At 37.8% G+C, this 105,474-nt stretch overlaps 3 protein-coding genes and 1 pseudogene across 6 annotated transcripts; 2 read left to right on the top strand and 2 right to left on the bottom strand.

The window, feature by feature from the left end:
* The first annotated feature begins 2,810 nt into the window (after positions 1-2,810).
* On the top strand, positions 2,811-6,412 carry LOC142085209 (carboxypeptidase E pseudogene; annotated as a pseudogene).
* Positions 6,413-7,595: 1,183 nt separating this feature from the next.
* On the bottom strand, positions 7,596-34,010 carry SH3GLB1 (SH3 domain containing GRB2 like, endophilin B1). Of its 4 annotated transcripts, XM_075156208.1 has the most exons (11): positions 33,834-33,894; positions 31,956-32,057; positions 29,097-29,238; positions 26,280-26,408; positions 24,109-24,242; positions 23,617-23,709; positions 19,977-20,000; positions 15,010-15,099; positions 14,373-14,473; positions 9,068-9,299; positions 7,596-8,070 (listed from the first exon to the last, which is right to left on the bottom strand). In XM_075156208.1, the coding sequence occupies exons 2-11, from the start codon at positions 31,956-31,958 to the stop codon at positions 7,963-7,965; spliced, it is 1,056 nt and encodes a 351-aa protein (XP_075012309.1). In that variant the 5' UTR covers positions 31,959-32,057; positions 33,834-33,894; the 3' UTR covers positions 7,596-7,962. The 4 variants fall into 4 exon arrangements, with proteins under 4 accessions (XP_075012309.1, XP_075012307.1, XP_075012310.1 ...); XM_075156206.1 differs by lacking the exon at positions 31,956-32,057 and having other exon boundaries at positions 33,834-34,010; XM_075156209.1 differs by lacking the exon at positions 19,977-20,000 and having other exon boundaries at positions 33,834-33,995.
* Positions 34,011-42,210: 8,200 nt separating this feature from the next.
* Positions 42,211-61,135, bottom strand: LOC142085208 (calcium-activated chloride channel regulator 1-like). Its single transcript, XM_075156998.1, is given in 17 exon segments — positions 42,211-43,164; positions 44,494-44,721; positions 45,610-45,774; positions 46,968-47,111; positions 47,114-47,209; positions 47,310-47,462; positions 47,465-47,549; positions 49,191-49,288; positions 50,634-50,811; positions 52,318-52,428; positions 52,430-52,543; positions 54,308-54,566; positions 56,410-56,541; positions 57,256-57,373; positions 58,037-58,187; positions 58,412-58,552; positions 59,876-61,135. Coding segments are annotated over 17 exon segments (2,760 nt in total). The 5' UTR covers positions 60,035-61,135; the 3' UTR covers positions 42,211-42,736.
* A 10,367-nt stretch (positions 61,136-71,502) lies between these two features.
* Positions 71,503-94,939, top strand: ODF2L (outer dense fiber of sperm tails 2 like). The gene is made up of 14 exons (XM_075156205.1): positions 71,503-71,595; positions 72,161-72,289; positions 75,882-75,944; positions 76,185-76,256; positions 77,294-77,410; positions 80,595-80,780; positions 82,100-82,209; positions 83,748-83,883; positions 84,453-84,563; positions 85,653-85,757; positions 89,156-89,241; positions 89,328-89,490; positions 90,384-90,509; positions 93,541-94,939. Exons 2-14 carry the CDS (start codon positions 72,173-72,175, stop codon positions 93,667-93,669), a joined length of 1,521 nt encoding a protein of 506 aa, XP_075012306.1. The 5' UTR covers positions 71,503-71,595; positions 72,161-72,172; the 3' UTR covers positions 93,670-94,939.
* Positions 94,940-105,474: the final 10,535 nt, after the last annotated feature.

Genomic DNA, 105,474 nt, shown 5'->3' with positions numbered 1-105,474 from the left:
GCCCCCTGTGCTTCACTGCTCCGTAAAAAATCCACAACAGACTGTGCTCAGGCTTTCTTCCAATACTGCAGTCTTTAGGAATTAGCAGTTCCTGCCTTCTTGAGCTGCTTCTTTAGTTCTAAATACTTGAGTTTGTTTTGGGGGGGAGTTTTCTGAAAGCCTTGATGGCCAGTTTCATAGCAAGAGTCAGACCTGGGAATAAGCTAAGAAAGGAAGACAAACAAAGCAAAATATAAATTCAAGACATCTCTATATTCAGTACCACCACCTATACAGAAAAACAGGAGAATTATTCTAAGACAGATGAGATAGTGTGGCCAGACAGATTCCTAGAAACCCAGACCTTGGGCACCACTAATCTAAAAATACACCACTAATTTGGTTCTGTTCAATATATTATGTCTTAAATGTATCTTCCAGTGATTACTGGCATTGAGCTATGAAAGTTCTATACAAAGGAGACTTCTTGTCATACTAAACCTTAAATTTTAACACGGACATCTTAATATTTAAAGGTATAACGATTTCTGAAGAAAGAGCAGAACCATTATGAAGCAACCCATATCCCCAGCAGATTCTGCTAGGGTACCTTGCGTAGTACCTTGTATTTAATAGTACCGTGTAATTACCAGTACTTGTTGAAGTCAGCATGTATTCTCAAATGCCTGTGCTTGAAAGGGAACATAATTAAAATGTCTGTGTTGTTGCCAAGTCTAAAAGCCAGAAGGACAGACTGCTGACAACAGAAACTTGTTGCTGGAACCAAGGAATCACGACCATAATCTTCTGGCAAAAGCAGCTACATACGTAGTACTTCTGACACTTATTTTGTGGCAAGACTGATTGAGACAATAGTAAAAAGTATTGTCATGGGATATTAAAATGACAATTGGTGTTAAAAGTGGCTCTATGGATGCATCAGTGCTACTATTAAGGATGGACAGAAATAATTTGTCAAACTCACAGAATGAACTTTAATGAAGCTGCTTGGTAGAAAGCATTCTTTTAAGAGGAAACTGGAAAGGCCAGATGTAATATATGAAAAGCCACATTCTACACAGATGCACTGAAGTTACATATAGTACATCAAGTTTTTGTATTGCTAATTATTTTGAGGCACTATAGAGGCAAATTAACTAATTTTCCATACGGTATCACCCCTAGGCTCTTAGAATACACTTCAGGTCACTCTTGCACAATCTTCCAAAAAGAACTGAGTTGAGATCTAAGAGGCCATTATTCAGTGCTGATAATCAAAAACTCAGGAATTAACTGATTTCTACTTAATCTCATTTAATCTATTGATGCCTTACAATTAATTCCCAGATTAAACTCTAAATGTATTATTGATAGCAGAAGCAAAATGGTTTTAATGCTACCTCTTCACTGGGCCAGATTTAAAAGTGGAACTGTCATGTATGTTTCTTCTACTGAGAACAATACAGCAAATTGCAATTATGAAGCTGCATCCTGTGGCCAAACTTAGGGTCCAATTGTCCAGGTACCTACATCCAAAAAATTCAAGCTACAACTACCATATGTAAGTATTTAATCTAAATCATTCTTATCATGTATTCAGCCAATGTTTTGTTCCAGAATACACCTACACTTTTTCAGCGGTTACTTACTGTAAGCCATATGCTAAGCATATACATAAACTCCAACTACTTGCATGGTTTTGTCAAAATATCTTTAGGTTTCACATTTGGGCATTTCCCATTTTGCTTCTCTTCCCCCAGAACATCATAACCATCTTTTGGAAGCTTCTGTTGGATATGGACTTGATGGTCATTGCCTAAGCAGCTTGTAAGTAATTCTCTCAAGTTCTAACAGAGCACCTACAGTTATTAAACTTCCTATTTTTCAAATCTTCATATTACTGCTTTAGTCTACTGCTACAGCATCTGCATTCTAACAAGAAAAATGCTCTCCTTACAGCGTTCTTTAAAGGTATGGGATATCCTGACAACTAGAATATACGGGCTTAACTCTATCCTTTCTTGCAACTCCCATAATGTTCAATAAACTGCACATTATAGAGGTACCTGAGCTAGCGACACTGTAAGAATTAATATGGCAGCATACTAATTCACATACTGTATGTGAGATCCAGAGATGCTAGCTCCAATCCCAGAGGCAGTAGAGCTGTAATAACAGTGCTGTTTGTGGGCTAATTATGCTTGCATTTCAGAAGACTAATGACTTTGAGTAGAGCCAAGTTCGGTATCTTTGCACAGTGATGTACTTCATGGATATATTTCTTTCTTTCCTCCACCTTCCCACACACATTTGCCTGAATTAAGACACTACATACTGATGGGTTTACCTGTAGCCAAAATTTCCATATGGTAGAGAATTCTGCTCCAATATACAACACTACTCTAGAGAGAAACAGAAGCAGAAAGAAACAGAAGAAGAACTGTTTTTATAACAATTATAAAAATCTCATCGTTTGCAAAAAGTCCAAAACAGGATTTCTGTTAAGAATCAGTACGAGTTAGTTTTCAAGCTTAGGCTGACGAAGAAAGCATAAAAAACAGCAATTATGGTAGAAACTATTTAAAGCTAGTATTTAGTTTTCTAAAAGCATTCATTTACTCACACTAATGATGCTGTATACTACCCCATCTGCTACAAAAGCTGATAATCTTTGATGAAAACTCACTCAGGTTTGTTACAGCGTACATGGGATAGCTATTCTGGTCAAAATTGTCCAAAATCTTAGCATTAATTAGAAAAATGAAGTAAAATGCCAGTAAATATAGAAAAAAAGGTATGCATTGAACAGCAATGGAAGTATTTATCCCCCCATGTGCACATCTTTAGGTATCAATTCAGAATGCACTTATCTTGCCAAACCAGTTATTGAATATAAGGTAATGCATATTCTACGCCTTTTTCCATGTTTGAAATCTGATTTCCCAAATATCTCGAATTTTTGTATAGGACTTTTCTGGCCTGGTTTGCTTTTTTTCCTTTCTTTCAACCAATAAAGCTTGTTCTAAGAAAACACAGAATTAACCGAAGAAATGAGAGGCCCAAAGCCAACCTCAGTTACTTTCATGTTTGTTGCAAAAATTGAGTCAGAAAGCAAAACCAAAGAAATCCAGTCGATTTTTGTTTGAAAGTTCCCCACAAAATGACATTTAAAGAGGCTGTTTTGAGACTACCTGCAATAAAGTTCTATTCAATCTCATACCAGTGTTAAACAAGCACTATTCTACCAGCTTCCCTTCTCAATGGTACAACAGAGAACCTCCAGATAGATGACTTTAAGAAAACAGTAACAACTTTCTATACCTAAGAGGAAAATTACTTTTGGGTTGAAATTAAACACAAACAGGGAGATCTGAGAATATAGATTTGCAGTTTTGTTAGACTAAGGGGTCAATGGCAATTTCTCTCACACATAGCTTAAGCTGCTGACGTATAACAAAAAATAATTTTGACTGCTGCCAAATGTTGCCTTTACATAGCTGTACTACTTACACTTCACTACACCCCCACCATCTTTTTAAATGCTGCTTTATAACATTTTATTGCATTTAAATCGGAAGTAAACGGACCCGTACAGCAAAAAGTCAATGACATTTTAAAATTATTTTACATATGTAGTCTTGAATATTCTATAAATTAAGTCAAATGAATAATATTGATTTGAATTTAAACACATTTGATGGCAGTTCACATTACAGAGGACTGGAGAAGACCACCAGTGTGGTTAAAGTGTTCAGTCTTTTTCCTTCTAAACTGTAGGGCTTTATCTTCCTATTAATTTTATTTAATGCATCATGAATTATTGATGGTTATTTCTAATTCATCAGTAATTATTAGTATTGTTTCCTCTAATCTTTGCATTTAACAGACCAAATAAATCTAGGATTTTCTTGGTAGTTACCCCAAGAAGGTTGCAATTGATGAACAAACTAAATGTATTTGTTTTAATGTAACCTCTGCACTCTAAAACTGAAAGAGACTGCTTCCGGAAGTGCAATTCAAAATAAAAATCATCACTTTTTGATTAAACAACCTGTGCTGGTTTTGGCTGGGATACAGTTAATTTTCTTCCTAGCAGCTAGTATGGGGCTATGTTTTGGATTTGTGCTGAAAACAGTGTTGATAACACAGGGATGTTTTCGTTACTGCTGAGCAGTGCTCACACAGAGTCAAGGCCTTTTCTGCCTCTCACCCCATCCCACCAGCGAGTAGACCGGGGGGGGCACAAGCAGTTGGGAGGGGACACAGCCGGGACAGCTGACCCCAACTGACCAAAGGGATGTTCCACACCATATGACGTCATGCTCAACATATAAAGCTGGGGGAAGAAAAAGGAAGGGCGGGATGTTCAGAGTGATGGCGTTTGTCTTCCCAAGTAACCGTTACACGTGATGGAGCCCTGCTTTCCTGGAGATGGCTGAACACCTGCCTGCCGATGGGAAGGAGTGAATGAATTCCTTGTTTTGCTTTGCTTGCGCGAGCGGCTTTTGCTTTACCCATTAAACTGTCTTTATCTCAGCCCACGAGTTTTCTCACCTTTACTCTTCTGATTCTCTTCCCCATCCCACCGGGGGGAGTGAGCGAGCAGCTGCGTGGGGCTTAATTGCCGGTTGTGGTTAAACCATGACAGTCCTTTTTGGTGCCCAACGTGGGGCCTCTTCAGCAGGTGTCACGTCCTCCTTTGGGAATATTCCAAAGTATTTGTCTTCTGGCCAGTCCATGATCACTTCCAAGATTCCTGGGTGACTGGGGTTTCCTATTCGAGCCCATTGTTTGATCGGTGCGACCCACTTACTCCACATAGCATCAGTTGCATGATGTGTAGAAAGGACCCTCCCTTTGAACATCCAGCCCTGCACCGGCAGTCGGGGTGCCAGGAGGAGCTGTGCTTCAGCACAAATCACTTCCGAAGCAGCTCGAATCCCTTCATACGCTGCCAATATCTCCTTCTCAGTTGGAGTATAGCGGGCCTTGGATCCTCTGTATCCCCGACTCCAAAACCCTAAGGGTCAACCTCGAGTCTCCTCTGGTGCTTTCTGCCAGAGGCTCCAGGTAGGGCCATTCTCCCCGGCTGCGGCGTAGAGCAGATTTTTTACATCTTGTCCTTCCCAGACTGGCCCAAGGGCTACTGCATGAACTATCTCCCGTTTAATTTGTTCAAAAGTTTGTGGTTGCTCAGGGCCCCACTTGAAATCATTCTTCCTGGTTGCTTGATAGAGAGGGCTTACAATCAGACTGTAATTTGGAATACACGTTCTCCAAAAACCCACAACGCCTAAGAAAGCTTGTGTTTCCTTTCTGCCAGTTGGTGGGGACATAGCTTATTTCGTTGATCGCATCCATTGGGATCTGACGATGTCCATCTTGCCATTTAATTCCTAAAACTGGATCTCCTGTGCAGTGCCCCGCCATCAGCAGGATCTACACAGTGCGGCACAGCACCGAGTTCTTGGTCATCGAGGTCCGCCCTGGCGAGCATGAGCCAGAGAACCGGAATTTAAATACATTGGGAATACGCATGGGAATGAAGCCGTCAGAAGGGAGTTGCTCATCTTCTTGGCTCAGTACTTGTGTAATGAATACCAGAAAGGAAATGAAACTATCAACTTGATCCATAGCATGCGTACCCATATCATGCCATCTTTGAAACCGCAGGGCTTTGAGAAGGCAGCATCCCAGCCCGGCGAACTTAAAGACTGGTTTGTTGGTCAAAGTAATGCCCAAGGGATAGATCTAAACCAAAATTTCCCTGATCTTGATAGAATAGTCTATGTTAATGAGAAAGAAGGTGTCCCAAACAACCATCTCTTGAAAAACATGAAAAAAGCCATGGACCAAAATCCTAAGCTTGCTCCTGAAATGAAAGGTGTCATTCACTACATTATGGACATTCGCTTCGTGCTCTCTCTCCAATCTTCATGGAGGAGACCTCTTGCAAACTATCCTTATGATGAGACTCGGAGTCGCAGTACTCATGAATACAGCTCCTGCCCCAGGGATGTTATTTTTCAAAGCCTGGCTCGCAGTTATTCTTCTTTCAATCCTGCTATGTCTGATCCAAACAGGCCACCGTGTTGTCAAAATGATGATGATGGCAGCTTTGTGGATGGAACTAATGGCGGTGCATGGTACAGCATCCTGGGAGGAATGCAGGATTTCAATTACTTCAGCAGCAACTGCTTTGAAATCACAATGGAGCCTAGCTGTAAAAATTCCCACCTGAAGAAACTCTGAAGGGCTACTGGGAGGACAAGAACTCCCTTATCAATTACATTGAGCAGATTCATCGAGGAGTGAAGGGGTTTGTTAAAGATCTTCAGGGCAATCCAATAGCAAATGCTACAATTTCTGTGGTGCTTAGTTGCTGGCTGGGGTTAAACCACAACACAACCACATCACCTAAATAAATACAATTTTATCCATCCCACTGAAGTAATTTGTATCACTGAAAGTTTCATCACTACATGTTTGCAATGACAATGTTAAAAATTGTTTAAAGAATTGTCATTGCAAACAAAGTTGCTGCTCAGAAGCAGTTAGCTAGGCACCCGGTACCAGTGTTCCCTGAGAGCTAAAGTGGACTTCTGTCAATGTTGCATCTTCTGCAAGGAGAATAATTTCCTTCTCAATGGAAAAAATTTCCTTCAACCAGTCCAACCTAATTAATTAAATATACTGGAACTTAAAAAAAAAAATTACCCTCAATCTATTCTTTTAATCTTTTTACAGCCTTAAAAATCTGCTATTTATGAAACATTAAAGGGTGCAATGTTTAGGAAAAAGTTATGCTATTTGCAAATAATACTACCTTTGTTAAAACCATTTTTAGGTTCAGAACTTTTTTTTTTGAAATATGTATGTATAGCAAAGAGTCAATGACATTTTAAAATTGTTTTACATATGTAGTCTTGAATATTCTATAAATTAAGTCAAATGAATAATATTGATTTGAATTTAAACACATTTGATGGCAGTTCACATTACAGAGGACTGGAGAAGACCACATATGTAAAGGAGGTCCTCTTGCAAAACAAAAAAGTGTAACGCTAATTGAATCCAATTAGAACATGACAATAAACTGTTGCATAAGAATTGTGAATGCAGATTTTCATTAAAACCTATAATCTGCACAAATGTATGCTCATCTATAGAACTACTTAAATGTAGAGAGACAGTGCACATTTGGTTAGCAAAATGCAGTGCTTAATTTAACATAAAGGCTGATTTGCAGTTGAAAGAATCTTAATAATTACTAATCAAACTGAATTAGCCTCTTTTTTGGAAAGAATTAAAGAGAAAAAAATACAAGGCAAGATTAAAAACAAGCTAGAACATACGTCACTAGCTTGTGTCAATCCACCTAGGTGCAGTTTAAAAATCTCAACATACTAGCAATTTGCCTTAAATTTTCAACAGAGAGAAAACAACTGTTTTCATTTTTCAAAGGTAATTAAATCACAAGTTACTCAGCAGATAGCCATATATGCCTCAGCACATTTGTACTCCACAAGTGTTGGGAACAGAACCATGTGGAGTTCTTTACGGTTTATGTTTCACATTTGGTTTTGGTTATTCAAATAACGTGCATTACACCTGCATCAGTTCACAATAAGTTTATTTTACGTGAAGAAAAGCTTTGCCATTAATGAAAAATTTCAGTAGAAAACAGTACCTCCTGCTTTCAATCTAGATTACTGAAAAGTAGAAGCTTATATTAGTGAAAACTTCAGTAGAAACAAATCTGTAGGAAATATGTTCTTGGCACATGAACTAAAAGCTTTAAACACATTAAGTTTGAATAGAGTATTTACCATGCAACCATGCTGGCAGAAAAGCCAGTTTGTAATGGCTGGTATTCGTCCCTCAAGACAATAACATGGAAGACACTTAAACCTGCTTACATAACGTTAATTGTATATAAATACGGTGTCACCATCATTGACAGTCTTTATTCAGGCCAACCATCTAGTTTAGCAGTTCTAAATAAGTAATAGGCACTTTGCCTTTCTGATTTCCCCTTTCACCCATCAGCCAGTCTGAATCCATGCCAGGGATACTGTACACCGTTATCACCTGAAAAACAGAAAACACATTATTATAACCTTGCCTTGCCTGGAAAAAAATTACTGCCTATCTTCATGTGATTTCCAGGGTCTTAGAATTGAGACTAACCAAGTTAAATAGAGCATTTAATATAAGCATCCATGGAACATAATCTAGTGCTTATAAAAATTATTTCACTGGTCCATGGAGAAGAAGTAGATATAGTAGCATATTTTAAAGTCTCCTTTTTTCCTGATGAAATTCTATTCATTACTGTTTCTTTGCTATCATTTTTTATCTATAAATCTTGTATATCGCCATCAACTTTAACAGGAAATCTAAAAGAAAGTTCATTGGATCTTCAAGTGCATGACAGAAAGACAGATGGTATTGATGTACTACATCTTAACAGAAAATCTTAGGCCACAGCCTCTAAGTCACTGTCTAGATAAGAAAAAACTCAAACAGAAATATTTAAGTAATGCACATTTAAAAAAACCCAAAAAGTCTGAAAACTTTTTTGTGGATGCTCTTCTTCAGGGTTAAGCTACAGTCACATTACTAGGTGGAACTCTGTTCCAGCACCCTGCTTCATTGTATATCTCCACCTGCTTTGTATAGGCTCTCTGACTTAAGAGTGCAACTGAATTGGAACAGGAATAAACACAGCACAACCACCACCATCAAAACAAGAAGTGGTTGTATTTTCATATTCTTACCAAACTGCAATATTTAATGTTTGAAAGACTAATTGTATTGATAACAGTGCTAAAGGTGTGGTAAAAAGAAGATAGCAGAATTGCACCTTGATTGTCTAGCAAATGTTCTTGCAAGTTAAGCTGGTGTAACAAATGTTAAGTCTCACTATAGAATATTAGGGTACATAGGACAATGCTCTAAGAGTACAACTGAAGTTTAATTTAAAAAGTCAACTACACAGATTTCTCGATGTAGCAAATCTTAACTGGCTAGTCACAAGCATTCTGATTTTACTTTTAAATGATCAAGGTACATTAAAAACTCTTACCTCATCTGCAAGTAGTGATAATTCACTGCTGTTTGCAGCATCGTAATCATAGAGAACTCTAGCTTTCCTGTTGCCACTTGATGACTTCAGTTCACTGATGCCTGAAGTAACTATTGAATTGCTTACTGAAGGCAATGAAGCAGAGGCTGAGGCCAAGACTGAGGGAGTAGAAACACTCTGCACAGGAGTTGAGGAAGACTGATTATTGTTAGAGAGGAAAGTAGATGGAAAGCTGTGGGAGAAAACAAAATGAAAAGACTTCTGAGTGAATCAGTTCTACGTGGGGAGTTTTACATGCCTCCATGTGTAAATTACCATTCTTGCTTCCATCAACTACAGAATAAACACCAGCAGACTGCAGTAATAGAATAGCATTGATATTTGTATAAATCTAAATAAAGATACTTGTTCCTGACCTGTAGTATAAATCAAACCAATATACTTTAAGACAATTGCCTCAAAAAAAAAAAAAAAAGGCAAAAACAGGAAAGCACCGTTGGTCAGACCTGATTCAGACTGTACTTTCATAAATGTTTCTTTTGACAGCTCTGCCAGCAAAAGTAGCCTCCACCTCCTCCTGCTCATTCCTTAATTATGTGGTTACACAAAAGATTGTGCTGGTAAACCAGATCAGGAAAATATAATGCAGGTTAAAAGCACAGCCTCCCTCTGAAAGAAGAAAAAAAACCCACAACTATTTTTGTAATCTAAATCAGTTCGTCGATTCAGCTAACTGCATGCTGTAAAACAAAAATATTTGTTAAACTAAAGATGAACTTATATCAACTTAAGCCCCTCCTTTCTAGGTCAGGCTGTTGCTTGTTCTGTGCCAGCTGTAGTGTTTGCCAGACCCTTCCATGAAGTCAATTCAACTCATTAACCTGCCTGGGGAAAAAAAAAAAAAGGGTAGGAAAAAAGTGTATAATCTTCTACCAAGTTAATGAGCTGAATCACAAAAAACCTGTGATGAGAGCCAGAGCAGATACAAGGGAAAGCAGATACAAGGGAAAGAACAAAATAACATGGCTGAAAAGTGGAAGGAGCAGAGAGGAGAGCAAAGAAGCAAGAGATTTCCAGGCAACAGGGTAGGGAAAATGGGACAGTGTGGGGAGCAATGATGAGCTGTGAGATTGGGTCATCGTCTCATGTCTTTCTGCCCTACATCCTAGGATGCAGTTCCATGGCAAACTAAACTTATTTGTTTAGCAGTTGATGTAGTCATTCCTTGTCATCTTTGCTGCCTTCCTTTGTTCCAACAATCATCTGATTCTACCTTAAAAGCAGGTCAATGAAGGTTTTGCAAAGTGGCAGAGCTGATGCAATGAAAAAGGGTCAGCAACGGGAGTTAGACTGAGTCAGGATGATGTGGAACTGTAGCTGCATTTCCTTCCATTCTTTTGACCAGTCAACTAGTCAGTCAATTCCCACACATAACCTTCCTCATCGGTCCTTCTACATAGAAGCTTTTTCATTAACATCTGGGATGTGGACACATTACACCCCTCTCTTTTTTTTTTGCCTACTCTTTTGACATAATGAAGATCTATTCATATTGTGTGTACGAACCTGTCAGAAAACACAGTCTCATCTCATCCCTTCCCACCTATGCTCCCCAGTTAAGTTCTTCTTGAAGATGCAGTTCAGCAGCAACTTTAACCATACAAATCAAGATCAGTGTATTCCCACACCCACGTCTGCAGCATTATTGGTGCTCATATAATCGTAAGAGGAGCTAGTTTAGGGAGCTGATGCAGGTGAAAACTAAATCTATCAATATAGTGACTAATTTTTGGATTGTGTGGCCATGAACATAGGCGGAATTAAGATAGCTCAAATCTGTATCAGCTGCACACAAGTTTACAGTTTCACACTATACTTAATCTGGTAAATCTACACTGCCACCAAACAGGGTGAACCCACTCCTGTACCCCTTTATTGTGCAAATGTTCATTCTCTGTCATTTGAGTCAGATCTAGCAATCTGTTGCTTTTGAGTTGATTCAACAATCTGATCCAAAAAAAAAAAATCATCAAAAAGATTGCTAACTTTCCATCAGAACAGCTTGTTAAACATGTTCACCTTGCAATTTTATCTGTTATATCTGACTGAAGGCAAACAGCAGGAGTATATTGTAAAGGACAAAACTAGCCCCTTTACAGTTAGACTGAATTGCGTATAAAAAATTGGGTAGACTTTCAGGACATTGTTGTGAGCTTAGTTAGCAGTTTACTACCATCAAAAGGAGGAAGTCCCACTTTCCCCTCTGGCTTACCTTGACTTCATTTGATCATAAAGAGCTGGTTCAACTCACTAAGAAGAGGCTGCAACTCCACCAAATTTTTTTTTTTTATTTGCCAGATTAGTTTTTCAAACCAGTTCATTATGTTCCCTGAGCAAATCAAATGAGCAGAACAAAAGGAGGAAAAGCTAGACCCCACATTTTTCTAGGGATAACTCAGCTGTGCCTCATGTTGTGTTTATTACTTGATTAGTTGGCATTCAGAGGGATTTAATTTTAAATGACAATCAGCTGTTTCTCAACATTACTAAATTACTGTTTAGTATACTGCTAAACCTGTTCCCTGTTAACACAGTAATTACTTGTAAATCATTCTCCTCAGTTCAAAGGGTCACTGGTTTGTACAGCTAGAGGAAAAGAAAGCCAGAGCTTTACAACCACTCTGTCAATCAGTAAAGCATTAAGTCTCACGCTTTTTGCAAAGCCATATGTAGGCATGTTACTGGAAAGCTTCAGCTATACAGAGGTTGTCTGGGATTTTTTTGAACACTTGAGTAGCAGGAGTTTCACAGCTTGTAGAGTAGGGGACTAGTAATGGGTAATTTGAAAAAATAATTATGCCAAAGCTTAGGCCTGGCTGTCAAGGAAGCTGAGAAAATCTGAAGCAAAAGCAGTTACCAGCAAGAAAAAAAAGCAGCCGGAGTATCAGGATATTTGAAATAGATTTGTTTAGTTCATTCTTGGGAACAAAAAAAAAAGAAGAGAGAGTGCTTTTAACCTGGGAGATTTGATTCTTTAAGCAGCCCCACAGGAGGGAGAGGCAGTAGAGGGATAAGCAGCTTATGCTGCCTTGAAGAGAAACATCCATAAAACCACGTCTATTTATATAAAGAGAACTGAGCACAAGTTTTCCCCCCACCTTCCCTCCAGCTGACTCTGGAGAGTACATCAGGAAAATCAGTGCTTAGCTTTGGAACTTGAATAGCCTCAATGTGAACCAGGTTAGGGCTTATGCCCTAGGTTCTGACCCAGGTAAGACATATAATATGCATCTACTCTGAGAACCAGGCTTCTGTTTCAAGCAACAAACTATCCCACTTAGAGGTTGAACACCTTTCGTTCACCAACAATCTCAAAACAAAAATAAGTCCCTCACAGCTCTTGGCTTTCACATGAGAATATGGCACAATGTCATTCTTAGGTGTGTGAAAGGAGCGTGTGTAACTCAGCACTATATAACCCTTGTTAACCAACAGAACGCTGGCAAATACAACCACAATCTAGCTGAGCTGCCTGAGCTATTTATTTGATACTGTATCTGCCTACGCGTAACATACACTACACGTATCCTGCTCATCTGTTTATTTAATGCAAGTGCTACGTGCCATATGCCTATAAACTGAGGAACTCTTCCAAAACAAGGACTGCAACTTGAGACCCTGTCCCAGTGCTCTCCGTTATAGTTCAGTGGGACTTCCTTGGGTGTGTCAAGATTTAATACCATTACTGTTTTAATCCACGTAGGTAGAGAAACTTCTTTTGGCTGTTTGAGGCATTTAGGATTTTGCAAAGCTTCCATGCTTTTGGTCTTCTAGCAGTCATAGGAATTTTATCAAAAATACTGATCAGATCATAGCCACATAAAGATACATCCTTCTGTTTTCCTAAAGGCAGTATTTTCTTCAAATACACTTTTTATACCTGGTAGCAGTTTACATAAATTTTAAACTAAGACAGCTGTTCTGGACATGCTATACATCCTAAAGCAAAAGATTTTAGAGACATATGTTCTTCCTTAGGTTAAGGGTATTATGCTGAAAGCTTTCTGTTTGGTAAATATACTAGGATAAGGGTATAGATTTTTAAAACATCCTCTCAAAATAGCTGTATAAAATACTTCACGTAATTTCTAATTTAAGAGGAGCTTGTCCTTAATCCAGTAAATGTTTATTTTCAAGCTTTCAATTCTACAACTTGCATTTACGCACTACCAAATTTTATAGCTGAATACTTCTTTCAATGGAATGTAACTTTAAAGACGTAGCTTTTTTGAAAATCACAGTTTGAAAGACTTTTTTTTAAACTCTTTAAACTACCTCTTCAAACAAACTGAGGAAAGGAAATCAAACGCCACAGGAAGCTGCAAGTCAGGAAAAGGACAAGACTCAAGAACACTTTTGGTTTTACTTCCTTGTCATGAAAAATATAAACAGAGATACTTTATAGAGACAGTTATTTAGAATAGACACTACAGTAAACTTCTAAGTACAGATAATCCTTCAATGCATATGCTCACCTAAATAACATGGTCTGGTATAACCCTAAGAAAGGCTGATTTGTGAATAAGAATTAGAATAGGGAAACTTTATGAAAAGTAAGCATGTAGATCTCTTTACATCACCACCAATCACAAAAAAAGGATTATGAGCACGAACTAACATCACACAGTTTCTTCTCTTACTTTAAAAATGCTAAACCCACAAAACAGTAAAACTAGACAAACTTGCTCATTCCACTGAGTGCTTTGGGTTACTGTTTATAGATATTATGAAGTACATTTCTCCCTAGATACAATATCTATGCTGTCAATTCACTTAACAGTGGAGAATGCAGTTCCATTGAAAATCAGGTAGCACCCTGTAGCAAATTAAGAGGTGACAGAAATTTACGGGCAATACAAAAACTTGTCCCACACTGCATAACAGTTTTGTAGCATGAAGCATAAGACAACTGAATAATTACAAGTAAATATCTAGAAGTTCTTTTCTGTGCCATTAAATGAGGTTATCACGGGCTCACCTTCCTCATATACAAAATATACAAGATCTCAGTAAATCAACCCTCAAAAGGCATTAGTGCTGTGTGCTCAAAAGGCATTAGTGCTGTATATAGGCTTAGGGAAGTAGTTGCACCGGGGTAATTACATATTAATTACCCGAGAACGATATATTTCCTTTCAGTCCAGCATGCCTGTACGTTCACCACTGTTATATCAGTGTAAGTTTTCCTACTATTCATAAGCACTTAGAAAAAACTTTTTTTCTGAAGTTTTTACAGTGTTACTACCTTCCAAGTTGTTTCTGGAGATCCAACATATATTGGTAACATTGTGCATAATAGGTCATCTGAGCTTCAACAAAATCGTTCAGACAGCGAAGATGATGTGCCTATAACACAGTAAAGAATTCAAGTTTTTAGTCTGTAAAAGTACTATGCTGCATTAGAAAGACTGGTTTCCTAATCAAGTGCTAACACCAACACTGGCACATAGGGATTTATGCCACATAGGCATAGTGCCTGGATTTACCAGGAACTGGGATAAAATGTCACAAAAATTAACATCTTTGAGCACAAAAAATAGGTGCTATACAAGCATCATGCTGTTTACCTATATTGTTTCCACAACTGAATAAATATTTTAGCATGTTTTTGTGGTTTCAACATTCAGTTATCTGATGAATGGGAAGTTGAGTTTAAAGGATAAAAATGAAAGCTCCTGCATGCTCAAGGTTAAGGGGAAATAAAAGTTAAATTCAGTGGATACTAAACTAGAATTCAAAAAATAAAGAACCCACAGTTGTCTGATGCTTTAAAGCATTAAAATGAAAACTTGTAGCCCAAAGTTCCCAATTAGCTTACTGTAGTTATTTTTAGAAAGTGTCCTGATTTTGACTTTCCCCCTCTACCCCATTTGGGTACTCACATGTGTGCTGCTGATTCCTTCCAGCAGAAGTCTGGTAATCTCTGCCTGACGGTCAAATTCACTCTGAGTAATTCGTACTTCCTGTTCAGACTAAAAGTAAGGATGCACATTAGGTATTTGTACAATGCACTGTTACACCTTCCGACTGCAACAGTTCTGTTTTATTCAGAGCTACTCATACAAATGCATTAATCACAAGCTTAGGTGTTTGAAACGTGCTTTTTCTTTGCAGATCTTTACTAGGCAAAAAGAGTAATTGCATTTTGGGTTCAGAAATGTTGAGGCCCTGTATACACAACAGACAGGTTTATCATCAGACACCTACCACATAGAGTCAATGCATGCAAAAGGAAGGCATTTTTCTGCCAGCAGTATTACCCAACCTCTCCCAATAACAAACCAAGCATTCATTGGGGTAACAGTGTCTGCACCAAGGGTTCTGCCAGCATAGCAGTGGCATCCAAGGACAATGTAATTTTTTTTCCATACTTCAAGTTATCAGGGCTCTGACCAAACAATTTAGGGTAAACCTCACATTATTTTTGTCAGGTAACAGCCGTCAGCTGTACATAAATCTTTGATGATAAGTTTTAACAGGACATTTCATAAATTAATGTCTCATACTGGCCACCAAGCTACTACAACTATTTCTGGAGCTTGCAATTGAGGCGCCTTTAAAATTAAATAAATCCAAACTATGTGAGAACAAATGTTCTAACTTCAATTAGAGTAAAATTTCTATTAAACTGATTGGATTTAAGTTTCATATTTAAATAATTCCAGTTCAAATTTATTCCTTGTTACATGTCGTTATCAGCAATTTTTAAATAACAACGTTATAGCAGTTTTAAAGGACTCCCATCTAGCACAAGCCAAAATTACTTTAGAGTATTTTTTTGGGGAAAAAAAGGACACTATTCAAAACACACAAATGCATAAAAATAGGTGTTGTAATATCTAAGATTTACTGTTCCAAGACAGAATGTCCTCAGCCTGGAATTTGGATTACCTTGCCTCAGTGCTTATATGCATTTAGTACCTTGTTTCTAAAAACAAACCCAAAGGCAAAAATCTGCATTAAGTCCAAGATACAGCAGTTACTTTCTCAACAAAATGGAGCAAGGAAATATATTTTCAGGAAACTTAATGAGGTGATACTGATAAAACATTGTTTTCAAAAGGATTTTATATGTTTGCAAACATTCTGCTCTTGCATTCCACTGATGTTAATCAATATGAAAAGTCGCATGGGGGAGGATCTTAATCTCAGAAATGAGCACAGAAGAATGATGCAGTTACCCAAGAAATGTTTTTCATGTGAAGTCACCGCAGCTGGGAAAGCTTACACACTAATTAAACAGTGAGGAAGCAGCTATAGAGTACTGTGTGTTTCTTACTTAAAACTGAGATAGCAGCATATGTATCAAGTTACAAACTAATTAGGTTTTCAAAGTTTGTTGAGGCAAGAATCTTTGCTTGGAATTTTCCTATTAAATCTGTATTAATATCAGTAAAATCCACCTGAGAGAAATGTAAGAACAAAGAGGGGAAAAAAGCAAATCTGATAGCCAAGAGGGGAAGAAAAGCATTCCCTTCTGTATTAGCAACACCTTCATTTCCTTTAAAAAAACCAGCAAAACCATAGGTAAACCATTTATCTGGAAATAAATAGTCTAGTCTCTTGCTTTTCTGAAGCTAATGTGTTTCTTTTTTCCTGCCAGGTAAGTAAATACATGAGAATAGGAACTTACAAGAAGGGGAAATATCCATCAGAATAATTCTATTTGTTTCAACAATATTTTAATTAATTAACTACTTTCTATCAGAAAACGCAAAGCTAGTAATGCGGTAACATGTATTAACTTAGCCAGTACAGAGTGACTTTAAATACATTGCTTTACAAAAGCCCCATGTACTGGTTTTGTAGAGATTTACATAAACTGAATTATGTGATGATGTGTTTATTTGCCCATCCCTATTTTCAGTACTACTAGGTGACAGTACCAGGACAGCGTATCTATTCTACACCTTGTGGTAAATGTGGAAAACAGCTGACTTTCAATCCAGGAAGCTTATGGCCTGATCACCTTTGTTTCTGAACAGAATGAAGAGCTCAAAATATAAGCCTAAACTTTCCAGTGACCCCCAGCTGCAGTCATATTTTGGTTTTAGAACAATTAAAAGGCCTCACTGGGTGTCTCCCATGAAAATCCTTCAAAATGGTACTTGCTCCCCAAGTTTAGAATATGAACCCAGTTTCTGAATATGAATATTCAGAAGTTCATAATCTCCCCAAATTTCACATAAGAATATATGAACTCTCAGAAATACTGTGCAATCCTGTACCTAAGTGTCCCGGTTTCGGCTGGGATAGGGTTAAATTTCTTCCTAGTGCTGTGTTTTGGATTTAGTATGAGGAGAATGTTGATAACACACTGATGTTTTCAGTTGTTGCTAAGTGCCCTCCTAGTCCAAGGACACCTCCCGTGCCTACTGACTGAGCTAGGTACACGAGATGGGAGGGAACATAATCAGGACAGCCAGCTCAGCTGGCTAATGGGGTATTCCATACCATGTGACGTCATGCTCAGTATATGAACGGTAGGCGTGATCCAGGAAGTACCGATTGCTACTTGGTTATCGGTCAGCGCAGGTGGTGAGCAATTGTATTGTGCATCACTCATTTTGTATATTCTATCATTATTTATTATCATTATTTTCCCTTTTCTGTTCTATTAAACTGTCTTTATCTCAACCCACAAGTTTTTCTCACTCTTACCCTTCCGATTCTCTCCCCGTCCCACTGGGGGGGCGGGGGGAGTGAGTGAGCGGCTGCGTGGTATTTGGCTATCTGGCAGGCTAAACCACGACACTAAGGGATAACACACTATCATAAGACCATAGGAAATAAAATCACCTTCCTAATGTTGTTTTATTAGACACACTATCAGTAAAACAGTGATAATGGATATATTCGTGCTACCCGATATAGCTGGGCCTCCTTGTCTCCTTTGTAGTCGAAGACAGACAGGAGCTCCGCTTGATGCTCAAAACCAGTCTAATCTCAATGCACTGAGCACACACTAAAAGCCTCTGCTCTTTCCATTGACTACACCAGACACCTCAGAAGACTCCTAACAAAATTCGTATGATTGTGAAGTGTGTAACATTGGTACCTACCCCATGTGTTTTATAGTACAGTATTCAATATCCTCTAATTCCACATTTCAGAGGGGAAGTTAAACCGAAGAATGTTTGTCATCGACACCACGCAGATCTTTTGTTCTAACTCAAAAAAACACCCTGTAATTGATCTAGAGATTACTGGACAGTCTGAAATCCTTGTTGGAGAGCTTCTTAGATTTAAATTGAAAACATCTATGAATCTCTTCCTCCAACTTTCAAGGAGGACAGATTGCCTTTAGAAACCTGGATAGATTACCATTCCTTTGGCAGAGTATGTGTGTTGTAGTTTCTTGTCAATAGTCTCTGCTTTTTATATGCTTAATAAAAAAAAGAAACCTTGAATTACATAATTTATTACAAGATTTAAAGCTTTTAGTTGCCTTTATGCTATGGTTAAGCACTTTGTATTATTTCTTTTTCTCTCCAAGACACAATCTGTTAGATTTCACTATCCTTAAAGTTGCTTGTCATTGGCTCTGAAAAGCAGAGTGTTTTATTTATCATTGTCTTATAACTTCAAAATTAGTTTTCGTTACAGCAGTACTGCTCCCCTGCCATCTTTTTCCCAAAATAGTACGAAGTACTCCAGCAGATAGGTTTGCTGTTTCCAAATTGTTACTTTACTTAAACAGTAAAATAATTCTCAAACTTTGGGATCAAAGTTGACCTAACCCTCCTTTTACAGTCCAATCTCTAAATTCCTTCTTCCCCCTAAACTCTCACATTACACTCTACACATATACTCCTGTTTGCACCATAACTCACAGAAAGTTGGAATAGAAAAGGCGTTCATTTATTTTCTCTCACAACCCCCAAGATTTCACCCAAAGCTCCACATCCCAGCTTCTAACTGTAACTCCCTACACCTCCCATAGCTGCCTATCTAGTCCCCTTTTAAAAACCATACTCCAAAGTCCCTGTCCTCCAGCTACCCCTAATTTTTATTTCCCCTCCTCCACAGAAATCCCCTAAGAAACTTCTTCTTAACTGTTAGCACAGCTTCTCACAGCCTGTTCCCAATACTGCTTTGTCAGAGCCAGTGAGCCTGAGAACAGCCCTTCTCATGGCACCAAAGCAGCTATTGCCTAACACTCCATTAGCTCCGCTGAGTTTGTCCCTGCGCAGGGGATGGCATGACAAGAGAAGGCTGCAGCCCCCACCCCAAGGCTAATGCTATGTTTATGAACCAGCCTTCAGCCCAGGTGCAGTTTTCAGATGTGCTTACCTCCTAACTTCAGTTGCCTACGATAAGCACCGCATTCTCTAGTGACACTGGGGAGAAATGCGAGGAACAAAAAAAACCCCTCCAAAACAGAGTTTTTGCTGAGTTTCTTGCATGCATTGCAGCATTTTAGTTACTGTTCCATGTTCTGGGTGAAAGTTGAAGATCAGTGTTTTTCAGGACAGTTTAGATTACTAGACCCCAACCTTTCCGAAAATTTTCAAATAAGCTCATTCTTAAGAGGTCATTTTTAACAGGATGCCATACCAATAAATTTTGACAGACAAGTCCTGTAGTTCTTTTTCCATTGTACCTTGTCACATGAGAATCATATGGTACTAAGTGACAGTTAGCCAGAAACAGCTTACTATAAAACAAGCCCCAGGCATCGTTTCGCCACTGGCGTTTGAAAGGCCCTAGAGGGAACCAGTGTATTCTGATGTGATGCATCAGGCTGCCAGCATTAGACCGAAATCAACAACATGCAATATCCTTTATTACATTAGACCTGCACAAGTTATGGTTTCAGAATTCTGCAATTTCTAAATTGTTTACTTACTTTCGTCACTTCCTCAGCCCATATCTAGTCAGCATTAAGAGTGGGGGAAAAAAAATAAAAACATACAAACTTAGACATTGGTGGTACTTTAATACAGGATGCAACCATACTTTGGCTTTTCACTACTTTCCTGTCCTCAGAACTTCACAGGGATTTGAGGGAGTGCTGTAAGTCAGTTGCCCAAAGCCCTTCATATACAATGGAACTACAATGAGTAGGTGTAGCACTACATCTGTGAAATAAGTTAGATACTGAAGAGTGTATGACTTCTAGAACTTATATGTAACACAAATCTATTTAAAACAAGCTGTTACAACATACGACATAACTACTTAGAAAATTACATGAATCAGACAAACTAAATTACCTTATGGAGGAATTTAAGTTACCTTACTATGGAAAACTATGGAAAGCTATTCTCATTTTAACACCACGTTAAGTAAAGACTGAAATAGACAAATGAATGATTTCTCTTGCTAATTCCATTACTGGTTTCCTATTTCACAAGCATTTTTATTGAAACTTAAATTTAATTTAAAATGCTACAGAGGTATCTCAAACTGAGTATTAAAGTAGTAGCAAGTAGTACAGCAAAGTCATAGAACTGCAAGGAATTTACTCTAGAAGTTAATTACTTCAGCTTGCTGTTCCAATTCCCTCCTGCAATGCAGTTTTCCTTTAACCTTCATTTTCTGCAGTTGTAAGAAGATGACACAATCAGGACATTGATAGGAAGAAAAGTGAGTAAAGGTTGCAGAAGCAAGTTGTAACAAACAAGTTTATTCACTCTTTTATCTGATCACGACTGAGAAATCTGGAACACTAGTTGAGATGAGACCCACTATGCTGTGCAGATCTAAGACCCAAACCAGGACAAGCTGAAAAGCACAGTCTATGTTGGACATAATTAACTAACCCCATCCTTTTCCACTTTTACAATTATGGTGCTAAAACCAGCTGCATTAATGAGTCCTTGCAACAAGTTTAGGATATACTGTACTCTAAGTTAAGCCATTAATTTATGTGACATTTTTTAGTTTCAGTTATTTGTAAAACATTGCTTGAAGGGAATAATTTCTACATATTCCTGGCTATTTCACATAATTCACTCCTACTCATATTAAAAAAATAGGAAAATGAAATAATTCCTTTCCCTCCAATGGGTGAAATTAATTTCAGAAGAGATAAAAAAATTAAGTCCTTTGCATCCTAGGTTTACATTCATAAACTCATAGAAATTAGAATATAATACTATATACTTCAGATTATCAGAAATATTCTCACAAAAACACCACCTAATGCTGTACTGACATAAGTGTATTTAATACACTATACCAATCCAGTTTGGAATGGAAAACAGCTGAAACAAGACCAAATGAGCTGGATAGCAAGAGGAAACATTTGATAGGAAAATGAATGAACACAGAAGGCCAACAAACCTTTAGCCATTTTACATGCAGCAAGTTGAGCACGTAAGAGACATTTACCATAATGTTATTCTCTTCAGGCTGAGAGGTGTTTAGTTGCTTAAGTGCATAGATAAAAGACAAAAGCAAGTTACAACACTGTGAATATAGCAGGTGAACAGATTATTGGCACAAAGCACTGCAAGCTTAAGCTAAGCAAGATTGTGAACTAAATATAGATAAATAAAACTGTTTAGATTTCTATTTTAAATACTGATCTAAGCTACTTCAGTTGTACAGTAAGCATGGGAGAAAGTAATTTCATCAAATATTGAATATTTTTATAACAGGGGAAAAATAATCAAATGTAGATGCAATTTATCACTTTATCCCATTAAAGAAGGTAGTGAAACACGAAAGTTTGCATCATAACTCAATACACTTTGCTAACCTATCAGTTTAGCACTGTTTGTCAGGTATCTTCCTTCATAAATAAGTGAGCCAGCAGAAGATGAAGCATTTGCATCACTCCTCTATCCAGGTTAGTCCTCATTTCTATATTGCAGAGGATAAAGTAGAGATGCAATTTTTTCACTTCTCTGGGAATTCTACAATCCAATACTTCTTAAACATGCACTTTGCTGTTAAAACATAATTAAAATTGAAGTATTGGCCTAGTGAAGTAAGAGGCCTAGAGTTTCACGCTCTACCAGCACTAAATTATTTGTTAATAAAACTGTAATTACTTGCTATATGAATATTTAAGACTGGTCAAGCAGTAGCAGCAGCAACTGGCAATAATTTTGTCCAAGCACCGAGCTCTGGATGATTACACTGTTGATGGAACTAAAACTCAAGTATAGAGCCTTTCTTTTAATACTAAGCTCAAGGGGAACAATTTCCTTATGATCTTTCTATTGCTTTAGAAAGTAAGGTATATACCTGCTACCATGCCACAAGGAAGTTAATAACCAAAATACTACTTTTTTTTTTTTTTGGAAACTTAACTCTGAACAAATCCAAGCAAAGGAATAGCTTACTATCCATTGCTTCCAAATTCCACTACTAGCTGACTAAAATCCTGCTCTGCTCTCCATTGTTAATGGAGAAATTAAGAAAGCTTGACAAGTAGAGAAGTAACTTTTTTGCATAATATTTACATAACATACGGGGAAATGCATGCATGGACTTAACAAATAAAGACAATTTAAATACACAGGGACCATGTGCATGACATGGAGGATTGAGACACAGAAGCAGAACTGTCAGGTGGAGATTATGTTGGTTTTTTAGAAGGATCACCACCCCAAGACAAGAGATGCTTCATCTACGAAGCTGAGTCTCAGAAATGATGCTTCTAAGATCTTTCAGGACAGCGATCCACTCGGAAAAGCCAGCAAAATCTGACAGTCCCACTTGTGCCTCTTCATCGTGTACACCTGTGTATTTAAATTGTCTGTATTCCTTCAGCATCTGTGTGACCCCTACTGCATTAAGCCTTATGGGAAAAATCACTTCACTATCCATCATTAACTGCTGCACTTTTAGGAATGCAGTCAAAAGATAGCTATGAAAATACTATATGCATACCCTGCTGAAATTGCATACATTCAATTATCTACTCCTCCATTTAGAGGCATTTTAAGAGTTTAAAAAGCAAAAGCTTTTTAGTTTATAGTAACTTTAATCTCCTTGAACAAGCATTTCTTGAGGGAATAAGAACGGTTAAGAAATGTGAGTTTGAGAGTCTCACCCTGTTTGGTGGTGTAAAGTAGTAAACAATATAGAAAGAATAAACTACAAATATTTTTGATATAGAGAAGTTAAGTCTAGACAGGTTCATCAGTTCAAAGTAATTATACATATGCTTCAATACTTGTAGAGATTCAAATGCCAAAACTTGACCTCTGAATGATTTGTATTTACAACCATCTTGGCAGATTGTGGCGAGTCATTTTTGGCAGTATAGGCTCATCTAGTATAGAACAAGGGGAGAATATTTACTTGGTTCAAGTAAGTTCAACTTGATGGAATATCTAAAAATAGAAGACTAACACCTTGATCAGAAATTCGCTTTCGTTTCCTTGTGTTCCATTGAGGCATTTCTTACAAAGTATCTAGAAAAATAGTGCGGGTAAGAAGCTAGGACTGGAAACATAAGCAAGCAGCCAAGTTTATAAATATATATCAGTAAGTTTAAAAGTTATGGACAAATTAAAAAAAATTCTACTTACTGCAGCTCGAGCTTCTGCAACTTTTGCCTTCTTCAATCTGGTTTTTGCTGCATCCAAATCTAGTCTTTTATTTTGTAATAGTTTACGTTCTTTCTGAAAGCGAGTTAGGTTAGTTCGTGAGAATAGGTACACATACTCAAAAGCAAAAGCCTGTCTGCTTCGAAATTTTTTTAATGAAGTATCACATACAAAAAGGTTCTTCAGTTGAACAGAGAGGCAGAATTAGATCCTAATTATTCTCACACATTTTGTACTCAAGATACATACTTTTAATAGAGCAATAGTTAGAAAAGGCAAGTTTTCAGAATTATTTTTATTTGGTCAAAAGGAAGGAAAATACACCAAAGGCACAAATTGTACCTGACTTTTTCTACATGAGTTTGAGGAAATAATGCACAATTGTGCAATAATGCACAATTATCTACTACTTCATTTTGAAGATCTACAGTTACAATTGTTGTGAAATGCTGAAGAGTGCACAATTCAACTTACAGTAATAGTTTTGTAGTCTCCTTCAATAAAGTTTCTTAGGGGAGTGAGAAAGTTTATAGCAGAAGTTTGAATTAGTTCTCTATCTGCTGTCCCAATTCGCTTTTGTGTTTCTCCACATTTAATGAGTGCATTTCCTGCAAAGGAAAAAAAAATTTTAGTTTCATAGTGATTCAGGCAGGTGGTTAACAAAACAAGTTTCTACAGACAGGAAAGTTTAGGCCAGCAGTTTGAAAGATAACCCAATGCCATCACAAGGGCTTTCAAAAGAAATCTGAATCAGCTACAAAAACAAACAAAAAACCACACACACACCAAAAAAAACAACCACCCAAAACAAAGCCACACACCAAACCAAACCATTTTTATTAATAACAATCACAGGTCAAGGCAAGATTTCAATGAGAATAGATACAGCATTGTAGAAGTGGCAAGTCCATTGTGAACACCTATTTTATAACTGGATATCTACTTATTTTAATCCAACAACCTCCTCCCCTTATACCATATTTTTGTTTAAGTCAGGAGTAATTGGTAGCAAGCAAAAAGCTCACTTAACTACTGGAAAATAACGTGCTTTCCCCCACCCCTATCAACTCCAACTTCTAAATACACATTTGTACATGAACTGAACAATACTTTGAAATTTGGTTGTGAGTTAGGTATTGAAACTGAAGTTAGTATATCAAGAATACAGTTATTATTATTATGTTTCAACAGACTGACACGGCTGAGTTAGAAATGACACTAAGTTTTCAGAGAACTGAAATATTTTATGACACCACAAGAAAGCTAACAGTGCATCTATCTTTATGCTAACAGTTTATGTTACTTGCCTGAATTCTAGAAATTCTGCAAGTTAAGGGACAGTGTGCCTGTAAGTACTACTCTATTTGATGTTAAAAAGCAAGACTTGAGGCTGATGATCAGAAGGAAGGCCACAGATAACAGCATAAAACCATGTGGAAGTAAGAGGAACAAAGCCTGCCATTATTGATTTTGTATCCATAAGTCTTCTATAAAACATTCACTTTTTTTTTTTTAAGTGTGCTTTCCTTCTTTTGAAAAGGAACCCCGTTATTTCCAGATATAAAGAACTCATTCTTCCCAGAACAAAAGTTTTCCCTCCCACTCCAATTTTGAAGAAAGCAACTAAAGAGAGCTAACTCTCAGACTTCGATTGCAGACTATATTATATATACAGACACCTATGCATTTCAGTTGGTTAAGTTAAATTAACAGCCAAATCTGTTATCAGCAACTTTAAGAGTTGTAGAGAACACTAGAATTAGACTTTATAATTAATGTCAGTGTAAAAACATCAGATATAATACCGCCAATCCTCCTGTCATAGGCATATAAATTTGCTGGAGAAGGAAGAGAATTTAGATTATGTTCTACACTCTCATCTTTAGCAAAATATTATATATTAAGAAAAGCAAGAATACTGTAAAGTTAGAGAGGCTTCTTACTAAACCTGAAAGGAGGTTGTAGTGAGGTGGGTGTTGGTCTCTTCTCCCAAGTAACTAGCAATAGGACGAGAGGAAATGGCCTCAAGTTGCACCAAGGGAGGTTTAGATTAGACATTAGGAAAAATTTCTTTACTGAAAGAGTGGTTAAGCATTGGAACAGGCTGCCCAGAGAAGTGGTTGAGTCACCATCCCTGGAGGTATTTAAAAGACATGTTAATGTGGCGCTTAAGGACATGGTTTAGTGGGCATGGTGGTGTTGGGTTGACGGTTGGACTCGATGATCTTAGAGGTCTTTTCCAACCTTAATGATTCTATGATTCTAAAGAAGTTAATTTCAGATAATATTTTCACTCCACACCACAAATAAAATGCATAAATATTGTCAGATGTACAAATGTGTTCCTTTAATGAGGAAAGTAAATTCCAGAATTATTTGTTCTGGTAAAAAAACTATCCATCCACAAAGAACAGTTATCATTCCAACAGCAGGTTCTATTTCTAGATTTGGATAGAAACCTCATCATTGATCTCCTAATGCTCAAAGTTATACACCAAGTCATCTCAAACTGCTACAAAAGTCATTGAACTGTTTTATCTATAGGAAGAGAAGAAATATCATTTTACACTGTTAAGAAAAACTAGATCTGTGCATTTCCCCCTCCTTCATTTCTGCAACACAAGACGTTTTTTGCTTCTACTTACCATAGGCTGTTCCTGGGCCAAATTCATTCCCAGCATCAATCATATACTGGCCTAGTAACTCTGGATTATTCATGCGACTTGGTGCTTTGCGGTCCAGCTTCTCATAGACAAATTCTTCTATTCTGGCATCTAAAAAATGTTTATTTGAAATAATTACTGTCATTCAAAACACAAGTTAGAAATAGAAACAAAACACAAAAAAAGGAGGAAAAAGAAAAAAGAATTTCAAAATCCGGACATTAAACTCAACATTAAGTGAACAACGTTAAGCTGGAGATACTGTTCTTGGAAACTGACTGTATTCCATGTTTGTCATGCTATGTTCCAAGTGTTTCTTAGAGCCATCTGTGAAAGTGAAAAATTACACTTTTCCTCTCCCTTCTATCAGCATATTAATACAGTTTTTCAAAGCTTTGCCCGTAAGTCTTCACTGTAAGAGCATAATAGAACACTTCTTAACAAAACAGAACAGACTTTTTTTCCCCCTTCCAGGAAAAAATTATAAAAATTGTTCACTAGAATTAGCAGTGTAGGAATTAAGTTCAACAACTACTGCAGGTTCCCTATTAAGATATTCTGAAAGTTTGGTAGCTCCAGAAAATATATCCTCTCTTTCCCACTCCCCCTGCTTCCTTGAAATGTTCTGAAACAAACCACTAAAGATATTAGAAAGTGTTTCATTTCATATTCCCATCTTTCCTTCATTTGAACAACAAAATTATCAGAAAAACATGTCGTGACTATATGATCATTAATATCCATCTATCATAATATTAAGCCACAGTATGCTGCTTAGGCGAAAAAGCCTCACAGACATAAACAGGGACACTGTTAATTAAAATAGCAAACTCCTCAGATACAACACCGGATTTCTCTGACCAATTGTTCTGGCTTCATAATTAGCTTATTTTGTTTATGCAGTCAGTATGCACTGATTTCAGCCTGCAATAGTACAGACAACCACAAAGAAGCTCTCCAATGAACAAACCTGCCACTTTGATGCAACCAAAAATAATACTGTTAATTAGACAACTTTCATCAGCACTGGATTAAGTAACTACTTTCTCATGCAGGTCACAAAAATTAACCTGACACAGACAAACATGGGCACCAGTGCATTCCCTGGCACCAAGGGTGAATCAAAAATGATCCAAATTCATTGGTTTTTCTTTACTCTATCTATAATATTTATTTTTGACTAAATGACAAAAGAACTGAAAAGTAATCTATAATCATTGGACTATTACATGGGTCTGACCTAAAGGTACAGCTAAAAATGTGATTTTTCCTCCCCCAGACAGGGTCGCTCCATTAACAACCAAAAGCTCTCTACAGCATGTGATAGTCCTCCCAAGTAGGCTGCCAAACAGCTGAAGTTACATTCACAGACGAAGACCACTGCTTAACGCTGAGTATTTTTAGCCATCAGGGAATTGACTGGTCAGCATAACTGAAATACTACCATATATTATCCTTCTACTGAATCTTCCTCAGGCATTTCTACCAACCTACAGTTAGTGATTCAATATTCTACAATTACAAGTTTCTGAAAAAGTCAATACATATTGCAAATACTGAATTAAATGAACAAGATGACTATTTCCTCTGGCCTAGACAAAATTAGAAATTTGAGTTGGAATATTCTGTAAGCTCTATTGCATCCTTCCCACAGGATTAGTTCTTTTGAGTTTTATGCTTATTTTTTAAATACTGCTTTTATGCAATTAAAGGATGCAACAGACTTCCAAAATAATATTTCAAAGATCAGCATTATAAAGAATTTATCTATCTGGCATTAGAGAAGTGCTATCAGCGTATGATTTACCTGTACTAATAAATCCTAACTCAGTCTGTCGCTACAAGGAGAATATTTATGTTTTCAATGCAGAGGTATTAGCGGTATTATAATTTTATCATTTGAGCAAACCTAAAGGAAGTTTAGATTTTTTTTGTTAATAGTAGTTCGCGCAGTGGCTAGCAACCAGGTCTTGACTTGAAATCTAAATCTATACACTAAGTAAATTCCTATAGGTTGGCACCTATAGAGCTGTCAACTCTAGTACAATTGCCACAAATGGCACAGATAACTGTAGGATGTGAGTCTGAAACTGATATCCTCAACATTACTACTCACAGCAGCAATCTCAGAAACAAATAAAATTAACACACCAGAAAACTACATTTCTTCTACCTATGTTTTTTCTGTTATTGTCACAGTAAGAGATTCACCAGTGATGAAAGCAGATTTGAAACTTTATTGTATTGCCCAAGTATAGTGTATAAAATGCTGGCAGATGATAAAGACTCAGCATCTGGAGAAAATCATTCTTTAGTAAAGGAATTGTTACAGTCAGGCATTTCATCTTGCCTGCTTCAAGCTGAATTGTATTGTGCAGACAGTTTAAAGTAATGAAATAGTAATGAAATTTCTTGAGCCACCGCATCTACTCCATGAAGAACTTCAGAGTTCTTACAGCTATCTAAGATTTCTGGAATTACAGTGGGAAATTCGACTAAACAGGAAACAACTCAAAAACCAGTCAATCTGAGATTGACCAGAGTATGGGACCAATGCTATAGTTTAGAAAGTTCTGTCTAAAGCTTTTCCCATTTGAAGGATTAAAGAAGTACCAGCAATTGGTACAGTGTCTCTAATTCTAAGTAGCTCTTCAAAATGTGCTTTCCCTAACTCCAGCTTTCAAATTTTAAAACTGCTATATTTAGTCATAACTTATGCAATACCTATTGCAGTAAACATTTACATTGGCAAATCTATTCATTTGAAAGTTGCAAACAAAAACTTGAAGGGCTCCTTACTTGGATTTGGCTGCAATAATACTTCTGTTTGTTTCATTATTTTTTCTGTCCACAATTTAGTGCATTCTGCTTTGCTGAGAAGGTTCTCCAGGTGAGCATCCAGTTCAGTCTTCTCTGCTTGACCAAGCTTTTCTTCCGTGAACTACGAGTTAGTCAGACAGGTTGAAAATACTCAATTAGTTCACAGAAATCATTTCCCAGGACGAGTTTAAGACAGTAATTATTAGTTGCAGATCATGTTTTCAAAGATATAACCGTTACCCAGTCATCGATAAAAATCTAAGGATAAATTTGAAAGTTGTTAAGTTCTACAACACACCCTTACTATCAGGAGAAAAAAGAGGCAGGAGGGTGTTAATCAGACCAAGATAAAGAAGGTAATTTACAACACTATGAAGAAATCCTCTGCTCTACTTGGTACTGACAGTTCTTGCTTGAAGCATTTTGTCCAATTTTGCATAGTGCTCCTTGAAACATGAGCCAAAAGGAAAGAGAGTCCAGAGGTAACGAAGGCAATTAAAAGTTTACTTCAATCTTTTATATTTTGTAATTAAGTTTGTCCCTTCTCCCACAGTAAAACCTGAAGACACAACAGATTCTCATTGCATACCTTTAATGTGTTTTAAAAAAATGTTGTCCTGTTCACAGCAAACAGGACAAAAAGTAGTAGCATGAAGATTTAAATTAGAATCAGACATTAGAGAAAGTTTTTAAAGACAAGGATTAAAAGCTAAAATAGACTTCCCTGGGAAGTTGTGGAATATATATCTCTGGGGGTGGGGGCTATTTTGCTTTTTAGAATAGGACAAATCAATGTTTGATGAACTGTTTAGATATTACTGATCCTGTTGTGCCTTACAGAAACAGTAAGATGACCTCTGCTGTTCACTTCCAACCTGTGTTTTCAGTCACAATGAAATACAATGTAACTCCATTTAGCTAAATAAATCCAGCAGACAATTAATTTCACTTGATATTAAATTCATGCCAACTTTTATTAATCCACAAGCAGTTTGTACTTCAATCCCAGTTCTCTGGGAGAGGGGGAAGCCACACGTTTCACATCAGGGAACCAAGCAAAACCGGAACTGAGGGTTTTGCCTGGCTCTCTTCAGAGCAGTAGTTCCTCATGACAATGATGATCTCATCACTTGACAGCCTGTTCAAAGTCAAGCATTTTCAGAAGAACCTGGCTTATGATTAAATCCCTAATAAGCTTACCAATTAAGAACATAATAGGACTGGAAGCATTTTTGACTGTCAAACTTCATTCTTAACATGTTCTTTGGTGGGGTATTTAAACTTGCAGTAAGAAACAAGAACACAATACAAGTAAATTACATTGTCCAAGTTTGTTTTAATTTCCATCACATGTAGGAAAAAACCAACTTTGACAGCATGCACATCTAAAATCTTGATAAATGCTGCAGCATTTGCAGTTCTACATAAAAGCAAACTGCCTCCATGAGACGGTTACAGTTGCAGTATAGGGAAGAATGGAATTTATTTATGGATGTATTACTACTACTGTTTAAAAGGCTCTTTAAAAAGATGTCAGGTACTGTACGTTGTTCTCAAAAACTTTGTACAGATTCATTATAATACAATATTAATGGTTTTGAAATTATTTTTTACTAATTACAGAGAAGAGTATATATAAAATGGGCTTTCCTATTAATATTTCCATAAATCTTCTCATCATTGTGAAGATTGCTTAGTGAAGATTGTAATGTTAGATTTCACATATACACTTAAAGGAAAAACTTAATTTTAGCAATACTGAGCTGCGTGGTAAATACCAGTTTGACAGAAGTATGGTTTCCAGCATCAATGTAGTGCAACAATGCTGCCACTCTGATTTCCCATCTTGACTACCCTGAAACCTAAATTTGAACTGGTCTTTCTGTTTTACATCGTTTTTCAGACGTTACTCTGTCCCTTAAGGATAAGAACAAAATAAGGGAGGTGGTGGCATGAATCAAGAATTTTTCTTCTGCTTAGAAAAACTGTTCCAAGATAGGCAGATACTAATGATTTTTTACTTCGATTAGAGCTCTAAAAGCTTTTTATTAAAGCTTAAAACATTTCATACAGAGATACTTAATGTAAGCACTTGCTTATCCGTAAGCCATCTAATCCATCCATCTACCTTCATTAAATTCAAAATATATACACAAGTTGCCCGAATGTGACCAGCTCACGCAGACTGAAATTGTACTGTTTTGTATACAGCTGGGTTATCACAGCCCAATCGACATTTCAAGTCTACACTGCAAAATTACTAGAAGGAGAAATTACTTACTAAGATAAGCCTCTAACTTCAGGTAGAAGTCATGAACAATAAAAGTGTTTCTGCTACCAAAGAGTAAATGCCCAGCTCATTCCCAACCGCTACGCAGGCAGCTTGTCGATTACAGAGCCTGGAAAGAGGAAGGACTCACATTCCTATTACTACACTCCATGGCATTATTTATTTCACCTCAAATACCACTAACTATAACCATTTGCTACTTTGTTCCACAAATTGCAACTACTGTAAGACTGACTGAGAACGACTCCTTCAAAGCATTTTCTGCCTGCCAGAAGGAAGGGTAGGCTTTGGATGAAGATGGCCAGTAGGCTTGATTTTTCTGTAGATTACTAGCTAGAATATAGCAGTCTGAACACAGTATAATCTCATCCACAGAACAAACAGATTTCCTGGAACATGAATATCAGGTGGTTTTGGGTAAAACAGCCGCAATCCACCTGCAACAGAAAAGTCCAATAAGCCTGTGAAACACTAACAAGATGTTCACCATCTTATAAAACAGCTGAAGCAGAGTTGAAATGGAAATTTTAAGTGGTTTTCCTACGTACCATTTTATGCTGCTGAACTGTTTCATAGGCTTTGGTGGGGTTTTTTGTTTCTGATATCCCAAAGCAATTAGTGTCAGGTCATACCACGTCATCCAACGATGCCTGAACGTAAGAGTTTAACTCAATACACAGAACTGTAATTTTTACTGGAGGACACAAAATCTACACTCAGATGATATTAAAAAAAAATCCACAAAATTATTACCCCGTAATATTATCTGTAGGCTTTACACAGTAACTTAAAAAAACCAGGGGAAGCAACAGGAGCACACAGAACATGAGTTACTCAGATTATAAGGACGTGTTAGGGATTTGCTCCTCCCCCTCAATGGCTTCATTAAACTTCTCGTTTTAGCGGAAGGTGACAGCTGGTACAGCAAAACTATTACTTCCACATTTCCACTGAATTTTAGTTTAAATTAAGCAGATAACTAGTATAGCTATTCAAATGTAAACCAACAATGCAGATAGAGCATACTGGAGTAAACCACAGTTCACGCCACCTTTAAACCATGACACACTGCAGAAACTTACATTAGATTTAGTGCAATAAGCTGATTTACACGTAAAAAGTCAAGATAAAAGAGACGAAATCACAAGGTCCTATCACAGGATCTTACAATGAAGAGTGAACTGCATCTCCCCTTTTCCCTTGTCCAGCAAGAAAAGGGAAAGGGGTGGAGGCTGGAAAGGAAGAGACCGTCTGGGAAACATGTAGACCTGGAAGAAGCCGGGGCGGGGGGGGGAGGGGGGGAGAAGACCTCCATCACAAAGAGAAGCCACAACGATTGCTTTAAGTTCATTTAAATTTGAACAACAATGTTTTCTGACGAGTTTGCACTTTCAGAGCTCTGCTGTGCTGCTGATCATTGGTTCTGCTTGAATATTGAGATTTAGGCCAATACATCAGACCGATCAGACCAGATAACAACTTTAATCACATTCCAAACCTGACTGTGATCCAGCGAGAACTCATGAGAAACCAAAGTGGATTACTATGCACTGCTTGGATGTCCACCTTCCGACAGGAAATCTGTTCAGGTTTGATTATATGAAGAAAGGGGATTACGGCTCAAGACAACAGCTAAGGAACAAAAGCCAATTATAGTGCCTTTAGCGTGAAGAAAGGGAAAGACCGATTCAGACACAATGGGCTATCAAACGAGCTTAAAAACGATACTAAGGCTCAAACAAAACCAAAAAGCCTAAGCAGATACTTTCACGTGTCACATCAGAGCTCAAATTTTACCGATCAGGCAGCGGGATACATTTTTAGCAGCCAGTAAAAACATAAGCTTATGTCAGGCGAAACACAGCCTTGCCCTTTTCACACATAAATTCCGACCGTATCTCCTCGCAGCTGATGCCTGCTCAACTGGTCCCCCCCAGCCCTGGCGCCTGCTCCCCTCTTTGCCTGTCCTGACCTTGGGCTGCCTCAGTCTCCCCCCGCCAGCCCCCGAGGCCAGCTGTTTTGCAACCAGCCTGGACGAAATCCCCGGGTCCTGCCAAGCCCAGGGCTAGCAGGGGACCCGCGGGGGAAGGAGCTGGCTTGAGAAGGCGGCACCTCACAGCAGCACATCGCTGCCCGGCCAGGCCAGAGGTCTGGGCTCACCCCTCGCCAGCGCGGCCGGGGCCTGGCCCTCCCTCAGAGCTGGGAGCCCGCGGCGGGCCCAGCCGCCAGCCCGGCCCCTCCCGGCCGCCGCTCCCCCGGCCCGGGGCGGAGCCGAGGTCCCCAGCCAACGCCCCGCGCCGGGCCCAGCAGCGGCGGCCCCGCGGAGCCAGCCCGCGGCCTCGCCCACCTGCCCCAGCTGGGGCCCTGGCGGCGAAGCCCAGTCCCGGTGAGGCCCCCGCAGAGGTGGGCAGGCGACCGGGGCGTACCTGCACGGCGCGGCTCAGGAAGGTGCCCGCGTCGGCCGCCAGCTTCTTCACATTGAAGTCCATGATGTTCATCTTCGGCGGGGGAGGGGGCGCTGACTCAGCCCGGGCACCCGCGGCGGCGGCGGCCGCTCCGGCCCGTCCCTGTGGGGAGCCGCCGCGGGGCGGTGCCAGGCCCGGCCCGGCGCCGCAGCGGATTGGCCGTGGTAGCGGCGTCAGTCACAGAGCCCGGATCGGCCGGTGAAGCGGCGGCGACGCCCGCCTCCGGCCCCGGCCCTGGCCCCGCCCCCGGCCCCGACCCCGCCCCGGCCCCGCCTCTCCTCGCTTCGCGCCGCCGTGAGGTGGGCGGTGGGTGGGGCAAGCGGCGCGTCCCGCCACTGGGGGCGGCCGCCCCTCGGGTCTCGGCACGCGTCGCCGCCTCAGGGAGCCCCGGCCGTTATCTGCGCGCTCCAGCGCCTGCGGCTGGCTCTGGAGCGAGTCTCAGCCCGCCCGCCAGCCGTGGGGGAGGGGAGGCTCCTCGGAGCCGGTCGCGGCCTTTACCGTAAAGACCAGCTAGCGAGGCGGGCGGAAAAGGCAGAGTAGCCTTGTGCGGGCGGTGATGGCCCGCCCGGGGCACGGTTGTCCGCGACCTTGCACGTGGAAACCCCGCCGCTCGGGCGGTTCTGCCCCGTCCTGTCCCGCCGGGGCTGGCACCCTCGGACCCGGCTCTGAGAGGAGAAGTTCCCCCCCGCCCCCATTTCTTGAGTCCAGAGTTTTGTAAGTCAAATCTTGTTTCTTTTAATGGAAAATATTTTTCGGATAGACTGTGGAAATGTAAGCTGGGAAAGAATTTTTAAGAAGTCGTTCAGAAAAAGGCTGTTTATTGAAAGAGCTTGTTTAGATAAATGTATACTGAGACACAACTGTAAAATAGCACCAAAGGATCACATAGGGAGTATTTGAAAATACCTGGAGTATAGTAGCATAACTTAATGCCAGCAATCAAGCAAATTAGAAGACGACTCTCATTTTAATAATTTCCATTTTAATATCTCTGATCATGATTTTCGAATGCCCAAGAAGAAAAGAAAGGACTTTTGACATGGGCTGGCAATTAGAAAACACATTTACAATGTGGCGTCATTGGCAGCAAACTAATATTCCCAGCTTGAAAATGATCCTGGTCATTCAGTTAAGTAATTTACCTCATAATCCAAATAGTAAGTAATGTTTGGCTAAATTTGATAAAGTCAGAGGAAATCCTAGGGCATTATGACAAGAACTGATTTACAGAGAAAGGAAATAACTGTAACAATCAACGCAATCTTGCTTACATGCCGGTCAGACTCCAGGAATTAAAACCAAAACAAAACCCAGGCTGTGTAAAGTTCCCATTGTACCTTTAGTACTGATAAGGAGAGGGCCTGAAAGCTATTGTGTGTCTGTGTTTGCTTTGCTTGAATACATTTTCTCTTTTTCAGCTTTTATTGTCTCACTTATAGATGGGTATAAGTGTTTATATATAAAAACACTATATGGCAAGTTTGTTTTCATTTCCTAAAATGAATTTTACTAGCATATAAAGGTCTCGTGAGTTTCTCTTGTAATGCTCAGTACTACATGGTCATAAAAGCTGATTACGATGTCTTGTGATACTAGTGTAGGATAAGTGAAAAGACAGCAACATCAAAGATTTTAAATTTGGACACACAGATGCAAATATTTCATTTCATAGCTTTCATTGGTGCTAAGCGCCAGCAGTTCCCATTGATGGAGTTCCACAAAAAGACAGAGATGCCAAACAACTGAGAGCAGCGGTATCTGACCTTGAGGCAGAAGCACCACCAATAACACCTTGAGAGCGTGGTATGTTCAGGCTGGAATTGACAGCAACCAACACGATCTAGCTCTTCCCAAAACAAAATACTGCTGGTTCTTCCCTGAAGCTTGCACCCTGTTGCTGCCGATGACATGTGAGCCCCACCTGCCAGAGAGGAAAATGCTGCTTTTTGTGGTATATTGACCAACAGCCGTGACAACCTGTTCCTTCAGAAAATGCCTAGATACCTCTCCTTTCTAGCATAACCTGGATGGAAGAGGAGGAAGACTCCCATCCTTTAAGCCCCCATGGGTTAGGGTGTTCTTGTAGGATTTGGAATACCTACTTCTAATTGCTCCTTTCCTAAGGAGCCCTAAACAGACAGTATCACTTCTTAGGAAAATGTCTTAAGTAGATGGTACTTCCACCTTTAGCAGATGGGCTGTTTGGCATATGTGGGGCATTGGATGTGTCTTCTCAGTTCTCACTTAACATCCTTCCTCTTTTCATGAATGTTTAAGCAGTCAGAATGTGATTGAGAGGGAGAAAATAACTCTTCAGGCTAATAGTTACTCCACTTATCTAAGAGGAAGATCTATTCTAGTGCATGTTGTACATTTCGTATAAAACCCTAGTCTGGATAATTTTTTCCCCGTTTTATCCTACAATGTAAAAATAAATGGAGTTATTGGATCATAGCACTCCATGCTTCCTGAGTTCCACAGTATTCTAATAATCTTAAAACACTGAATTACTCCCTTTCTTGAAATTCTTTTTCTCCACACCCTGTAGGCCTATAACGTAGTGTTCAAGACAAACTCAGGACATTTTTTTGGCATCCTAGAAGGAATAGGCATTCAGGTGTTAACAGCTGAATCTTGGAGATTCCTGTTGTCATTAAGAGATTACCACATGCAGGCTGTCTGCCCTGTCTTTATTGGAAGCTTCAATAACTTCCTACCCAGTAGGAAATGTGATCCCTCTCTACAGCTGCTATTCAGAGCCAAAAACATTGTCAGGGATTTGAGTTCAGGATAAACTAATACATCTGGCTCAGGTAAGGAGAGCCATTCCTAGCATGTGGGATTAGTTACAAACTAGATACTGACCAAGAGAGCTCTGAAGGTACATTCAAAGAATGTATGCTGTGTAGAGATACCCTAGCTTATTCTGATAAAATCAGCTGCAAACAGCTGAGGAGTCAGCATGTTTACTTCTGCCACATGTGCTGGAGGAACACTATCTTCCTTCAGAAGTGTAGTGTAGATGGCAGGGATAGTCACTTGTAAAAGTACCAAAGGATAAGCCACAAGAGAATCTACAGAATTGTCTTGGGCTGAAAAAAGGAATTGAAGCATGCATGTCCTCTCATGTCTGACTATTAAGAAGAAGATGGGTGACCAATGCACCGGCAGGTATGGTGAACACCATACTTTGCCTGCTGCCTGATCTTCAGCCTTGCTTATAACATGTCCAAAAAGAAGAAATAACCTTTTACAGCATTGTACTGTTGGAAATAAACAGACCCTGGAACATCCCTGCCTATGATCAGAAGTAGAATTTATATAGAGAATTTTAATACTGTTACTTGGCAATAATTTAAGTGAGGGCTTTGAGGATTTCTGATTAAGATTTCCTAAAGTGGGAGACAAAGACGACCAATGGTTAGAATTGCTGTAGTTCTAGCTCTTTGTATCTCTCTAGATCATGACATTTGTCTACCTAAATCTTGATCACATAGCTGTAAAGTTTTGCAGCAGAGTATTACATTTGAATATGCTGTAAAATAGGGCAAGAAGCTTGAGATCTGTAGGTTGAATAACTAGATGCTGCAGCACAGTCACTGTTACTAACTCTGTACTTTGCTTCTGTGTCAGGCTTATCTGTGAAGAAATTAATCTTAAGGTTTTATTTCTTGTCATTAAACTTTTCTTGAAAAGCTTGATGAAAATCAAAAGCATTGAAAGTGTGTGGAATCTTGAGCATTTTTTAAGGTCACTTTGCAGAAACATTTCAGGTTTAGCACAGTTTAGTATGGTTCAGAACGGCTTGATAGATAATGTGACTTTTTGTTTGTTCATGTGCCATTAAGGTGGGCTTTAATTTTAAGGAATGTAAGATTGTCCTAAAATATTTGAATTTTAAAGCAATCCTTTGAATACCACTTAGCGATATCTAGTGTATCCATTGGGAGTGCTTCCAATATTCTTTCCTTGATGCTAACAAGTCTTGGACCATATCCTCAAAGACTTACACTTACCAAAAAAACCCCAACCAACCAACCAACCAAAGTTATATTAATATAAATTAAACTTTATAATATAATTAAGAAAATAAAATATTTTTATATAAAGAATAATAGCTTATAACTTAAATGCTTCTAAGCTGACTCCCAGTACTGCTTTCTGACTTCATGGGAAAGTAGTGTTTAAACCAAAGGCTTTGGTGTCAAAGATTTAACAAAGACAACCCAAAAATGCCTCCATAAGTCAGTTTATACCACTGAAAACACAGTAAAATAAACAAACACATTTTGATAGCATGTGTAATACCAATAATATAATACCCATGTTGGAATCCATACATATTTAGTTCTATAATACATTGAGTTATATGGGTCACATCTTGTGTCACTGTATGTTTATACATTATTCCCCTTCCCACTCATGATTATGTAACTGCCACATATATTTGCATAAAACATCTGTTTAATGAATATTTATGTACTTATGTTGTCTTTTAATGCAGTTAAACAGTGGGAAATGAAGAGTTCTGGCAATGTATTACCAGTCACAACTCTGCAGAACTCCAACTAATACTTTGAAGAATAGCAGCAATCCTGGAACCAGATTTTCAAAATAGATGCACGTGAAAATCTGAAGGTAAATTTGATTAAACATTTATTAATGTAGTGAAAAGTCATATAAAAATAAAAGGAGCAGAATGTGTCATTTTAAATAAACATTATTAAATTTTACCTCTATTTAATAGTCAAAGCTTGTTTTACTAAAATAGGTAAGAGCATTTGTTTGTGTGTGAGTCTATAGCTTCTGTGCCAACATTAACAACTGTGAGCTTAGCTTGATAATAACCAGGCAAAGATTATAAAATCAGTAGTGCCAGCTGCCTGGCCTGTGTACAATCAGGCTTTCATGAAAAATCTGGGGACTGGTTTTGACAGAACCAGAAAGCAGCTGTTCTCAACAGCACACTTCCGCTCAGAAACTACAGCTATCTGAGTGAGAATTAATGCTCCTTTTCACATTAGTGCACTCTTCCACTGATCCTTACGGCAGCTGTTGCTGTGCTTCCCCTAAACACTTAAACTGGAGTTGTACTAGGACTGTGTGCAGCGATTGGCAAAACATTCAGTAGGCAAAAGTCCTGAAATTTCAGGGAACTGGACTAGGTAAATCATGTGTTGTTTTTGTGATCTTCCTCCTTTCAGTATCATACTTCCTGGAGCCACAGTGGGTTAGTTTGATACCCAGGCAGGATAATAATTTGGTCCCACACCTCAGTTGTCTGTCTTAGAAGCAGCTGTCTATCCTATACTTGGAGGAAGATTGTATGGAAAATTCTATAGGCCATAACTGGCCCCTATGGAAATAAGAATTAAAGTTTTGGTGTTTCTTCCTTTTACTGTGCAATGATAGTTTAATGACTGGAGGTATATTTGCAGCTGTACCACTTCCCTGCTGATGACCCTGAGAAAGTCAATTTATCACATGGTACTACAGTTTCTCCACATGTGGCATAGGAATAATTAAACTTATCTTCTCCGTGGAACAACGTGAGGTCTGTGTAGAAAGCTGGAAGCTGAAATTATTTTAAGAGCATTGGGAAGACCATATTGAGGAACAAAGCTTATATGGTTTTGACTTCAGCTACTGCATCTTTTCTAGCTAGTCTGAATTGGCATATGGCAATTGTTTTAGCAACTGGGACCCCAGCCTACATAGCTTTTGAGCGTACATACTGTTAGTGTAAACATAATTATTTAAATCAATCAAACAGTCTCACCCTGTCATTTTGCACTCGCTTGTCAGGAAGCGTGAAAGACCAAATTTTGTCTCTTTTTTGCAGAGATGTTTGGGGGAGTGCTGAATCCTGCATTACTTGAACTGAGTTCTTCAGAGCTTTTACTATAGACAGAGCTCAGTAAACTGAACCTTATTCAAATAAATCTTCTTCATGCTCCTATAGTAAGAGCCAGCCTTAAGTACTAAAATCAACGTTCGACTATTCATATTTGATTGTACTTTTAAATATGCATTTATATTAAGGTCAGAGTATCCCAGAGAGAGATGCTTTGATCTAAAACGATTTTTGGAACATTTGGAAAAACTGGAAGTGTTGTTGGAGCCCAGTAGATGTCAGTGTCGCCACACAATAGAGTACAGCAGCTCTGCTCGCTAGGCAGGTAGGATTGGGTGTCTTCAGAGTAATGCATGAGTTGTCTTGGATCATGGAGACTGGCTATGTAAGGTCTGTCGTATTTTTATGTAACTCTAGGAAGTAGCTCCAGGAACAGTGCTGCAACCCACTTATTCTGACTTTATGATGTAGTTCCTACCAAACAATTTGTATGCAGCAGAAATACTTTAGGGAATAAGATGACACTTTAGCAGCAAACAAAAGGAAATATGTCTGAATAAATGGACATTCAGTGACCTAAAAACTATTAGAGGGAACTGATATCAGCAAATAATGCTTTGATTTCTGACTCTCTTCTCCAAAGGAGTCTCTCTCCTCTAAAATGTGACAGCTATTCTGGCCTTGATATGAACTGAAATTACGACATTTATTATTTCTTGGGGAAATGGAATTTTAGATCTGAAAACACATCCCATAATAAGATTCATTAAGAGGTGGCATTATGCAGAAGTACAGAAACCCACAAAAAATGGGAAACCTAGATAAAGAAAAAGCAGAACTTGCAGAAAGTACAGAAATAGGAAAGGCAAGGTAGAGAAATTCCATTAAAACATTAAAAAGTTGGTGCTGTTAAAATGTAAAAGGTAAGGTAGAACAAAGGGCAAAATTTGATGTTGCAGATACAAAGACAGAGAAGAAAACTTCAGATGATTATTCAACGTTTGCATAGATTTGTTGGTGTATGCAGGAAAACCATAGAATCATAGAACAGCGCAGGCTGGAAGGGACCTCAAAAGATCATCTCGTCCAACCTTTCATGGAAGAGGGAGCCTAGATGAGATTACCTAGCACCCTGTCCAGTTCCATCTTGAAAACCTCCAGTGATGGGGACTCTACCACGTCGCTGGGGAGGTTGTTCCAGTGATTGATTGTTCTCACTGTAAAAAATTTCTTTCTTGTATCAAGATGAAACCTCTCCTAGCGCAACTTATACGTGTTGCCCCATGTCTTCTCCATGTGGCTCCTTGTGAAGAGAGAGCCTTTGTCCTCTTTGTAGCTGCCCTTTAAATATCGGAATACTGTGATGAGGTCCCCCCTGAGCCTTCTCCAAGGAGAAGAGACCTAACTCCTTTAGTTTTTCCTCATAGTGCAGGTTCTCCAGCCCTTTGATAATCTTCGTGACTCTCCTTTTGGACCCTCTCCAGTCTGTCTGCATCTTTTTTGAATTGTGGGGACTGGAACTGGACACAGTACTCTGGGTGCAGCTTGCAATGCGCTGAGTAGAGTGGGATGATCACGTCTGTAATCTCTGCTAGTAATGTCCCTGCAGATGCAGCCCAGGAGCCGATTTGCTTTTGTTGGTGCAGCGGCTCACTGCTGACTCGTGTTCATCTTGTTGTCCACCAGGACCTCCAGGTCCCTTTCAGCAGGGCAGCTCCCCAGCCACAGAGCCCAGCCTGTACGGGTGATGTCTTCCCAGGTGCAGGACTTCGCACTTCTCTTTGTTAAACTTCATACTGTTCTTGCTAGCCTACTCTTCCAACCTGTCCAGGTCTCTCTGTGACATGGCTCTCCCTTCTGACGTATCCACCTCACCACCCAGTTTAGTGTCATCAGCAAACTTGGTGAGAGTGCATATTATAATTTATTATATTAATTATAAAAATTGTATATTGGTTCTGAAGTGTAATTCCCACTATCAGAAATTGCATTAATAGTATCAAGCTTGCAAATGAAAGTACTCATGTTTGCTAGACATGGTATATTTACTAGACTGTGAATGATAATTTGACTGTTGAATTTAACATTTTTTCATTATTATTGTACATTTTTCCCAGTTTTTGGAAGGCAGAGGTAAAAAGTACTTGGCCATGTAAGAAGTTTGAAGAATTCTGGTTTGAGCCAGTTGTTAATTTGCTAGTCAGCAACCTAAGAGTCATACTGATCACCCTTCTCCCTGTATCCCTCTCACTCCTCCTCCATTAGCAGCTTTTAAATTACCTCTTGTTATATAAAGGTTTGTTCTAGCTCCAAATCTACAGCTTTGTTTAGTCTCCACATAGGAACGTTTTCCATGTGCTCATTTGCATATACTCTGCAACTCTCATTCTGAAAGTATTTATATACTCAACTCTTCTACACACCTGTAGGTATACATACTTAAATATTTTTTGAAAAATAATCAGCCTGGAGGTACATATTTTTAAATATTTTTTTGATAAATAAACAGCCTGGAGGTACATATTTTTGTTCTTGGTTCACTAAGCCTAACTGACAACATGTGAAAGATACATAGGAAATCATTGCACTACTTGAAGATTTTTCTGATCTCTTTCCCACCTTGCCTTACTTGATTGTAAGGTGGAGAATAAAAATAAGGAAAGTATCATATTCCCTTGCCTTCTTTATTTAAGAAAAAAAACCACACTACATTGGAAAAATTTTGCAGCAGAAGAGTTAAGTATTTTTATCACAGAAAAAAATGACAGTACACATATCATACTTTAGCATATTTCTGAATTCGTGCTTTCATGTTTAACATTTAATCAGTGTATATGTACTTGAATATAAGACGCTTTTGAAAATCTACATCTATAAGCCTATCAAAAAAGACAAATACATCTGTTTAAAACCAGTGCACTTATTTTTTAAATGTACAAATACCTCTTTCCCTACTTTGAAAGTTGTGTAGCAAAAATTACACTAAATTCCTTCTATTTTTTATTTTATTTTACACATGCTTGTGCATTGTTTCAATATCTACTCTTCCCTTTTGTTTTTGTAAAACACACAGAGTTGAACTTACAATAGTACAGACGACTACTACACACACAGCTACTATTGCCGCTATTACTGTACTGTTAGCAGCATCGTTGTTGCCATCATAATCTAAAGGCACAGATGCTTTTGGAGGAATGAACCATGTGGCTTGTGCTATATTAGACACCTCTGAAATCAAGTTGGTGTCATCAATAGCACGTATAGCAAAGTAAATTATGGTGTCATTTTCTATTATGAAATTTTCTGGCTTAATTTTAAATGATTCTTCTCTACCAGCCTCTTTAGGTATGAGATTAGAGGAATCCACAGAAGTAGCATGATCAAAGTGATTTCTTAGGTCAAGAAGATTTTCACTACTTTTTATTATGTAGTGATCAGCTAGGGAAAAAAGAACGCATGTTAACAACAAATTAATATAGATATTTTAATATCCCTTCTTGTGGTGACAGTATAGAACTTCTAGAGCCATTTTGTAAAAAAATGTGCTGATGATTCCTATTTTACTACTGACTGTTGCTCGGCATGGAGGGTTGGCAAGTTTGCTTTTAAACTTTACTTTACAGCGTAAAAGGTCTATTGTTGCTGCATCTGGGAACTCCTCCTTTTCACTGGTCTTAAAAATACTGTTTCACCAACACTCTTAGCTTTGTGCAGACCTGTGCAAAATGTAGCTGAAGGAGAAACTGTGCTGTCCCAATACAAACATAAGGTGAAATGGCAATTAAAATGTATGTGTAGATAGCAGGGGTGGGCCTTGCATCTGATCTGTATTTTCTCTCTCAGCATGAGGTTTTGATAGCAAAAAAAGACACAAAATGATTCTCCTGTTTGTAATCAAAGAACTGGTAGTTACATTGCTATAAATGTGTCTGATTAATTTTGGGGGGTTCTGCTGTTTCTATTTCAAGTCTGTAGCTTTTCAAGACTTTCCCCTCTTCCCCCTCTCTTCCTCTTAGGAATATCTTTTCCTCTTTAGATAGTAAAGTTGTGCATGATATGCCCAGCTCCAAACCAGTGCAGGACCTGCTATCTTAAACTATAATGCAATAACTGACCACTTTAGCTATAAAAGTTTTTAGACATGTATTAGTTGCTAAATAGCAATAAAAGAAGTTGAGATTCTTTTTTTTTTTTTCCTTGTGTGGCTGGTTATTAAAAATTTTAGATAAATGTAAGATTTTAGTCTGAAACTGTAATCTGCATAACTGTAGATTGTATATTTTAACATACAATCTCTGGCTTATGCAAGGAAATGCTTGTACATTTCATGTGGAATTAGGTTTCATTTTTCCTGTACAACAGCCTTAGAATGAGTATTTTGGATAGAATGTTACTGCATCTCTGTAGTCCATTTACATCTTTGTAAATAGACTAAAGCTTTGTATTGTCCATATTGGCTGATATTTTTTTTTTTAATTATGCACAGACGTGAACTAAGATTTGTTGCTAAGGTCTCTGGTGGTTGTATTATAATTTTTTTTTTTTGATTTGTTTATAAGATTCTTTGGTTTACTTGGTTTGGATTTTTTTTAACATGAAAAATTAAGGAGGACTAAAATAGGTATCATGCAAGAGGGTAACTTTCTGTTTTGTTATGTTTTCAGGTGGGAAAGATGTAACCCTCATCTCTGAGTGGTGGTCCTCAGGGTATGTCCTTTCGGATAAAAATATCAACCTCATCTCACAAAAATGTAGTGTCTGACTCACCTTTTCCGTTGTCAAAGTCACGTTGTGGAGCTGTCCAAGACAAGACTGTTGCTTTGTTTTCTATACGAGCATGAACGTCTGTAACTTTAGAGGGTGGATAAATAGGAGCAGAATCTCCTCCTGTATCCACTACAAAAGAACTTGTTGAAATTCTGCTGAAACTTCCCAGTTTGATTTGGATTTCTTTATCTGCAAATTTAGGTCTCGGTGCATTCATATAAATGTTACCTGTTTAAAACATTTTTCCACTTTCATCATGACAGAACTCTGAATTGCATTTTCTTTTAATTTTTATTATCTCTTATTATCTCTTCTCATCCTTTAAGTTTTCTTTAGCTTATTCAAATTTATTGGAAAGTTAGTGAAGTAAAGACAGAAAATAAAGTGATCTCAGAATTCTCAGCATAAAATTTAGGAAACCCAAAAAGCACACAAAGGCTGAAATGTGTAAAAATTGAAAATGATGCATCCAGTAAAGCAGGTTGCAGATGTTGGTGAGCCATGGCTGCAATAAGGTAGTTCTATTCATCTCTTCACCCATATTGCAGGCCTTAAGAGAGTTTCAGTTATATAGGCCATGCTTTTTGAGATTTTTAGACAATTTTTATGCTGATTTTTCTAAATTTTACAATGTATGTGTGAGAATATTAAATTGCAATAACTAATTTTTTTTCAGCATTAAGATGAAAAAGTATTAAAAAATGAAGAAATCTCAAAAGCTAAGTATTCTAGCAGCATTAGTTTGTGTACTAACGTTGCATGCTGAATTTATTTATCCCAAATCCCCATTTTAAAGTCTCAAGAAGAATTATAGATTTGAAATTCCTATTGTGAGATGCTGAAATACAGATTCTGAGCAATATTTATCCTTCTCATGCTGTAAGAGAAAATAATTTTTAGATTAAAGACAACATTTTATGCTATTCACATACATAGGAAACAGTAGTTGGAATTTGTTTGTTTAGTTTGGGCTTTTTTGTAGTGAAAATGATAGATGGAACATCTTTTAAGATCAAATGCAAATTTTGTGAATCTAAATGATCCCATTTGCTAAACCTTTACACCCCCTACATACGAATCATGCAAAGAATTGTCCGTTTCATAAACGCTCTTTACCATTTTCTCTGTAGCCTGGTATATACAAGGCTCGATTTTGCTTGAGGCTAAGTCTGGTGGTTGTATTTCTCCCATGGGCATTCACTTTTAGACTGTATCTTCCAGTGCCTTGCAAAGAAGTAAAGTACCTTGAGTAGATTCCATCATTCTTCATCGTGTCAGCAGCTTGGTATAGAATTATTGAGAATTAATAACTCAAACAAGATACCTGCTGGTAAACAAGGTTTTTTTTGCTATTCATACATAAACATAAAACCTGAATATTACTATGCAGAAAACCTGGCAGTATTTTTGTAATGTGGACATCTTTAAAAACAGGAGTAGTCCCACTATGACAACCTGCGTTTCATATATATTTTGTTAAAAAGAACCATTTTGCATTAATGCCTTTAACTAGGTGTTAACTGTATGGACGACCAACTTAATACTTACTGGCCATCTACTACGTAAAGCACCTTTAAATTAGAAAAATGTCATAAATTAACCTTTGGCCAGGAATTTGTCAAGACAGGATTCTTTCTCTTTAAGTGAACTTGTGCAGTTGTACCTGACTGGCTGCAGTAGGTGAGCTGCTGGTGGCATCTGAGCTAACTATTTTAAAGCCTGGCAGCAATGTGAAAATTCATGGGTTCAGAAAATAGATGATGTTTAAGAAACACAGGATAACGCATTTAAATCTTACTATATTTTTAAGTGCAGCAATGTGAAAGCAAGGACAGAATGAGGAGGCACTGCTGGCTACTACTGAACTCATAAAGCTACAAGTCTACAGCAATGGGGAGAGAAAAGGAAGAGGAGAGGTGAAAAGAGATTGAGGGATGCTGAATGCCAGAAATTTCTTGTTATTGCTCTAAGAAAGAGTATTCTTGAAAAGAAGAATAATGCACTTATTTAAGATACAAAAGAGATAAAGCTAACGTTTGGTGAGCTAACGTTAAGACTGTAGTCCAGCTTCATAGAATATGAGACAGACTAACAAAACAGCTTGTTTTCTTTTTACCTTGCCTCTTGAGGGCAGATGATTCCATTAAGTACACTTTCAGAAAGTAGATATGAGCAATGTAGCCTCTACCATGCACAGTTCTTCTGCTTTCACTCTCAATAACGGCACAGGAAAGAAAGCGGAACAATTTTTCAGGGAAAGGCCCACGTCTTTGTTTTCCTCACCAAGAAAAAGCTTTGTAGCTTACTTTTGTCCTAAAGCAGTAGGGTTCTCTGTCTCTCCCTTTTTTTTTTTTTTCCTTGATTTAGGGCATAGCCATGACTCAGTCCTTAGTGATAAATCTGAGGGGAATATGCAGACTTGGATTCCAAAATGCATAAATGCAAAGGTTTTTACTATATATACGGAACCTCACCTGCGCCATTATCAAGAAGTTCGAGGGTTACTGCTGCAGCACCATCCTTCTCTATGGTGGCTATCACAGTTGCATGGAGAACAGGCAAAAACCCTTGGCTAACCTCTGCATAAACAACAACTGGATTAAATGTTCTATTTGCCCTGGAGGAACATCAGAATATGCTGGTCGAGAGATAGCTGTTACTGATATAGCTTGAGTTGCTGTATGAACATTTTTAATACAAAACTGCCAATCATGTTCTAACAGGGCCATTGTTTCCCTTATATAATAAAAAAAATAATTAAAGAAAAGCTGTATGCTAGTCTACAGGAAATGTTAATTCAGAAAATAAAAGAAAACGTTCAGTCTTTACCACTGCAGTGCCACTTATACTGAATCTATCTGTGTTTGGGTTTGAATTATCAATTGTAAAGTCTGAGCTTCCATATTCTTTTCCTTTGGGGTCCCTCAGGAAAAAAAAAGGCTGAGATAGACTCCATGCGGTGCAGAAGTGTCATTTCCCACAGTTTTGTCAACAGGCACAGTAGTATTCATCCATCCCAAATACTGAACAACTAGCTCTTTGCTTTCAAGCTGTCGTTAGAGAAATAAAATTTGTCTTACTGCTATTTAGCAAAGAAGCATTTAACATACTTTCAGTGCCTCATCCGTTGCACAATATTGTATCCATTCATTGCTGACTTAAAATGGATTAGTCTTGGAGGAAAGAATTGAAAAGCATTTATCCCTTTTGGAAACTAGCATGAAAAAAGGTCTCTGCTTACTTATTTATAACTCAGAGTTATATAGAGAAGATGTCAGGCTTTCTAGTTCTGCTGTCTCTACCTGCAGGAAAATTAAGAGCCATTTGGCCCAACTATTGAATGAAGAAAACTATTAAAATCCCAGATTCACTTTATGAAATGGCTGCTTGCATAGTAACATTGATTTTAAGTGTTACAGTAAGCATAAGTCCTTCATTTCTAAATAGTTTAGAAACTATTTATCTACCTATCTAAAGCATTGTGCCAGTAAGCTGTATTTCCGCTACAGTTTGTCCGTCTCAAAATCCTGGAAGAGAGAGAAAGAAAACGTCTCCACATATGACTGCAAGGCTTACAGGTAATGAGAGAGACAGAAATAAAACAGAACAGAGGAGAACATATAGAAGAGAGAAGTAAACAATATTTCCTTTATTAAAATTAAAATAATTTTGTGTAATTTCCTCAATCCTATTTTATGAACAATAAAGTCTGCAATTAGAAAATAGCCTGTCATAAACTTAATTTTTTTACCCTGTATAGGTGGGACAGAAGAGTCAATTAAAGGCAATACAACAACTCAAAAAATCCCACACCTGCCTTTCAAATCTATATTGACTGCTGCTTATAATCTAGCTATCTTCACGAGTGGTGTATTTTGAACAAAACACAGGACTTGGTCTGTGTTAAAATATTAACAAACTGAGGAATGATTTGCTGAATTCTAATTAACAATTGGCCTAGATGAAAAGTCTAAAAGTTTTTGTGTTAAAATTATATGTATGGCTTATGAGAGAAGCTGTATTGTAGTTGTATCTTTGTTACTTCAGTTAGACTGTTAAAATGCTCTAAAAGATGTTTCATGTAAGAGTGAACTAAACATCCTGGGGAATTTCTGCTTGCTTTTTTCTCTCAAAGTCTCTTGGTCTTTGACAATTATGAGAAATAATTTTCTTGATTTTGTGAAATCAAGAACTATATACATTATATACAATATGTAAATTATATATTTACATATATTATATAGTATATAGTATATACATTATGTAAATTATATATTTATATGCTATAAATATCTATTTATACATATAAAATATATAAATATTATATGCTTATATATAATTTCTATATAACTATGTAATATTACATAATATTATATAACATGTTTTATAATATATAAAAGCATATAACATATATTTATATATAATATATAAGAATATAAATACATATTATATATTATATATAGTTTAGGTATAAATATATAAATATAAAACTATAAATATAATTTATATATAATATATATAATATTATATATTTGTTTCATTGCAGTGAAAAGTAGGAGATCACTAAAAAATGTACTTGCTCCTATTTCCAAATTGAGCCACTGATGATGATGATCATTAATGTCTAAATTCATTCAATTGCTGATCAACTAAAAACATAGGATGAAAAAGAAGTGTTGAAATTCAGAAGTGAATACATTTTCAGAAATATCTCTGTTTCCTGATGTAATTGCACTGAATGTCTCAGTTAATTTACTGGGGATGGCTTCATCTACACCATAAAGCTTTAAACCTCCTGAAAGACAAGAGCAAAAAAATTAGAAATACTATTTTTTACCCTAAAATTGCTAAATTTTATGTGACTTCCAGTACTGAATGTTCTACTGAGGCAGCCAATTTGTTATGAAATCAAAAAAGAAATGTATTTTTTTATTAATGTGTTAATGCATGTGTCATAGTAAATTCTGGCATGTGTGATCAACTCATTTTATCTCTCAATGGCAAAGTTTGCAAAAAAGTCACTCCCTGCAGCATATCGTCAAGTACAGCATCTTTAGACTTTTCCTAGTACTTTTGGAGGCCCGTATTATCCCTTCAGTGAAATTCTGCTCTGAAAATACCTCTGTAGAAAAGACACGGTGGCATTCCGTGGTTTTTGACTCTTAAAATCCAGATCATCTTTATTTCCAAATGTGAAGTTTAGATCTCTTTTCATGCATACTGAGTTCAAGCAGCAATAGTCCATTGGAGGTTCTCATACTCAGTGCAGGTCTGTTAATGAATTCATTGTGAATATGGCTTCATACTGCTCTACTGAAGCATCTGCACTTCACACATTTGTTGCAATTCTCTCTCAAACTAGGATCATACATGCCAGACATAAACGGAGCCATCACTGTGCTCCTAATGCACAGGTCACTGGAGTCCCAGAGTGGGGAAGAGACTGCTGTGCAGCGCTGAGCCCTGGGGAGCCTGCTCGGGGTGTGCAGAGGCTGCCCACGGCCCCTCCCTACCACTTAAAGCCTCTCACCCCCGTTCCTCATGCACAGACTGACATAAGGTGAGTTTTCATTCTTCCATGGCATTTGCAGGTGCTGTAGCATGAAGCAACACCCCTATGGATAGTTTTTAAATGGTGGTTTTCAAACTAATTATGTAGCTCCAGCTCAGCTGACAGCTATGCTTGCTAATGGCAAGGGTAGTCACTGTGTTTACAATTTCCTAGCCAATGCACTTCAGCCGCAACAGTTGGAGAAAATTATTCTTCTTTATGTAATAAAAAATGCTTATAAGTTAAAGCATCTAGAAAGTTCTAGTCATTGTGTGTAATGCCAGAAATAAAATTCTAGACATTTCTTTTTATGTTATATAACAATATCATCATTAAATCTCCTTAGTAATACAGTATTGTCATGTTACTGCATTGTTTAAATCAAGACAGCTCTTAAAGCAAATCTATGGATCTAAAGAGTTCTGCTTGTTTCTATTTAAAAAGCCTGTCATGAAAACCAAATTTCTTTAAAATGAAATTTGGTTTAAATTTCTTCAATTTCTTTTTTCCAGACCGATGAATTGCCATGCTTTTACATTTCCATACTTGAATATGCATGCCAGAGAAAGAGTGCGTTTAGAATATTTACCTGTTAGTTTTGAAAATTCTTCTAATTCTTTGGCTGCCAGTGGCCCCAGTGGAACGGTGTGAATTTTTGCCCCACTTTGTTTCACCAAATCAAGGCAAGCTGCTATACCTGAGTCCTCTCCATCTGTCAGTAACACAATTTCTGAACCATATGTAGTATTTCTTTTATCTGCAATTAACTGCATCAAGAAAAGAATTCATGATATAAGCAGCAGAATAATTTTTAAATACTAGTTTATCCCAGAGCACAGTCAATGCATGCATTTAAAACTGTTAACTTCAAATATAAGATAAATTTATTCTTTAATAAGTGTTTGAATTTTTATTTAACACTAAAACTATTACAATATTAATTATTGCAATTGATATTGCAAGATCTAATTGCTTAGATTTAGTAAGTGTTCAATTATAAATAATGAATATTTACTATATGTTTTTCTAGGGAAAAAACCTGTCCCAAATTGAAGATGTCAGAAGCATTCTGCCTGTATATGCTTTACTGGTTCAGGGACTGGATGTTTAAGGGCATCATATTAAAAACTTATGTCCACTGTCTGGAACTACTTTTTATTCTCCAACCAAAATTTCAGGAGTAGAGAAGGACAGACTTCTGTCTAAGGGTGGACTCTGAGGTAACTGAAGGTGGGGCAGAAAGGGGTAGGGAGCACCCATGGGGGATGCCTCTGTCCTGGCTGTTCATTCCTGTCTGGTTGCCAGTCTTCCTCCTGATGTCCCCCTGTCCTGAGCCTCCTCTCTGCCCTGGACTCTCAACTACCTCAGCAGTCTCATCTTTCTCTGTACAATTTCTCTCTTTCTCTTTCTTCCCTTTTCCTACACGTTGCTCCTGATTTTCAGTTTTGCATCTGAAGTAGGTGACATCTTCTGGGACTTCAGACTGCCAGCCCAAGGAAGTAAAACAGACAAATAAATAATAATATCTATCCATCAGTGTTTCCCAATCTCAGGATTCGTATGTGGTTTCACAATTTTAGGGGCTTGATTCATGACTAGTGAACTGTGGGTATTAACAATACTGCCATTGTACAGCTTCCCATTTTAACACTTACTTGTTCTATATGTTCATTGTGATTCATGAGTCAGATCTCTGGTGTCTCCTCAGTCCACATTTTGCTAGAAAAAAATCTTAGAGATCGCAGGAATACAATATTACATTCATTGTTGTGTTGCTCTGCAGCCTTTTCTCTGTATATACACCCAGCAATGTGATCAGGCTGTGAGTTTATCCAGTCATGTGAGAGTTTGGACTGCAGTACTGCATATTTCTTTCCACTAGAAGTAATTAAAGAACTGTATTAAAGTAACCTCTTAACTTTCTCTTAAACAAACTAAATAGAATAAACTTCATAGGTTTCCAAAAGAAATTTGATTTTCCAAAATTTAGATCATTCTTGTAGTTCATTGTTAATCTTATTTTTCAGTATCCTTTTTAAAGCATGGACATCACATTTGGCCTGTTTTCTGGTAATACGCTTTCTAATGCCATATAATGGGAATGCCAAATAGTTTCTATACCAAATTTTCTCCTGACAGATTCAAGAATCATATTATCTTTCTTAACTCTACCATTGCATAGGAAGTCCATGTTCAGTGGGCTATCAAGTATGTTTCTCGCTGCTTCTTCATTTTCCATACATTCCAGGAGGTATTTCCACATTGTACTTTACCTTAAGTCCTTTACGTACGCCTGCACAGATATTGGTTTGTCCACTAGCAATTACAGGCAAACATTGAACAAGTTTTTGGCGTGTTGTGTCATTGGTTATTTGTTGCAAAGGAGCTTTTTTCAAATGCGTGAGAGTCAAATGTGACAATTCTAACACAGGAACCGATTTCAATAATATTGAGCAGAAATGCTTCTGCAGCGCTACGGAGATGTCTGATGTGGTCGTGCTGTATGTCAAGAAAAACAACATTCTTAGAATGCAATCTCTTCTGAAAAGCTTTGACTATGAACAAAATATAGGAATTTTTGATGTTGGTCAGGTTGTAATTAAAAATTAAAAACGTATCTGCCATAAGGTAACATATGTATGCTCAGTTCTAGAAGAGAGGAGATGTAAACCATGTTCTGGTATTGTGAAAGTGCAGCAAACTGCAGCTTCCAGGAAAGATGTCACTAGGCAAAGTCAATCTTCTGATGTTATGACTTCATTCCTAATCAAGATTTCTGTCACTTCTTTTAGTGTGCTGTCAATGCAATAGGACGACACCTACAATGCCTGAAGAGTAGGTTAGTCTAGAGACTAAGTATTTTGAAAATATAAATAATATTAAAGTAAAAGTATGGCTACTTTAAATGCAAATATTCAAAGGGGTTACTGAAAAAAAAGTTATATTTGAAAACATTTATCTCTGGAGCTAGCTATTCTTGCAGTATTTATTTCATAATTATTTTCATTTTGATTTTTAGCATTACATTATTATTTACTAACTGATTTAATAAAATGTACTATGGTTGGTAGACAGCTGTATTATAAAAATAATATAATTTATTACAATTGCAGATCTTTGCTGAAGATCAGTCTCAAGAACAGCCCTGGACTAGAACAGCATGTCTGGAAATAGATCTGTTGATGGAGCACTATGAGAGAATCCCACAATAGTTATATGTATACCATAACTAAAGAATTGGAGCATATACTGCTTTATGCTTCTTCATGTATATTTTGGTTTAAGGTATGACTGTCAAATATTTAAGAATATTTCTCAACATGTTCTCAACACCTTCTTTATATGAATAGTCTTATTTTTAGGCTTGAACTCCTGTGAGAAATGAAATCCTGAACTTGCAGTATTTTCAATAAGAGAGTAGTGGTCACTGGCTCACTACTGAACTGTGGAAGCGGTAAGTTACAGATGCGAAAATGCAGCATGTCATAAAAAGGATATATAGGCTGATTTTTAAAAGCTGTTAGAGTATGCATAGGAATTTGAAGTCTATTAATAAATCATGAGATAGCTGCCTTACCTACCCAGATAATTTTGTCGTCTTTCTACAGATGATCGCATTGCTTACAGCTTTATAAAAGTATTAGGATATTTATGCAAATAAGCACATATTCAGGGATGTCTACTAAACCTTGCATTCATAAACAAGCTTAATATCTCATGCCACAAGAAGTTGTGAAAGAATAAATCTGTGCAAATTTTTATGGGGAAAAAAAAGAAAAAACAACCTCAGCCTTGTTAAAATGACATAACATTATGCCAGCTTACATTCTTGATTCCAAAGAGCAATATTGTAATGAGGAAAGAACATCTAATTTATTGACATATTGTGACCTACATATCTACTTTAAATTTTAGATCATTCATAACAAAAGTACAATGTGAAATGCTATCTATGATACATTTTCTGCTTGGAAGAAGTACAATGGCACTGTCATTCTAGGTCTGGAACAAAGGAAGGAAAGTATATAAAATCGAGATTTTACAAGAAGAAAAAGACCAAGTCTGGCCTACAACTCTCAGTATTTTGAAGTGATACCTTGTAGGAATTCCTAAAAAAAAATTACCAAGGAGAATAAGAGTAGTCCTTTTTTTTCTAAAATAATCAAGTTAATTACAAAATTGACTGATTCTTTTTTTATTTTGTAACTTTTTCTGTTCCTTACAATTTTTGCTAAAAATTGCATATAAAATGCGTATTCTTACCATTGACATGCTCCCAGAAACATCCAGTACTAAAGCGAGTGCTCTGTCTTGGGTCTGTAGTAGCCTGAAGGTAGTCTCAGAGGGGGGTGCAGAAGCATTTACAACAGCTGAGTTGCAAAAGTCATCAGATTCTATAATTACTTCCCACATGCTTTTGTGGTTGCATATGTTATTCTGCATATTTGGAGCCTCACTATTGTGAGTGTTTTTATCACAAAATTCAACCACATAAAAAGTCAGATTGAAGCTGATAATAATTCTGAACCCAACAGTATGAGCATAAAAATATATCTCAGAAAATATGAAGTTTGTGGTGGGGTCAGGACAAATGGAGGTGGTGTTCTCCAGCGAATGTCCTCTGTGCCACGGTGCCTGGCCAGCCAGGATCTTACAAGAGGCAAGCAAAGAAAGTGCTCCCAAAAAACTTATTTCAGATTTTATGTAAGCACAAGCATGTTGTGACATGCAGAAACAAAGCTTTCAGTCTGTGAGTACTGAGATCCTTGGAGTGACTGATTTATGGAGGTCCTACTAGATTTAAGCCTGCTAACATAGGTAGCTGTAGCTGTAGCTGAACAGCATGGAGGTCAGCACAAGTTAGCAGCCTGAATAATTAACCAACTTCTTGGTTGGTTGGTGAGGGCCTTGGACAAGTTCCTATAAGTTTTCTTGAGTGGAATAAGGAAACATGCAAAAGATACAAAGTCAAGACTTTGAGAGAAGCAGGAAATAATCTTTTCAATGTCTTCATTATAGTATGGAACATCCCTTTGGTCAGTTGGGGTCAACTGTCCCAGCTGTGTCCCCTCCCAACTTCTTGTGCACCCCAGCCTACTTGCTGGTGGGATGGGGTGAGAGGCAGGAAAGGCCTTGACTCTGTGTGAGCACTGCTCAGCAGTAACGAAAACATCCCTGTGTTATCAACAGTTTTCAGCACAAATCCAAAACATAGCCCCATGCTAGCTACTATGAAGAAAATTAACTCTATCCCAGCCAAAACCACCACATTCTCCACCCCTTGTTCCATATCATATGACATCATGCTCAGCATATAAAGCTGGGGGAAGAAGAAGGAAGGGGAGACGTTCAGAGTGATGGCGTTTGTCTTCCCAAGTAACTGTTATGTGTGATTGAGCCCTGCTTTCCTGGAGATGGCTGAACACCTGCGTGCCGATGGGAAGGAGTGAATGAATTCCTTGTTTTGCTTTGCTTGAGAGCGCAGCTTTTGCTTTACCTATTAAACTGTCTTTATCTCAACCCACGAGTTTTCTCACTTTTACCCTGCTGATTCTCTCCCCATCTCACTGTGGGAAGAGTGAGTGAGCTGCTGTGTGGGGCTTAGTTGCTGGCTGGGGTTAAACCACAACATTCGGTTTTGGTCAAAAATCTAAAACACAGCACCATATAATCCACTATGAAGAAAATTAACTGTATCCTAGCCAGGGCCAGTACACCATTAAAGTTCTCGGAATGAGCTTGCCCAAAGAAATAAGGTCAATAGCTGGAGGAATTGTGATCCTGTACCACAGAGATCTAGCCTGCAAGATCGTCCTGCTAACCCCTGTCCCAGCATCCTCTCCCAGACACTGGAACGGTACAGAGCTGGCGTGAGGAGGCCTGCCTGGTTGTCCTGGCTTCTTTCAAGAGAGTTGGGCTGCTGCTTCTGTCTTAAGGGTGGATAGACAGACCAGATTGCTCTGCAATAGAGTGGAATAGAGCTAAGCAGGTAACGCAGTTTGGGTGCCAGTTTACATAAGGAGTGATCAAAAACTGCAGTTATCTTATGGACAACGCATTTGGCAAGAATGCTTCCCTTTTATGCTGTTGATCTGATTCTGTAAACACGGAGCAAGAAGGATGCTAAGACTGCAGTACATCTCACCCTTATTGATAGGAAACAGCTGTCAAATCATATGTATATTCTTTGAAATAGAAATTAATTAAACACACACCTGACTGATCATTCTCCCCAGCAGAAATAACTGACTAGACCGCAAATGTTACTAAACTTTCAGTCCAGAAAGGTATAGTAATACTTATAGACGGTGTGTATTGCAAATACATAACAGGAGATATTTTGTCGTATATATATATTAATATACGTATATCGTATATTAATAATAAATATACATCCTTTTTCATATAGCTGACCATCATATCTACAGCTTCTCGGCTCACACTTGTCTCTGCTGCAGTCTTGGAAAACAGGTATGCCAGTCACACCAGCTGGACAGCTAAGGGAAGAGAAGATAGGCAGGGCTGGTTAAGAACCCGGTCTGTAACTGGTTAGTTATTTGAATTTTGGCTGCCCAAAGCCAAATTGCTGTTGACGCAGCACTGTACTAGATGCTGCACAAGTACATAGGAAGGCTATCTCTATGCCTGGCAAGAGCCTCCAATTAATCTAGAAATAGTTAGAATCATAAAACACTTGTGGTCTTTTGTGGTCTTCCTTGTGATAGGCTATGCAGGAAAGACATCCTGCTTGCAGTTGCAATACAAAAGACTATTGGTATGCCTGAGGTAGGAAAAAAGGCAAGCCTGAACTAATTCTCTACATCCATTCAGTTATTGTCCCTCTTTGTGGAAACGGTTTAAAATCACAGTAGCTTCAGTAGGCAATTTCAGTGTTATTGGTGACTGCTATTTAATAAAATTATGTTAAATAAGTACGAAGGTAGCTGAAGTCTGCAGTTGCTCACAGAGCAAAAGATTATCCAGCCTGATCTCCTGAACCTCTTACAAAACAGCACCGAAGGCAGCTGTGGTTTTCTGGGCTGCACAGCAGGCGATAGATGTTGCTGACTAAGCATCTTTTAATCACGTGAACAGGTCATGGACACTCTACAAAGAGCAAACTCAGCACAGACGACAAGAATATTGAAAAAGTTATTGAAATCTTTAAACCTGTGTACTGTAAAACCAGAAATATGAAAAAAAACCAAAACCTTGTTGCTTCCACACTTGCTTCTTTAGAATTTCTAGACACATAAAAAGGCACATCGCTACTATATTTGTCGAACACCCCCCACCGATAGTGAGCCCATTTGTGGACAAAAACTCGACCTGTTGAAAAAGAGTAGCACACGCATGGTCTAAATACAGTTGTTTAAAAGCTACTCAGGGTTTTACTTAGACATTTTAACAATTTAAACTAATTCTTATCTGAGGTAATACAGGAAGATTGTGAAATATTTAAGCAATTGGGATAATAATTTTTCTTTGAGGTAAAACTAGGAAGGCATCAGTTTAGCAACCAGGACTAGAATTTTTATTCAAGTCTCAGAAAGGCAGGAACTGTTCTAGAGGCTTTCTTCCAAGTTGGCAAAAATCTCCTGAGGAAATGTAGGTTTTGTGAGGTTTCTGTCTCACAGAGCAGAAAACTTTACATTTTTTGACATAGTGTAGTACAAAATCAGATACACAAACACTGGATAGTTTTTTTGGTAAGTAGTCATAAAAGGAAGGCTGCTGCTAATCGCAGTAGTTAAATGCAGAGCAATAACCATTTAATGTTTTCAAAGGGATGAACAACTTCTGCATCCAGTGTTTGAATATTTGACTTCAGACATTTCACAGGTATTTACTACTTCTGAAAAATGTGTCTCTCAAAGTTTTTTTCATTTTGGCAAGCAAATTAAAGTTCCTAAATTCATTAATCACTTTGAAAAAACTTGGCCATTTCATACGAGCAATAAAACAGGCAATTAAATTAAATAGCAGTATTACCTTTTTCTCCATAAACATTAGTCAAATTGTCATTTAACAGGAGGTTAGGTGTGAAATGGATGTACTGTCCTTTCTCCTTACATCCTCCATACTGTAAGGTGTAAGGATCATCTACATGTTTCATGTAAGTGTCTGCTATGATGACATCTGCCTGAAAAAGTAAGACCAAAGTTAGACATAACATGAGTGTAGAGAAGAGTTAGGTGATTCTTGTTGAAAAAATTCAATCCTGCAATTTTTTTTATCTATGAACACTCTCAACACTTTTGAGTAAGAACTTCCAGGATTAGTCCTAGATTTTGCTGTGATTTGTAACGTAGCCTTATCAGTCTAGCTTTTCCTTGTTCTAATCGTAGAGAGTTCTCTAAATCATACCTTATCATATGATTCTGGTTTTAATCTTGAATAGTTGGTATTTTTCTTCCATGTTTTAGGAATTACAATTTTTACAGACTTGAAGAAAAATCGATATTTTGTCATTTCAAACAAGTAATTAGAAGCATTTTCAATCATGTTCTAGGGAATGAAAGAAAATAAATATTAACGTCAATGTTAATATGTGCTGGGATAGAGTTAATTTTCTTCATAGCAGCTAGTATGAGGCTATGTTTTGGATTTGTGTATCTCTGAAGGCATTGTGGCACATGGAGAAGGCCACGCTGGAACAGGTGCACCTCAAAGCAACTATGGCTGTGGATAAGCCTATGTCGCAGCAGGTACACCCCTGGAGAGACTGTGGCTCATAGATAAGGCTCCACTTGGAGCAGGTACACCCCTAAGGGACTGCAGTCTGTGGATAAGTAAAGCAAAACAAGGAATTCATTCACTACTTCCCATCGGCAGGCAGGTGTTCAGCCATCTCCAGGAAAGCAGGGCTCCATCACGTGTAATGGTTACTTGGGAAGACAAATGCCATCACTCTGAACGTCCCCTGCTTCCTTTTTCTTCCCCCAGCTTTATATGCTGAGCATGATGTCATTATGGTATGGAATATCCCTTTGGTCAGTTGGGGTCGGCTGTCCCGGCTGTGTCCCCTCCCAAATTCTTGTGCCCTCCCAGCCTACTCGCTGGTGGGGTGGGGTGAGAAGCAGAAAAGGCCTTGACTCTGTGTAAGCACTGCACAAGACAGTTTAATAGGTAAACCTCTTCCACAAGATGAAAGAAATCTTGAAATGTTAAAAACTTCATGGCTGACCAAAGGATGGTACCCTTCGTACTTGATCTTAGAGATGACTTGGGGCTGAGATAATCCTACATCAGGGTCTAGTAGGCATTAGACATACTGCAGAACCTGGGCATTTGTCAGAGGTGTCCTCTTCAGCAGGTTTTCTCTAAAATGATTTGAATTTGTAGAAAACAATTTCTTTGCTTTGAGACCTAGCCAGCATCCTGTTCTAGGGGAATTTATCCACTGAGGCATCTACATGGCTTGCAATAAGTTAAGCCCAGAAATGCCACTAAACCTAACCTTTTGGTTTTTACCTTTGCGATTTTTAAAGGAACTTTACGAGACATACTAGCTAATGACAAACAGTGGTATAATCAATGGCTATTAAATAAGTATTCATAGGACATTCTTTCAGGTAAACATAATTTGGAAAGCTACTTAAAGGAATTTCAGTCTTCCTCACAACAGAGATATTACAGCACTGTCTGAGGGAATTAGTGCTCTTAGTAGTGACAACAGATGGCAAGACAAATTAGAAATTACTAGTTTAGTAACTATGGGATTAATCCATGATTAATTCAAAACAACAAGAAAAAAAACTATTGACAAGAATGGGAGCTGGACCTGATTCATGCTACTTTCCAAGCAGAAAAGTCAAGTCACAACCTTACCATTATGTTCAGGATGATGTTAGCATCTTCTGGCACCTGGGGATTAATTGCAACAACCAAATCCTCATAGCCATTCTTATTTAGCCATACCATAGAACCTTTTGCCACGTGCAGGAGCTGAAAAGACAGCAGAAATATCAAACTCCTAAACACCCCCATTGCTTGTTCCTGTCTGCTTGGTACTTGGTTAGAAAAGTGATGGCTTATCAGTCATTTATATGACCGCCTGTAGGGTGCAAGACGACTTCATTATGGTAACCCAGGATAGTTCGCCTCCCTCATCTGAGTATGCAGAGTCCCAAGCACATCTTATCTTCTTGTTGCAGCAACCTGGGATGGTTTGATTCTTCTCACCCGAGTATGTAGTGTCCCAAGCGTGTCTTATCTCATTGTCACAGTAACCCGGGGTCATTCGCTTCCCTCCCATTGCACAGCCGCCAACGTGACGGCCAGGTGCAGATCTCGCCATTCGGATAACAGGACCTGCATTACATCAGCAAGTTCGTTAATGAGCCAAACAGGATATTGCATATGTATGATATGTTAATCAGCGCAAGTTTTATTATTGAACCCTGCGGTGCTTTCCCTTGAGCTTCACTCCCAAGCAGGGCTCCGCTGCGTCAGGTCCCCATTTTGATTAGCATTGGTGTCCTGGGGCTCCCACCGTGGTAATGCTACACTTTCCATAAAGACAAAGCTTTCACTCGCTGAGTGTTGTGCCTCGTCCGTGAGGGATTCGCACCTGCTTTTTGCTCCTAACACTGTCTTTGTGTCAAAAAGAGGTGTAACAGTTTGCAACAAGACACTGATGTTCCATGAAAGTACAGTTATATCAGATATGTTGGCTGCATTTAGTTATGTGTTAATTTTAGGAGGAAATACTTGATATTTTATTGTGAACTAAAAAAAAACAATTTCATTTCCTTATGCCTCTTCAGGTGATCTATGCTCCGTTATTCATTTTAGAAGAGACAAATAATTGCAAAAACACAATTGGAATTTCCTAGAAAAAAATTCTGAACAATGCAATAATTATGTAATACGGAATTGAAACAATTAAAAAAGCAAGATTAGGTCAGTGAGATAGTAAAATGCTGATAAGTTCTGTATACAATATTTGGTATTTAAAATCTCCCCTTTTAAATGGCATTGTTTGCCTTTAGATGAATAACCATCCCATTTGGAATAAATGGGATTTCTTGAGTGGGAGCAGTTTGTCACGCAAGCCAGATTACCCTGTGTGGCTGTCCTATCCCTTCCTCCTCCTCATTTCTCACTTCATACTCAAAGAAACTTGTCCAGAAGTGACTTTATATTTTATTCTAATTCCTTGATAAAGTATTTAATAGCATCACGCCTATCACTGATTTGCAATCCTTTGAGAAATGTCTATTAGATGATGATTCCCTACCAGCTACTTTTTGAGATCTCCCAGCTAGGTAGTTCCTAATTTGTTAAGGAGGTGCTTGGTTAATCCAATATAGTACTATATTTTGAATTGGACTATCACACAGTAATCAGTTCACAAATATCTCATGATATAGCTACATTGTTAGTTAAATTCATAATTACATTAAAAATAATAGAAATGGAATAAATGAGGTATAGATTGACACTGATTATATTTTCGTCCTTTAATTCATTATTGATTGAATTCTGTATCAGCTTTCCTATTATTTTTGTGGAACAGATGTTAAGCAGATTTTCCAATAATTTTGCAGGTCATCCCCTCTGCCTTTTTAAAAAATACTATGACTTCTTAGTGATATTCTAAGAGTCATTAATAACCAAGACAGTAAGCTGCTGCTGAAGGTCTTATGCAATTTTTTAAAAACTACTGTGTGAAATTTATTCAGGCACATGCATTTAAAAGTACTTCAGGTTGAAGATTTACCTCCATCTGTTTTCCTAGTGTATCAAAAAATAATCCTGATAGTCATGGTATGAAATTACATCATTCCACTTTTTCTGAAATATTGGACAGAAAAATTAGCTAAATTCTTCTGTATGTGGGTTTGGGTTTTTTTGTTCATATCAATATGAAATGATTGTTTTCATTTTGCCTTTAGCAGTCACTGAAGCCTCGGAAACAGTAACGACCAATTCCTTTTTAAACACCTCCACGCTACTAGTTAGCGCAACTTTTTAACTTACCTTTGCAGCCAGCATGCTCAGGTGATAGAGGGGAAGTATTCACAAAAGCAGTGCTATAAAAGTTGCCTCCTAGTTCCAGAGGAGTCTCACTTGTTCTGATTTCATAACTTGCAGCTGAAAATACAAATATTAGAAGATATTTTCATGTGTATTAGCTATCATTCAAACTTTTGATCTCTTTCAAAATAATTTCTTTTCAAAATACTTTCAAAATACTACTTAGTATCGTTTCCATTAGTTAGTTCAGCTACTGGGAAAAATAAATGCAGCGTGGTGGGTAGCTCTGCAAAAATCTTATTTTATTACCTAAACTAAGTGCTTGAATGATTAAATTTCTCGCAGCACAGCACTGAAATGAATAGATGATGGCAGTCGTCATGAACCCACACTGAAGTCTCTCAGTATTTCTGACTTCACTGAATTTGACCTTGCACTAAATGAAGTAAAATTCCTATTTCTTGTCCAAATATGATGTTTCTTTCCACTCTTTCCTTACATTCACAGAGCATATGTCTCTCTTCCATGAGTAGCAAAATACTACAATGCAGTGAAAGTGAGCCTTCCATCAAAATTCCAAGAAGCTCTTTATAAAAACTTATTGGATAATTCCATTTAAAATCTTTGCAAGAGGAGAGCAAGAATAAAGCCCTGGAACCACTGCACAAAATTCCCACTGGTGTCAGTTAGACTAAACTCTATTACAGATCTTGCGTTGTGCGATGTGTATCACGCTGAATTACTAGAATAGCACATTTACGCCATTTATAGTTAAGAAAAATTTGATTAATGATGAAGAATTAGAAATGTTGAGTCTTCAGTTTCTGCTACAAAGTACAGACAAAAATTGAGCTGGTGCTTGTACAGGTGTTTCCAGATGTAACAAAATACTGTTGATAAATGTTGGGAGCTCACTTTAAATGCCCACAGAAAATGTATTCATTTTGCAATTTCACCTTGGACAGGAGGCAGGATTGCAAGCCAAAACCATACCTTGGCCTTCATCAAAATCATTTCCTGGGGCAGTCCATGATAAAATGACCTTACCATCTTCTATTCTGGCATCAAGATGAACAATTTTACAAGGTGGAAACACATCAGCGTAAGGCCCCATTGGAATTGCAGACACCATGAAGGAGCTTTCTGCAGCTGTTCTATGGAAACCTTCTCTTCTGATATGAGTATCATTTTTAATAGCTGAGGGTCTTGATGGGTTCATCTTGATTTTACCTCAAGCTTTAAAAAATGCTCGTTAATTATATGCATATTCTTCTAGTATGCATGTGGCCTGAACTTCACCTCATTTATATGGTTTTAAATCTGAAAAATCCATTAACCTCAATTAAGTACAATAATTTCTAGTGCAATAGCTATTTCTTTACAGTTTCAAGAGTGCTAATTACTAACAAAGCTAATATGAAATTGAAGTAACTGTCACTTGTTATAAAATAATTACAGGAGAGTTTAATGTACTAAAACGTCAACAATTCTTAATTTAAGATGACTGATTATAGTACTCTAGTTGATAAACCTGCAGTTATTCTTTTCACAGGCAAAACACAAATCCTGTCTATCTGTAGTACACAGATACTGCTCTATTATAGCTGTTTACAGTCTACTTTAAATATTCTTCTGGGGAATACAGACTTTTCTTGTGTGGTGGAAACAACCACACACAGTGTTTGAAAAGTGTTCAAAACTGAATACCTCTTAGCTGGGCTGTCATTGCTCTAGTGCCTACTCTTAGTATTTGTGAAGGGACTTGATGTATACAAGTGCTGGAATAAACAGCTGTATAATTTTCTCTGCCTTACTTTACTGTACCGTTTTCTATATGACCTGGTAAAGACATAGCATGACTCCATGGTGTTGCAGTTTGTGGCGCGATAGTTCTGTTAGCTTGGATGTAAACTTTCAGGCTGTATCTGCCATTCTCAGGGAGAGCAAACAAGTACTTGGAATAGATCCCGTCATTCTTAACAATGCCAGAACCTAGCTATAAAAATGGCATAAATTAGCATAAAACAAAAATGGTTGTATGTATTTATGCTTTCTAGATTCATTTATCTAGAATACAAGAATAACAGGAAAAGTCTTGCAGTCTCTGATAGGCAATCTGTGCAGCTCCTCTGGTTTTGACGGTATGTTAAAACTGTTTGAGAAGACTGCAGTCTGAAGTTAAGATGCCTTTTTATACTGTGTTTTAACTCAAGGAAATGCTAATTTCCTAGCAAAATCATCTATTATTTCATTATAAAGCTAAAGAATAGATTATTTTCAAAATCTGTACGGTTTCCCATGTGCTTCTGTAGTTGCACATTCGACTCTGCAGATTGGGTGCTTCTCTGTTCTGATTATGCTCATGACAAAATTCAGCCACCTACAATGATAAACAAATAGACAAAAATCAGAATTAAGCAACAAAGAAGAGTGACAAATAAAAATAGAGATGGAAATAAATCTTCACTGCTGATTTATATGGTTGAGACATCAGCTGATGGTAAACTTCATTTTACATTAATAACAGTATGCATTACAGTTGATTTACTTACATAAAAGTTGAAATAAATGTTACATTTCAAAAAGGAGGATATAGCAAATTCTATAACAGTATGTTTCATTGAAAGAAATCTGTTCTTATATGTTTGTACTTACAGATGATAAACTTTGCGTATACATTATTGACGATTCTGCGTTTGATTTCTTTCAGGAATAAATGCACATCCTTCCTTAAAAAGCCATGTTAGCTTATTAACAACACAATTACCTTCAGTGCAGGAATTTTTTTTTCACAGATATAGATGCCAGTAAGATCAGAGAAACACGTAAGGATAAAACAGAATGCACTTCCACTTAAAAACCCTATCTAAATATAGTGCTGACATTAATGCTGCTCGGAGAATAGTCTGTACTCTGCCCACGTAAAACAGTTATCCTTGTAAAAAGATATGAATATACATTGAGAAGTGACACTAAGAATAATCATTGATTTGTTTGCTTCTCCATCACTTCAGTCTATTGCCTGAGTAAAAATATTACAGTTACAGATTTAAAGTTTACAATTGCAGAAGTAGTCTTATTAACTCAGTAGTTACCACTTCTAAATATTGCTGTACCCTGGAAAATGCCTGTTAAATGGCTTCCTGATTATGTACAGGCACTCGGTCAGTGAGTTGCAGGTCAAATACACTGTATTAAAACTTTGTTTCTTGAGGTCCATTGGCCGTATGGACAGAGAGGAAAAACAGATAGTGAGCCAGGCACTCCTGCAGTGGTGAGAGCATGGGGGGAAGTTGTGCAGAGGTAGCAAAGATTTAAAAAAATGAGTTTGAAGCAAGAGAGACCCAGAAGCTTAATAGGAAAGCCCCAAAGTTGCAGTGTACTCCAAGAAGAGAGAGGTGAGATGAGAAGGAAAAGCTTAGATAGACAAACACCGTGAGGAGGGGGAAGGAGGATTTCTGCACACGCACCATTTCCTCTCCAGTGGCAGGGCACAGAAATGATTAAGTCTCCAGCGTCAGTTCAGAAAAAACAAGTGCCAACATCATTGCCAATCCATCAACCACAGAAATGTGTAAAGATGAATGCAGAGAAAATCACATGATCTATTCATAAAGTAGGAAAGATATTTAATGAGGGATAAAATAAAAACTAAAAGAAAAAGGGGTACCTCAAAAGTTTATAGAAAAAGACCAGTCAGGTTTCTTCTAAAGCCCACCACAAAGGGCTTGTAGAAGGAGGAAAATGCTGAATTACCTTGTAACTTTAACCTGATTCTGCCCCGTTGCATAGAAATGCCTGTCACTGTCATATTCATCAAACACCCCCATCGAAGTTGGGCCCACTCATGAACAAAGACTCTGCCTGCAGGGCGAACACAAGGGCAAATGCATGGTAACTGTAGTCAGCCATTATACCACTGTATGCAAAATTAGTCAGCAAAATCATATGGTGGACTTTCTAAACAGCAACTTTCCAGCAACACTCGACCTTAGGCAGTTTTAATATCAAGTAATTCACTTTTGTGGCTAAGTGTGACTAACTTCAAATAACACCATTTGAAGGTCTTACCTTTTATGTCTTTTAAAACTGGCTTCTTTCACCATTATGTGTTTGAACTTGAATTCTGTCTCTAGAAATGTATGATAAAATAGCGATGCTTTTTAATATACACTTACATGAGAGTAAACCATGCATCAAATTGTAATTTAATATTTGACATTGTAAGTGGAACTAACCTCAATAAACCAGTGCTTCATTTTCCATTAGACACACTAATGGGATTAGGAACAATTTTTATACATTTAACACAGATTTTGCACAACAGTACATGCTACTGAGACGTGTGGGAAACATACAGGAAAGGGTTAAACAACATATGCTCTGTATTCTTCAGCCTTTTGTTGTTGACAACTGAGGGCAAACCAGAAAAGTAAAATGGTTTAGGGAATTTACCCTGTGAGCCTTAGATGTCTATCAAATAATTGTTTACTAGAAAGTTAGGTGTGAAATTGATACATTTTCCCATTTTTCCACCTGCTTCATGTTGTAGGGTGTACAGGTCATCACCATGTTTCCAGGAAGGAGCTGCTACTATGTATGTAGTGAACAGCAGGCGTCCGAAGGAGGGAGGAAGAGGAGGGAGTGAGCTGGCACTTGCAAATCAGAGGACTTGGTAGGGAGCATCTACCTCTGCTTCAGATAGACTGGAAGGCAAACCTTGGACATGTCTCTGTTATCCTTTGCTCAGCCTCCGACAGCTACATGTGAAAAGTGGCATGTAGAGAAGCAAGGCTAACTAGCCAGCTCTTACGAACTAGTCCCTCCTTCTTTTTCTGCCTCTGCAGCAACAAGCTGCCTTTGTTCTCCTTGGATTTCTTGCCAGGCCTTCCCTCATGACTCTGAAACTCCACCTAGACAAGTATTACTGCTGTCTTCAGCACAATTGCCAGCCAGGAGTTATTAGAGGGGTGATGGGTTAAGAAAGCAAGGAGCTGGGGGGGGAAGAAAAACACTGGAACTCATAAGCAAATGTTTCTGACTTGTAATGAATGTAAAACCAAGTGGAGAAATGAAACTGAGCATCAACAAGGATTTTCAGACCAGACAGGCTATTCAGACCAAGGCTATTCAGACCAGTCACAGACCAGGTTTCTAAATGATTAAACAGCTTGCAAGGACTCCATTTATGGGTTATCGTAGATTTAGCCTGGAGCTTCTTACAGTCTAGCACTGTCGTCGTTAATTTATAACCAACAGGATGGTGCAGCTGTTATTACTGATGTTGTTACTGATGATTATTACTTACGTATTTACTAATGGTGCTTCATAGATCATGATTTTGCCGGTTCTTAAGGGTATTCTCATATGAATACTTTTTCACATCACTTTTTAAAATTTAAGGTACATTGGGTGCACTAATAAATGTGTTTAAAACAATGTATTACGCACTATTCCCTGCAACAGGCTTTGAGCCGTACCTTTTCACATTTTGATTTCTCATCAACGATAACCAGAAGTGCCAAAACCAAATCCTGCCTGTGAGCGCGAAGGATGCCCGAGCGGAGCTGGTGCGGGGTGCGGAGGGCTGGAGGCGCACACGTGGGAAGGCAAGGCGGGCGCCTGCCCGGCTCCCTCCTCCCCGGCTGGCTCTGCCCCAGGAGCAGCCCCCAACTGGGCAGCGATCCACAGCTCCCTCCCAGCTTCCCAACACAGGATGAGTCAGGGCCTTTCTGGCCCATCTCTCTCCTGAATAGCCATCCCCAGCCAAGTGCTGCCAAAATCCCGAGAGCCGGAGCCCACCAGTGCCCCATGTGGGGCTGGCCTCTGCAAAGGCATGGCCAGGCTGCGCTAACCGTGGGGAAGCGAGGTCAGCCCTCCCACCATGGAAAAGCTGGAGTTTTTAGCCATAGGGACTCCCACAGACAGTGCCCAGGAATGGGGTACCCACAGGCTACTGGGGCTTAAGCAGAGGTTTGGTAAATCGAAGAGCACCCTCCCTGAGCAGCACCATGAACACCCAGCTGGGGATGGGATCCCTGCTATTACACGGGGAGAATGGCTTGACATTTGTTATGGTGTGTTACATCCACCCAGGCTTCCGCTCACAGTTCCAGCTGGCCACATTAAGCACTTCCAAGGAACTTCCCATTTTCCTGTAGGTATTGTTTGTCTCCCGCTAACCGCAGCCCGGCTGTCCGCTCCACCCATGCACAAAAGGGTCTCTGCCTCTGCTCCCTGCAAGGCAGAATTTCCAGGGCTAGTTGTTAATGGGCTGTCACCGATAAGAAAGAGAATTTGATCCGATAAAGAATCAGGCCTTCCAAAAGTCTGTCTAAAATTGAAGTTGTATGTTTGAGTGTGCCCCTTTCTTTTGGAAAGGAATTTCTGTAATTAAACTATATTTACGCAAATTAAGCTACCTTAATCATGAAAATACAATGCGCTCTCAGTTGTTTCTACCCTTTTGCTTGGAAATCCACTCTGTAATGTGTCCCCTTGCTCTTTCTTCCACCCTTAAGGTCTCTGTCCCATTTCCCAAGTCTTGAACAGACTCCTGCCCTAGTTCTGGGACCTCACCCTGCTCTCTGGCCATTTTGCAGTGTAAGGAAGGGTCTGTAGCAATTTAGGAACTGGAGCAAGCAGTTTCGCAGGAGATGCACATGCTAAGGAAGGGGAACAGGGCTCACACTCACCCCCTGGGTTGCACTGCGCAGGGAGAAAGTCTAAATTGAGGAGTGAATGCAAGTGGATTTAAGGACTGCTTAGTGAAAGAGAAATAAATTAAAGCTATTTTTGCCTCCTTTGAAGATCTAAAAAGTCTCCTGCAAACAGCTGAGATGTCTGACTGAGCTGGAAGTGACTCACACGGAAATGAGGAGTGGCACCAGTACAGTTGGATTTATGGTGAACAATAAGCACTGGGAACTCTGATCCAGTTCTGCATCACCATAGCTGCTATAACCTGCATCTGGGGTAAGGTCCTTGGCGAAAACCTAAGACGACCAACATTGAATCTGCAGTCACCAAATGAAGGACGCCCAGCCCTGCTGCCTGTGTAAAATGCTGTTCAGGAGAAAGCCCTCCCTGCTACTTCCCTGTACCTTGGAATTGCCTTATATTTCTTCCATGCCTTAAGTGGGTGCAGAAACACCCGCTGCTGCTCTTTGAGCAGTGAAGATGACCTACTGCTCCTGCTAAGTCGTCCGTGCAGAGATGAGGCTTCTTGAGTGGGTGACTGTCTGTGGGGAACTCAATAGCACCACAGCACCGTAACTCCACGGGGCAGCTCGCCCCAGTGCCTGCTGCCCCCATGCGCTGCAGAGTGAAGGACTTTCCTGTCTACCTGCTTGAGAAGCTGGCACGCCGCAACTCGGAGTGAGAGATGCTGAGAAACAGGCCGGGGAAGTAGCAAAACCCACCATACCTATTTTACGGGAGTGCCTGGGAAGAAATGTTGTCATCGCTCCGTCTCTGCCGGATATATATTTCTGTGTAAGGCAGTGAGCGTCTAAGGATTGCTGGGAGAAAGAAATTCTGGTCAGTATTCAGTGGTGCATAAAAGGATGGGGAAGGAACAGCGTATAAACAGGGTTGCAGCAAATCTGCTGCTTTTGTGAGACTTTTGTGATAGCAGGCTATTGCCAAAATTAAACGATGAACAAAGAAAAGCATTGGAGTCTTGAATTTCTGACACAAAGATGAAAGGTTCAGTTAGACCTTTAGAGCAGATAAAGTCATGAGCCGTGACACTCAGCAGAGTCCCCGTGGTATCTAAAGAGGCCTCTCTCCAGCACACCTCTTTTAGTAAGGCTTGTAATGATGTCATCGTGGAACTGTGTGTCATATTTCCTTTAATTATTTTCTACTCTGTTGATTGTGCCACGATCATTAAAATGCGGTTTTGCGGACTGAAACTTGTAATTCATTCTTTGTTTATGAGGTACAGAGTGCAGCGCTAATTATCATACTAATTAGCACTCACTGATGGATAGTGGTTGCTTTATTATATAAGCAATCACCACATTTTTAGGTAACTGCAACAATTTATTGCTTTCTCTTAAAAAATCGTCATCTTTTAAAAACAAGTCAATCATATAGCAAGTTCTGGGAAGCTGAAATTACGAGTTCTGTCTGAGCTGACTATGAGACACCAAAGCCACAGGTCATAAACTGTGGTGCCGAAGCAAAGGTCTGACAGAGATGGTTAATTCATAATTCAAGGCTATGGGTCCTAAAGAGAACAAAACATTATGCCTTTTGCACTTGTAAAGACAAAATCTCCCTTGTAATTCAGGTTCAAACAGGCACTCACTACAGAATGGATAATGGAGAGATTTCATCTCTACTAGAATTAAAAAGGTTGAAATTTAACCTTTGATTTTTACTTTTATTACAGTGCACACACGGCTAGATAATATTCTCCGAAGAGTGTATAAAGGGAATAACTGCTCTGCCTTCTGAAATTCCATTGCCAGCAGGAGAAGAAAATACAAACACACTGGCATGCTTACAAATGATGCCAAATGATATGTTTTATATTGATTTTGATTATTTCTCCCGATGCCAAGATTTTTTTTAAAATGTAAGTTGCCAACACTGATCTTTACTTAGCATATTAAAAAGTGATATTTCTATCAGTATGCTTTTTTCTAAACAAAATTAATCATTGTGTATAATCATATGTATCTATGTAGGTATGTATCTATGTACGTATCTGTATGTACATATGTATCTATACATATGATCATATTCATATCACATGATCATTATGTTTTGCACACTTCATTATCTGAAGGTGATCTTTCCGTACATCTATTGCGATGTCTTGGACATTCTATAAAGTGCCACCTCAAGTGTCGTTACTGCTTTCTCTTGTGATGTGATGCAAGAGTAATTGGTTTATTTTTCATCAGAACGTGTTTATTTAAAAATATGTGGCTATTCTACAACGTTTGACAATGTGCAGGCAAAAAAGCTTCACATACAGTCGGGTTACATGAATGCTTATTGTTTAACCTCCGAAAAGATATATTAATGGAAACACACAGAAAGAAAACAAATAGAGGATCCAAAGCTCCCCGGAGCTCTCCAAGTTTCTTGTCCATCTTGCTCTGAAAATAACCTCCCGGGTGCGCACGACCACCCCGTCTGCACCCCGTCTACCCCGTCACGGCTGGTAACATGCAGCCCCTTCTTGAACCGCCTCTGAACCCTTCCCGCCTGAACCTCTTCCCTTCGGCGAAGGGGGCGATGCTGCTTCTCCAGGCCCGCGGAGCTGCCCGGCCCAGGCTGCGCTGCAGAGGCCGCACCGGCGCGCACAGCTGCCTCCCATGCCCCCGTCTCCCCGGGCCGCCGCGGGCCGCACCGGTCCCGTCCGGGGGGCGGGTCCGCCCGGGGGGCGTCTGCACCCGCTGCGCCGCAGGCCAGGGCGGGTCCCGGCCCCTGGGTCAAGGCGGGCGGTGGGGGGCGCCGCCGCCTCCCGGCCGCCACTAGAGGAGCAGGCCGCGGCAACGGCTCGTTGCCCCGGTAACGGCTCCCGGCGGGCAGCGGTGGCGGCGGCGGCGGCGGTGAGGGGGCGGTGGGCGCAGGCGGCGACGCTGGGGAGCGGGCGCTGCCCCGCGGGAGAGGGGGCCTGAGGGGGCGCTGCCCCGCGGGAGGGGGGCGCGGAGGGGGGCGCTGCCCCGCGGGACCCCTCAGGGCAGGAGCCGCAGGCAGGCGGGCGCTGGGGCGCTTGGCGAGGGGAGAAGGGAGAGAGGACAGGGCCCGAGGCAGGGCCGGGGGTGACGGCCACTGTTGGGTGGCTGCGCCCCTGCTCCTCACCCTCTGGGCTGGGGAGTGCGGAAGTGGGAAGTGGCAGCTGCGAGCTTTACCCCGTCCTTCGTCTGCATTCAGTTTTCTGCTGTTTAGGGGTTTGATTTCTGTGCACCAAATGTGTGAATTCAGTGCTGCTTAAGTGATTACAAGGTAGGAGTATGTGTTGCATTAATTGTGGTAAATCTCTGATGAGACTGGGGTTTACTTGGTCTGCTACACTGTATTTTCTAGTGGGAATGACCTGAGATGCTGGTAATGTTTCAGTTACTGAGTCATAGAACACCGATATATGTTAACATATACTTTCTCATTATACAGCGTTAAAACAAAATGTCGTCATCATCTTTACCGTCTAAAGACATTTCGTCTTTACCTGTACATAACTGTACTGCTGCTTTATTGGACACTGATCTTCAGGAAAAGCTGCTTCTTCCTCATGCTTCTGAGGCAAGTTCATTCTGTTCCTGTTAAGCTTTATTTTTTCTTTCTATTTACTTTGTTAACAAGATTAAAATCAGATATTTCAAAACATACTTCCTAGCTACAGATGGGAAGTAGGTGATAATTCAAAAAATGGGTAGTAGAGAGTGCTGGACATAAAAATGGTATACTGAAATTACTGAAAAATTCTTATTTGTTCTTTTCTGCTTACATAGATGGACTAGGATAAATGAAACATGATGTTTAATCTTCCAAGATGCTGTTTTCACTGGAAGTAATTAAATTCAATAACTTACTTTTGGTTATATAACGAAGAAAAAGCTATAGAGACCTGTACTGTGTTACACAAGTTGAAGTCTGCCAGGAAATGTAAGCCTGTAATAAAACAAGACACATAAATATATATATAAAATAAAAAACATTAGGCATTTGGAATGTAGTTATTTGCCTTATGGCAACAGTTGGAAGCAGAGCAGTCTACATTCTGATTCTGCGAGGAAGTGATTCTTTTACTTGGGAACTTCCCAAATTCTGTTACTCGTTTTCTTAATTATGCTAAGGAGATACGGATGTAAGAATATAAACTCTTAGTCTGACAAATCCTTTTGGTGGAGGTGCACCTGGCACGGGCTGAAAGCAGGAGAAATGGGTCCTGGTAGGTGGAGAAGGCAAGAGACAGCCCACTTCTGAAAAATAATGAGTAGTCAGTGGAGCACTGAGTGGAGTAAACAGATAACTTTGTGCTTGGAGAGGGCATCAGTCATGCTGGAGTGTGAGGGTAGAGGCAAGAGGGAGGTGTTTGGAGAAGAGGTGAGGGTGACAGCAGGTTCCTGGTGCTTGACAAGGAAGCAGGGGGAATGGGATGCTTTTAGGTAGTAGGCACTGATACTTGGCTCTGGACTTGCTGTGACACGGGCAGCATCATCTTCCTGTGCAGCCCTGCAAGGTGAGGAACTTTTCTAAACTGGAAAAAGAGAAAACCATTGCTGCTTCCAAATTGGAAGAACTCTGCTGTGAAACACAATATCGGTGTCTGAGCAGGACTTGGCCTCCACTTTCACTGGAGGTAAACTGTTTACCTTTGCCTTGTAGGTTAGGCAAAGGTAAAGGTGTGTTCTGTGAGCGACTTGAGGGTACATCCTGTGATATCACAGGCTTTTACCCTTGTTGGAAGTCATAAATGAGAGATTTCTTTGATCTTTAAAATTTCTCCTAAACGATTTTCCTGAAGAGCCGACTTGTTTTATGTTGATATCCTTGAATTAGCAAGACCAGTGCCCTAACTGTGAGTGATACTAAATGTAACATAATTATGAATGCTATTTCAGGGAAAAACGTATGTGCCACCTGGAGCAGTAGGAAAACTCTGTTCACTGATTCAGCCGTATAAAAAGGATTATCATACAACTACAAAAGCCATCCAAAATGGAAAATACTTTACTGATCTAAGCAAAGAATCTGACTGTCTAGAACACCAAGTGAGAAAATATGTAAGGCATAAACATAGAACCAATGAAAATGTATGTTTCTTACGCAAATCTTAAACTAACATTTAGTCTTACTATCTTCTTCAATAGACGTATTGAGAAGATTTTTTTGTCCTGTGCACTCAGATTTATGTCCTGGGCACTAGAAAGTTCCTGCAACGTTGGAAGGAATTTGGTGGGCTATGTATGTTAAAACAGGAGGTGGATCACAATGAATTCCTGTTTAACAGTAGTGTCAGATGGAACTGGCACAAAAACCTGATGGAGTGAAGAATGTAGATTTCTTTTAAAATTAAATGTGATTTGGCATTGCTGACTTTCTTAGCTTTCAGAAGTCATAAAGCTAACCTTTTGTTCTTGCAAGCTGTCTTGGTTTCGTCTGGGATAGAGTTAATTTTCTTCCTAGTAGCTGGTATAGTGCTGTGTTTTGGATTTAGGATGAGGATAATGTTGATAACGCACTGATGTTTTAGTTGTTGCTGAGCAACTAAGTCAAGGACTTTTCAGCTTCTCATACTGCCCTGCCAGCGAGGGAGCTGGAGGTGCACAAGAAGCTGGGAGGGGACACAGCCAGGACAGCTGACCCAAACTTGCCAAAGGGATATTCCATACCATATGACGTCATGCTGAACAAAAACTGGGGGGGGATTGGCCGGGAGGGCGTGGCCGCTGCTCGGGAACTGGCTGGGCATCGGTCAGCGGGTGGTGAGCAATGGCATTGTGCATCACTTGTTTTGTATATTTTTGTTATCATTATTATTATTTTCCCTTCCTTTTCTGTCCTATTAAATTGTCTTTATCACTACCCACGAGTTTTACCTTTTTTCCAATTCTCTCCCCCATCCCCCTGCGAGAAGAGCGAGCGAACGGCTGTATGGTGTTTAGCTGCCTGCCAGGTTAAACCACGACACAAGCTAATAGAGATGGGCGTTCATTCTAAACTTTTTTTTTTAATTTTAAAGATAATATTCTTGATTTTCAGGTTTTCATAGACAATGCTAGCTGTCTTACAGCATGAGGCTTTTTGTTGATCATTAGAGAGAAAGTTCATAGAGAACTAACTACGGTTACGATTTCCTGAGAATGGAAAGATGGTATGAGTAATTAAGGTTTCCGGTCACTTCTCAATTCTGTGAAGTCTTCTAAGCACTTTTATTTTTGCTGATAAATTACTGTGGGGTCACAAAACACCATTCCTGTTATATATTAGTTATTTGCTGATAGCAAATCTGACTCAGTGTAGTCAGGAAAGGATAGGACTACTACTGAATACAAAGTTTATAAGTTTGCGATGCATGCAGAGGTGGAAACCTGGATGCAGAATTGGGGTCCATGTATTGACTTTACAGATAAATATGGGATCAAGATTACAGAATATTCTGAGGAATTATACGCAGGCCAGGATAAGATGACTGCTTTGTAAGGGATTGTAGTAAAACTTTTGATGCCAAAGTTTCCACTCTGAGGCAGTGGGTTTATCTTCTCACTAGTGAAATTAAAATGTTTAGGATTTACAATCTAAAAGTCCCACAAGTCTATTTTTTTTAAATGGAAAGTTACCCCACCCCCAAAATCGGACATTTTAAAATGAGAAATTTACTTGGCAATATTATAGGCACATAAATTCTTTTGGATTTGTAGTAACAGTTAATGTAGGTTGATTTTTGTGATCTCCCAGCCTATGCTTTCTGGTTCAGCCTTCAAATTCTCATATCTAACTGAAGTTCTGAAAGGCTTCAATACTTAATATTAGTTTTTAAAACATTATGAGTTGTACAAATGCTTTTACTATTTGACTGCGTGTTTAAATAACACTTAAGTATTTATGGTATTTAGAGCCCTTTTAGTTAAAATAAAGAAAGAAATTGGCATATGCAATGACCCTGGTTTGTTTTCCTCAGCTATGAAGTTCTATGCACAAAATAAATTGAATCCTTAGGGTTTAAACCACCAATTCTAAGTAGCTCGTGAGTATGTGAGTTTTTATATTTATATGTACCAAATTTGAAAATGTAGCAAATTATATGTACCACATTCAAAACTGTTGAAAAAATGCTAAATCAATTATCATCAGAAGTAATTTTTTAATGTTTCCTGCTTCTGTCTTGCAGTTAAACAGTAAAAACATTGACATTTTGATGCAGAAGTTAAGTGAAAACGAAACCCAAAATACTGTAAGTAAATTAAATTTTCTGTCTCTTTTTGTTCTACGTTGTACATCTGAAAATGGCTATGTCACGGTATCATACAATTTCAAGTCCCACTCCCACAGTGGTAAGGTGGGAGTATTTGTGGTTTACAATCACAAAATGGAATCTTAGTTTTACGTCTGAAATGTTCATCAGTGTGCATTGCTGTTGCATTGCTGTGTACAGACATTAAAATAATTTCTTTGTTAATTTTTTTCCATGAAGAATCTCAGGAGAAAAATATTTGAAAGGGAGAAGCATGTTAAAGAACTTTCATCCAGGCTTCAGCTTGAAAAAGTGAGTGACCAGTTCTGTTGGAATGAATATTTTCTCCCAATGGACTAGATTTAAAATTTACAAATTTTAAATTTGAGAAAAGCAATTATTTCAAAGATCTATGAAAAAAAACCAAAATCCTGAAAGATGTTTCCTGCAGAAATATCTTAAAACCATTAAGACTGTATCCATACCTATTAAGGATACAGGTTAGCCTTAACACTAATGTCCCACAGTTCAGGGAGGGGCATACATCTAGACTAATGGCTTTTGGCTTCTCATTTATGGATTTGCAATAGTTCTGGAAAAAAATACTTATAATGAAGTGATACAGAGTAAACTAAACAGATACTGTTCACAGTTGGTTTCCATGGGTCTTTGAGTTCAATGAATAGGGAAAGATAGTACTGACAGCAGAGCTAATACCATCAAAGGCTGACAAGACCTCATTCGTTGTCTGAACCAAAGGAAGGGGCTCAGTGCAGAAGCCAGCAGAGGAAGAGAAGAATTGTCTGTCCTGTATAAGAAGGTACCGCAAAAGTTTCAGAATTATTTTACTGGTACTTTAGCAATCTGTGTTACAGTACTTGTATACCTAAAGTGCACTTTATATGTATGCAATGCAGCGTGGTTCAGTGTTAGTGAGGGACAGAGTAAACTGAGTTAAATCTTTCAGGGGCAATGGTGTATTTTGATTTTTGTATCTCCTTGGGGTTTATTGAGAGCCGTGGTTCTTCTTTAAGAATTTTTCTTTGCTTAACCAAGAGAACGTATCACTTGGCTGCAGGCCTTGTTTGTACTAGTTAAAGAGTCAGATTAAATTTGAGGCATCAATTATACATACATTCTTTCAAGTCTGTGATTTCTGTTTAACATTAATAACATTAGTAACAAGTTACTTCTTGTGAATGTATTTGTAGAGCATGTTTTGTCTTTTCCAGCTTTTGAGGACATTCAAATATCAGTTAGAAACTGTAAGGCAAAGTAGAAAGAATATAGATAGCATCATAAGCATATCTCCATAGACCAACAGATCTGTGTTTATTTCTCTGTATTAGGTCAATGTACAGAAAGAAGACCACCTGTCAACATCAGTAAAGGCAGTACAAGCTCACCTGCAATGTCAGATTCAAAGAAAAGAAGTGGAAAATGATGAATTAAAAGTGAAAATACAGGTCAATATATTTTTACTTGTGTTTCAGTTTATTTGAAAAAATTAGCAAAGCCTTATTGTGGTTACAGTTTAACTCAGATGTGAGAGTTAAATCTTAAAGTATCACTTGAAATCAAACTCCTGGTAAAAGAAAAATCCCAAACGATAAAAATCATTAGCATTTATATTTTGGACAGTGTGCCTGATCACAGTATCTTAATTGCAAGGTTGTTTTTTTTTTAATTCTTTTCTCAACTTGTGCATACTAGCAGTTCTGCTGAAGAGAAGTTAAGCACATATAGCACAGTTAGGTGAGTGCAAATGCTTCTATCTAGAAGGTAGATACCGATCCTGAGGCAGTCTCCATATAGTCAATAGAAAGAGATGGGCAAGTCCCCTGGGTGAGTTTCTGTTGTAAGATAAGGGTGAAGGAATCAATTAGCCTCTTAATACTGACTGAAAGAGAAACACTTAAGACTAATGCCTAACCTCACTTTGTTTAAGGTAGGTGAAATGATTTCTATTTTCTGTTCTAAAAAGCAAGAGGTAAATTTGGGCATTTGCAGCAGTTACTGGCTTTAGAATAAGGCAAGGAAGAGGTCATGTATTGGAGGCTGGAGCTGTATATGGCCTCAGATTTTAGTATTTGAAACTTGTCAAGAACATAGGCGTGAATGAGAAAACATTGGCTGAAAAATAATGTATTTCTAATTTCCAGACTTTTTTTAGTAGCATACATCCCCTATGAATTGTATCATTTGAAGTTGTTAAGGAACCCTTAGCAACTCCATTTCAAAAAAAGTCATGTATGTCTATGTATAAATACCTCATGTTTTCTTCTGAATAAAAATTGCTTTATTGTTCTACCTAGTACAATTACTAGAATTCCAACAACATTTTCATTAAGTGATACGTTGGTAAAGTAACTTAATATACAACTGTATTTGCATTCAATCTTTATTTAAAAGTTTTGTTTGTTTGCTCTTCAAAAAGTGCTGAAGTCAGTCACTAGCTTAAATCCTTGTGATGATTTTCTTAATATCTGGACAAAAGCTTGCCACAGCTTAGCATTACCCTTATGAAATTAATTTTCAATTTAAATTTACCTCAGTCACTGAATAATGCCCAAAGCACTTATTTTTAGTGTGATTGTGACCTCCTGCGGTTATAACAGGGGATAACAGTTCTTTACTTATACCAATAGTTAAAGAAGTCCATACATAGACTCAGATTTTCTATTTGCTCTGTTTATTGAAGGTATTCTCCCATTGCCCCCCCCAGGTCACATCTTTGTTTATGAAATGCCCTATAAGCATCTAAGCATGAAAACTGCTTCCTGCATATTTAGGTGTTTTTATAATTTCATTTTTTGAAGTAGTATTTTGCTTTTTGGTGGGTCCCAGTACCTGAGACCACCTTTCACCTGGAAAATCACACACATTTTGCAATGATTATGGATAAGTTTTGGGGCTGTTAGCAGGACCTATACTGACAAATATCCTCTCATATGCATAATATGCATGTTTTATAGCAACTGGCAAATAGTATCTTGAAAATGGCTGGCACATTAATGTAGTCAGTAGGTAAATGGTATGTCATTCTGATCTTTATTCATGTAGAACATAATTAAGTTAAGTGTCAGACCTGGACTCAAATGTAAGAAACAAATGCATTAATCATTCTTACAATTAGGATATTTATCAGTGACTTGAGACAAATTTATTTACACTGCTAGCTTACTTACATTGCTGTAGTTTGGCAGAAGAATAATAAGTGATATGAGTGGAACTTGCACTTGTCTTTATGAAAGTAGTTGTCTACTGGTAGCTTGGTCATGTTTTTGATAAGCTGTAGCACCTTAAAAATAATTGCAGCTGAGATTCTTCTTGAAGCAGAGTCTGGTATTGCTTTTACTGTATGTCATCATGTAGTGGTTTCGTATCTGGTCTCTTTTTCCATTCATATTTAAATAACAAGTGATATGTAGGTGAAAAATACAAAAGTTAGGAGGTTAGAGAGGTCAGCTTCCTGGATTGGGTGGGATCATTACACTGCCTTCATCAGAGTGATGTAAAAATCTAGTTAGTCAGAAATACTAACAGCAATGGAAAAGATAATATAATGACAGTTGTAGAACCCAGCTCTCATCTCGATTGCATTGTACACATTTGATAATACAATTAAATGCATTAAAAATACATGTAATGCAAATGTATTTTTCCATGTCTTTAAATACAAATACATTTAATGTAAATGTATTGTATTTCCTGAGTGCTGCAAAATCAAGCACTCAGGAAATTATAGTTATTTGTTGTCCTTACAATGTGTGATTTACCACTGTGGTTTAAGCTTTATCATAGCCTGTTTTAATTATCTTTAAACAATTGTCTGCTGTGGGCAAGGCAGCGCTTAATCTTTTCTTTTTGCATTTTCTGCTTCACTATCCATTGAACACAAAATATAACTTTCTGTAAAAAATAGTTTCTTCACTAAACAACTCTGTTTCGTTCATAGAGTGGGGCCATTATATGCATAGGAAAAAGTCAGAGACCTTGCAGGAAAATAGTATATTGTCTTCTAATCACAGACCGTATTGTAATACATATATTCAAGAAAAGACCCTCGCCTTTCCGAGCTTCTTGACTTAAAAAACCCAAATCCAAGATCTTAACTTTCATACTCAAATTTTGTATACAGTTATACTGATCTCCAGCCCTCGTTATGTGTGTGCTCGCTATAGATTCAGAGCACAGACTACTACTATATCAGTGAATATCACTAGTATCATCATTAAGGTGATATTCTTTACAGAAATCAGTCACTAGGGATGATGAAACCACTTTTATTTTCCTCCTCATAAATGGGTTTAACTGCCATGCCATTCCCTCTGCGTTGAAATTCTGCATTCATTTCCAAGAGCACACAGCAATGATTAGATTGCTGTCTTTCCCCCTACTCCTGCCTGCTTCTGCACCTCTTCAGCCTCTTCTCTTGATTTATTTGTAATGAGTTTCCCAACATGTATTTTCTCTTGCCTACTGCTGTACATACGTTGGCTAGCTCTTTGTATCAACCACAAGATTTGAGATACAAAGGCATCATGGAAACAGATTATAAATGTAGTTGCTATTCCTGGTTATGTTATGTCATAAAATGGTCTGTAAGGTATAGAATTTGAAAAGAGTTTATGTTTAATTATACTGCAGACTCTAGAAAAGAAAATAGCAGAGTGGAAACTACAAGTTGGTGAATACAAACATCAGATATTAGCCTTAAAGGAAACAAGTGAGCAAAAGAAGACTGCTCTGAAAAAAGCAATCAGGTCCCAGAAGCAAAGAGCTGAACATTTTGAAGCAACTGTGGAAAATTTAACCTCCAGAATAAGAGAACGTGTGAGTGACTATGCTGTGAGCAATGTTGTGCTGTATTCTTTTAAACTGAACAATTGGGAGACTTTCACCTGTGGAAAATAGGAGAAGCTAGTTGGTCATGCTGTGTTTGTATCTCTTTTATTTTTTTGCTCCTTAGTTAAGGAAAAGTTTGCTATAAGTGACATGCAAACTGTTACTACATTTACTGCCTTTGTTTTGTTAAAATTTAGTGAATGTCTTAAGCCATGAGGTTGTACACTTCAAACTGTAGTAAGAGGGGTCTGATTACCTTTCAGTTACACCTTTCCTGATCTTCCTGTTAGACCTTTGTGAATATACAAAGACTAATCTCAGAAGTCCAGTATACTAACTGAGAATCCATGATTGGGGTTTGAAGTCTTTGTTTTCTTTATTTATCAGTGTATGACATCTCATGTGGATACTTAGCTTTCTGTTTCTAAGCTGCTTGCTCTGAACCTTTTCAAAATCCATGTACAAAACTTCCTTAATCCAAATTGTTCTTTATATTCTTGCCCCACATATCCCTACAGTGTGTAACCAAAAGGTGGATCAGAACTGTGCCAAGATCTTTGTGGCCTTATTTAGATTTCCTAATAAGAGTATGTTTTCATACTCTTAGATGTGTTGCCATCATTTTGGATATGTCAGTATTAAAGATATATTTTTTCCAGTTAGTATACTAGGAGATAGTTAATAATGTTTTTTTGTTTTCTTTGATCTTTGTGAGAAGACAGTAGTGGATCTTTAAGTACGCTTAGCAGTATAGAGGGATGGCAGCTAACTCCTGAACTTTTGGTGTTTTGTAGTCACACTGTTGTTTTCTTTCTCCGTTGAAGACCTGGTGTACTTTCAAGATAGCATGTGTTGGTTAATTATCTATACTTCTTTGCATTTCTTACCTAGCTATTATTTTTTATTCTTAAAATGTTTTGGCAGAATTTTATTTTTGTATTAATTTATATAATTTATATGTAGTAGAGATGTATTGGGGACAAATATTTTTGTTGTAAGAAAATATTTTCATCTTAAATTTTGAAATATTGTTGTATTCTACAGTTGACATACAGTGCCAGTGTTTAACTGTGTCTCTGCCTTGAATGTAAGTCTGTACTTAGACCTTAAGTTTTTAAAATGTGTGTAATTTTGTTTATTTTCTTTTGAGACAAGAAAAAATTTACATTGCTTTGTACTAGAGAGATCTGATATAAGATCTAATCTTATATTAAATAGCTCTTGTGTTTAGAAAATTTTGCAGAACTAGATGGTATTCTTCAGTGGCATTCTTTTATTACGTAATTTGTGATTCCTCTGTTCTCTAGGAAGTCAAACTGTCTGAGATACTGTCAGCTTCCGATGTCTGGAAAAATGAGCATGATAGAATGGTTGAAGGAAAGACAATGTTAGAAATTCAAACAGAAGATCTTAAGAAGTAAGTTAAACTGTTGATCTATTTTTTTTGTTTCTGTAGTCACACAGTCTTGATATTTAGTAGTGTAGTGCTCAGGTTGACAATGTAAACAAGTTTATATATTCGTATTTTAAACTTCTGACCAGAATTTAAAAGTTGGAAGCTAGAAAAAAATTAAGACTTGTAGCCTTCTCGCTGCTGCATTTCACAACTTTTTTTAAAACTTCATTCCCCCATGCAAGTAAGGAACACGTTCTTTCCCCTGCATACTTCGGATTAGCCTCAACTTGCTAGTAGCCACTATGCTGCTTCCTCAGAACCATTTATTTAGTAACTGATTAAACAGCTTGAGTGTTAACTCTTGTGTCTACTGCAGTATAGAAGGAGGTTCTTACTTAGGCTTCTGGTTTCTACTTTAGAGTAATGACAGCAAAATTATTTCAGTTCCACTAATGTCTCACCTTGCTAGAGGATAGAGAAGAGTTCCTCTCAGATGTGTGTTTGAACAGTTTATTCTTATAAGGAAAAGCAACACAAAATTGTCCAACCTTATTCAAACTATGCAGTCAAATCTTAATGTACATGAAGGATATGCCATTTTCTGTGGCAGACAGTGACAAGTATCCTTTTATCTTTTCTGTTGGTAGAAATATGGACTATAATTCAAACAAGCAAAAGGAACTGGTAGGTGTCTTTATGCTAGGTCCAAGACAGAATGTTTATTTTACATAGAACTTGATTCATGCTCAAATACGTAACAGCTCAAATTAAATTGGCTTGACTCTTTTGGTTTTGTTTCAGAAAATCTGACATTTCTGAAAATATTTTCAGCATATTTTAAAATTTAACAGGAGTACAGGTACATGACATCAATCCAGAAATCTGTCTAGCCCACTATTGGTCAAGTGTATATGAGGAGGCATCTAGGAAAGAATAAGAAAAGGGAAACATCTATGATACTTCCCTGAAATACTCTTTCTGCTTCCAGCTGTTTTTTGCTGGTTTTATTTTAGCTGAAAATATAAGTCTTTGCTTGAAATGTACCATTCTAACAAGACTTGGTCTTGTTAGGCAGTGTATGACTAACTAAACAGCAAAACAAATTTCATTGTTTAACTTCATTAACATGAAAAGCAAATGGTGAGGCATATAGCACAATTTGTTGCTTTTAATAATGGAAAGTACCATTCCTAAACTAGCTATGGAATGTTCTTAGTAGGACATTATCTGATGGACCTTATAAATTCAATATAATTCCATTTTGTACAGTATATGTATACATAGTTGTCTTGGAAGTATGCTTGGGTGTTCTAGGTAATTAATTTATTTATAACTGAGCTAGGACCACTTCTTTGGTAGACCACATCTCTTCTGGAAAGTTTCTTATTTCAATAGATACTGCTTTCTTGGGATGCTTAAATGTGTTCTCCCAAATTTTTTTTTTTCTTTTAATAAAATAAGAACAATGAAGGAGTATGTATTAAGGTACAATTTAATTTGCATAGTGAGAGTTTTGGAAGAATTATATATGATATAGATGTTCTTACCTATCTAACAAGGCAGATCACGAGCCTTTTGGAAGACCTGAAAAGAAAGGAGGAATGGAGAAGAAACTCAGATGAGGAAATTCTGAGAAAGCTAAATTCTGTTCACTCTGAAAATGAAAAGATTTACCTTGAAAATGAAAAGTTAAAGGTGAGATTATTTTAAATCATTGTTGAATGGCTCTGCATTTCTGACACATTAATAAAGTAACCATTTTACTTCCCTTTTGGCCTTCTGTCTAGAGATCCCAAACCTGTAGAACAAATTTTGCCATCCATTTTTTACAGTACGTGAAAATGAGACATTGAAAATTTGTCAGTGGGAATCTATGGCAAATCTAGGAACAGGATTGTCTAATCATCTATCTGCTTAACCAGGATGCCATTTATTTTACTGTCAGTAGCTACAAAATTACTTAATTGGAAATTGTTATTTTATGTTTGTAAAAATTTTCTTTCAAATTAAAGAACTGAGTTTAGCTCAATTATTAATTTCAATATTTTAAAGGGTTTACAGGTTTTGTATTGCATTTATCCTCCAAAGTAAATATTCTGATGAGCGGACAAATGCACTGTGGGCTATCATTTTTGTTTGACAGGATAAATAATTGCGTCACTCTTTTTAATGTCTGCAGGTCACTTGCTAGTAATATCATATTGTAGATTGTGTTATTTTAATAACAGTCTTAAAATTTTTATATTTTCCATGTTTTAATCAAGGCTTCCCTTGCTACATTGGAAACCAGTACTGTTTCTGTTGAAAATGAACTGCTAAATCTGCAAGAAAAGGCAAAGGTGCAGGAAAACCTTGTTGAACAGTATAAAAATCAGGTGACTAGCATATTTGAAAAATGTTCAAGTATGGGTTTTAAATTTTTAAGCAGTTTTGAGGAAATGATAAAGGTTTCATTTGTAATAAAACAGATTTGTTGTCATGTTGACTGTAATACTGTTGTAACATTGAGGATGATAGAAGAGAGTGCCATTACAAACCATATCCAAGAATAGTCTCCACACTATTACTAGTACACGTAATCCTTACTGAATTGTGTGAAGCCCCATTGAAGCTCATTGAAGGCAACACAGCTAATTACATACTTGCTTGGAAAAGATTTGCTTCCTAAAAAGCAAGTTGGCAACCCAGTAAACTGTACTTAAAAAGTTAAATTTGAGTCTGATGTCTTTAGTGGGCATATCCAATGATATTTTATCTCTCCTTGGTCATATCTTTATTCCACATTCCTAAGAACAGTAAAACAGTACTCAAGTACTGTTGTAAGTTTTTTTTATTTACATTGGTAGCTCCACATTGAAAATACCAACAAAACATATAAATCAGACTTAAAATGGGCTTTTTATCAATTCCTTTTTTGTATTTGGCTTTACTCACAGGGAAGAAATTTTAGAACATTAATTCAAAGTTATATATGTTTCTGCTATAGTATAAATACCATTTCACTGACAGTTATCACTTAGCTTTTTTTAAAAATCATTGACAAGAGAAAAGACTTGATACTAACTCTAAGTACAACCAGTGTGCCTTGTCTGTGGAACACATCACCACAATTAAAGTGTTGCCAGCTTTAAGATGGGAGATGTAGTTCCAGGGAACAGCGAACCTTAAACAGTGAGTGGGATGAAATTCCCTAGCCTGTAGCTGTGGGTGACTCCAGATGGAGTCAACCACAACTCCACTGTTGAAAACGAAATGTTGATATTGGAGTGCTCTTTACCTAGTTACCCTTTTGTATTTGCTGTAGTGAGTAGGATAATGAAAATAAATAACTTCATATAATGACAAATACTGAGATTCTATTTAGAAATCAAAGGTTTTGCTTTATGCTTTATACTAATGATTGTCTTCTCTATATTTAAAAGAAACATCTTTAAAATGTGTGTGAAAACTATCCTGTGTGCTAGGTACAAAAATTTCAAACAGCAGTAGAAGAATTGAAATCCAGATATGAAAGTATCTTACATGAAAACGAAAGAATAACAGAAAACAAATGCTTAGAAGTAGATAAGGTAAGTTTTGCAGCAATAAAGCATGTTTCCAAACAATTCTGTAGGACATTGGCAGTCACTACATTGTTGTGATCCACTTATTAGAAGTCTCAAGGTACTGGCTCTTTTTCTTCTTTCTTTTTTCATCTATAAAATTGTTTTTTAATTCATTGAATGCTTTACTAAGTTTTACTTGTGAGCAGGTGGTTTTTTGGATACTGCACAATTGCAAATAGGTGAGTAATGCTACGTTAGAATTCAAGAATTCATTTTATGACTTCTAAAAATGTGATTTTGTTATTGATGATTTTAAAACTAGATCTCTCGACAGAACAGCTGTGAAAGTTGCATAGGGAAGCAAACCTACTGTAAGACTGCTTTGCAGTGTAAGTTGTTTGTTTTAACTAGCAGTTAAAATGGAGAATCAATACAGAGATGAGTTTTAAGTTTTTCAGCAGGTGGAGCTGAATACTGGAACACAGTTAGCACATTCTTAAGCATCAGAAAACAATACAAAATCAGTAGGAAAATAACTTTCCTCAGTTCCACTGCTCATCAAAATATATATTCTTTTAATGAGAAGAGGGAGGGACAGGTTTTGCATTGCCTGCGATGTTCTGTGTAACAGAACAGAATTAGTCCTCACAGAGAAGCATCTCAAATGTTCATTTTATTTTATACTAACTTTATTTTTCAATGATTCAGTTGTAGAATGGAGAAAAATATTTTCTGATCCCCTAAATAATATTTGCACAGCGTTGTATGTGGCTTCAGGTGGCATTAGGTGTTGCCTTCTTTTCAAATACTGCAACAGTTGTATGGTCAGAATTTTTCCTGTAAGCTGCTTACTGTGTCTGTATGCCATCTCCCAAAATATATTGCAATAAAAATAAAATCAGAATTTGGGTATTGCATGATGAACTGCTAACACTTGCATAACTTTGTAAACGTTCATTGTGAGCGTTACTGAGTCTTTAATGAAATATAATTAGAGACAGAAATTTCTCCAATGGTGAACTTGTAAATTTGTCAGTATTTTATAAAACAGGTGACATTATGCAACTTGTGTAGAAATTCAGATTTATTACTTACATGGAAAGCCATTAAGTATTACAACAATTAATTTATGGTTTTACACTTACATTTTTCTCCTGTGATGCTATGATGCAGGTGAGGGACAAAACGGAGGCTGAGTTAAAGGAGTTAGAACATGTTTGTGACTTGCTGAAAGCAGCTAAGGAAAAGCAGCAAGGATATCAAGAAAAGCTTGTGTCCTGGGAAAGGATCTATGCACAGAAATGCAAAACCCTTAGGGAGCTGCAGGTTCAGGTGCTTAGAACATGCTAATTTTTAAAGATAAATGAGAAAATTATGTGGAAGAAAGTCTCTGGAACATTTTTTTCCTATTAGCCTTGTGACAGTTGTGCGGTTTTCTTTGTTATTTGCTTCATAAATCAAAAGCTCCTTCTGTAAAAATAACGCAATTCAAATAAAACTATCACCAACTGTATTTACGGGAATTCACTATGTAGACAAGACTAGTTACTTATATTTACTTTTAGATTCTGTATCTTTTAAGTGAGTATATTCTTGATCCTTTTGAATACTCATGTCCTAAGACGTGTTACAGTATTCTTCCCTGGAAATAAATATGCAAGTCTAATTATTGTTTGTATCTAGTGGAATAATTTAATTCCACATTAATTTTGTGTTTAGTGAGTAATTTATAAACCAGACAATATTTGCTCAGATAAATAGTCATAAATTATATTGTTGATGATGTATAACTTTAAAATTTTAATAATTTCATTGTGTTGGTTGACAAAATATATTAAAAAAATATGCTTTAATAGGATCATTTCTATTTTTAGCAGTATTTTAGCACTACTGGTTGTGTTTTCTCTTAAGCCTGAATATGAATATTCCTCAGCTTTTTTTGTCTGTGACATCAATTTCAATGGCAGAGTTAAGTTTGGGGTTTTTTGTTGTTCTCTTTTCTCTTTTATGTGCTTTTGTGTTAGAAGAGAATACTCAGCTAGCACGAATGACAAAGGTGTTTGTTTGAATCAGTAGGGTGGGAAAGGGGCTTAATCTTCTTCCTGTGTCAGTGGGAAAACTTCAGCTGAAACACAGTGAGTCTCTGTGTCCCTATAGACTTTATATGCTTACAAAAAAAAAGCTCTTGATTTTGTTTTAAATTTCTTGTCAAGAAATAGCATCAATTTTTGTTCTTTTTTGTATCATTTTAAATACTCCTTCCAGGAATGCTCATAAACTCATAAATCCATCTTTGCTTAGCAAAGTACATAAGCAACAATTAATTTTGAGGTGCATATATAAAATGATACATGTAACTTTAATCTAACTACATGTTTTCTTGAATAAATGCAAAAAACCTCTTAAGTATAGTGAAGTAATTGGGAATATAATGACTGGTCTGGTGGAACAGCCGTAAAATTTCAGCATTAAATCTTGGTGATGTCTTTTAGAGATTCTGGCCTTTGATCCCATGATCAGAATTTAGGAAAAATCCTTTTGAAGTAACTGGACCATGTGCAGAAACCCTCTTCTGGGTTCAGCTGGACCAGGACATGTCTTTACTGCTCCTTTGCTGGAGGTTTCTGCTACTACCTGTCTGCTAGCTGAACAGCCTGTAATTCACATAAGCAAAATCAACCGGATTAGCTCAAATTACTGGATGGAACTGCTTGGGGTAGTCCTGTGAATGATGGAGGTTGCCCCTTAAATAATGGTGCCAGCAGGCTGCTGATGTGCCTCTATTGCTAATCTGCTGTTGATAGGTGGTAGCAAGGGCAATAATCTCATCGCTATTGTTACGAGATTTAAAAGAAAACCTAACAGTTTGTCAATCTGGATGCTGAACAGGGGAAGACAGTTTGGCTTCTTGCTTTCTTCAGCTTCTGCTACTGATATACCTCTTTTTATGAACTTGATTGTCTTTTTGATATTCACGACTTTCTGAAATTCTTTGCCAGTGCTACACTGTTCTTCTGTGATAATTGTATATATATGTGGTATTATTTTTATGCTTCCTCTGACTGTAGTGTGAGGGAACTTATTTTTGCTGGAATCTAAAGCTTAAGAGTCAAAGTTCACAAGGAGGTAGACCTGGCCAACTTCTAACACACAAGGCTGCATAAGCAGCATATGGGTTTTGTTAGGACTTCACTTTGTTACATAGCAGGTTTTCAGTCTTAAAGTATTCACACAAAGTTTTAGTCTGCTACTTTGGCTGTATTTTATTTGTTTTAAATGCAAGATAATGTTTACTTGAATATAATATAGTGTTTACCTGAAATTACAAATTATTTACTGGATTTTAATAGGCAAGCTTACTTTACTCTGTAATATCCTGTATATAGGTCTCTTCAAGTAGAAACAAATTGTCATTTTCACAGGAGGAAGACAGTGTAACTTTCATGGGCAGTCATTCCTTAGAAGAAGAAAACTGTAACATTCAGAAGAAATATGAAGACCTTAAAAGGTAACTTTTTAAAAACCTGACTGCAATTAATTCCTACGCTTTTCTGCTATAGTGAATTATAATATATTAATCTGTTTTGCGTAAAGGCAATTAGAAGAGATGGAATTTCAAAATGAAGAACTTGCTTGTCAGCTCAAAAAAGAAGATGAGAATCTTCTATGCAGTAAATTGCAGCTTGAGGAGAAAATTGCAGAATATAATGGATTAAGCAGACAACTGGAATCTGCTATGGAAGAAGGGAGAAAAATGGTATCGATGATTTAATACATCTCTTAATCTTGTTTGCCATCTTCTATTTAAAAATAGCATTGAAACCAAATGTGCTTCAGGATAAAAGATGGGACGATTATTTTGCATGTAGGGAGCAATACTAAAAAGAATTCGGCGTGTTTAAATATGGATTGCACAATTCAACTTCTTTGTGGAATTCGGATCCTATTGAAATTAATGATGAAGTTCAGTGGACCAAAATTTCACCATCACTTTTTTGATGACAAATCAAATGCTTTAACCACCTAATATTTAAATCCCACACATACGGCAAAAAGTTTCTGAACAAAAGCTTAATCTTTCCTTTTTCTTATTTTCTTTGGAATAGGTAGTCCACCAGAACTTTGGTGTTGAAATCCTTCTCGTTTCAGAGGAAGGCTTTGCACACTTTCAATATGAAGCAGAGATTTGTCATTTGTAGAAAGGATGCAAACAGTAAATCAAATGGAAGAGGAAATGTAGGAATTTAGATTGCAGTGAATTGTATTAGTTTAATCAGAAAATATGTACGAAGTTGTAATTTCTGTCTCAGATTAATCATGTTGAAATAAACTATCTATCTGAATTTTCTCAATATTGTCTGAGGATATTGATTTGGTTTTGAAAAAGTAACAAGTTTGGGTAAACTTACAAATGAGTTACAAAAGTGTCTCTCTCTCAATAATATGACTTTTTTTTCCAAATTTAAACTTCTTTCAAATTTAGCCAGAATATTTCCCAGGTTTGTTTAGTTTCTGTGCATGGGAAAGAGCTGAAGTATTAGATGACAGAATAGGAAATAGAGCTACTAATGCTAAGATATAAGAAAATAATTCGGTTTGGGCTTTAAGTGAAAGTAAATATACATAATTTCTCTCTCATTACTATCACAGGTAGCTGAAGAACTGGAAAAAATGTCATACAAAGAACAAGCCCTTCAGGCAAAAATGCTGGTTCTTGAAACTGAAGTGAGAGAGAGCCAAGAAGAGAAAAAACAACTCCTCTGCATATTTCACCATGTGAGTAAATAATACTGTTTATGACTTAAGAAATTACTCACCACATCACTGTGTACATAAAGTTCCTTTTACTGAAAAACACACTTTTAATACAATTAATACATACTTTGGGGAACAGCAAATTAATTCAGCTTGACAATATACTTTGTGTATTGACATTTCTAATAGATGTAAGAGATGCCCAGTCTATTTTACTAAATCACTGGAATAATATTGAGTTTACATCTCTTATTCAATCCAGTTTTCCCAGCAAGGCAAAAATAAAAAAATATGTATGAGGTTGTAATTTCCCTCTCAGATTAATCATGTTCAGTAAGCATACCTAGGTTTGAATAAATGCATAACCGTTCCATAATGACATAGTGCTATCTGCTTTTTTTCCTGAGTTGATACAAGAATCTGATCTTACTGGAATTGGTGAAAAGCTTTCAGCTTATATACTGATGTTGCGCTAATGTAGTTAGTAATAAAAGAGATATTCTGATTTTTCAAAGTGTCAAGCCTTTAAATGCCCAGATTTTGATACGTTGAAGTCTAAGATATGTACAGTCTAAGAAGGTATTTTGGATAAGTAATGGTCTCTGAAAACAAACAAAAAAAAAGAAGTCTGATTTATTGTTTTATCTAATCCAGAAAATTTCAGCACATTTTCTATTAATAAAGTGCCAGATGTATCTGAATTCACTAGACTAGTGATGGCAAATCATTTGCTTTAACCAAAGGTTTGATACAGTTAGAGATTTGTCCTGTAATCAGTGCTAATAAGCTACAAAGCTATGTAAAATAAATACAGAAGACACTAGAAAGGTTTAGTATCACTCTCCTAGACTCTCAAAACCAATATTCTGTATTCTGGAAGCATTCAGGATTAAAATCAAGCCAACCTAAATGCAAACTCTATTCAAGATTCAAATAAGACATCAGAGATATGGTTCTGAATTCGGTATGCTTTAATTAACTTTTATCTATATCAAGTGTAACTTAATACCTGCATTTACCCTAAGACAAAAGTGTTCTTAATACAAAATCAGACATCAGTCTAGTGTTTTATTCTACTTCAAATATTTTTTCATAGGAATTTCTTACTATGTTATAGTGAAATAGAAAATAAAGAAAATTTTCTTGTCATTTGTCTGAGGAAAAACTCCCAGGTTTTAATTGGGATGTGAAATTTAATCATATTCAGTAAGCAAATTACCATAATATCCTTGCCTCAATATTAAGAAAGAAATTAATTTCCTTTCCCTAATGAGGTGTAGTAAGATTAAACATTCATATAATCTCTCTTTTTTGGGAGGTGAGGCAGGGAGGGTGTTGTAATTCAACTGAAAAAGACAAAAAGACCAATTTATCAGATCCTATACCTTAAGACCTATGTTCAGAGATCCTAGTTTGGTTTTGGTATTAGTCATCTTTCAGGGCTTTTTGGTAGTAGAGGTTTATGGTGATGTAGAAGCAGTATATTGCATTTCAAATCGATCTTTTACTCTTGTCATGAAATCTAGTTAAAGATTCCCTGATTACATTTATTTTAAAGTCTTGGAGTCTTGAAACGAACCTGAAAATGTACAGCACAGTATATATATGTTGGGGGTTTTATTATCATAGAGTTGCATTGGTTGTCTTTGATATAATACCAAGGTACAAGGGAAAGGAACAATATGGAATGAGTCACTGCCAGAGGGTACAAGTAAAAGTTACAGAATATGGTGCTATACACTTATACCTTTACTGGCAGTTGAGCATCCTTAAAATTAGATCCTAATTTATTTCTCTCTGCAACTTAAAAAAACAAGTAGAGACACTTGCATTTTTGGCAGGATTTTTTGTTCTTTTTATCAGTTTTAAAGAAATCTACTTTTATGCAACTTGTATGATATCTGTAAGTTACTTTACTGTGTATATTTAAGCCTCATTCTGTTTTCTTTAAAATCAGTGGTAGTCCAGTTACTGAGTTTGATGGGAACAGAATTGGATCTCAAGAGCCTAGTTCTATTTAAAATTATTTAAATTTGTTATTTTCAATCAAATTACCAATACATTTTAATTTCTAAATAATTCTTTGCTTGTTAGTCCATTTTAAATCCTCACACCAATGGCTAGAGGCAAAGAAACTGTGAGAATCACTAGTCCTAGATAATAAGAATTCATGTCACTTGGCTTCCTGTTAATGCTTCTGTGTCAGAAATAAAGTGTATGTTCAAATGGTTTCCATTTTACGCTTACAGTTAAAATATAAATGTGAAAGGTATATATGTCTGAGAGAAGAACTGTTCTCGATTGCTTTTTATTCCAAGTACATTTGCATATAACTGAGAATGCATTATGGAAAATGATAAAATGGTCTTATTCCTGTTGTTGTAGTGAAACTGGAAACAAAATAGGACTGTGAAGGTAACTTTATTCAGTTATTCATTCTAACCTGATTATTTTTTTCTAAGGCTGGATTTAAATCTGAAGACTATAATTCCATTTTTTAAAGTTTAATTTAATTTAAGCAACTAGCATCTGAAATCTGTAATAGACATAAAAGGAAATACCTGAATATCTGTAGCATTTGTATAACAAATCATTTATGGTGTGCATCAGGTATGGAACTAATGAGCAGGTAATATTGCTGTCAATCGTCTTTTTTAAATAAGGAGCAATAGGCATCAAAAATCATGTCGCATCAGAGATCAATAACAAATATTTCTTTGAAAAATCAACATGAGAGAGAGTGTTAAGTCCATAATAGATTTAAGATGCTAGGAATCTTTCATGATAAAAATTCAGAAGGTTAGTTTCTACATTCCCAGGCCTTCTTTGGATTAAAAGCCTATTCAAACATATTCATTTTGTTCCTGACTAAACGTAAATAAAGCTTCAATATTTTGAGGTGATTTTGGGAACGTTCAGTTTTGTGGAGCCTCTGAAAAGTTTTATGGGTAAATAAAGCTTATAAAAATCAGGTACTAGTTGTCTTATGTTATTATTTTGATTGATTTGTATTTTATATCTAAGTTGCATCGCATTTCTTTTTTTTCTTTAGAATGAAAAGCACCGTGAAGTACGTTTGAAAGAGCTGGAGAACAGCCTACAGAAGTCAGAGAACAAGAACCAGAGCATCCAGAATTATGTGCAGTTTTTGAAAGCTTCATACATAACAATGTTTGGCTGAATTCTTTAATTTAATTTATTTTAATAATAAAGAAACTTTTCAATATTTGGCTAACTCTCGTTGGAGGCAAGGCTATTGATGCCTCCTAGTATTTTGCAGGACTTAGGACTATAATGTTAGTTGTTCCCTAGGAAAACTTCTGTTGTGGGCAGGGAAAAGCAGGTCAATCATTACTGTATATCCTACTGGCTGGGCACATATGGAAAATTTTCCTGGTATTACTGATATAAAGAATTGTATTATTCATGGAACAGAAGCGAAAAGGCAGACTGCATGACAGTAGTGACACACAAAGTTGTAAACTGGTCTGTGAATTTACCATGTGTTAGGTCCGGTGCTGTAAAATCTTGCGTGCGTCCTTTTAGTCCATGGTAAATGCAGATGATCACCTTTCAGTTCCCATGGGGGAAGAGAACACACAGCGACTGGTTGCATAGTAATTTGCATATTTTAATTACTGATAATTATACAATATTTATCAGTCATTATATTTCTGTTACTGTAGATATCTGGTTGCCCAAGATAATGATATCTATCCTATTAAGACAGGCAAAAATTTAGAGAGCATTAGGTTCCCTTCCTGTCTTTTCCCAGTGCTGCTTAGCACCAGTACAGCACACACTACTGCACTGCGTGAAATAGTTGCCGCCACAAGGCTGTCCCATCCAGCCTTTTTTCCCTACATCCCATTATGATCAGGAGTATGCTATACTAATTTCACAAATATAAGTAGGAAAGTATTTTATATATAGATATAATTTAAGCTCTGAATGTGTTGATATACCCTTTCACAGTGACACAGCTCTAGTTAAGGTATTTAAGTATTTATCTGTGCTTGAATACAAGAGCTGCTGTTCACTGAAGTGAGTTAAGACTGACATGCCTCAGGTTAAACACATGTAAATATTCAGCTGATACAGGGCTAACACAAAAAACAATTCTGACTGAGAAAGTAATTGTTTTATAGATACACCCTTATAGAACTGTGATATGTTTTTTGAAGAGTAGTACATTCAGGTAAGTTAAATATATGTAATTTAGAATGTGTATTTAAATAATATATATATTTTTTAACTGAAAACATAAGTTATTTCATACACAGACAATACCTGTTTGTTAAATGTAGTATTTCATTGTTCTTTATAATGTATAGAATGCTGATGTTCTTCTTTTCTTTTTTTTTTCAAATGCTTATCTATCCTAAAAAATACTGATATGTCATAATGATCTGCTTGTGTGCACTTTTTAAAAATAAAATTATCATTTATATATATGACTTATGCTAGTAGCAAATATTTCTGTTATATTTTGGGGTTTTTTTGCATTACACACACACACTTACAGCCATATTGGTATCAAGTTTAAGGAGGGACCGTTATCATGCAGCTCAAAATGTCCTCTGCTAGAATTGTGTCCAGCGTCCTGCCTTGGAAAAGAGCCAGATTATAGACTTTTTGTGACAAAATCACTTTGTCAGTGATTTTCCTACAGGAAAAGTGACCTGGCGTCCTCCGCTGACAAGCTGTTTAGCCGCGTAACGTCTGCGTACAGCCCTTGCTGTGCTGGGAGCCTAGAGCTGGCCAGCACAAACAGGGATCAAAGCAGGGCCCGACAGGAACGGGTTGTGTGGGGCATGAAGTGGACACAAGGATTTCATACAGATTTCTTTTTGCCTTTTCAACAAAAGCTTCCTGTGGATTGTTTTAAGGCTGACATAGCTGAAGCATGTTCCTTAAGGCCAGAGAAGTGAGAGCACTGTGGTGATGTTCACTGGTGAGGAATTTAAGCAGTCAAAAACATGAATCTATTGCAGTCACGCAGGTCACCCTGATATGTATTTGGGTTCAGAATATTTTCTTGTGTACTTACGGCTGAACAGTAATCATATAGCAGCTGTCACTCCCTAGTAAAGCTTCCAAACATTTGAAGGTGGAGTGTGTTTTACATTGGCATCCACATCTATCTGCACCTTTCACTCAGGATTCTTCATGTAATGCTGTTGGCTTGCAACCTTTGGATAAGGCTTTTACAGCTACGAACAGTCCAAAGGAAATCATCCTAGTGACAAGCAAATCATTCCCACTCAGAGAAATGTAGTGTCTTTAAAATGCTGGTTTTATTGAGAACAATAATATTGCTTCCAGGAAGTAACTGACTTACAAACAGGCCTTTTTTTGTTTGAGTGTTTGATTAACGCATCACATAGGTATTTCATATGCCACTCTTCCTTTCGGTGGTACTACTGAAATCTGAAACCAAGCCTCACTGGTTAAGCTTCGCTTGCTTTTCATCCAATTCAATCTTTCAAAAAAATCTTTGATAACATCTAATTTCTAGAGCAGCTGCTACAGCTCCAATAACCATCTCCAGATCTCCCATCAGCGTTTCAGGCAGGCTGAGCCCCTGTTCATTATCACCGTGACCACATTCCTATTCTTAGCGAAGATTCCCCTCTGCAGAGCAGCAGCCTACTCTGCTGTGGCAGCAGTCCACTTACTAATTTACAACTCCACCCACTAAATGCCGCTGTGAATTATAAACTACCGAAGTAAACCATATATTTTTAACAGTCTCAATTTTACCATCATGCCTGTTTATAAAAGTCAAAGACATTTTTGAAGTGCAAAAACGCTAAGTTGGCATTTCAGGTTATTCTCAGGACATTGGCTGTTCCTCCGCAGTAAGTTTTCCTCCTCCTCTCTCCGCTTGAGAAAATCAGTACATTAATATGCTGCAAAACGCAAACTGTTTTCTACCAAGATTTTGTTCTTTTTCTAGAGGAAAAAATCTTAAGAAATCTGCGGGAAGAGCCCAGCCTAGGATCTTTCAAGTCTTTGTGCAAATCCTTTGCCAGAGTACAGGCAAACTTTCCTGATTCTGTCCTAGGCTTTATTTCCAATTTGTCTCTGATTTTTTTATCATACAGTAAAATATTAGGTCCTGTGTTTTATGAACTGCATAAACCATGGTAATGACATCAATGTTTACATGCCGCTGTTTAGTTGTGTTTTTTTTTAATTGGGTTGTGTTGTAATAGATGACATTTGAACTTAAGTGGAATTTGCTGTAGCAAATTTCACCCACAGTCTGGTAGTCATTTATGTGTGCTTAGCTTGAAGCACACAAGTGACTCCTTGGAGACAGTCAGTGATGCAGAAGCCAACATTTTTTCCTAATATACTTCATGGGTTGCCATATTTGATGATGATTTGATAATCAATATGATTATATTATGTAAAACATAAAATCCACCTCATGTCTACAGTACCCTATCAAAGCTGTGAAGTACACTGAGTCACAAATAGTGCTGTTTTTTTTTTTTTAAAGCGATAAGGCTGTGTAATTGTTTAAAACCAGCAAGTGTGTCGCATAAGGTTTTAAAGAGCCTGTTTCTCTTCTACCTTTGATGCTCATTGTCTGCCCACAACGTAGACTACTTTGATTTTGTAAAACAGAGAAATGACAGACACATAGTGTCATAATTTCAGAACTGCCAAGCTATGATAAAGGATCAGATCTTTGTCTATAATATTCTTGAAAATCATCAAACAGTGCTACTGGGAAAGCTTGCTTGGAGGCCTGGTTGAGAATTGTAACAGGCAGACAAAGTGGTCTAGGATTGATAAATTTTCTTTTCTTCAGTACTTCTGGCCTCGATCTTTTCATGAAACCCCAGAGCTTGAGTATGGTTTTGGAACGCAAGGATGTGGCTCTGGAAGAGGTTCAGCAGGATTAGACGATCCTGGAGTTAGCAGAAGAGAGCTTCTCCGTATGTGGCAGCCTGCTGCTAATGGGTTGATAGAAACAATCAAGAGAGAGGAGATTGCCTCTAAATAATATAGAATTAGGTGCCTGCATTTCTCTGGAATTAAGTGGAAGCTGAATATTTGGTTTATCTTGTAAGAATTTTAAGTCTAAATATGTTTTAAACACCCAGTTTATTTCCATTTCAAATAATTCTCCTACTTTTAATAAGGCTTGTTTTACTAAGATGATGGTTTAGGAGAAATTTCAGATGGGTGTTTCTGAAGAAATATAATCCTATAGCGTCTCTATAGAGAAAAATGGAGTTCAAGATCTATAAATGGAGAGTTCAAATATTCTGACATTTACTGATGACATTCCAACCCTTAGTAATTCAATGCAGTTATACTCAAGCACTGACATGTTATCAAGCATGTGTGATGTGGAAATAGACATTTAAATACTTCTTTGCATACTTGCATTTCATGGGAGATTTCCCCAGAGAGAAGCATTCAGAGGTGGTAGTCTTGCTGATCTCTCTTTCAGCGTGCACATATGATAATGGAAGAGAAGTGTGGTTGTCTTCTACTGACATGTTTCTAGTAGACCCATCATCCCAAGATTTGAAATGAAACAAGCTCCCCAGAATGAAATAAATCCCAGTAACAGAAACAAAACCTCCATGCTGTTCTTTTGCAGAGGACATCCTTTGAATCCTGCTAGGTACCGCTTGTTGATGGCATTCTTGGCATAGTTCCACCCCCGAACTTAGCGTGTTTAAGCAATACTCACATCTGCTGGGGGTACTGGGAACAGTGGTATCAACTGCAGTTCATATTTTTTACAAAATACTGTTTGCTAGGATTCAGCTTTTCTGGCTTTGGTTACCAAGCTAACACCTGGAACCGAGACGACTTTATGATTTTTACACAATAAGTCATGTTTCTTTCTAGCAGCCTAATCACTTCTCAGCTCTTCGCATCATATCCAGCTTTGAATGGTGAATATCAAGAACTTTCTTTCCCTTCTGTCTTCCTACTATATTTAATGAACTAAAATTCTGTGTTAAAATAGGAACTTCGCTCCATCCAATTCTGTCCCCTTTGGAGCACTTTTCAGCATCACATAATGGAAAAATAGCGTCTCTTTCTGTGAAGGTGTCTTTTGTGAAGGTACTTGATTTGAACAGTCAGAGTATGAAAATCTCAAGTGCCCAAGCACCCAGATTTTCACAAGCCCTCTGAGCACCTTTTCTCATTGTGCCTTTTGGCAAACTCGCATTACTTGGTCTAACCACTCTCCAGAGTTTCTAAGGGACGCCTTGATGATTGGGTTGTCCTTTCTTTGAACAATATTGAAACTCGTGAAGTGAGTTCCTTCCTTCAAACTTTTTTCCAGGCAGGAACAAACACATTTTTTAATAATTTTCTAAAACCTATTTTGGAAGTCAGATCAGAGTTACATCAGAAATACCTCTGCACATATTAGAGTCTAACGTCTGAGTTCTCTATTCGCTGCAGCTGCAGCAGTCCACATGAAGATGTAATGTAGCCCCAAGACTTGTTGCTCATTTCCATTTTGTCTTTGCTTTCCATCTTGCTATTTACGTTAGCTGTGGAAGTTTCAGAAACTCCGGATGATGTACTTCCCAGGGATTATACGACTCTACAGCGAAGACTTTGTTTTGAACAGCCATTTCATTTTTCTCACAAATGGCACATTTCAGTGACAGCTGTAATTTGGCCAATCAAGTACTGGAAACAAGACAATCATGCCAGAAAGACCTCAGTGTGAACTCAGTAATTATACTCTGGTGCTAATTTTTTCTGTTTGCCTCTAGCACAAGTAGCCCAAATCCTACAGGAAGATTATAACTTCCTGAATACATTCTCTACGAATCTCCTTACTTATTCAGGACCATCCTAAATTTGTTGGTTTCTCCTTTTTTGGCTACAACTTATGTTTTAAAATCCTATAGTTATTAGCCTGACAGTATCATTTACTTAAGTAGGGGGAAAGTGTATTTTACTGTAACTATTACCTGGATAAATACTGGTTTACAGTAGTAGTGAACCTCATACTTCATTTTTGCATGTCTTCTGGGAAAACTTCTCTTCCCAAAGTATGAAGAATGTATCTAAGAACTGTACACATGGATGAATTATTTAAAGGTATGTCCAAGGTTGCCAGATTTGATTCCAGATTTTAGTGATTTAACATCTTCTTTGGTCTGGGATGATACAAATCGAGTGCTTCCAACAGAGATCACGATCAAGACTCATATACACTTGCAAAGTTGTGTGAAAGAGCATATGGATTACAGAAATCCTTCCAAGGTGAATGCCCAAGCAGTTTGTTTTGGACGGATGACTAGATGTGGGATGGAGAGTTTTGGGTACCATGTCTGACTGTGCTGTCAAGTTGCTCCAGGAATGAGATTATTCCTTTTATGATAGATGAGGCCTCTGGTGGGGCATGTGAGATGTGATCAGACTTCCTGAATTATCTTACCATTGTATGTATTTGATTAGCCATTCAGAAGCCTAAGTTCTTGAATCTAAAAATCTGGAATTAATTATCCTTGCTTAATGTTTATCACACTGGAATGGATTAATCATCCTTTGAACTAGATTGTTTCCATACCGATACATTACTCAAGATTAACTTAGACTTATCAAACTTTTATTAACTAAAAATCCATGGGCCATTAATAAAGCCTTTCTGGGTCAGTATCAGTCTCAGACTTTTCCTTCAAAGCAGTAAACCGCTCTCAGTAAACTGCTCTCTTTATTCTGCTGCTGCAATGGCTTTTGATGGTGTTCGTTTGCTCACGGAAGGTGCTCCTGGCCGCTGCTAGCAGAGAGCATGTTTCCAGTGCTCGGAGATGAAGTCATAGGCGGTGGCAATTCTCAGTCCCACACTTGTATGAGAAATGTGTGGACATGTAACGTATTTCAGGCATGCACACAAAACGTAAAAAAAAGGGTTTTGTGAGCAAAGTGAAGGTGTGAGTGTTTGTGGTTGCAGCTATTCTGCCCTCATTTCAAGACACGCTCCTTTTGCCTGGCATACCCGCTATTCCTAGCTGAATGAAATAGTACTCTCATACATAAATATCTTAGAACGCTTGGTTTTATTCCTCTACTTCCCCTCCCTTTCTTCTTTAAAAATAATGTTTTCATACTGTTTCGTGGAAAAAGAAACTCACAAATTTGTGAACTTTAGTATCTTTACTTGGAGGTTGTATGCAACTTTTTCCACACAACCTCAGATATGCTGTTGTTATTAGTTGAGAAGAAACGAAGGCAAAACGTAAGTTTTAATTCACACAATGGATTCCAAATGAAGCAACTCCTACTCCTATGCTCAGTCTCCATCTAATTCATTTTTTTATATTCTAGTAGTACCTGTTAGAGTCAATGGCCAGGGTTTTATTAGAACCCCATCGGAGTTTTGCCAGTGACATCAACATGGCCAGGACTTTGTCATAGACTTTTCTACTCACTGTACGTGAAGTAAAAGTCTGTAGCTGGTTTCTGAAGCTGGGATTTTTGTTTTATTCAGAACTACAGAAAATTGTGGACCGATTCAACCTGGCCATAAACAAGTGCAGCACCTTTTTAGTCAGTGATCCTGTTCCAGATCCTTAGCTTGCCCACTTGAAAATATCTGTATTAAGTGCTCACAGAGCCCATAGGACAAAAATAACTTCCACGCATTAAGCCACTTAAATCTGTCAAACGTGAGAAATTATTTTACCCAACATAATTCAACGTCTGAATTTGGCAGTTTCAGTGACATATTGCACTACATATCATGTTTCTTAAATATGTCCCTAATGATGTAAAATTCATAGGGTAAGGCACCTGGTAACCATCTGACAGCGTCAAGGCATTTGATATTAATTTTAGAGCTCTTACTGTTCCACTGTGTAAAACTTAGTATTACTGTCTTCATATTTAATGTGCATATGAGCTGGCAAATACAAAATTTATATTTGGACTGCACACCTGTCTGCGGGTGGCTATTGACTATGGCCATGTTTTTGAAATCAGAAACAACAGACTTAGTGTTCATATGAACGCCTCTCAGAAGAACATATTGCTGACAGCTGTTTTATTCACTAGGTTCTAAAACATTTAAAGAAGCTATATTTAGATTCCTTTAAATAAATAATCAGGGGGTTTGTAGGTCTTAACATAACCTTAAACTCTGTGAAACCAAATGATACATTGGGACTGACTCTCTGAAGCATCTGCTCAAGAAAAAGGATGTTGAATAGCCTTTCAATTATATTGACCTTATTAGCTGAAACCCTTCTTCTTAACGAATATATTGATCTTATAAAAGAAAGGAGGTAATGATTGAAATTGGTAAAATTAGATGAAAATTCTACTCACACATCGAACAGTAAAACTTTACGTAAGGCACCCAGGAAATCCCAGACTCAGGGCCAATGCCCTGGAAGAAACTACCTTTTTGTTATTCCACTTTATTCTTCCTGAATACTCGCTGTATATCAGACTTTGCTCATTTGCCTCCATTTGCTTTGAGACAATCTATGCTTCATATGTTGGGCAAAAAACTCTTGTAAAGCTGTGCTTGGAAGTGAACAGGCCTAATTTTAGCAAAATTGCATCTAGTGCATCTTTCAATGTTAGCAGCTCAGGCACATGCCATCTCCTGTGTCTTTCCTAGCAGGGCATCACAGTAGACTATAATAATTGGAAAAAATGGGACTGTAGTATTGCAAAAAGAAGAAAAGAAAATCCTGCAGAGGACCAAATGCCCACTTGTCAGACTACTGAAGTAGGTCCAGTAAGAGTGCTGGTGAGAGGCATGAATATTCATTTTCTTGGTGAACTCTCTTTCACCCTTGAGAAACTGTCCTGCCCCACCAAAGACATCCTCTGAGCCCCAGCACAGCCAGCCATGGTAAGCAAAGAAAGCCAACTCTTTTCTTCCTGCCTTGAGGATCAAGAAGAGCTGGAACCATCTGAGCAACTCTTTGCTCTTACTTGGCACGGGATGTTCTGTCATCATCGGTGGTGGTCGGGAAGAAGCTTTCCCCAGGGAAGGACAGTTTGCTTGAATCTGAAAGGCTTCTTTGCCTTCCTCACAATTTCAAGTAGACTTTCAGAGCTTGTGAACGGGAGAAAACCAGACAAAGCGGATGTTTCTCTCTGCTGATTTTTCAGTGACAAGGAGTTCACTGCAGTCAGTAAGGCCAGGAATCAGTCCTCAAGAAGAAATACCAAGCACCTGGCTGAACCTAGAACCTTGGTTTCTTCCTTCCCACCCCCAAACAACCCCAAAATTTGAGGAATTTTTACATTCTCCAAACACAGGCATATGATAGGAGCTGGGAGGGTGTGCAAGTGCACACACACAAAATCCGGTTTATACCTTGGAAAATGTCGGTATAACTTTTTTTAAAAAACAATTTGGCATTCAATACATCCTCGTGAATGGTTTCTATGGTCTTTTCAGCTGTCTGCTACTGTTAGTAGCTCTCTTTAAAATGTACCTTTCGTCGTCCAGAACTAGAAATAGGTCAGACCAGGAATGAAACTAAATCCCTGTGGCTGCTTGTTTGTTCCTCTCATGCCTAACCGTCCTGTTTGTCGCGGATCTGCTCGTTAAAGCTACCATCGCTTTCTACACAGCTCTACAGTCTGCCTCTTCCACAGTCATTGCTCTTAGAGGAATATTCGCAGGTGCAGAATCATTTCAGAGGTGTTAATAGCTTGTATTCACAGTAGGAATAACGAAAATAGCTAATTTTGCCATAGAGGTATGACAGCAAAATACCTCCAAAGGGAAGTTGTTTGATTCAGTTTCAGGAAAGCATTTATTGTGTCTTTGGTCTGCATACTTCTCATTTTTCTGCACAATATAAGGCTTTTACATCATTGTGATACTTACGGTGGTTTATGCAGGAATATTCCTGGTAGTATTGTTCCAGTACTAGCACTGGAAATGGGGGAGGAAATGACATGAAGCACAGCGTTATTTCTGTCTTTTACCTGCGTGAACTCTCAAATCAAGTTGATTCCGTTCAGATTTCTAAAACATAGTTGCCCTCCTATGGGTATCATGATTAAACTCTCTAGGCTGCTGTATCATAGTATCCAATGAAATTAATTATAGTGCCAAATTATTAATAATTTGTGATAATAGTGGTACCAAAAATGGGCATAACAATTCTTAGTTGTGAAAAGTTTGGCAGCTGTAAGATCCATGGAAAGGTCTCACGGCAAATGGAAGAAAGCTTGATTATTCTCCATTCTGCAGTTCACTATGTATCAATACCTTTCCTACAGTGAGTTAAAGCTGATTCAGGCTAGATGTGATTTATGTCACATTCATTTATGCCAGATGTTCATCTAAAAAAATTGCTTGCTTAGTATCAACAAGTGGTTCCTGTAGACTTCCTTTAACCGTCATATGCAATTATATATATTTTCATATGTATATATAGCTCATTTACATGCTTCCCAACATAAACCAAAAAATGCATTGATGTGAAAAAAATGCTCCCAAGAAGTCCAGAGAATACAGCTATATTAAGCAGTTCCCAGAGAAGGTGTAGGCTCTCTATTTATAATTAGTATTCAAAGCAAGTGCTCACATACGTGTCGTATTTTTAAGAGCTTTTACGCATTTCCTACTACAAAACTTGCAGGTATTTTCAGCAGCACCCAACTTTTGAAGATATGTGTGCGCAATGAAGAATATAATTTTATCCCAGATTCATTGGAAATGAAATATAGTCCTGACCAGTTCCTTATTATCTACTCTTTTCTCTCAGATCTCGGTCTGGGCAGCGTGACAGCAGGACCTCAGCCAAGGGGGTTCTGCCCTCGGCGCGAGCGGCTGCCACACCTCTGGTTCCGTACCGCCGCTTCGGTTTGTTCGTGAGTCCCGGGCTCCTGCCTGCAGGCAGCTGTTGGGGAGGGGTTTGACTGGCAACAGAGTGAAGAGCCGGCTTTTGCTGCTGCACGCAATCCGTGCAGCGGTACGTCCTTGCTCCTTTAACAATCAGCTGGGCACAGCTGCATATTGGCCGAAACTCGCATCTTTTTAAATGTCCCCAATGTCTTGCTTCTTATTGTTTCTAGCACCCCGTAGTAAAACGCTGATTCTTATTCCCACAGGTGGTAACGATGCTCCTAGGTAAGCCTAAACTTTTTCGTGACTATATATGATTACCACACTTGCTGTTTTTATTCATGGATGCATTCTTGCAGGAATTACCATAACCAATAAGCATATCTGACTGAATGATAGATATTTAATCCAGTGATGAAAACCAATTTCTGTCTAGTGTTAGCTTTGAACTTTTGTCAGTCTATAAAACATAACGAAACATTTGTGATCTCATTCTGGTGGGGAAAAACCCCAGATCAAAAGAAACTCTTTTATGTTTCCTTCATTTTATTATTCACAGTTTTAATTCTATAGGCTGTGGTCCACCAGATGAAGATGCTTAATTAACAGTTAGTGAGCTGCGTTGATTTCAGTGAAATCATTAAAGAACTAACTTACTTCAAAGATGCCAGATGGATTGTATTTACAGCTAAATTAGCACCCTTGATCTATTTTTAAGTGAGGATCCTTAAAAAATAAATGTACATTTGCAAGAGAGAGTTAAGAATAGGCTGTGATAAAATGAAGAGGATTGACAGTTAGTAAAGCGCACCGCTGCACTGCGCTTTAAGCCGAGCATTGCTGACTCCGTTTTACTAGAGTAAAGGTGCTCTCTGCTGCCTACCGGTTATGTTCGGTGATACTTGGATAAAAGTATTACATTAATATTATCGTATTTCACTGACCTGTGTAATAAAAAGACTTTGGTCGATAAATAAATATTTACCTCTCAGGGTGCAGATGACACTGCCACAGCCTGGGCTCCCGTCCGTGGTGCCGGCGGGGGGCCTGTGGATCATTTGCACGGGATTTTTGGCAGCCTCGGGCTGGTGATGGTGCCAGTGCCGCACGGCACTGACCAAGGCGATGCCCGGCGGTGAAGCAGGCGAGGGTGAGGGGCAGCCGCCGTGG

This window comes from Calonectris borealis, chromosome 8 (genome assembly GCF_964195595.1).
Source record: "Calonectris borealis chromosome 8, bCalBor7.hap1.2, whole genome shotgun sequence".
NCBI lineage: Eukaryota > Metazoa > Chordata > Aves > Procellariiformes > Procellariidae > Calonectris > Calonectris borealis.
This window is presented reverse-complemented; position numbering and strand designations above follow the sequence as displayed.

Bases quoted from the DNA above. Each gene is read 5' to 3' on its own strand.
- SH3GLB1 (XM_075156206.1), bottom strand. From the start codon at position 33,905: ATGAACATCATGGACTTCAATGTGAAGAAGCTGGCGGCCGACGCGGGC. The intron at 29,239-33,833 runs GTACGCCCCGGT...ACTAACTCGTAG, and splicing joins TCCTGAGCCGCGCCGTGCAG to TTCACGGAAGAAAAGCTTGG. The intron at 26,409-29,096 runs GTAAGGAGCCCT...AACATTTTTTAG, and splicing joins ATTATTGCAGCCAAATCCAA to ATGCCAGAATAGAAGAATTT.
- ODF2L (XM_075156205.1), top strand. From the start codon at position 72,173: ATGTCGTCATCATCTTTACCGTCTAAAGACATTTCGTCTTTACCTGTA. The intron at 75,945-76,184 runs GTAAGTAAATTA...TTTTCCATGAAG, and splicing joins AAAACGAAACCCAAAATACT to AATCTCAGGAGAAAAATATT. The intron at 90,510-93,540 runs GTGAGTAAATAA...TTTTTTCTTTAG, and splicing joins TCCTCTGCATATTTCACCAT to AATGAAAAGCACCGTGAAGT.